The sequence below is a fragment of the Helicoverpa zea genome, chromosome 24 (assembly GCF_022581195.2).
Source record: "Helicoverpa zea isolate HzStark_Cry1AcR chromosome 24, ilHelZeax1.1, whole genome shotgun sequence".
Lineage (NCBI taxonomy): Eukaryota > Metazoa > Arthropoda > Insecta > Lepidoptera > Noctuidae > Helicoverpa > Helicoverpa zea.
This window is the reverse complement of record NC_061475.1, coordinates 4,540,288-4,662,183: the sequence shown is the minus strand read 5'-3', so window position 1 is coordinate 4,662,183 and position 121,896 is coordinate 4,540,288. Positions and strand designations below refer to the sequence as shown.

The following is a 121,896-nucleotide window of genomic DNA, read 5'->3' as shown; positions in this document are numbered from 1 at the left end:
GCGGGCGGCGGGGATAGCGGGCGAAGGGGTAAGAACGCAACTCGAGCGCCGCGTGCTCGCCTCGAGCGCGTCGCTTGCACTCTTCACACATGCCGCAGGGCAGCAAAACGCGATGTTCACGCAGCGCGCTCGCGACGCCCGCGCTACTCACACGCCCGAGGATCGCGCACGCCTAATGTGGGGTCAGCCTTACCATAGTGAGTAAGAGTTAGGGCGTAAGTGGAGTATCTTGCAGTGCCGTCTTTTCTTCTTTTTTCCAACTCTCTAGTTATAAATACAATGACACGGATGTGAGAAGTGGGTGTAACTTTATATGCAACATTTTATTTTCTCATTGTTTAATATTATTTGAGTTGCCGCCTTACTAAGCGGTTTCCGATGTAGAATGGCAATAAAACAAATGTTTATTATTCATAAAATAAAAGTTATTGTCAATGCGTAAGTCAAAAGTTGTAGGTTTATTGAAGGCACTCGGTATAACCATGGTCCCGCCTTAACGATCTAGAGCGCGCACACTACAAACTTTTAGTCGACCGATAGTTTGTTTGGGCTCACAAATCAGAAAAAAAGTAGAAAGTAAGTACACACGTAACAACAATCAGTTATTTGTACGGTATCAGATCAACTAAAAACTTTTACTGAATTCACGACAATTTCAAAAAGACGGTCATTTTAGTACCTGATTTTTGTAATGTGCGTACTACCATTCATCTTCATACTGATTTGTGAGCCCAAACAAACTATCGGCCGACTAAAAGTCTACAGTGTGTTTCTTAATGGTTATGGATTTTATTTGTGTTTTTGAATAACAAATGTGTGTTAAAAAGGTTTATGGAGTTACCTGTGTCAAACGTGTACAGTTTTAAGACGATATTTAACCATATTTTATACTAGTTGTTTTGCCGCTGTTTCACCCGCGTCTTGTGGGAACCACTGCCTACAATCGGATTAAATATAGCCTATGTTACGTGGGGTTAGACTAGCTTTCCAATATTGAAAGAATTTCTGAAATCGCTTCAGTAGTTTCGGAGCCTTAGTAGTACAAAGTAGTAGTATACAAACAAACAAAATAATGTTTTCTTTTTGTTATAATTAGTATAGAGATATAGACAATGACGTTCATAATATATCCTAACTATTGTTATTTAATGCGAAAACCAATCTGCGATATGGAGTTTCTGACGATTTCATAGAAAGGTTGAATGGGTTTTCAATTTTCAGTTGAGTGATTAGATTTCAAAAGTCGTGGTAGCCTAGTGGGTAAAGGACCAACCTCTCAAGTATGAGGGCGCGGGTTCGATCCCAGGTCAGGCAAGTACCAATGCAACTTTTCTAAGTTTGTATGTACTTTCTAAGTATATCTTAGACACCATTGACTGTGTTTCGGATGGCACGTTAAACTGTAGGTCCCGGCTGTCATTGAACATCCTTGGCAGTCGTTACGGGTAGTCAGAAGCCAGTAAGTCTGACACCAGTCTAACCAAGGGGTATCGGGTTGCCCGGGTAACTGGGTTGAGGAGGTCAGATAGGCAGTCGCTTCTTGTAAAGCACTGGTACTCAGCTGAATCCGGTTAGACTGGAAGCCGACCCCAACAGGATTGGGAAAAGGCTCGGAGGATGATGATGATGATTAGATTTCAGCCTAAATTAATTGTACATACCATTGTAATATATATAATAGGTTTATGCAGATTAGTATTGCATAATTTCAAATTTCATTAAATTATTATCAGGTCGATTAGGATTATTTTAATCTAAAATCTAAACAATACATATCTATGTATATTTCATAATAATCCTTTAACCATTCGTAACGATAAAATACTCGATTTTATACCCAGTTTATAAAAAAAGGATTGCGCAAAGATTATTTAGACAAATCACAAAAAAGCAGCATTCAACTACGAATTATTGATTTATAAATCAATGCATTTTATTGACATAAAGAAAATTTTAAAACAATCACCTATTTATATTTCATAAAAAAATATTCAAACTATTCACAAAATAAATATGACCGATTACTTCATTCAATCAAGCGTACACAAATTTCATTCGATTTCAATACAATCGAATTCGGAATAAAAATCGCTCGATTAAATTGTATGAATCGAGTGGCGTTTCGTAATGTCATGTTTTTCCTATGGGAAAGTAGTGAATTTGAATTTTAAAGAATGCTCGATACTTTTTTAATAATGTTGTGTCGCTTTGGTATCTTGTTTTACCGATGGCTTTCCATTAGAATCGGTATCGATTTAATGTTTACGATTATTAAAGTAGCTGATTTAATTAGAATAATGTTTATTCATGACAACTTGTGCACCTGCTAGAGGTTACTTTGTGAAATACTTAGCTTATTGAACGTGCTTTTTAATACAGTTATTAGTTGACAGGTGTTTGTATTGGTATTTTTCTACATTCAAAATTTCTAATACGTATGATAAAGATCTTCTAATGAAGAACAAGAAACATAGAGGACTCATAACTGAACCTTGTGGCACACCTATGTCAACTTTGTATGTTCTATAGGCTTTTGACCACGTGCTCAAGTTTTCAATTATTTTACTAGTCAGAAATTAAAAGACTGAAGCTTCTTTACCTATCTATCACAGTGGTTTACTGTGTCTATCGTAATAATATCATGGTGCATCAAAATGAAGGCATTCGACAGTTTGATAATTGTAACAAAAGATCTTGTGGTGAGACTCGAGAGTATAATATTTATGTGTGGTTTTACACATTTAAGGTTTGATGAAAAGACAATATTTTAACAAAATATTCAGATATTAAGGCTTACCAAAGTAAGTAGGAAAGATTATAAGCAGATTTATTACCGATTTACCTTAATTATTCAATTTAATATCGATAAACAATTAATTAGAAGCGGTATCGATTATCTCAAGGGGGAATCGCTTAATTAATGTCAATTAGATGGTACCTGAGATAATGGCTTTAATGGCGCCCAAATGCAAATCAGTTCGGATTCGGAAACCACTTTTAGGTTGAAATTAGGTCATTGTTACCTACAGAATTTATGCTAAACGGGTTTGAAATGCTGTTTCGGGTACTAGTGATGCTCATTCGAATAATTATCCTTTCGAATAGCTCTGACAGCGGTTCCACTCGCTTACCGTGGGAAATACATCTAATACCCCGAACAAAGTAACCTATAGGCTTCCTTGATAAATGGTTTATCCAACACTGAAATATTTTTCAAATTCGACCAATAATTCCTAAGATTCAACAGAACAAACTCTGGAGCTTTATAACATTAGCATAGATACAGATATGCCTCTATACAGGCCCGCCGTAAGCGGGCGTGCGAGGCGTGCACCGCACGCGGGCGGCACGTCCTAGGGGGCGGCAAATCGAGCGACTTTTCACGTAATATTAAAAAAATACAACATCTTTTTACCAATCATTTGATTTGATTTCCGACAGCAATAGCGCTAAGAATATTACTTACACAGCCGGTTTCAGTTGTGCATCAGTTGAAAGATCATTTTCAAAATTAAAAAAAAAAATTAAGCCACGGCAAAATTAAGCCACAATTACGTAATAAAAATATTTTTACTAAAAATAGATGAGTAGATTAGCAATAAAATTTCAGAAAAAGCTTTGGTCGTCTCCTATCAATTTTGACGGGTTCACCCTTTGCATCCCCAAAAAAATTCGCGCTCGCTGCGCTCGCGGCTCCATGTTAGATCACAATTTAACTTTGTTTAATTGTTGAGGCATTCATTTTCAGTTCCGAAAAGTCATTTTTCGCGCACGTTCGTTATAGCTTTTTGAACACTTTGGCTTTTCATGATATGTTTACTTCATGAAAAATCTAAGGGTGCGTCCACATCTGGCGAATGCGCCGCGAATGCGCAGCACGCGAGCCGATCGCGAGCTGTCCGCGAGCTGCGCGCGTGCAATTTTGTTCGTGCGCCGCTTCTGCGCCGCACGCGCGCAGCTCGCGCGCGACCTAAGCGCCGCACGCGAGCGGCGCGCAGGCGGCGCGCGACGTCTGCCATCTTCGATAGTACTGAGCCAATATACGGAACTGTAAGGGCGAGAACTGATTGCGCGCAGATCGCGCGCCGCTCGCGCGCTCTATACGAGCCTTGCGTGAGTTGCGCTAAAGAGGCGCACCGAACTATTGCAGTGACTGCACGCGCGCAGCTCGCGGACAGCTCGCGATCGGCTCGCGTGCTGCGCATTCGCGGCGCATTCGCCAGATGTGGACGCACCCTAAGGAAAAAATCGCGCTCGCGGCTTCATACCTATACATTTGCACTCCGTTTCTGTACGTATCTTACTTTTTGACTTTGCTTTGTTAACTTACAGTGGTTTTTATTTATTTTGTGCCCTTAGACTAAAAAATTTTCGCGCTCGCTTCGCTCGCGCTCCCTTACATATGTAATGTGTCTTCTGCGTTGACTTTTTCAACGGGGAACCGTAAATAAATAACATATTTTACTGAATTTCAACATTGTTATAGAAATTTAAGTTACCCACAATCTGTTCTAAGCACTTTGATATACATATGTTGGTACCTGCCTATTAATCACAATCTTTCAATACATAGGGGCTACTTGGGTAATGATTGCACTGCATTGATGCCCTAAGCAATTGCTTAGTTTGCTTATGGGCTGACCCAGGACTTCTTAGGTTACTCTAAGTCTTAGAGCATTTCAAGTAAATAAAAAGTTACGTGTAATGTATGTTATGTATTGCAATATATTTATATATCCAAAAGTAGGTGGGTTTTCTGCAATCAAAGCGGTGCATATACTTATATACATATTTTTTTCTGTTGGACAAGTAAAATGGATATGAATGGGCGGGGGGGTCCGGATCCGCTGGACCCTCCCCCCCCCTTATATATTTAAAAAAAAAAACCAGTATAATATGTAGTCGTAGGGCGGCATAATCAGTTTTGCACGCGGGCGAGGAAACAGCTAGCGGCGGGCCTGCCTCTATAAGGCCGAGTTATTCGGTAGCTCTGATGGGACTCGGGTCGATAAGTATGTCCCGCAGTCATCACTAACTGTCGGTCACATCGGATAAGGCTGCATCTGTCTTATTGTACTGTTCGATTCAGTTTATTGACTGAAACTCGTCTACTTGTTATGTACCGTTATGTTTACATAGACTTCTGTATGGAGTTTATTTTGCCTATACAATGTTTGAGTGCCTTTTATAGAATTCTTTACGTAAGTAATCCTTATACATTTTGGGGAGTATTTACCTAGGTAGAACCTTGAACTAGCACTAAAAGTAACCAGCTATTTGCTGGCCATTTACCAGAGGAATTTCAGAGGGCAGGTATTACCAGCGTTAAATACCTATAAAGACATATTTGGCGTGTCATTTCGCTGAGCTGAGAAACTCCAAAACTGGGGAGCCACCAGGAGAATAAAACAAGATTTCAAGTTGCTAGATTTCATATATCATATGTAAAATATACCTATCTCATCTCCATAACTAACACCTGAATTGGTTCAGCCATATCATCGTAAAAGTGCAATAAACGAAACAACTGACTTTTGCATTTAAATCATGACATATAGGTTAGCTCTATGATGTAGGTATGTACCTCGTTACGGTAAGGTTTCTACTCACATAACTTGACTCAGCTACATAGGAATATCTTGACCCTCATATCGATTTCCTTGCTGGCTGGCCGGAAATTTGAGTAGCGAGCTCCGTGCATCTATCTGACTTCCTCCTATCTTTTCAGTAGGAGTCTGAAAACAGACGTTGCAGATGAAGGTACCTGTTTTAATTTGTTATGTTTGATTATATTGGTTTTGAATGATTTTAATGGTAACAATGGGTTTTAATGAAAGCTGAAAAGAAATCTTCCTGCTATATTATTAGTTATAGCAGATATATTTTTTAAAGATAAGGCACAAGATACCAAAAAATCAATTAGCGTTATAGGAAATACCTACATATTTTTATTGACTTTTTTCTAAGAAAGAAGGTATAACGCCTGACCAATTGCAGGATGCAACATACATTCGTAATGCAGTTTATATGCATTTACAGGGCAGGCGCTTTTGATACACTAATCTTTGGGGCAACCAATTCACAACAATATGAATGCGAAAGACATACTGATTTAGCAATATTAATCTAAACCAATATTTTTTTATTAAAACCAATTAAAAATACCAATAACTTTAATATCACAAGTGATCCGTCACCGTGAGAATGCTGATCCGAAAAAATCTATAGAAAAAATCCAATATAACGAAATAATACAACACGAGTCAAACATTGACACGTGATGCGAAGAGCATTCAACGTTGAAACATTCTGTTGTCGATATATCGATATCACAAAACATAAAAAAACATAAAAAGTCCTACACCGCTTCTGTCTGTCTGTCTGTCTGCTATAAACTTAAAAACAACTGCACTAATTTGCAAGCGGTTTTCGTCACTCGACAGCGTAAATTCTTAGGAAGGTTTTGGTATATACATAATTAAGTTTTTGTAATTATTTCTGTGTACTTTGACGATATTTGTTAAAGATGTCGGGCATTGTCGGGGAAAAATAAGCCGTCTGGGACCTTTCAACGATTTTCTCATAGATACACTGTATGGGCAGTTTTCGTTCATATGACTTAAAACAGACTTTAATATAGGTAGGTATTTATAAAAGTCTGTGTTAGAATATGTCTATCTCTTAAAGTTAGCATACTAATATACTATATCAATTTTACTGCTTCTAAAATCCTCCGCATACGAAGTCACAGGCGACCACTATAGCTAGTATATGAAAATAAAAAAGTAAAAAATTCGTATCGTATCGACACGTACGCAATTAATATTGGATTTTGATGCCAGGCTCAGTTCGTATTTTTTAAGAGTCCCACGCTTGAATACTCAATATGTGTGTGATTTATTAGAATTAGGAACAATTTCACTGACTGTTGATTACGTAATTGGTCGGTTAAATGAAAACTTTTTTCATGAATAAAGCGGGAATTTTCAAGTCTAACTTTGTCTTGGTAGGTAATCAATCGTTCTAAGAAGTATAGGTAGCTCCAAATAATAAAAAAAATTGCATTTGATTAACATTTTATTTTATTTTTATATTATTTTTATTTTTAGTTTCCTTCGAAAGCACTATGTACCTATTACGATTTATGTAATTGACTTTTGAAATCGTGTTAATCAAATAAATAACCAGCTGATTTTTATATTCGGACAGTTATCTTGGCGAAATGAGTCAGCACATTTGAAGCTCTTTTTTCAGACTATCTACCTAGTAGTTTTAATCACAGTGTTATGCTGGTAGAAAATGAGTGACGTTTATCATGACCGGGGCAGTTCTGCTAGACGTGAACACTTGACGCTTATCCCTGAGGCTTCCATCACACGGTGTACTGACTGTGAAGCTAAGGATGCCTCTAAAAATATTAGAAATAAAATGCCAAAGAAAATCATTCTAAAAAGTTCCGTTGAAAGTTCCATAAATAGGAATATAACTTGGACAGAAAGAGAAGAGAGAGATAAACACAAACTCTGCTTTTTATTCTGAAGTGATATACCTCTAATTTGTAAGCCGTCTTGGAACGTCTATAAAAAAAAAAAAAAAAAACTATAGCTCCAATGAGTTAAAATTATAAGCTCTAATCACGAATCTCTGGAACATACTCGTACGATTGATTCCCAATAAAGTACTGATTCCTCATAATACTTACAAATCTTCATACCAATATAAAGGACACTTCAAAAAATCCGCATATACTCGTAACTAAAAGCACAATCCTCAACCGATCCGTGCTAGCCCTACCCATATGAAAATAAAACTGAAAATAGCCGCATGCAGTAATATCCGGAGCTTTTGAAATCTGTAACGACTGGCCCAGCGAGCTAGGATTTCAGACAAGCTTTTAATTTGATAACGTTATACAAACGCTTTAGTGATATGAGAAATTGATGGATTACGCTAGATATTGGAGCTGGGAACTTTCGGGTTTTTCGGCTTTAGGTAAAAGGTATTTACTAGTCGATATTGAGCTGGAGATAAAAATTGTTTCGGCTAGTGAATGGTGATACTGTAATCAACGCATCGTGCACGGGATTTTTACTGCACTCTATTGGCGTTTGGATATATTTTGTTGCTCTAACAGAAGATAATTATCGCTGTTTAATGATCATTATTCTAACTGCAATTAGAAGAGGTTGGATGTTTATAATGGCTAACAGAGAGGAATATAAGCGGAAACTTAGAAACATATCAGGAAGAAGAAGATTAGTCCAACTTCTAAATATATAGGTAGTAGGTAATTTTCTGTGCTTTAAAGGTTTATTTGCCAAGCTAATTTCATCAAGGTATAAAAATAGATTGATTGATTGTATGAATACTTCTGATCCAAGAACAACTGCATTAATTTTCATATGAAAAAGATTTGCATCCTGAAAGATTTATCAAACAACAATACTCTATAGGATTATAAATAGATACATGGTAGGCTAAAAGGTTAATGTTTAGTACCAATAAATACAGATATACTTAACCACACTGCTACATAACTCTTCTATGAATGTCAGATATAATTCCACAACTTTCAGACTTCCAAGAATTATGTACTAATTTCTAATTCCGTGCCGTGTAACATCAATGCTCTGAACATGAATATAAGACCTGAATATGTAAATGTTTCGAAAACTTTTAGCGTGTATCATAAATAAGCTACATAGCTAAAGTTTCGTACTGTGCTTACAATAATTACCTAAGTCATGTTCTTAACTAATAATTTCAGTATCTTCTATACTAATATTATAAAGACAATAACTATGTTTGTTTGTTTGTAATGGATAAACTCAAAAACTACTTGGACCGATTTTAAAAATTCTTTCACCATTATGAGCGTAATTATCTGCGAATAACATAGGCTATATTTTATTCCTTTAAGGGCAGTGGTGGGACGGCCACGGCCACGGGACGCTGTGAAACCGCGGGAAAACGGCTAGTACCTAATAATTTTAGTATCTTCGTATATAAAGTTATAGGTATCTACTAGGAGCGTATACCTAATAAGTTTTAGTAAAAAGTTTTTAGAGGAGGTAAATTCCACAATATTTTCCTTAACCAACGAGAGTGTTGTTTTTCTATGACAACGGATTTTCAGATTTTAAATAACATATAACTGAATATTATTGAAAGATACTGAATCGTGTCGAAAGTAAGAAGAAAATAATATATTTTGAGTATGCTTGAAAACCTTCATAATCTAGAAGTACTCCAGTGCTTAGTTTCTGTAAATATTCAATGCAAATAAAAATAATATTAGAAACAGTATCGAATCAGTCAATAGTTCAAAAATGAATTACACAAGTTAGTGCATTTGCTGAAATCTAAAAATATACATTTGAATATATTTTTCACAGTGAACAAAATACAATGAATCAAAATAGATGGTTTATCGAAACCAACAAAAAAAAATCACCGCATCAGATATCAATGGAATTAATAAAGAATGCAGAAAAAAATAAAATTGTACACTGTTAGGCAGTGTTCAATTTTACTTGACTTGCTATTCTAAATATTATTTAGAAAAAAATACGCTCTGCATAAAATCGCAATTCTAAATATTATTTGATTTAGTTATGAAATAAAAGAATTTATTTTAAACGCCTGCCGAATTTTGTATAGCAAATAACATACGAGAGTTATTTCAACATAATTTTAGTTAGGCGTTACTTGTGTTAAAAAAGTTTAGGAAAGGTATGAGAAGAAAATAATATACATTTTCGTACCCAGAGTAAAAGTTTTTACTTATAATGCCATGGTTTAAGTATTATGTAGGTGCGTTGGTGCGGTACAGTCGCGGTGAACCCTTTTGTGATATTTAATGGCTCCTGATTATACTCAGTTTATAATCACTCAAGCCTAGAGAATGCGGTTCATGTATTTTTTTTTCTTTCAAGAGAAAGCCTCTTTTTTAATTTTTGATGTACTTTATTCAAAACCCACATTATCATATTACAATAAAACTCAAGTTTTATGCGAAATTAGAATAACCTTTATTACAGCAAATGATACTTCAGTATAAATATAGAAAACTTCAGGCGTATCTTAGTCTAATTTACATAAATACATAATTCTATTAAAATGCAAAGTAATATTCAGTAATTTCGGGTTTACGAGTATTAGATTTAGTAATTGATGAAACTTATAAGGTTACCACAATGCTAATTAATGCAAATATTATGAACTCATCTCTCAAGTAAAATGGTTGACGACTTACTGTAAAAGTAAAATTATTCTATTTTTGTCTCATTAAAGCGAAGAGTAACATTTGAATGTGAAGGAAACTGTTTGCTTATATATATTATAAACCTTTGGTTAAGCGTCAAAATACAACCAATTTTAGATGAATGGGCCTACCATTAGTTACAATTCATAATTTCTGAGTATCTTTCAATTTCATGTTAGCATATTTTTTTAAACTAACAGTAGGTATGTGATTAAAATTATATTATCTCATCGCTTTAATAAAAAGTTCATATCACTAACATAAAAAATAAATCAACTACCGAGCACTTTTCCGGCCTATTCAATAATTCCTATTTCAAAGATCGCTTACCAACTTCTTAGTAAAATGCTACTGGTCGAAATAAAAAAAAAATGGAAAACTGCCATTAACTTACTAAAGTACACTACTCTAATGACGACTTATGAACTAAAGAACACGCGGGTAAAAGGACCAATTGGTCCTAATGTTAGGACCAGGTCCTTAACATCTAGACAGGTCAGGAAGGCTGTTCTCCTTGCAATAAGAGAAGGAGGTTGGCCAAGCCTTGAATCCGACGCGGTCATAGATACGCTTAGCGCATCGGACGTCATCTGCCAAATCCTCGTTCAGGAGATCTGGAAAATTATAGGTTTTATCTGTTCAATGAAGAATTAGAATTAGATTACCACTGAATACTATGCTTCTCGATCTTCAGGGTTTTGCTCGCAATAGTTATGCTACCTCCGAAAATCAATATATAAAGAGTTAGACACAAGACACCCATATCGGGTAAGACTAGTTGAATAGTGCATATTTGCAAAAAGTCAAAAAGTCACACTTGAGAATCTACTTAATCAAACCAGCAGATTGAAAGTATTGATGGCCAGTATGTATGTAATATCCATGATATTTTAAAACAAAATATCATGCATTTAAATAAATATGTACATCGAATTAATTTTGTTAAAATACTGGCACACTATCCATTACCCGTTTGAAATAAGTGCAGATTATAATTTAAATAATTGTATGCATGCGGGAATTTGAAACTGGCTTTTCCACAATGAATTTTCATCGTGAAAAACTTAATTGACGTTACATCAATAACATCGACAGCAGAACGTTTTTTTTTTAAATAAACTAAACTTAAATCATTTTTCATTTGGAAAAATATTATACTCAGAAATTGGTTCTCTAACGTAAAAACAAAATATTGGCTGTCTAGAAATGTTTTTGGTTGAAATGGAATAAACCTAATTTAAAAAACTCAGATTGAATCAAAAAGTTTTTATTTGAAATATAAAATGGACACAAAGTTGAGAAGTTTTTATAATATGATAAAGAATATTGAATTTGAAATAAGGCAACCTTCCATTCGGACAATGGGAGCGATAGACTTGCATCTGAAATTACATATTCTGGTCTTTGAAAAAAATGGCTGCCATAACCGAAAAGTCTGGAAACCATTAAAAAAATTAGACCTTCATACCTTCACATTTAATGTTGCAATGTCCCCCTTTCCTGCCTTTCTTGCACCAATCCTTGTTATTGATCTGCGAAAACAGTTACTATTAATGATATCATAGTATTATCTGTGAGGTGTGGTCTTTGGGTAAAAGTAAGCTACCTTCTCTGTGCCCGGGGCTGTTGCAAGAGGCCAGAAAGCAACGATTTCGGGAAGATTGGCAGCAACTGATACCTGAAAGTATCATTCATAGTATTATTCTGCGATTAATAACTGCCAAGTTTGAAGCTAATACTTTGGGGTACCGGAGAAGGTAACTTGATATGTTTTGTAAAGAACTTTGTAAAGACTTACGACCATTTCCAATATTCTATCTATCTGTTCTTAAGCTTACTAGGGATAGAATTTTGACATCTGCCCCTTATAACTAATTTCAAATTCTTATCGCTAGTAAGAAAATCCATAGATAGTTTAAATATTGGGAAGGCCGTTACGGAGAAAATGGTCCTTTTGTGTATGCGTCTGGTAATGTAGACGCCTCGTTAATGCAAATTATGTGATTAATATTACGCATTGGTATTGGATATTAGTAATTATTCCATAATAGGAGTAAGCTTATTGGGGATATAATTAGTAACTAACGTAATAACTAGTACATATACCAATCTGAGTAGCTCTAAAATTAAAGCTGATTTACACAAAATTTTATATAAATAGCTTTAGCTGCGAAAACTTTACAAATAAACACACAGATTTATAGGAAATATTTTCTCATTTTGTGTACATTTTGTACCGTAAGCTAGCATCGTAATAGTCTATAATTTTCTATGACAGGGGTTATAGGGAACCTCATAACCATGACACCATCGCCCACAGCCAATCAACAGCCCGCAAATAAGTAGCGAAATGGATAATATCGCCGGCGGCCACCGCTGTCAATATCGACACTAGTGCTTACCAGCCCGGGAATTATTCCGGCATTGGCATTTTCGGTGTGTCCCGGAATTCATAAGAAGAGGTTAATAAGTCTTTGGAAGTGTGTCATACCTGTGTTTGTAGATTACACGGCATATTGATTTTGGTTTTGAAAGCAAAAGTAAAATATTCAATGAAAATTGATACCTATGGAAAAGGCTAAACAAAATCCTAATTTTGGATTACACGTTTAACATTCGAGTGTATTAAATTAATTTCTATATTTTGTTTAAATATTTTTTGATTTGTTTTTTATTAAATTCGGAGTACTTCAAAAACATTTGCATTTTACTTATCAAAATAAAAATAGAACCTATTATATTATTTGGAAAAGTTACTCGTCAAACGTTTATTTTTGGCTTTATTTAATTAAACCTTACTTATGCTTAATTAAAACGCGAGCATTGTTAAAATAAACTTTGTTTTTTAATTAATTTATTCTCAAAGGTAGGTAAAAACGTTTAGTTAGTAGTTTTAATAAAGCGTTTGAATAAATATAATCAAATTAATGAAGTATTACAGCGACCAAAAATTGGCTTTGTTATGAAGTTTTATAAACCGTAATTGTTTAGTTGAGAAAAAGAGTTAGGCATATTTTATTGAAGGGCAAGTAAGTTACGAGTTAAGTATGTAAGACTGATTTTTGGCTTTCTTAAAATATGAAATACTTTTCTTCGGATTTTCCCGGTACAGTTAGATTGCCTTCTCATACTGTTATTGGAGTACGAGAGAAGAAGATTGAAAAGCCCGTAGCTACGTTTTTGTACTGTTTTTTGTATTGAATGCACACATTGACTCGTTTATTTTTAATTTTTAGCATTATTATAACAATGACGTCATGAATGATGGAATGGTTCATATCCCTATCAGTTCAAATAAATTCATTTATTAGTTTATTTTATAAAATATAATATTTAACATACATTTCACAATAATTTTATACAACTTAACAAATATTGTATTTCATTAAAATTATGCAATTAAACGAAAAAATAATACATAGAAAACCCACCACAAAATTAGTAGAAAAACATTTTCAGACCGTCCTGTCACCAATCCCCGACAGTCCGGGATCCCGCGAAAATAGTTCTGTTTCCCATCACTGTTGCCTCAAATAAATAAGCGAATTAATTAAAAACGTGTTTGCTGACAAAATACAGGACTCTGTGGGCATGCCGTGTCGTTGCGAAAATTTGCATTTACATGGCTCGCTTTATGGATAAACGCGTAAAGGATTTTTGGGCAGGACATGACGCGAATACGGATTTGTTAATTGCGAATCAAAATGGGGATTCTTTTTTGTTGCTTACGTTTTCATTTTGCACTAATGTACTTATCGTGCGTGGTTTAAGAGTTTGGTGTTGTTTTGGGATGTTTTAGAAGATTTTTTGGATAAATTGTGAAGAAAACTGATCCAATGTTAGTTGGATGAAGTTACTGATCAAAGTTCTTGTATGAGAAAAGCATTTTCCATGTACGAAGGCAGATTTATTAATCATTCTTCATAGCCTTTTAGTTTCAACATTATTATACGTATATAATTGCGTGTTTCATTCGGTATTAAAACACCTCGAAAAACACGCGAATTTGATGAATGTTTGTTCTATAAAGTTATTGTGAAAGTTAGTTGTTTCAAATTCTCTCGACACGCATGTAAATTAATTAACATTGACAGCCGCACGTTCGATGCACCCACGCTTAGCATTTTTATTTTACATACATGTTCTTTTAACGGTACAAATGTACCAATACAATAACTTTGTATGTGTACAAATATTAACAGTGAAGCGATAAGTGGACATTGATGACGAATCATGAATTGATGTTTGTACAGAAAAATTGACGCTCTTGACAACCTTTAGACTTTATTTGCATTGACAGTTTTGACAGTAAATATTACTTTGTGTGTATAACACCTAAAAATGAATGCGCATTAGAGCATACCTTTAAAAGTTACTATATAGTATATATGCATTGGACTAAAATAAACAAAAACTTTCTGAGATCCAAAAATTTGAATATACCTACTTAACTTACGCCATATTTTTGACAATCTAGATATAGTAAAGGTAAAGGAGGTATTCAAGATCTGATAAGACCAAATATCCGTGCATCGGAAGACAACCGCACCTTTGCCGCATCGCAACCACGTCCAATTTAAAACAACTTTATTTATAACTATTATTTTAATAGTTATCATTAATATGATACTACAAAATGCGGTTTTAAAAGTAGCAATGTTACATTAATCATGCCGTCCATATACTTAATGAGTTATTCAATATACAAGGACCATCGAGGCGATAATTACTTTAATGGTAGTAAAATATTCTTTAAAGTCAAACTTATGTCACTGTGGATAATTTTATTACAATTTAATGATTTAAAACCCTATAATGAGGATCGTATTTTGTTGATGATGAAGTATGTTTCGATGTCATCAATGGAAAAGCTATTTATGTAGCATGAAATATCAGAAGTACCTAAAGTTTTTTTTGAGTTGACACCTATAAAGTGAATAGATAAAAAAAAATAAAACAGCTATTGTAATAACAAAATGAAAAGTATCTTTTCCCCATAATTACTAATAGTTTAACACAGAACTGACAGAACCGGCTCTCGCTGAAAATCAGCGCTGAGGCTTTTGTCCTGTACAGGGTCTCCGCATTATGCTGAGCAAGGGCCGTTTCACGTGGGGTGTGACACATATTTCCCATTACTGTTTTTTAATTGTAATTCGTCTTTTCTTTTCGTATTTTCTTTTTTTTTGTTTATTGTTTGTAAGGCTGTGTCACACGCGTGCGTGAATACCTAAACGTATTTTCTTTCTTCCTTTTTCTTTCTTTCTAACCAAGGATTGTTTCTATTGATGTCTCGTTGTCTGGTGGAGAAATTAAAAGAAGCTATTATTTTATCTATACTTTAAAATATATATCAATACATAAGTGTACTTAAATATTTGTCGAAAAATTAACTAAAGGTTCTGAAACATGAGATTATGTAGGTACCTACTTATCTATAATTTGCCATATTTTGTCTATGGATCCGACAGCTTTGTTAGCTAAAACTGCCCTAAAAATAAAATTATTATTTCTTTGGTTTACTGAATTACTTGCGTAACATCAGAATTTTAATTTAGCAGTATTAAATTTCCATTGACAGTGTATAATATTGTTTTGATCGCGACATAATTTGAGCATTTCGTTCAGTGATTTATTTATCACTGTACCATATTGAGCTGTGAAATTAAATTTCAATGGTTTTCACTTTATTTTATTATTTTTTTATATAGAATTTATGTAATTGTGCGTATTTATCTAGAAATTTTGGAAAAATAAAGTCAAACCTATACCATGGAATAGGTATGAAGTAATTGTGATTTTCTTCTCATTATTGATGGAAAACAGCTGAATTGTGTACCTAGTTGTCTGCTTATAAAAAACTTGATCCATATTTTTTAGCCTGGGTTCTACAATAACACAACACAGACGTAGTAGTAGCAACTATCAAGTTTGTAATAAAACCGGCAGTGTAGGCACAAGTTAGTGGCTAACATCATTAGTACATTTAACACCGCCTCACCTGAGTGTAATCGGATTTGTAGTTCGGTCTTGTGTCAACTTAAGCAATTGGCGGTCCTTCAATCAATCACAACGGTGACGCAACGCCACGGTTACTAGAATTAGTCCTATTTCTCGGAATTTCGTATTCGGGGTACACCCTTGTTACAAATTAAAAGATTGCTTCGAACCATGGTTATGTAATTATTTTGTGGCATGAATTTGAAGAAATCGTATCTAATAACTATAACAGTTACTGAAAATATCTTTCTCTTAGGTAGGTACTCAGAAGGTCAATTTTGCCGAAAAATTTTTCTTTATCTCCTGGCCATTCACAGATTCGAATCCGTTCTGTCGTTTGTGTGTGAAGAGGTACCTAACAAGCAACACAATCCCAATTTTCGCCTTTAAATATTAATAATTATAGTAACCGTTTTTTTCTATCAGTTAGTTAAAATACCTTTGCTTCGTCTACAAGAGTTAAACCTACAAACAAGACGGTAACAATTTAAAACGAAACATCTTTGATATCCGACAGTACAGAAATTGCGATTGAATCGCAGCGATGCGTCGCATTACGTAGTCGCGACGATCTTGTTATACCCCGGGAACATTGTGACGTCGACTGGAATCAAGTGTCGAATAAACGTCATCTTCCCAGCACTATCTGCATAATCTGTCGGCATTAATTTGGCGAAAGGTGGTTTTGTGTGAATATTGTTGGTTAGGTGAGTTTTCTTTGTTTCGGAGAACGTAGTTATTGATAGGGTCCGCTTTTTTATGAGTGCCCTTTCGTACATACTCTGGTAGCATTGAAAAATGTGTTTTTTTAATATCTATATGTATACCTATGTTGGTAGGTGTGGTTAATAGGGCATTTCTAAAAGTTTAAGGAAATCAATGTTCAAGTATCTAGTATAAGTTTTCCTTACTTTATCAATCACTATATCACCTATTTAATCTTTCTCCTATTTAATCTTTCACCTATTTTATCTTCGAAAATTACATAGTAAATTACAAACGATCTGTTGACAACAGTTTGGTATAGTTCGTTTGGTATAGTAGGAGATTTGTAAGCCAACGCCTGTAGTTGTTTTAGAAGTTAATATACCTACCTCTGTGTGGAATATTACACTGTAGAGTCTACAGTATAATATTCCACACATACATACAAATCTCAACATTATCAATAGGTATTATAATACTCAGTTATGTATCAAGAACTCGTAGATTTTACAGCCGCCCCAGTTCGGCATCAAACCGCGCCCTCGACATTTTAATACGCGTTTTATAACCGATCACGAATATATCCGTATCGACGTATAACTTTTGAAGTTATTACAATTTAGAGACGTGAATGTTAAAATATCGACGAACGGATTCAGCGAATATTTTTGAAGTTTCATTTTGGTTGTGGAATTGTTTGAAAAATGCTTTTATGTTATTTTCTACTTTACTTTAATTTATTTATTTCTCTTTTATAATCAAATGCTAAGTTTAAAAATGTCTTTGTTTGTTTATTTGCTTGTACCCTTAGATATGCAATAAACGAATATGAAGGTTTCGAAACTATAATTAATTAGTAAATTAGTTTTAGTTTTTGGGTGAAAAAAAGCTATATTATAAGGACGCGGGGAAAAGTTCCTCCGAAACGCGGATGAAATCGCAGAGAACGGATATATACAACTTCATCTGAGACTATCAAACCACTTAATAAGCAAAATAAATTACTTACTGACTTACCCTATAAGTATCGTTTTAAACCACAGAAACGAAATTTTCTATTACAGAAGGTGCGTCAAGCCTTTATACGCGGTTCGAGCATCTTGCAGGAGATTCGCTCGTTTAATGCTCCGCAAATCCTTTGGCCTACCAATGCATCTTACACGTCAATCCTAGAGATTGCATTTTCTATGAAGACATATCGATGGCTAGGTGCTACACTCACGGTTGCACCTACATACAGCGTGAATTTGGGTGTTGGTAATTTGTGTATTGGGTGGTGTTCTTTCTAAATTACTGAATCGAAAGTGGTTCAGCTAATTTTGCCGTGAAAGGGTTGGAGAAAGACAGTTGCTTTTTTACACTTGTTATAGGTACTATCTGTTTCCTTCGATTTCACGTATATCCTGAGAGTGTTTCTCAGGGTACAGCTTCATTTAAAGCGTCACAAAAAATACCTTAAAACTTTACTGTAGTCTCAAATGTACCTATGTCTCAGAAATATGTTCAGCTATTTGGACAAATAGACACAGACTGATCTACCCAATTATTATATTAGTAAAGATACTTTAGCAACATAATTATAAGTGCAGATGCACGTAACGCGGCGCTGGAAGGTGCAATTTGCATTGTCGCCTCAGTGCTCGTTACCGCGGGCCGCGACGGGATCAATTCAGATCTATTCCTCTATCGAGGTGTAGGGGATTAGGGATGACCTTTGATTTAATTATGAGGATTATCGATAGTTTTTGGATTAGAAAATAAAAATGTATGCAATGTAAACAAACTGCATCAATGCAGTATAACAAGTAGCATATCAGCAACTACACAAATATTGTGATTGTATAAAAATGTCGTGTTGCCCAGTGTTAATACAAATATTATTTAGTTTGAAGCAACGCCACATTTTTCAGATAAATCATGTTTGTATCTGATTTCTCCTTTAAATTATTTTCTATAACCCAAAACAAATAATCTAATACAAAGTGAACAATTCATGATAAACAGTATCTGCCTTACTACAAAAAGTTAAACATCTGTTGAACAATCGCCTAAAAAAAGTTAGGCTGTAAAATGGACCTTATTTCAACGTCATAATCTGTCACTTTTTAGACAAGGGTTCAACAGACGTTTAAAAGTTTTCGTGGCACGAAGGTATTCGTTTAAATTCTAGTCAGCTCTAACAAACTCCATCGATACATCTTCATACCGCTACTCACCCACATCCCTATCAAGGAGCTTTCCACTCTGCAAATCGAAGCTCCGATTGAAATCAGGCGCTCAGTAAATAACGTCTAGCAAACTAATACTTTCTCCTGAGATTGCTAATCTGAAGCCTCTGTCAATTGAGAAGCATCTTGCATAGGTGCTCTATATTTATTCTGAGTAAACGATCCCCTATGTACCATCGAATGATTTTATCAGAACCCTATTTGTTTTTCCCAAAGACTGATTGAAGATTGAACGTTCGCAATTCGAGTGTTTGTCTTTAATTCGAAAGGAGATTGAATATTTTTGATGTTTTTTTTTCTAGATTAATGTGTTGCTTTTAATGTTGGTATTTAGAATGTAAATTGATTTAATTTTGTGATTTGTTAACGAAACGAAAATGCAAAGTGTTGGGACTAAACGACGAATTTCAATAAAAAATAAATATATCTGTCGTTTTGTGTTCAGAGATTGAGCTATAATTTATATGAAGCTCATGCTAAATTCAATCTCTTCCCAAAACAACGGATCGATTGGGTATAAGATTTAAGTTGAATTTTGAACCAGCAAGCACTGGACAAAAGTATAAAAAAGTTGACTAGGTCAGGAAGTATCTTCTTTCTCCTGCCCTGTTCCCAAATATTACTTGGGGTCGGCGCAATATGTCATTTTCTTCCATTTTCCCCTGTCACTCGTCATACTGACACTCACTCCCTTCCTATTCATATCATCTTTCAGGCAATCCATCCATCTTTTCTTAGGTCTTCCTCTTCCTCTCCATCCATCTACATTCATACTTAGCACACACTTTGTTGCATGCGTATCATCCCTCCTCATTACATGTCCATACCACGACAATCTTCTACTTCTCATCTTTTCTGTAACTGGCGCTACTTTCAGACTTCCTCTAATGTAATCATTCCTCACTTTATCCATTCTTGTAACACCACACATCCATCTCAGCATTCTCATTTCTGTTACATGCACTCTCTTCTCGTCCGTCTTTTTCAATGCCCAACACTCCGATCCATACAGGACGACAGGTCTAATGACGGATTTGTAAATTTTGCCCTTCAGTTTGAGGGGCATCCGCGGGTCACAAATAGCGCTAGTTACCTGTCGCCACTTCATCCATCCAGTATTGATCCGATGCGTAACGTCCCTGTTCACCTCACCGTCACTTTGGACGAGTGAACCAAGGTACCGGAAGTCGGAGCAAACTGGTAGGGGCATGCCGGCTAGGGTTATGGTCATGGGTCCCGAAATACCGCCAAAATCACAATGAAGGTATTCGGTTTTACTCCTGCTCACCTTTAAACCCACTGTCTCCAGTCTCAGCCGCCATGCCTCCAGTCTACTCTGGACCTCTGGCCCACTCTCCCCCACCAGAACAATGTCATCGGCGAAAAGCATACACCAGGGTGCCTCCTCCCGTATATCTGCCGTAAGCGCGTCCATTACAAGCAGGAAGAGATACGGGCTGAGGGCCGACCCCTGATGTAAGCCAACACCTACACTGAAGCTGGTGGTAGTGCCCGCTGCGGACCGGACTTCTGTACGGCATCTGCCGTACATCGCTCGGATCAACTGCACATACTTCCCTGGTATACCTTTCTCCTCAAGGGCCCACCACAAAACCTCACGAGGCACCCGGTCATATGCCTTCTCGAGGTCAACGAACACCATATGCAAGTTTTTGTGTGCACCCCTGTACTTTTCGCACAATTGGCGAATACAGAATATAGCGTCCGTTGTACTCCGACCAGGCATAAAACCGAATTGATTTCGTGCGATATCACTCTCTTCTCTCAGCCTCCTTTCAATAACTTTCTCCCACACTTTCATACTATGTGACATTAGCTTTATTCCTCTATAGTTGTTGCAATTCAACACATCACCCTTGTTCTTAAAAATGGGCACCAGGAAACTATTGCACCACTCGTCTGGTATAGTTTCCTCTTGCAACAACTTATTGAAGAATAAAGCCAGCCATTTCCATCCATCCATCTTTAATAATTTCCACACTTCCACTGGTATTCCATCTGGCCCTATCGCTTTTCCATTTTTCATTCCACTCACTGCTAATCTGACCTCATCCTCACATACATTTCTTACAAGGCCCTCGTTCACCGCTTTATGATGGAGCACACCGCTCCACTCATTTTCTTCATTCATCAGTCTTTCAAAATATTCCTTCCACCTACCTTTAATCTCCACATCATTCGAAAGGACCGTTCCGTCTCCATTCTTTACACACCTTATCTGGCATACATCTCTTGTCATTTTCTCCCTAGATTTAACCAATCGGTAAAAGTCATTTTGACCAGCTGGGCTATCTAGGGAGTCATACATCCTCTCGTGCGCTTTTGCCCTTGAAACAGCCACAATCTTCTTTGCTTTCTTCTTACATTCATCATATTCAGCCTTTTTTCGTGCTTTTTCACTATCATCATTGTCTTCCGTCCGCTGCCATTCCTTGAATTTCATCTTCTTTTCCTTTAATACACTCTGCACTTCTTCCACCCACCACCAAGTTTCCTTCTCTATCACTCCATTCCCTTTTGATTCTCCTAGAATGCTTCTTGCCGCTTTCCTTATACACGTCGCCATTCCACTCCAGCATTCATTCACATTCTTTTCATTCATTTCTCCCATTTCAATCATCTTATCAACCACTACTTTTCTAAATTCCCGGGCCAACTCAGCCTTCCCCAACAGATGCCATTTGATTTTGGGGGGCCGTCTCTCTTTGGCTTTTGGCCGGGAAGTTAAAATCACATCCATAATTAGGGGTCGGTGCTGCGAGACTACAGCTTCGCCTGGTATCACCTTGCAGTCTTTGATGTTCTTTAAACTACTGCGTCTGACCAAAAAGTAATCTATTTGTGTCACGTGGTGACCGCTTTTATAGGTGATTAGATGTTCGGTGTTCTTTTGAAACCACGTATTTACCACTGCTAGGTCAAACGCAGTAGCAGCCTGTAGCAGGGCTTCACCCTCGTCGTTCTGGCAACCGAACCCCCACCCTCCATGCACTCTTTCATAATTCCCTCTCATTCTGCCAACATGGCCATTAAAGTCTCCTCCCACAAATACCTGTTCATTCGTCGGCACATTCATCATTACTGCATCGAAATCCGTCCAAAATTGTTCCTTCACCCTGTCATCACAACCGACTTGAGGAGCATACACACTTATAACATTTATTATCAAACTTTCATACATTATTTTAACAACTATTATTCTATCATTCACTCTCTTTACATCTATCACACTTTCTTTCAAGTTCTTATCTAACACAATGCCTACCCCATTCCTTTTCCCATCACTTCCACAATAATAAAACTTGTATCCTTCCCCAATTTCTCTAGCTTTCGTGCCCTTCCATTTAGTCTCTTGCAAACATGCCACATTTATTCGTCTTCTCTTTAATACATCCGCTAACTCTCTGGCTCTTCCAGTCATCGTTCCTACATTCCAACTTGCATACCTCAATCTCACTTCCCGGACTCGCTTCTTACATTGCACCCGCCCAGGTTGGTGCAAAAACCCTTGTCCACTTCCCACAGGGGCCGGGTGCTGCCCCTGCGCGTCGCCTGAGGGGTACGCCCTAGCCCTATCGCTCATCTCTTCAACATTCGACATATTGCTATATGATTTGGCATTGTGTTTTTACGACCGGCCGCCTGCCTGACGTCAACCCTCTTTGGGAATGCAATTGTTGGTGGTCACTCTCCTACCACCTAAGGATTGGTGTATTTTAGGATACATACATTAAAATATTAAACATTAAATTAACAGACATTAACAAAAATATCACACTCCAGTCTTTTAAAATCCGGATCTAGTCTCCTCACTGCAACCTCCAGCTTAGAGAGGTCTAGTATGAGTTCCCTCATGTTCTTATTAGGCCCACAGGGGCCCTGGTGGGACGTCATCTGCTAGGCGATCTCTTCTTTTGACGCTTCATCAGCATAGGATTCATTTTCCTCTGTAGCCGCATGTTATAGTTCAAGATTATCTGTCGGCTGAAACGTGATGCTCTTGTTGACATATATATCCGTTCTTCTCTCTACAGTGCAGGTATTTGGTGGCTTAGACCACATCTTCGGTCCTTATCTTGTAGGCTACCACCCACACTACTGTACCGAAGGTAGGTCAGGAAGTATGTTAGTGACAAAACCTTAAACAATTTAATAAAGCTAAAACACTTGGTCCTTTCATCCGCATTCCTACAACAGTGACGTTATCACTCAACCTCTGTAGATAACACAGCTCAATCCCGTAGAATTGCGTTAAGTTTAACTCAAAGGACCATAATTTCGCACGTTTGCGGCAAGCTTTGTGCCTAGCGGCCGCGGGACGGTGTGTAGTGATGTGAGTAGTGCGGGATATTGGGGAACGGGATTTGAAAGCCCGGGATATGTTATGGATAGTAGTATGTTATCCTTTGAAGATGCGTTCGGTATGCTGTTGTTTGTGTTTACAGATGATGGTCCTAATTCCATGCGACGCGCTGTGTGGAAAATCTAATACTGTGTTGCAAGTGGGTTATGCTATTCTGTTTTGTTGGTAGATAGATGTATGTTTCAAGTAACTATGTAGGATGGATGCTCATAACGGTTGTCTTATATCTCCGTTAAAAGCATTATTAAAGCGTTAAGCGTTTTGGATGTGTCATCTGTTAGCTTGTAAGATGAAATGAAATAAAATAAATAAATAAATAAATTATATTTTAACAGTGAAAAGACAGGACGGAATTCTGAATTTCGTTGTTAGATTAGTTGCTAATTTCTTGCAGTAGGTATTTTGTCTGTAGTTAGTTTTTTTTTTTTAAGTAGGTATTATATAGAACTTTGAACATGTAGTCAATACTAAAGCTTAATTATTTGTTTCTTTATCTACTCATCTACTTAAATGTGCCGATCTCTAAAAGTACAAGTCCGATTTAAAAAAGTCTTTCAGCATTAGATTACCCATTTATCGAGGAACGTTAGTTTTACCACGGTGTGCCGAGTAGTTTCCACAAGTGAGCCAAGTGGTGTACAAAAAAAAATAAAAAAATTAAACAAATACACTCGATCCTATTACAAAACTTTCTTCCACATCACTAAGCAGGATATCCCGGGACAAGTAGCAGCCCTAGTGTCCTACTTCTATCTAAATTAACACGAGCACGAGTGTCTGTCTGTGATACAGCTTATCCGGCCCACTTGTGATTGCAACGTAATCGTTCCAGTGTAGGCCGGTAGCTACGACTCGCACACCATGTTAAAAGTATTTTTTTTTGAAAGATAAATAATTTTATTCCTTCTTTATTTATTAAAATATAACACATCCCATGCGTCAACCCGTGCGTTTGCTAAGTAGTAATGAGCTATTACAATAGATTGCATATAAATTATGCTGTCATGTGAAAGAATATACCTACGATAGGTGTATTATTTTGGCAGTTCTATATTGCCCACGCAGACTGTAAATATATATTTTCGTTATAAACTATAAGGCTCTTCAACAAATAGAAGTTAAATAATTTAGTTTTTTTATTGTTCTACTAGGATAGTTTTCTTTTTGTGTTGTAAATATCTATTGATCAAGTTCTTATCTTAATACCAATAAAATAAAATTAAACACATTAATAAGAATTATTGTGTTTCCATTATTTTTTTATGATTCGTTGCTTATTATATGAACACACACTACAAGGTGAATTTGAATTTTAAAATGAAAAACATGCCCATACTTTTTATCGTAAGAGATAAGTTGCAATGCTGAAATATGAATAAAGCCACGTACAATAGCTAGTTCAGAGCATTTCACAGCAAACCTCTTAAACTCCAGTTTGAAAGTTCCATCTATTAAAATTTCATGGGTCCTTATTTCACAGTTTCTGATCGTAATAATATATTTTATTACAAGAACGTGTTACTGCTGTGTTACTGCGACAGAATACTGCTGGCAAGAATTTATTTATTTGCTCATTATATTCTTCTATTCTTTGAGAAAAATGTGGATTATTGATAGGATTTTTCGGTTTTTGGGAAATAGTTTTTGAGAAAAACTTCGAGGATTGCTTTATAATGTTATCATTTACTATGCACAAAAATCAGACTCAGAATGCTTACTGTTCTGACCATTTTATGACTACAGTCCTGAATAGGTTTAAGTACCAATTACTTAATGCTTTAAATAAAAAGTTTTCTTTATTTATAAAGAAAATAATCCCGAGAATTTTGTAAAATTGCGAAAAACTCGGTGGTAATTTAAACTGATTATTTAAGAGTGAAATGATCAACCTTCTAAAATATTATCACTGATAAATGTTACAATGCTTCATTGGTCATACTATAAACAGCTTATATAACCCTGTTACCCAACTTACCCATACCAAAGGACGACAAAATTACGTACACTCCGCAACTAATGCCAGAACGCTCATTACTCTACAAAATCATGTAGACTGATCTACACATTTCAAATTCAAGTTTTGGACTATCCGTTAGATTCGCATAATGTACGAATAATGTCCAAAGCGACTGATTAGTGCGAGTGATCATGCAAATATGCGTTGGACTACTAATTGTAATGTAGATTTATGAATGGCCATGCGAGATTTCTGTGGTACAATGATTTGTACTCACTGGTTGTTGTCGGTGTTTGTGGTGGGAAGTGACCCTAAATGTGAACAAAATATTTATAGTATAGGTACTTAACATACGATTTTTATACGTAATACAATGTGACACCGGATTTGTTTGTACTTGAAAAAATATTGCGACACTTTAGAGTAAAGACCTCGTAAGTGTTAAAAACTTTTTCAGGAGAAAGTAATAGCATGTAGATGAGTAAATTAAGTTTGTATATGTAGTGTGTACATTGCATAATATAATATAGCATGTGGTATTTTTTTAGGAACTCAATAAAATTGAGTAAAATTCATATATTCCTACGAGATTTAAGACAAACATGTACCGACACGTACTTAGACTTGTTATTGTGATACCCAAGTTTGTGATAATTTCAAAGAAAAGAAACACAGAAAACTACTTTTCTAATCCTTACATTATGTACAATTCCTAAGGGACCGCGAATCAAAATCGCGTGAGAGACGTTCGTCTAACATAAGAGTCTTGTCACTGGTTATTGAAATCATATTTAGGGATCATTGACTTAAGATTTCAATATTTCTTGTCAAACACAGTCTAATAGGAAACGTCAACATGAAAAGAATGTTGATGTATCCAAGGACATGTTATTTTGTATACATTTTTCCGCAGGCGGTTAACCCTTCTAACCTACCTGACTTGTCTTAAATTAAAATTGACAGTTAATGTCAATTGCATAACTTCCGAGATTAGTAGTATAGGTAAACAGAATACTGTTTTTACTTTATATGTAGCAACATATACTAAGATATTGTTTTGTTTTGGTTTCAGGTACGTGAATGAACATCTCTTCAAGAACTTGATAAGAACGTAGCCGGTGATAATGTAATGTTCAAAATACTTACTGCTTACCTAACAACAAGTTGAATTTAGTGAAATGGACACCGTATTTCATAATTAACAATCCTTTGATTTAGTAGACCAATATTTTTAAAACGTTCTATTTTCTAGAACAAAATAGGCATTGCAAAGGCAAACATACATTTAAAAATAGAGTTTTTATTACTCAGTTTATGAATAGGCCAAAAATCCACATGAAATTGACCTTTAACACAACAGCATAAAGTCCCAAACACTTAGTTCACACCACTCATCATTACAAAATAAACAGCTGCCCAATTATACCTCGTTACAATATTATGCAAATACCAAAGTACTGATTTCGGTTCAAAGCGAATGCATAGCGTTAAGGTGAGTATAAACTACAACATTTACTTGTCACAGAACAACGAGCCGCTCTATGAGATGTTCTAATGTATCATCTAGCCAAGTGCGGGCTATGCGCGGTTGCGGGGTGACGCGTAAGGAGAGGGATGAAAGACGATGCAGCGTATTAGCTGTGAGCATTTACCCGTAACATAACGCCGAGCATTCGCACGAACGTTACATTACATGGAAATGCTTTGGAGACTGAGCTTTTGCCTGTATTGTACCATTCGCTAGAACGTTACATTACACAGAAATGCTCCAGAAAATGTTATAGTCTATACTGACCTTTTTATGAATGCTTTAAATAACAATATGGCGTGTCCCGGGACGCCAAATAATTAAGACTGATCGATGGGTTAATGATGTAATAGTGTGTAACTCGATTGTAAGCTATTGTTCTAAAACATGCTGATGAAAGTGAGTTATGGATGGGTAGGGTATGTTAGGTGGGAATTCAGTGAAGTGCCTTTTTGTATAAAGTACAAAAGTGGTAAGTACTTTCACTTTAATAGGTATCTAAATTTCTAAAATAAAACTATTATTAGGAGGTTTTTTTGGTACCATAAGACCTCCCTGCACACTGCAAACATTTAGTCGGCCGATAATTTGTTTGGGCTAACAAAACAGTATGATGATGAATGGAAGTAAGGATATTGCAAAGATCAGGTATTCAGCCGGTATCAGACCGTCTGAAAACTGTGATTGTAATCAAGATTTTCCTTAAAAAAATGACAACCATCGGGTCAACTATCGGCCGACTGTTAAAAAATTGTTTCACTATTGTGAAGCTATACTATACGTATAGATTTTAAAATAATATGTTTTTGGTTTAAAGGAACTTTTTGATCAGCCTGCGGGCCTAGCATGACCGCCATAGAAACAGCTTTTGTCTACCGGAGAATCGACAAAATGACAGATTGAAGAAAGATTTCTATCGATCCGAGCATGGCGATGTTTGACATCGAGAAGAGAAATGTTTCTTTTCTTCATCGACATGTGTCTATCGCGTCGAGCATGACGACTATATTTTATCTACTTTTGACATTTGGGAGTAGATATAACTTTCTATATGAAATGTCAAATACTCTACATCTCATCGGACCTAGACAAGAGTAGACAAGAATATTATTATAATTTTAAGTTCTCAAATAGCATTTACAAAGTATTTCGGGGTCCTACCGTCGTCATGTGGTCAGTATTTATGCTGAGAAGAATCAGTGTAAAGCTCAAAGAACGAGCTATACGAGTGTTAAGCCTCTCGACATCGAAAACGTAAATGTGCAGAGATGGTGCAGTATTTGTGCCAGGAATCTGTCTCCTATATCTCAGGGTCTGCCTGTTCTTGTCAATGTAAGTACCTACAGTCTATTTTATTTTGTTGTGCTTTCCAATTGTTATCAACCAAAAATATGACAAAGTTTTCGTCCTTATAGATAAGGTTTAAATATAGAAAAATCTATTCACTTCATTTATTATTGTTTCTAAGATTATTTTGTCTATTATGTAGGTATTGCCCTTCATTGCAAGAAAATGATTAAACAGAAGAAAAATATTTAACAAAGTCTAATTGTTGCAGGTTCTTTGCTCGGGTCCTGCTTAGGTCATTAACAACATTACTAACCACTGTTAGCAAATTTTTTAAACAATTTGTTTTTGCAGTGAATACAAGGTTAGTATACCTAATATTAGATATGACCTCTATTTCAGATTGTAGATACTGAGTGCAAAATACTGAACATAAATGCCAATTATCGTGACAGAGTTCATAAACAATCAATTTTCAATAGTTCTCTCATTAAGAACGAACTGCGCAGGCTATATGACTCTAGAATTGGACAGTTTTATCTGCTAAGAAAAAAATTACATTTTAAATAAACAACCATTATGATTTTAATATTCACATTCTTTATTAAATAATATAATTTCAATAATTTATAATTTGTAAACTGAAGGCCCAGCTGTCATTTAGCATCCTTTTTTTGTAATCTGAAACAAGAACACAAAATTAAATTATCATTCATTTTCAGGGGATTCTAGTTATGCATTAGGGTCTTGGCTCATGACACCAATAATAATGCTGATAATGTATCAGTATCAGTATGTTATTCTTTTATAATACTGTAAAAACTCTTTACCAAACACAGTTATTTCTTTTTGCAGGGTGCCTATGCTACAAGCTACAACTCTTCCCGAGGAAAGGCAGAGAGAGAGAGACACACTAATGACCTTAGTGGTAGCTTACTACAAGCTGCAACTCACAGAAGAGCAACTATTATGAATATCTTTGTATATCAACAGTTCTTCAAACCATACAGACAGAATTGAGTTGCTGGGGAGTTTGTTCCACCGCTTCTGCTGCTGATTTTCAGCCTATTTTGAATAAATGACTTTATCTGTAGCCTTAATTTTATGTAAATAAACCTTTACCTCTGTGTAAATGATTGTCTCATTTTATGTTTTATCTTAAGAGTTGTTGCTTATATTATATCACACAAGCAACAAATAGGTACTATAATTATTATTGCCATAATTATATTTTGAAAACAAAGCATGAGAGTTTTGCTAGAATGAAGCCAACAAGTCTGGGGAACTATTACTAGTAAATGAATATTATTTAAAGACACTTACTAATAGAATATTTCTCGTGTCAGCATTGTATGCCAAGAACTCGTTCTTTTTCCATATTTTTTCAGCAGCTTTTGAATACTGACCCATTCTTCTTTATCGTGGCCTTCTTTTCTCAATGGATCGCGATATTATCTTCTCTGTTTATTGGATGGGACTTCGTACGCTGTAAATAAACAGTTTTTGTAACGGCGAAAGTAAAAACACTTCGGGCAATAATATAGGGAAGCAAGATAACAGTGAGGAACACATTGAACTGTGCATGGCAAAGTGTTCATCAGACAATGCCACCGATCACCATTTATTGAGATTATTATGTTATTTTCCTTTGTTCTTTTCATCGTATGTATGGATAATTAATTATTGTTCGTTTAGATTAATTACACACAACTATTGGAATAATCAGTACTTTATTTATTTAATCACAAAATCTACTTACTTTTTCCTTGCCGCAGTAGTCACCAATATTAAAAATCAACAACTTAAATTAATATGTAAAATCAACAACAAGAATCGTTTTTTGTAAACAAATTAACAAACAAACATCAACCATTTTAGTTCCACAGATAAGAAATAAGTTCGATGAATACGTTTTGTTGTTGCTTTGAGTTACGTGAGTTTATGTATAGGTTCATGCGTGAAAAATAGTGCATTGACACATTTTTTTGGCTAACTAAACGTAAATTCATCGCAGAACGACCCATCACTAGCTACTTATCCGTTGCTATGGAAAGTCTTTCTCTAAATTTCTCTTGATAGAAACGCGAGTCTACAGCTCGCGCCATGCTCGGGTAGAAGACATGTCGAGTGGGAAAGAAAGAGCTTTGTCGTTTCTTGGTAGAATAGAGATAGAATCGCCATGCTAGGCCCGCTGGTATGTAATTGATCTGAGGATTATTGTAATACTTACTATTCCTTTTTCATTCAATCATGTGTGTAAACCGATACCTATTGGATTGTAAACTTCAAAGCGTTGGTTATAAAACAATGGACAATAGTTATTTAGTGTTTTTTAAACACATATATATGATAATAAATAATTTCCATAGTTAGAGAATACAGCGGTTAACGGTTTTGAACCAGTGAAGAAAAATTTGAGCAAACTGGAAGATTCTTGGAAAATGAACGTACAAAAACATGTGGTACCTTTTATATACTTTCTTTACTGCTAAGTACCACTGATAAAAAGTATCTAATACTGAAAGCAAAATTAATAATATTTTGATTAAAAAAAGCTTTATTTCGGACAGAAGCACCATGTTTTCGTAACCACTAAACAAATTCAAATATCTTAATAACAATATTTCATACTAAACACAGAATCAAATTAATGTAACATTCATTACTTTTATTGATACTTAGGTAGCTGTTTCCCGCGGTTTCAGTCGTTACAACCGCGTCTTGGGAAACCTTCTTCCCGCACCCGGATAAAGCCGGATAAAGTCCTTTCTTAGAATGTAGACTGTCTACGCACCTTTCAATTAAATCGGTTCTGTCGTTTTGGAGTGAAAGCGTGACAGACAGACTTTCGCTTTTATAATGTTATTAGTAGAGATTTGCAATCTTCATTGTACTATCAAAATTGAGTTATTTAGCAGAGTAACAACGTTAAAGGCATCATGTATATTAATTTAATAGAAGCGGCGTAATGATCTTAAATTATGTATTAAGCTGTGCAAAATGGATGTATTAATGTTATAAGGTAATTATGGAACATCGGTATACATTTTAAAATATCCGGGGAAAATGGCGTTGCGTCGTCTCATTTTGGTTATATTGTACGAGAATTACAAGAGGAACGATATTATTTACAGCGTTTTGTAAATGGTAATATAATAAGATATTAATATGTCTATAGAAATACAGACATATTAATATATATATCTCTCTCTTTTTTTTCTTTTGTACCTATTTTTTTATTATGTACCACAAGGAAGGTCATCAATTTTGGTAAGATGCGATGATAAGTAATAGTTTACCTAGGTACTTATCTCGATGAAAATAACAATCATTTTTGAATTAATCATTTCGCAATTAATTCGTGGCTGAGTCAATTTGTTACAGTACATTGATGGTAAATAAGGTACCTACGTTTAAAATAAGTAAATAAATGGTTGTATACTGTAAATATATGGTTGACATACAATCGTGTACATAAAAACCTAGTTGAATGGGTGCACATGGTGTGAACCTAGCTTATCAGCCCTTTGACACTGGCGGATTTCCCGATTGAGATCACCCGTACGAAACGAGTGGTGTCGCTCGGAAAATCCACGGGTGTGAAAACGCTCTGATTGTGAAATATAACAAAGTCAAGTCTTACCTGAAACAGTCCATAGCTTATGTACGAGTTGTTGTGGTTTGTGACTTTATCTGTGGTCCTTCCACTCGCGTGCTCGATCAGGCACACCCCTAGAAACAAAACAGTTGTTGTTAGAAAGTAGCTGTTTTTCGCGGTTTCACCTGTGTCTCGGAGGAACTTTTTCCCGTATCTGGATAAAATAGACTCTATTTCACCCGGAGATAATGTACCTTTCAAGCCATGAATGATGTTTTTTTTAATCGGTTTAGTAGTTTCGAAGCATTCATGGTACAAACAATCACTGTTTTAATATGTGGTTTACATGTTTGCAATTCTCTCCCGCAAAATCTGCAAAACGGATTTTGATGAAACTTCACAGTAACATAGCTTACACATTTGGCTTACTTATAGCTGGGCTTATAGGCTTATTTTACTCGAAAGCAGTTGTTTCGAGGTTGAATCTAGTAATAAATATTCTACCACAATAATTCTACTCTAAGACATCTAGGAACATCTGCTAACATACCAGGCTAGCTTCATCTACATAGTACACATGATTACCTCAAACGTAGCCGATACATTTCCACGCTGGTGCACCTCAAAGACGCTAGTAAGGGATATAGCAGACTGCAAATGCAAATTAATGTATGAAGGCTTGTGACTACAAGGTCATACCATTAACAAAAATATGTCTTAAGTCATAAATCTGTAGAGTTATTGTCAGGAGGTAATTGAACTTTTCCTTTGTTTTTAATTTTCAAATATGAAGTTTTTAAGAAAGTGAAGAGAGGCAGAGTATTTTGATGAAAGTTGATTTAAATTTAGGTATGTATGTATGTGTGTATACGAGTATGTATAGTAGTTGCTTCGGGACGCGGGAGAATGAAATGAAATATGAAAATTATTTTTTTAAGAAACGTAAAAGGGAAGGATGCTTTATTTAGTTTTATTTGTTTATAGCTTTTTAGCAGTAAATGCTCAATGCGGGCTGAAATCACCAACCCGCATTGAGCAAGCGTGGTGATAAACGCTCAATCCTTCTCCGTGTGAGAGGAGGCCTGTGCCACTGCTAGGCACGATAGGATGATAAAGGCTGTAACAGTAACAGCAGTAAATTCCTGGATTTGCATGTGTCCTTAAATAAAATAATTAATTTACTGGTTACATTTAGCCCTAATAAATCATGTACCACAACTAGGCGCAAGTAGCGGGGGGTACAAGTAGTGGCAGCGTGTAATGCATCGAGCAGTGCTCCAATCCCGCGGAGACGCGACACGTGTCCCATAACCGTGCAGTAGCTGCAGCTAATAACACGACACCCTGAGGACTCAGTGTGGAAACTATCGGTTGGAAATTTTATTATGTGGGAGTTATATGGGTAATTGATTTGGTGGCATATTCTTGAACTAAGCAAAACACTTTTATTGCTTACCAGCAGTTTCACTTACGAACAAGGAGAACCATTTCCTGAAGCCGGGTAAAAAGTATGCCTCTATTCATTCCAAGGCTCTAGATTGTCCGTGTACCAGAATTAATTTAAATCGGTTCAACAGTTTTGGCGTGAAAATGTGATAGTAAAACGAGAAAGGCAGAGCTACTTTCGCATTTATTATATTATTCAGGAATTTTAGAGTGTACCTATTTAATTTATTAATATTTTGTGAATTATTCATAAGATGTTCATATAATAATGTAAATTATTTTCTAAAACTGTTTTACTAAAATATATTTTTACTAGCTTTTGCCCGCAACTTCGTTCGCGTGGAATAGTGACTACCAGCAGATTTTTGATTTGACCAATAGATGGCGCTATATGTCCGGAATAATTTTATTTTTTTTTTGTAATAAAAACTATCCTATGTCCTTTCTCAAGTTTCAAACTATGTCTGTACCAAATTTCACACAAATCGGTTTAGTAGTTTAGGCGTGAAGAAAAGACAGACAGACAGACAGACAGACAGAAAGACAGACAGACAGACAGACAGACAGAGTTACTTTCGCATTTATAATATTAGTTTGGATTAGTTTGGATGATTCAACCAATTTAAAGGTCTCATAAAATTATTCAATATCTAAATTCTTATGGTTCACATTATTGTATTAAAGAATTTTATAGTCTATATTGTGATTTCTATTTATTTTATTTTTTATGAACTTATGTGAATTTACTACACATATTATTATGTCTCGAACTTAGCAAAGGGTTAGCCTAGATTTTGAAAACCTGATGTAAATATACCTTAGTAATGAGTGGTCACTAGTATTAATTGCAAGTTAAGTAGGTACATTATTTACTACTTTAGTTGTCACTTTAAGAAGAAACTATAAGTACTTACAAAAAAGACGTACCTAGGTATCATAGATAAACAAGATTACTCAACAGAATATACTCAAAAATATCTTCAAAGAGCACATACACATTCATAGTTGGGTAATAAAAATACTATTAAAATCGTTCAAGCAAATAAAGACTTTACTCGCCAAGTAATAGGGCATCATTTTGGTAGCATCGTTAAGGGTAAAGATAAAATTTTATGGCTTGCAGTCGCGTAAGACCTCCGTCTCACCTCAATGCGCATTTACGTTCGTCTCTCATATCTATATGTGAACGTAAATCTACTGAAACGTTATAATAATGTAATCCTAAACGCTGATTATTATCATAACTTCAAATTGAAATGCTTTTGTACTAGAAGAAGGTTTTAGTATTCTCTCAGCTAGCCAGAGTGTAGTTGATATAAAATGTCTCAAACTTATTTGAAGTAAAATTATATTGTCCAGCGTTTTATAGTTCGATTTCATAGATGGGTAATTTTAGTTGAACCGAATCGTGTCTTTTTGTAAAACTATTGAAATTTATGGAATGGGCTTTTTAGGGTTCCGTACACAAAGGGTAAAACGGACTCTATTGTTTTCGCTCCTCTGTCCGCCCATCCGTCCGTCTGTCAACAGGCTGTATCTCATGAACCGTGATAGTAAGAGAGTTGAAATTTTCAAAGATGATGCAGCAATACTTCTGTTGCCGCTATAACAACGAATACTGAAAACTAAACTAAAATAAATATTTTGGGGGGCTCCCATACAACAAACGTAATTTTTTTGCTTATTTTCTAAATAATGGTACGGAACCTTTTTTCTTTTGGAATTCCGACTCGCACTTGGCCGGTTTTTTGAATTATGTAAAGCACCCTATAAGACAGTGAAAAGCCAGATAAAGTTGTTCACTAGAACTACCTACTAAAGAAACGTACGATGACCATGCAGTGGTGATTTAGACCCATATCTGAGCTTTCCTTTACAAATAGAAAATGTAGCATAGTAGACAATCTTCTGCCATACACATTCTAAGAAAGGGGTAATATCATTTACAAGTCACAATACTATTAACCAAAGCAAGCGAAACCCAACAAAAACACACAAGAAAATGCTTCCCAAACTCCATTTATTACATCAATCGCTGCTAAGCAAAAGTAATACAATTCCTTCGAAGATTGGAGCCGCACAAACGATGTTATCATAGCTTTGACTTATTTCCGATCACGACAGTCCGATGTAATGAAGTTGCTACCAATCCTACAGAATCTTGTATTTACTATGGCACAAAAGAGTAGAATTTGTCTCTTGTCAATTTAGGAATAGCTGTGATCGTCAGAATCGCTGTCACTCCTCAATAATCCCCTCGAAGACTTATAGAGAGTTGATACCTAATTGCTTCCAGCTACCATTAATTGCTACCAATTGCTTTGTGGTTTTGTAGATAATCATCATCTCAAGGTGACAGCCATTCTGATATCAGGATGGCGCAAGAGTATTTTTTTCACCCAGAGTTGCTACCTGGTTGCTACCTTAAAATATAAAATTTTGGACCACATTGATTTCGCTGATAAAAAGATATAAAAAAATGAGTTTTTGCGCCTTGCGCAATTTTGCAAGTCATACTACTAATAAAAAGCCTATGTGATAGATAGCCTAGCAAGGTTAAAAGTTCTGTTTTATATCTCACTGACAACGTGCTAATTTATTTCTCATTAGTATAGTTATCTTCAAAACCACGAGGGTAGCAATTGGTAGCAACCAATAGTAGCTGGTAGCAATTAGGTAGCAACTCTCTCTATGTATTTCTATGGGATAGGTGAGGAGTGGCAGCGATTCTGACGCTAAAGAATAGCTGAGATATAAGATATAAGGAATGCAATAACAGCTTCTCTGCTGTAGCTAATAAGAGACGTGAAGAAATGTATGAGATTTGTTCGTGAATGGTCTGCAATTCTACATGCTGAATGATAGTCGTATTTGTATGAATGTTTTCGCTGCAGCTTTTGGTCTGTGAATCGATTTTATTTGTTTCATCGATTCCACTCTCAAAATATTTTTTTGTTAAATGGAACTAAATATTCTTGTGGCTCAGGTTTTGTACCGTGATGTGGTGCAGACATGCAATTTTAAAGACATCTGATTCAATCCCATACCATAACAAAGGAATTGCTTCCCGAACCCCGATAAAAGGTCAAATCCGTCAATCCAGGGTATAATATCGGAAACAAAATAAAAGTTTCAATGTTTCAAACTTTTTCACTCCTTTGAGTGAAAAAAAAAATTGCATTCATAAATACCATCATCATAGTTCACTGATGTGCCATCGCAATGCACTGAATGCAATGACAGGTAATATCATATGATTCCTATCAGTTCACCGTATACATATCTGATCTAATAGTTTAAGGTCCAATAAATTTTGTTTGTTCTTTATCTTTAAAACCGAAATTTAAAATCGGGTCTTAAAAATCTGCAGTAAAACTTTTACGTTTAAAATTTTATGATTGATTCCTTGCAGCCGATCAAACGTATCTAGTTCTGAGGAGCTCATGGGTAAGTAAGAAGTACACAGGTCAACGATCAGTACGGGAATGGGTGGATACCTATCTGTCTTAGCGAGTTCCTTCACATTTTGGGAGCCATGTTAACTTATGTGACGATTGCAGTTATCTTTGGAACTGTTAAGAATTGCGTATATTTAACATTTTGAAAGTTTTAAAAGGTTACTCTCTAAAAATGTCCCTACGGAAGAAAATGCGAAACTATTTTGAATTTTGGCTGAAGATCCATTATTGCCATCAACGGGTGTCTGATGTTATTACGCGAGATAGCTAATATAATTTGCTAGAGCTCCTTACAAACATCCTTTCTCCTTGAAAAACCTACACATTGTAAAAGTCTAAGACTCAACCCCATTATCCTCAGCTGCCGAATTTACAATCGCTAGATCAATAAACCATTTTGTAAATCTCTCTCCGAATCAGACTCGTGAGGTACGTGTACAAATTAATGCGGATTAAACGATACCAGCCCCCCGGCATCAATTAAAATGTCTCAAACAATTTTGAACTTAAATGAAACGGGGGCTTTGTGGATGTTTTGTCATTCGAATGGCTTCTTTTTATGCAAATAGAAGATCTCTCCGGCGAAAGTTTCGCGTGAACGCTTAATAAGGTCAGACTCGATTCATTTAGTGTGGCCCGACTTAATGTTATTATCTGAATTAAGAATTTCGAAGTCAACGAATTTAATTTGAATAAACAACTGGACGGTTTTGTTTTATGCTGGAGTTCTTTTTTTAAATAAGACTGCCGAAACTTAACGTTTCACTGTACACACCCATATTTTGAGTAGATCAAAGTCAGAGAGTATTTTTTTTATTCAAAAAGGCCTATAACAATGTCAAGCTAGTTGAGCGGTCCCAAAGAATGGGTCTTATGGAAAAATATCGTCCAGGATCTCCTCTATATATGTATAAATAAGTTTATTTTTACGTCATGTAAATATGTACATATCATTCTCGGTTTATTAATGGATTTGACTGAAATATGTCTGAAAGTCACTCTCTTCTCTTTAAATTAAAACAATTCTTTATAAGGCATTTTAAAATACGACCGAATGAATATATTTTTATTTCAGTGATACTAAAAGGCGAATATTTACAAACAGACTTTGTACATAGATATTACAGCCAGCATTATGTTGTGTAACAATGTTAACAGGGAATATCGGGTAATATTATGTAGTTGAATCTGCTGGAACATGGATACTCAACGACAGTACTAGATATCGGAATATCCTTTACTATCGTGATATCCTTGTTATGTATTGTAATACATGCTTGTAATACTTGTAGAGGAGATAAGGGAAGATTTTAGTAAAGCGATTTATGCTTGATTAACATTCAGTTGTCGATATTGTATTTGTGTTGTTATATTCAAGCCTTGGGGAACAATGAAAGTCTCTTACAAATCTCCCACGATGTGAAACTAGATGTAAGTAATACATTTATCTTTAGGCACCAATATTCCGTTTTATGAGAAGTCTTATGCCGCCAACGAGTTTTTAAGTTAAGAATAAATATGTTACTTTCAGGCGAGCGGGCAAAATCGGGGGTGGAAGCTAGTAACTCAAAAAATATTCAGCAATTGACGTCCTATGACGATATATAGATGTGACGATTATGCCAATATATTATAATATTCTTTTACAGATTATTTTTCCGAAAAAAAATTCTCGTCAAAATTCCAAGTATTCAATCACAATTCACAATTTGTCGTTTAAAAGTTCGCGACAAAACTCCCCCTTACAATGGTACCCTGGATTTGCAAAGCGTGTGTGATCCACGGACTAATTTGTATTTTTGGATGAGACCAACAGCTTGACTTTCCGGATTTGTTCCAGGATAATTTCTTCTTGTATACTGAAAGATATTCATGACGTACTTTCATCAAGTTCTTCTTTAAAGACTTCAATTTTGGAGGTAAACCGGCTTACCGTATAGTACCACCTTTCCATTTATCATATTGCTGCCTCTAAGAGAACCTAATCTGTTGTTCATCTGTTCCCGAAAGTAATTTAAATAAAAGTATATTTTAACAGCAAATGTAAAATTAAAAATACCTTATAATTAGGTATTTATAGGTCTCTAAAAGGAGGTACATAATTCAAAATTATAGTTTATTAAGCTATATTACAACAACACTCTTAACGCTTTCGTTGTTCCTTCTTCACACTTCAAGCCATAAAAATAGACCACATAAAAAAAAATCTTAAAGCCTAGTACTCACAATTGGGTATCATGCTCCTAGGAAAGTTGTACCGCAACAGTTCTCTGGACAGCTGGCACCTGGTGAAGGAGCGCGCGTGACCCTGGGAAGTGTGCACCACGCCTAACATGACGAACAGGAGTATCAAGTGCGTTGGACGGGCCATCCTGGAATGGGAATACAGTTGAGAGCAAAAAAATTGGGGTAGCTTGATAATAATAGAAATTAATAAGGCTCAAGTACACCAACAACATACACATGTTGCAGTGTTTTTAAGTGTTTACTTTGAAAATTGAACGTAAAAAATCATAGTAAACAGTTGTTGTAAGAAACTGAAGTTTTTGCTGTCTGGAAATTGGGTCTAAATTAAAGTTCTTATAATTATCGCGTTTTATAGTGTTTTGCTCTCGTTTCTTTAGTATTTTGTTAAAAAAAAATCTTTATAAGTCTTTGGAACATTCACACACGTGGTCAAAAACAAATGATATACTACCCTAGTTACGAACTATTAACCGAACTTTCCACCAAAATGCTTAATATCCCTCTAAAAACATTAACATTAACAAATTTCGTGTCCAACTGCAGTCAAAGTTCAAATTTCTACAAACTAAAACAGTGAGCTCAAACTAGTGGAAAACAAAGCATTTTAATTAATGGCTAAAATTACATTTTGTCGTTTGTTCTCATAATAATGATTCGCTTGGAGTTTGTAACGATACACTGTTGGAGTTAGTTCGAAGCATCTGTTGATGTTGCTGAAATATTTAATAACTGTTTATGAAGACAATTAGCTTTAGTTTTGAAGGGTTGGCGCTTACTTGCATGTTTTTTTTTTACCTATTATAGGTATTTAGAAAAGTTGTTTATGTAGATAGAAAAAGCAAACGCTGAGTCTTCAGTGACATGTAGATTCCATGCCATGCCTAAACTGCTGAACCGATTTGTGTGAAATTTGGTACAGACAGTATAGGATAGTTTTTATTACAAAACAATATAAAAATAAAATTTATTCCGGACATATAGCGCCATCTATTCCACTCGAACGAAGTCGCGGGCAAAAGCTAGTAAAATAATATGTTGTCCAAGTAATTTCATCCATTACACTATCTTCAAAAAAACGCCAATTTAAGGTAGTTAATAGTTTCTACTTAAATATTTTTTTAACCAATGAATTTATCTATAACATATTGTTTCATAATAATGATTCTCTTGGAGTTTGTAACGATACACTGTTGGAGTTAGTTCGAAGCATCTGTTGATGTCGCTGAAATATTTAATAACTGTTTATGAAGACAATTAGCTTTAGTTTTGAAGGGTTGGCGCTTTTAAGGGCGTCGCGTCGGTTTTTATTTATTTTCATATAGATAAAGTAGCTAAGAATAGAAGGATGGATTGCCTGAAAGAAGACATGAATAGGAAGTCAGTATGACGAGTGACAGGGGAAAATGGCAGAAGATAACATATTGCGCCGACCCTAATTAATATTAGGAACAGGGCAGGAGGAAGAAGAAGATGTAGAGAAAGTAGCTGTTTTTTTTGGAATTTGGAAAAGTTGATCATGCAGTAAAAACATACAACACACTGAAGTCGTGGTGGCCTAGTGGGCAAAGAACCAACCTCTCGAGTATGAGGGCGCGGGTTCGATTCCAGGTCAGGCAAGTACCAATCCAACTTTTCTAAGTTTGTATGTACTTTCTAAGTATATCTTAGACACCAATGACTGTGTTTCGGATGGCACGTTAAACTGTAGGGCCCGGCTGTCATAGAACATCCTTGGCAGTCGTTACGGGTAGTCAGAAGCCAGTAAGTCTGACACCAGTCTAACCAAGGGGTATTGGGTTGCCCGGGTAACTGGGTTGAGGAGGTCAGGCAGGGCAGTCGCTCCTTGTAAAGCACTAGTATTCAGCTACATCCGGTTAGACTGGAAGCCGACCCCAAAATAGTTTGGGAAAAAAGGCACGGAGGATGATGACACTGAAGACTGTCATATTGTGACCAATATATTAAATGTCATCGAAGTAATTTCAACCATTACCCAATCTTTTTAAAAACACCAAATTAAGGTACTTAGTTAATAGTTTCTTCTCAAATATTTTTTAACCAATGATTTTTTAACCTTTGTTCTCATAATAATGATTCGTTTGGAGTTTGTAACGATACACTGTTGCTGAAATATTTAATAACTGTTTATGAAGACAATTAGCTTTAGTTTTGAAGGGGTGGCGCTTTCTTAGGGCCCTGGTTTTATTATTATTTTTTATTCAGAGGGGCTTACTGTTTGCTTTCTTATTAAAAAGTGTTTATGCAGCAAAAAAAATACAACAGTCTTCAGTGTCGTGTGTTCCTAATATTAAATGTCATCGAAGTAATTTCAGTTTTGTAAAAAAATGGCTAATTTTACTAGTTTTATTATTTACCTACTTATCTCACAAAGACTTAAACTTGTTTTTAACGAATGATCTTTACCTACGAGTTCTATGTTCCATACCTACCCAAAACTCCATTATTTTTCTTCAGTTCCTAAATTAAATTATTTAATAAATAGTTTTATAAAAAAATAATATAACAAAACCACTTCATTTCATATCAAAACACAACATATTTCCACCACGTAAAGGAAGCCATTTCTAAATACACCCGAGGACAATAAAATTGACTCAGCTCAGATCCCGAGCGTAATGAAATTTTCTTAAGCTGTTGCAGTCAGCACATATGAGATAGCGAATGTAGACGCCATTGTTTCTACTGTCAACAGTTTGATGCAATGTAATGCATATTTTATGAAGGAGCAAGTATATGCGTTTAGTTTGGGTCTGTTTTTGTGCAAGCATGTGTAATGTTTGTAATTCTGTTTGATAAGGTAATTGAATTGTTGAGCAGTTGACTATAGTCTCTTAATTGGATTAAAGCAACTATAAGATACTAACATGTTAAGAATTGAATGATTAATAAAGTACAATCATCGTCTGCCTTGTTTTTAGATATTTTGGCGTCTACTCGTAAAATATATTAAAATGACAACCGGAATCTACCAATTTATGGTGCTTCCCAAATACGATCTAAACTTCACCTATTAAACTGCAAAGCGAAGTAGTAATTGTTTTCAATTGTACTAATTAACAAGAAAGGACTAACCCACACTCTACACGCTAACTAATTCTCTTCTAGCCACCAACAATACTTGAAAACCCGCACACTAATTTAAAACAAACAGCAACTCGTTCCGATTCATTCCGTACGTGTAAAACAGCACAATAGCTCAGAAAATCACAGTGTAAAACAAGCGGGTAGTCGGAACATCAAAAACTTGAAACTCAATTAAAGCGATGAGCTAGTGAGGTGGGAAACTCTTTGTGCCTTGCAGGAATGTCATGACGCGTGTGCATTTTAGATTTTAGATACGGTATTATTGCAAATAATCCTCCTGATATACTCGATTTTTTTCTGAGAAGCAGCATCTTCTGTCTACTGTTTTCGTTAATTAAAAACATTTTTAGAAAATAGTAAAACCTTCTTCAATAATAATAGTAGGTAAACCTTCTATTAACCTCCTCCGGTTTGAGAAATGAATTATGCTGAGAACACTGAGAACCTCGTCGAAATTGTGTAAGAGTGAGATAATTGCGCCCAAATACATACATTTCACGTTGTACATACGTACGTACATGTCAAACTGAGGACCTTCTTTTTTGAAGTAGGTTAAAATGACATTTGGCCATAAATATCATCATAGATAGGGGATGGTCTTATTTGATTAAAGGGCTATCTTAAACAGTTAGCTGTGAAATAATCATCATAAAAAGTAAGACCTCATAACTGCTAAGAACTGATCATTTTCTAATGTCTCAAACAGATCTAAAAGGAATCTCTTAGGTAATATTAAAATTTAACGTGCACTCAGATCATGTTCCCGACATAGCTTTAAATTGAAAGTGCATAGCATAGCTGTGCTTTAGCTAATTAGAAGCGACTTAAGTACTCAGAATTTAACTCCAGTTAATCCTTCATTATAGCAGTAAGTTGATATCTCATGTTAACTAGAGCTTAAGCTTCCTTTACTGATGTTATTTTATTGTGTTCATGTGTAACCGGTTTTTCCTCAGATTTCAATTGTAAATTACTAATATTATAATTTTCTAAAAATATATTAAAATTCAAATACTTTATTTCGATGGTTTCCGTCTTATTTTCAGTTATTCTATACGATGGAAATGAAAAACTAGGCATTTTCAGAAATTTATTTTTTTTATGAAAAATTTCTAAGTCCCAAAAGCCTTGCACACCCTTTGCTACACACTAACCCGAATTTCTCCATATATTTCCCAGTTATACTACAAGTTTTCAATCCTCTGTTTAAATTTTATAACACACTGGCTTCCACTCGCGGTTTCACCTGCGTTCCATGTCATTTTCCTGGGTCTAAGCTACCTCCTGCCTTCTAATTTTCAGCTTAAATAGTTCAGCTATTCTTCAGTTATAAGTAGTGTAACTAACACGAGTTTATTTTACATATAGATATAGATAGTAAGTACTAAAAGACAATAACACTAAGTCCATTTACACACCCTCCTGTCCTATCCGTGTCTTTGCACCTCTCTTTGACAGCACACAACTTTGGTATACATTTTAGTTGCAAAACAGTCGTTAGTACGCGATGCACCTAACTGCAGTCCGGATGAGAACAAGTTATAGAACGGAACACCGCAGGCATTTGTTTTTGGATATTTTGGCCGAAGCAGCGAACTGAAAAGTTTACGTAGTTATTCCTTATGAAAGAGAGTAGTTGTGGACACTTTTAAATGGGATTTTTTTGGTGAAAAACTTTGGTTTGGACTGTATTTCGAAGTGAGATTGAAAATCTTAGGGAGGTCCTTTTGCATACATGACTGAAAAGGCAGGATTAATTTTAATAGGTAATATAAGGTACAGTGTAGTATAGTTGTGACCCTTATATGATCAAAGGACTATAAAACTACTTGATTATGGACCATCTAGGTGGTCTTAGGTGGTGGTCTTAGCACCACCTAGGATATTTCCGAAGAGTCGGTTTGTACAATATATTTTATTTAAATTAATGATGGGTAGGTACATACCTACTTATGTTACCAAATGACTTATTTTTGAACAAACTATTTATTATATTATCTATTTATAAAGTTTGAAAATGAAAGTCATGTTTAGCAGAAAACTCAAAAAACATAAGAAATGCACTAGGAGATAACACGTTCACATTTGACGTTCGAAATTCAAAATCCCGACACTAACAACAGAAACAAAAGAATAAAGAAAGAAGTCAAGTCACCAGCTTCCTTGAACTGTAATCGATACTCAACATAAACACCGAGAATCGAGAACTCGGAATCACGGCTCTCATCCGACGTTAAACAGCGTGGCACGTTTGAATTAACCGTGCTCTCAGGTATCAGTCTAGCTAATTAATATGTGCTAAGCGTAGTGCGCGGGCCCATTGATTAAACGTCACGGCGTAGTTTAAATATCTTCTCTTGAAATCAGTTCTGAAGCTACGTACTTTTTTTTTAACGACGTCAAAAATCATCAAATGATTTCTCCCGCTGTGGGTTAGCGGTGAGGGAGTGTCAGACTCTTACTGACTAAAAACTGTCGTGTTCCGTCGTAGGCCTTTTTTATTTTTTATTTATTTGTTTACACCAGGCAACTTTTTGTACCAGGGCCGCGGTAACTCTTTCGAACAATCCTGCAGCCCTGAAGCTACGTACTTACGATTGTAACAATGTCACTCACACACACATGTGCTCGATGCATGTGCACGACACTCAGTACTGACAGCACTGATAGCGCCGATAAAATCTCATATGCGTGTGTGAGTGAAAAAACGTTAGTAGGTATTTTCACAACTGTAGATCTTTATTCTGTGGTCACGGCTTGTTTTGGGGAGTATGGCGGTTACGACCTTCGGTGATGGGATAGTTTCGTGTTAATGATTGATTGTGTGAGTTTGGGACTGTTGGGGTAGTTGTCTTTTGTTTTGGTGTGAGATGAAAGTGATAGAATGACAGTTTTTAGACTCGTTGTACAAAACTATGTGGTGAAGTAGGTATAGAAACATTAGGTTTCCGAATTAGGTAAAATTCTCCTTTATTTTTTTATGCTACAGTTCTGAGCTGTTCTTGACAGAATAATAATTTGATATAAATATCCTACTAATGTCATTTTCTTTCAATTGAATTTGACTGGTTTCGAAATAGAAGGTTAAAAAAGTACGCCTGTTAGAATTTTAAAATTGACTAAATTTCATTGGAAGCCGACCCCAACATAGTTGGGAAAAAGGCTCGCAGGATGATTATGACTACTTTTCATTCTTCCATTTAAGTATTAATTTCACCATTATGTAAAAAGGTATAACTTTCACCCATCTCCGATTTGACTATGGTAACGGACACTTCTTTCAATCCATTGTCAATTTTTTTCAACAAAAAACCCTCAAAGATATCCCTCAAAAGCAAAACTTCGCCCCTATTTATATTCTATCACTAGGTTCGAACGTAATTGGCTAATTCGTCGCCCATGCTAATTGAGTTGCAAGCCTAGAAATTGCAGGTTGGAGAGTGAACCTCTATTTACATATTTAGGCCCTCTAGTGGGGTCCACGTAGATCCCGAATTCGAATTTCATTGACAGCTGTCTAACAAAAACCATTATCTGGGTAGGTTGGTAGTTTCTGGAAATTGTTGCTCAGAATTGACTAGTGTCTTTATTGCAATTTTTAGGCTTCAGCTTGAAGAAATATATTTAGATTAAACCAACTGTGCGAGTACAATTGATTTTTAAAGAAACATGAGGCCTAAACTGGATAGATTGCAATAAGCTGGCCTTTATGCTAATTTAATAAAGAGGGCACATTTTTTTTGTTAATTTGTACCCTAAAGGGCTCCAAAACTACTGAATTAATTTGAAATATGTTTTCACTGTTGAGAGAGTTGTGAGAAGCTCTCTTTCCGAGTAACATAGACTATAGTTTATTCCGGTATGGCCATTAGTTTCCACGAGACTCGAGTGAAACCGCAGGAAAAAGGCTAGTGCTCGATAAACTACTACTTCAATTTTTCTTGGATTATGCTTACATAAACGATCAAAAATTATGATCTACATCATCAGCACTTTTCAATTAGGCTATCAAAAATTTAAGTACAGTCGTGTGCAATGGAAACGGACTGCAGTAATGCACTAGGGGTACAGAGCAATGATCAAATAAAACAGCAAATGTCCCAAGTTTAGTACGCGACTATACTTTACAGGAAATATTAACATTGTTTGTGTGACATCAAAGCGTTTTTGTACTTTTGTTTTTATACGCTACAATTTTGTAAATGTTTTTGTATGAATACAGATGTGGAATAATGTGAGAGTTGTAGTTGTATCGTCGGTTTGAGCTTTTGTGTTGAATTTACGTTCAAAATGCTTGTGGAATTATAGTTTTGAGTCGTTATTTGACCTGAAAATGTTAGGACTGAGAGAAATGGTTTCTTTTTGTCACATGATTTTTGTATTTCTTATTGCTGAATTACACGTGTAACTATGTTCTCTTTTCGTATATCGAGAATTGTAAAACTAAATGATAATTAGGTACCTATGGCCGATAAGTAGGTAACGGTATGCCATGAACTTTCAGCTTCCATATTATATTTTTTACTTTATCTCATACTTGTAATGGTTTAAAACGATTGGTAGATGAGAATGAGTTTATTCGTCATATACATTTAATTATAGTGTACAAATAATGCAAAATAGGTTACTTTTCAATAAATACGACAATGTAATATACAGCTTTTGTTTATTGACCAATCCGTGGTACATCAGAGTCCATACATTGACACAGCATAATGCTAATTTATTACAAATCCAGTACATATTTCACGTTAATTTCAACAAATACATCATTCCCATTGGTACTGAAAAATTAATTGAATATTACGAGTTTATACCCTATATTACGAGTTAATTTTATTTGGTAAGTGAGTTTCATAATGAAAAATTAATTGAGAATCCGATTCGGTAATCAATGGCAGTTTTACATTGTTATCAAAATTGATTTGTGAATTTAATAAAGCTTCGGAAATTGTTTTGACGTATGTTTTTTTGGGAATGTTCACGGATTTTGTGTTAAAAGTTAGATCTGTCAAAATTTTGTTTCGTTTTGTTATTGATACGAGTTAGGTTTATTTCAATTTTTTTTATATATTTTTTCTGTTTAAATAAATATTGCCTTGGTCGCGGAATCAAACGAGACCATTAACCCAGCCTTGGGGAACTTAGGGACAACTTCCATAAGATCCACCAAGGTAAATCCTCTCCGGCGCGTCCACGTCGCGGGGGTGGGCACCGCTTGTTCTAGTAGGCCAGGACAAGAAGGTGGCTAAGTTCGGATAGGGACCTAGCTCTGCGAGGTATAACGCGGATCCCTTGCCCAGGGTTACGGGTGAAGACCTCAATGGCTTTAACGGCGGAGATGGAGACCATCGGTACGGCATTAAAGGCGGAAGAGGCGAGGTCACAAGGACTTACAACTTGGATCTTAGCAAAGGGCAGCAGCTTTGTTAATACTGGGTGAAGGCGGAGAAATTGATCTTCGGAACGGCTACACTCCAGATATTCACGTGCGTCGCTAGAATGGCATAAGCGGACGTGAAACTGCGGTGCGGAAAGCAAGGAGGAAACTACCGCACTATCTTCCTCATAAAAAATGCAGCAATGAATAGAGGTTATAATGGAAATAGTTGTCTTGACAACGGGCTTCCGCGATGTAACATGCCGCGGCGGTTCGAGTCCGGCAGGGGCAGGAGCAGGGCTGCCTCGGTCGTCATCATGCGAAATCCTTGCAGGGTGGGCACATGGAACGTACGCACAATGCTAATTGAAGGGAAGTTAGAAGAATTAAAATTTGAAATGGAGAGGTTAAATGTAGATATATTGGGAATCAGTGAGGTACGTTGGGAAGGAAGCGGTGATTATTGGAGTGGTAACTACAGAGTAATTTATACGGGTGACAAGAAGGGTCGAAATGGCACGGCTATCATTTTGAATAGGGAATGGGGCAGTCTTGTAGAAAACACAATACATCTAAGTGATAGACTTACTGCAATAAAATTAAACACAAAATCCTTTAATGTAGTTATAATACAAGTGTATATGCCTACGGGAAGCTATACTGATTCAGAAATAGATGATGTTTATGAGCAAATAGACTCGGTAATAGATACAGTGAAAAGCAACGATAACTTAATTTTAATGGGGGATTTTAATGCTGTTGTCGGAGAAGGGGCTGAAGAAGGAGTGGTGGGAAGATATGGTTTGGGAAATCGAAATCAAAGAGGCGAAAAGCTGGTACAGTTTTGTAAAGAACACGACCTCACTATACTAAACACAAAATTTAAGCAGCCAAAACGTAGGCTTTACACATGGAAGATGCCAGGTGACATTGGACGTTACCAGTTAGATTATATCATTATGAAGAACAAATTCATCCAAAACGCTACCACTTGCAAGACCTTTCCGGGAGCTGATCTCAATACCGACCACAATTTACTAGTCAGTAGCATTAAATTAGAACCTAAGACAAAGTCAAGGAAACATAAACCAAAAAGAATTGATCTCAATAAAGTAAAAATAAAACCTAATAAATATCACGTGCAATTTAGTAATAGTCTAGGAGATAAATTAGTTGATTTAAGGAATAGTGAAGACTTCGAGTCTTATAAAAATAATGTAGAGATAAGATGGAACAATTTAAAAAGTGCAATAAAAACTAGCGCAGAAGAATATTTAGGGAAAGAGAAAATTGTTCCTAGAAAACCATGGCTTAGCCAAGATATAGTAGATTTAATGGTAGAAAGAAGAATTTATAGAAATAAAAACGATAGCCACAGTTTTAATATGTATAAAAAATTAACAAACAAAATAACTTTAAAATGTAGAGAGCGCAGACAGTTAGAAATGGAGAAACGTTGTAAGGATATCGAGTACCACATTAAAAAAGGACAATCGGACAAGGCTTATAGAATCATTAAGGAACTTAGTAGAAACAGAAAGAAGCATAGCACAGTAATCCAAAACGAAAGTGGTCACCTAATTTTTGACAATAAAGATATTTCACAGCGGTGGAAGAGATATATTGAACAACTGTACGAAGGCGAAGGATTGTGTCCGGATGATATAGAACCTGAAAATGAAATAGATCCTGACAGTCTCGGCCCTGAAATCATGAGGAGCGAGTTTGATGCAGCATTAAACTCACTTCAAAATAATAAAGCCCCCGGTGTAGACGAAATTCCTATAGAACTGATTAAGAATTCTAATGAGCTTGCATTAAGTGAACTATTTGAAATATCTGTGCATATATACCGAACTGGAAAACTACCTACCGATTACTGCCAAAGTAGATTGATTACTCTTCCCAAAAAACCAAATACGCAAAAATGTGAAGAACACAGAACCCTTAGTCTTATAACACATGCATCTAAAATACTTTTGAAAATAATCCATAATAGAATTTACAACAAAATAGACCATTTGATAGGACCAGATCAGTATGGTTTCAGGAAAAACAGAGGCACTAGAGAAGCAATATTAGCATTGAGAATGTTAATAGACCGCAGACTAGATTTGGGACTTAATACATATTTAGCATTTATAGATTTAGAAAAAGCCTTTGATAAAGTTAATTGGAAAAAAATTATGATGACCCTAAAAAATATAGGAATTGATTTTAGAGACAGACGAGTAATATATGAAATATATAACAATCAGGAAACACTTATTGAAATAGGGGAAGAGAAGGCTAAAGCCAAAATAAAACAGGGAGTTCGACAAGGTTGTACCCTATCCCCGATACTATTTAATATTTTCATAGAGCAGGCAATAAAAAAAATTACAGAACAACCTTTTGGAGGGGTTAAATTCAATGGGCAGAGGGTTCTATTCATACGATTTGCGGACGATATAGCAGCGGTAGCCGAAGATCACATACAGCTAGAGACTTTACTTAACCATATGGACAGAGTTTTCACCGAATTTCAATTAAAAATTAACGTCAACAAAACAAAAACTTTAATAACAGCAAAAGTGACACCAATTTATAAGACCATCAAAATTAATAACACACAAATAGACCAAGTTCAAAGCTTTAAATACTTAGGAAGCAACATAACATCTGACTCTCGGTGTTCCGCTGATATCAGATGCCGAATAGCAATGGCCAAACAAGCCTTTTACAACAAAAAATATTTATTTAAATCTAATATACATAGAAACATTCGCAAGAATTTCATAAGGACATACATCTGGAGCATTGCGTTGTACGGTTGTGAAACTTGGACACTGACTAAGCAGGATATAAGCAGACTGGAGGCTTTTGAGATGTGGTGCTGGAGGAGGATGGAGAGAATTAGTTGGACGGAAAGAATTAGCAATGAAGAAGTATTAAGTAGATTAGGGAGTAGAAGACAACTATTGCATAGCATAGAGAACAGGAGAGGAAAAATGATAGGACACCTTATACGTCACGACGATTTTATAAAAAACATCGTGGAAGGGAAAGTCGAAGGGAAGAGGGGAAGGGGTCGTCCAAGGTACAGCTACATGAAACAAATTAAAGAGAAGGTGAATGTTGTGACGTATAAGGAAGTTCAGGAGTTGGCGCTAGATAGGCGTAAATGGAAGGAGCTGCACCGACAAGAGCTGGGCTCTTAAATTGAAGAAGAAATAAATATTACCTAAACTAAACATTTTGACCGCACCTAAAAATTATAAAAAAATATTTGAAATAAAAAAGGAACGAATTTCACAGCGACGAAAAAATTACACACGGTGTCAAAAAAAATTGGTCCTTCGATTTAAAAAGGACCATTGCTAATATAAGGCTAGTTACTCACGTAATATTCCGCTGGTATCCCACGTTACTGGTTGCACTAGCGGCTAGGCGGCCCTCCCTGCGTTCAGTGGCTGTGAGAGCCCAATTATCCACTTAGTAAACTGCACGCAATTGTAACGCATAGGGCTTAAGGGGAAGTTGGACTGGGAATAGTTCTTAACTGCTTAAGGCGAAGTTGCTAGATGTTTGTGGAATGTTTTGGACATGGTTGTATAGAATTACAGCAAGGACTATTAAAGTGGTCAAATTGAAGTAACTTTGTTCTCTTTAAGATTAAGAGACAGACAACGACTTAGCTTCAACTTTTCAGAAATGTCCATATTTCTCATTGAAAGGTTACATTAAGTGGTTGACCATATGACCTTTAAGTTTTCCGTTAAATAGCCCAAAATAAAAACTTCCGCATCATAAACTGTCTTATTAAAATAAACCACAAAAAAACCGTGCCAAAATCCACTAATCCAATTACAGCAAAAAGCCCGAACACCACGTTTTAAGGAGCTAAATCTTTTGATCTCTCAATCCAAACTCGAAAGCTTTCATCCAGAGATTTGACAATGGCTGGCCCAATGGTTATTGGCCCCAATTTGGACGGCGGTAATCCTTCACCTAGCCATCATACGCGGTGTACCACTGTGCACTAACAACGTGGGAGCTTAGGATTTTGACGGTAGATGCAGGCCCTAGTTAGGGATTAGCTAGAACCAATGAGGAGTTAGCTTAATCTGAGGAATTACTGCGTGGCAAAGAGGATTTGGTGTTACTTTCATCGGATTTAGGTTTTTCTGTGAAGGTTTATTTGTGTTTTTTGACTATATACTTTTGTGTGTTAGTGTGTTTCCTAGCACAGTGGTACTTATAATTCTCTTGTATTTTTTTACCCTGTTTGCATTTATAATTTTAATTGCTTCTATTGTGAGTCATTTGAATAAGAAAAATAATCAAAAAACATACCATAAGCAGCTGTATTCAGTTTGTACTTAAAAACTTAACTTTTGTAAAGTTATGACATTTTTCTACAACATAGCAGCCACACATAAAATAAATATGTTACAACATTGTCGTACAACAATTTCATAGTTTGAAACACATCCAAAATATCAAACCAAACCAGCATCCAAATAACAGTATCTGTAGACAGAACAATCTAGAATATTCTACATTTTAGATATGGAATTTAATCAACACGCTGACCGCAGGATTTGGCATCCCAAAACTCGTATGGGTGTTATGAAATGTGGACGCGAATATGTAGTTCCAATCTCGGAATACCGTTTGGGCTTCCTTGGAGAATGAAACTGCAAGCTTCGGAACAAGAGATATAAAAGATCGCGATAAAATACAATTCATCCTATTATTCAGCTAAATGCTGGCTATTTTTTATTGGGTATCTCAGTTTTATTAGATTTCCTGAGGGCATTTTGATCAGCTTTAATTAGGATCTCACAAAAGTTTATACTAACTGTTGCTCGCGGTTTGACCCGCGTCCCAGGAGGACTTCTTTCCTCAATTGTGTAAAAAGAAACCTATGTCCTTTCTTAGGCTCTAGACTATTGACGAGCTAATTTAAATTGGTGTCCAAGTTTAAAATATTAGTAAAAATTGTCGTTCTAATGAAGAAGCTTTTTTCAGATCATTGCTATTCATTTCAAACGTTCAATATTTGAAATTAATAGCAACAGGTATGTTTTTCATAAATAAAGCAACAACTAACTGTCCATAGCTAACCAAATATTTTCAACACAGAACAGAAACCAAAACTCTGCGAACCTCTAATTCCCGTGAACCGCATAAACTTTGGCGTAACAAACACTAAATTCAATGTAGCCAGTGGACAAGCTAGGACCTGGCTCCTGAGTTTACGAAGCACACCATTTCCCTGTAGACTGGAGGTAAACAGATCAGGGTATATTATCCTGCTGAGTTAGCTGGGGAACGGTGGACTTGCTCCGTTCTTGGAGATTAGCTCGGTAATGGTGTAATCTTGGCTTAACTTTTTAGTTTTAAAGGGGGTTAGTGATTTGGGATTTTGTGATTGATTTCTCACTTATATCCGTCTAGCGATTACAATTTTTATTAATATAATGTTGGCTATTTTATACGAGTTTAGCGTAGCTTGATGACCAAATCACGGCCATGCCAATGATAAAACCTGTTCATGGTTCTTATTAGAAAAGTATCTTATTAGTAAATAGTGGTTATGCTTTTGTCACATTTTTACAATTTGCAAATATTTTCTCGAAGCAATAGTTGCTACCAAAATTCTGTCTCCATTTTTTTTATTTAAAAAAAAGAAACTAAATTCAATAAAGTCTAATCTATTTGTATCTTCAAAGTTTATCCTAAATTGATTTGCTACTCGTCTAGGATTACTTTTAGATAAAAAATGATTGTACGTGTCGTCTGTAAAATGTCGCGGCTTATCCATCCAATTGTTTTTCTAGCTCTTTCGATCCATTGACAAATACTGGGATTTGTACTTCAGAATAAATATGTTTGAGATGCCCTACAGGTAAGACTGAGACTTTCTGTTCATTGGTTCAGAAATAAGTGATTGACAGAAATTTCGAGAAAAATAAAGGCTTCAGAAAATTGGTTATAGTTAGCCATATATTAGCAAGTTATTTTGACTTTGCTTGGTTATTGTTTTATATTTTTTGATGTAGGACAGCATCAGTTGACCTCTCCCAATTGATTGTGGTGTGCTAAGGAATCAGCTGAAGGTATTTCACATTTCTATTGAGTAAAAACCACCTTAGGTTCTCCCAAAGGTATCCCCTTCATTTTCATTTATGGCTTTAATTAATGTAAAGTATTGAGTACCAGGGCCACCCTCTAACTCTTTCGAACAATCCCGCAGCCCCGAGAGGCTTCGGCCCTAAAGGATCACGCAGAACTATAACTAAACTGGGAATCGACTGCCTTATCTTCAAAGAAAGCTGTTAGGTGGATAATGGTCGGCTAATCCCAGATTTACTAACTATACTGAAATGTTATTGAACTACCCAAGATCGTTTTCTAAGAAGTTAGAGACAATCACAACACATACAACTCTATTATCTTGCAAACAGTCACGAGAAAAAAACAAAATAACATCAAGACAGTGTGACTTCGATAAAGCGATCAGATCGGAACTCCGGAACTTGGGTCATTCCGTAAATAGCTCCGTAAGGCCTCGGCCTCGAATTTTGCGGGCGGCGGCGCGGGAGCGGCAGGATCTTAGGCCTCTGCCTCGAATTTTGCGGGCAGCGGGGCGGCAGCGGCGGCGGCGTGGGAGCGGCAGGATCTTACGCGTATATTCATATGGACCGGCCCTCGAATACAGCGGCGCGGGAGCGGCGCGGCGGCGGGCAACGAGCGGTGCGCTCCAGTCAAGCGGTGACCGCCCGCGTTGGGCATCTGCATTGTAGGCATAGTGTTATACATTTTTTTTGTGACGTATCAAAATGTGTTCGGACGTGCAAGAGCTAATTATTTCGGCCATCTTTGAGAGGACACCCATATGGAACAGCAAACACAACAGAACACAACACTACACTGCTATAGTGCCGCGCGATCTGCCCGCTAGTTTCGAGAACACGTATCCGTTGCCCGCCCCGCTCCCGCGCCGCCGCCGCTGCCGCCCCGCTGCCCGCAAAATTCGAGGCAGAGGCCTTACGCGTATAATCAAATGGACCGGCCCTCGAATACAGCGGCGCGGGAGCGGGCAACGAGCGGTGCACTCGGTGGCCGCCCGCGCCGCCGCCGCTGCCGCCCCGCTGCCCGCAAAATTCGAGGCCGAGGCCTAACGGATTTGGATCTGTTGACTGCTGATTGGCCATCAATGGTATTGTCTGTACGCTATTGGCTATTGCAAAGTGATATCGTATGTATTGGTGATTTCTTTTTACGTGTTAAAGTAGTTCTGAGTGGAATATGCGTGTTCTTACGTTTCTTTTTGTTCTCTTTGGTCTAAAGATAAGATGGCATAAGATGGGATAGCATCTAAAGATGGATGGATTAAACTATTTTACTTGCAAAGTTTGAGCTAAGTTGTAGGAATGTTATAGGTAATAATTAATTATTCCTATGTTCAGATCAAAAAACAAGATCTGATAAGTACTTAATTGATTAGAGTAGCAAAAAACTGAATATTAACAAGTAAGGCTTAACATCGTTTATAAACTTAAGATAATACAAACTTTATACAAACATCTATATTAGTTTTCAAAACAAAATGAAAACACAAACTGCCTAATTAGAATTCCCTTAATGAAGCAAAAAGAATTTCAATTTTACCTTGCCAAACACCGACTAATTACAAAGACTAATAATAATTTTTTGTGAAGGAAAATTGGCTTCGTCTATAAAATCAAATCTGTGTTATAATTTAATAAGTATTTTTTCGATAATTGAGAGTTTACGTAGCTTATTTTGGATCAGGGCTTTGAGGAGAAAGAAACTTCATTAAAAAGGATTCAATAAACGAGGATTATCTGTATTTTTTCGGATTACAAAAATTCTTTCTGTATCCTAATTTTTTTTTGTATTAATTACGGGCATAATGAAACCATAGATAGGTACATATAGTTACGGGTGATTTTGGTCACGAGCTCAACACACTACCTATATATTTTATAAAAGAAAATAATTCAGTCAAGTTTACACCATTTTAAATGGCTACAATAAGAAAGACCGCAATACTTCGATATACATTGACCGTACTGACCAAAGCCTTTGAAAAAGTCCACCTAAATCAAATGCAAATGATAACTGGTCCGCAGTAAAACATTGTTTGCACCTAAAAGTCACGCGGTCCCGTGTCAAAACCACTAGTATTCGGTGATATATCGTGAGACAGGATAACCAGTACACATAGACCTCTCTTAACTTCACAGATGTAGTGAATTTAGGGTAGTTCAGGGGTCAACCTTGATTGAACGTGTTGAGTCCTGCCCTTTCTGATTTTAACGTTTTTTTTGAACGGTGACAAAGAATTTTAAATACCTACTTTTGTATTGGCGTTTGTTAGAAATTGTTAATAATATTTAACAGCTATTCTGCTTTTTGTACCATCTACCTATTTACACACAACTCAAGGTATATCTATACCTAATAGTAAATTAAGTAAACATAATATTGTGGAGGTATGAGAGCAGAGAGTAAAGCTCATCATACCTCGCACTAAAGGGAGGATCCTCCGACCGGACAGGTGATATTGTCCGGTGGGCTACTGCCCGACAGTTGTTGTCGGGGTAATCTATGTGTACTCCTGTGCGCGCGAACACTGCATGTGCAATGCAGGATAGTTGCATTTTGGAATGTGTAGATGGCGGTGTTAACAGTTGTAGTACCGCTACATCACTCCCCTCCGGAGACCGGAGGTCGATGGTACAAGTTCTTGAAGTGCTAGCCAGGCTTGTTGCCAATGTGTTGCCGCGAGGTTCTCGGTGAGTCGGAACTGGCTGCTACGGCGGTGCTGCGAATCCCAGTGAGTCGGGACCGGCGCTGCGAGAGTTGCACAGCGCCGCGCTAGTGGCTAGCGACTGCTTCGGCGAGGGAGATACTCGACCGGCCGAAGTGCAGTGAGCTGGAGCCTAGGTCGCTGGATGTGGCTGAGGGTGCTGACCAGGTATGTGCGTCCGCTACATGCTGGTGGCCAGGGATACCCATTTGAAGCCGGCTGGCTGAAGAACTCGTCGCTCGAAAGCTTGAGGAAGGTCTTGCTGATGACGTCACGTAGCTCGAGGGTTGCGTGTTCACATCACGTCGGGGTCACAACTGTGAGGTATGAGAGCAGAGAGTAAAGCTCATCATACCTCGCACTAAAGGGAGGATCCTCCGACCGGACAGGTGATATTGTCCGGTGGGCTACTGCCCGACAGTTGTTGTCGGGGTAATCTATGTGTACTCCTGTGCGCGCGAACACTGCATGTGCAATGCAGGATAGTTGCATTTTGGAATGTGTAGATGGCGGTGTTAACAGTGTTGCTACAATATCATACACTATCAAAACCACGAGGGTATCATACCTACATAACAACAAAATAACTGCAGCTGGTAGCAATTAGGTAACGACTCTCTATATGTATTTCGATTGAAAACAGGAGGAGTGACAGCCATCCTGATGCACACTAGTTTACCGTAGGACTTTCTACATATCTCGTCACAGTTACATGTTTAAAACCATAATCAAATCAATCGAAACTATTACAAGGAATATCACTAAACAACAGGATACAAGGGTTATAAAAAAAGTGCACTATACCAACGAGAAAATCCCATAAAATTATATAAAACGTGATAGAAAATTGTCACGTCTCAAGAAACACGTGTTATCGCCTGGAGGTATTTAAAAGGGTGTTTTGAAGGCATACCCTTCTATTGAATAGAACCTTTGTGGTTCGCCCTTTTTGCTAACCGCGTTATCAACAAAAGCCGTTGAAAGTTCAGCCCCGTGCACATATTGTTTGATTTGCGCGTTTGATCCCCGTGAAGGACCCTTATGTGTGGGGGAATTATTTTTATGGTTTCTGAAGGTGAAAGATAGTGTTTTGTTTCATGGTGTGTTGTTCTTTTGTTTTTGTATAATGAATGGTGTCCAGTGTACAGTTATTGCAAGAGAAGGGCACTTAAGCGTTAATAACTTTGACTATTAGATTCATTTAATTCATAAATATATGGACCGTGCTCGCTTTGCAAATTGCAAAGCTTGTCTTTTAACATAAGTTTCCTATTTCCTATTAAAAGGGGTTGGGAGATGCTTATGTACTTCAGATAATTCAATTTCAATTTCAAATTATTTCAAATATGATTTCAAAGAATGCAAGCATACTAATAAGTATATCTATCACAATAAAAACTTTCTATATAATGTAGGTCCACCAGCAAAAATACATGGTCATTGGTCATAAATGCCAAAGCAAAGCGTTAGTTCCCACTATAAACACAGAAGCCAAACTTCAGCAAAAACAAGCGACGATATATTCTCATGCTGAAGAGGTGCGAAGGTTAGGCAAGCACAGCAAATTGATGGCAGCGCCTGGCAGGTCAATGGCCGTCCGTCACCCACTGTTATCAATAGGCTTGTAACTCGCTCTTGTTCCCAACGTAGCCATTTTGAGGTACAAAGGATGGGCTTATAGCGGTTTTTGGGCGTAATGGTCGAGGTGAAGATGCTTAAGTATACCGATATTATTGTTTTGGAGTACACTACCAATTTCGTATTTGAGATGGGTTTTGACATATTTAAGTTCGTAATCGTAGTATTGACAATGTAAAATTCACTACACACAACACTTTACAAAACATATTTTACCTAACCCTGATTATGGATAGGATGGCTTTTCGACAGTCATCAAAGTTCACCCGAATTTTAGCAAGCAAGCAAATCTAAGCCAATTATTGCAAAAATAACGCCAGTTTTCATATACCACATTGCTATTCGATCCAGGTACGAGTCCAATCGCTCATATCTCGTCCCTTAACCCCGTCGTCCGGTCGTCACTCAGTGGAAACGTCCCATTACGTCGTAAGCACGCATTGCACCAGCTATTCTTCTATAAGTACCGCGGATTATGACCGGAATTGCCTCTTGAGAAGTCACTTGTCCCCCACTCCTAGTACTTTCACAACTTTATAGCGAGTTCAGAATTTTGTATGACGCTACTTTTTGTTTTGTATGGCTCTATATTGTTAATGTGGTACTCCCATGTCCGAAGTTTTTGATTCATGTAGTGGCCCACTTGAGTTCAATATTTCTGCGCTAGAACTGAAACTATAAATTTATGTTGACGACTCAATTGGCATTATGTTGCGGTTCTCATTCCTGCTGTTTCGATTTCTGGCCAAGTTTTCTTTGCGATTACATTTTATGTTCAGCGCGTGGTTAAAGTTTCTTTAAGCAGATTTTGAATTTTATGTAATACCAAAAAAGTATGTTTATCTGTTTCGCTACCAAGGTCCAGGTAGGTAGCCCCCGGGGGAACGGATAATCATTCAATCCATGAATGCGTAGAAAAGCTATTTCTATGTCAATGCCATTTGCTATCAATATCCTTCCAGGTAGTCCAAATATTATTCAAATTACGCATGAAATATTTCTCAGTAATAGTTCTGAATTTACCGATATAGAAAAGTCAGTCGATAGAAATAGACGACCCAATTAACACGCATGACAACACACGTTTCGTTCGTTGTTATTTAAAACTTTGTTTAATCCTTCAGCACCTTGTTGAAATTCATTATTAATTTTATTCTAATTTTGAAGCTCTATTTTGATTTCCTTCGCAACCACTCGAAGGTTTGCTGTAACAGAACCCATATCTGGTATAAGCTCGCTTTTGTATGTACATCGACTTTCCAAAATATTTTTGACGAATATAAGTGATATATAGTAAAAAATAAAGACATTTTCTTTTCTTTCCAGAATGTGGCTAATGGGCGCGTTTTGCGTGCTGTGCGCGTTTCACAGCGCCGTGGATGCGCAATGGAGATGTCCCGGCTTATCTGCTCGACCCGCTGCTGAATGCTCCTGTGATCTGCCTCATACGCTCCGCTGTGCTGGCGATCATACTGCGCTACAGGTATGTGAAGATATATGTGTCGAGCAATTCAGTGGAGATGCTCTGGCTTATCTGCTCGTCCCGCTGCCGAATGCTCCTGTGATCTGCCTCATACACTCCGCTGTGCTGGCGATCATACTGCGCTATAGGTAGGTGAAGCTACATGTATCGAGCAGGTCAGTGGAGATGCCCTGGCTTATCTGCTCGTCCCGCTGCCGAATGCTCCTGTGATCTGCCTCATACGCTCTGCTGTGCGGGCGATCATACTGCACTACAGGTACGTGAAGATACACAACAACAGCTCATTGGAGATGCCTTGGCTTATCTGCTCGACCCGCTGCTGAATGCTCCTGTGATCTGCCTCATACGCTCCGCTGTGCGGGCGATCATACTGCACTACAGGTATGTGAAGTTACACGAGTGGAACGGCTCAGTGGAGATGCCCTGGCTTGTCTGCTCGTCCCGCTGCTGAATGCTCCTGTGATCTGCCTCATACGCTCCGCTATGCTGGCTATCATACTGCACTACAGGTATGTAAAATGCAACACAGCGCAATGATACAAAGAAGGCATGAAATATGGACCCTTTGTAGTTCTGCGAGCTTTCACGACCGAAAATAAAACTGACGCATGATTGTAGCTAGTGTAGCTACCTTCCATTTCCTACGAGTTTATCTAAATTGAAATAAATATTTGTAGTATAAATAGTAATAAAATTGGAATAAGACGCGATATTCATCATTCATATTCAGACATCATTTAATGTAATTTTTTTTGCATCTTGAGCACTCCAAACCCCAAAATATAGTCTTCTAACCTTGTAACACAATTTGTAAGTCAAAACCCAAATAGTTTTCACTGTATACCGGAAAATTGAAATACCAAAAACATTCGCAGCAAAGAAAACAATATACCAGTAAACCGAAGTTGAAATCAATGAAGCTACAATGCGTATAAAGGAACGGATAAAAGAAACAGGGCGTAAAGGAACGTTGTCACTGACCTACCTGATGTTGTTCTGTTATTTTGTTTTGAATCTTGTGAATCTGGAGAAATGCTTGTAATATTTGTATTTATGTATCGTGTTTTTTTTGTTTATGAAGACTTTTCTAGTTTCGATTTCTGAAAATATAGTTTGGATTTCAATTGCTAAGAAAGACAATGTAGGGCATACGTCTATACAAGGGCATTTTTAAGTGAGAAAACTTAACAGCCGATTATGCCCAAGTATTGCTTTTTGACTTTAATTTAAATAAAATAAATTATGGAGACCAAAGTACAGACATCTGATTAGAGTAAGTTTATTCCTTAAGCAACATAACACCACGCAGATGTTCCCTCCGTGCCTGATACAGACTTAAAACTTTATTAACTTTAACTTAAAATTAGGTAAATATAACTTTGTCCCACCAAAAGGCCGTTAACAACGAAACCCTTATAGGCTAATGCCATATGTTAAAATTTAAAATACTCGCGTGGCAACTCTTTCAGACCAAACCAAAAATACCTAAATTAATTATATACTCAGAGACAATGAGAACTGTCCTACACAATGACCCCTTATATTTACAAAGACCCTAAAGGTATTTGTTTGAATTTTCCAAATTCGTTTGAAGCCTTATTCTCGAGTGTTTAAATACTGGTTTATAATTTTGGAATATTTGTTTTTTGCTCTCTTCTTATTCGGGTTCAGTAAGCAGGTGGACATTCACCACAGTGTAAATATTGATAGGGATTGTTAAATTTTAAAGTGGTATTTAAAATGTAGAATTATTATACTCCATTTATTTTTCTCGATGACCGTGATTTGGTTTGAAGAATGTGAAATTACTCCATGAGACATATACTCGCGCATAATATGCGCCTAGGGGTAAAACTAAAAGCATATCGATTAATTTATAAATTCAATAGCACGAATAGTTCAGTCATTTAAGGCATCTTAAACCTCAATCTGGGAAAAAATCGTGAGCACTCTATGAAGATATGAAAAATCGGCATCAATATAAAAAGATTACGAACGTTCAAGACACTCCGTTTCAGTGACAGATTGACAGATATGTATCTCAATTTACACTTTTGTCAACTTACGACCACTATCATATCACACTGCAAACAAACACCACCCGAAAAGAATCAAACGCCCCACCTAACCCCTCACACATACCCCCATTTCTTCATAATCGGTCAAAGGCACTTAGCAGGTATACTAAGACGTTTATTGACGTGAAGAGCTCGGAGGGTGATCGCGGACCCTTGTCAAAGTCTCGCCGATTCACGCACCTGCCAATCGATAGCTTTTGTTTACTGAATGCCTCGAACAAGTGAATTGTGGATGGTGTTAATGTTACTATTGTTACTCGAAAGCAAAAAGAAATAATAGGTAGGTATGTACTCAAAGTAATAACGAATAATTTGGAATTATTTGACACTTACCTGTAGGTATAAATAAAAAAAATGTTACGTATATTGTGAGGCGCAAGTCTTACAAATGATTGAACCAAGGTGGATTACATATTGAACAATTTTCTTACAGAAGTCTCATAGTCGACAAGTGAATTCATGGAAAGCTGACTGTAATTTATTGATGTACTCTGATGGGTACCTACATATCGATATAGAAGAAAAACTAAATTTATGTACTATATAAAAAAATAATTCTGTGTTTATAACCGCCAATAGAAATTAAAATGCTTTTAGTCCATCTACCTCGAACTATAAAACTATAATCTTCTTCAGTGATATCAATATTAGTCTCAACAGTTCCATAGTAAGGGAAATAGAAAGGTATTGTTTCAGAATCAACGTCCATCGTCTCTGTACAAATACGATAGCCATAATACGACTGCCTCAGCTTTTGGCCCATTGGATATTATTTAGAGACACATTGTGGCCTCACCAACAATATTGTGCGGTTCTATTGTGACCAACACTGTTGGTTTAGTACTCCTGTTGGCTATTGGTACTTGTTTATTATTCATTTTCTTTGTGTCAACATGTAGCATATATTATATCTGAAATTGTACCGAGAAATTCATAGTTAACTTTTTTGGATAAGGCAGAGCACATCTAAAGAAAACTATTTTTCAGCAGTCATGTTTGTCAGACTCTGAATAAGTGCAATTTCGACCAGTGTAGACACAAGTAGCTTCTGGACTTTTACAGATATAAGAAATGGCTAAATTACAAGATCTCCTGTATTTTAGATACCTATAATTTAATATCCTTATGTGTTGAAGATGGCTCCACTATTTCGAAAACTTGATATTACAAAAGCTATTGCTTGTCTTCTCAGCTAAGAACTAACAGCCCTATACACAAGTGCACTGCTATTCCACCCTCACACTGCCATATTTTCCATCTATCACAGACTGCACGACGCTTCACAAGACAGATTTGCTCTATAACATGTTCGACAATAGCTCAACGTAGTCTCGTCGCGAAAGCGGCTTCCGCTAATCCTTTGGAAGCACCACACAACTTGATTCAACACGTTCACTATTTGACATTGATAATTTCTGCAGGATTTTTGCTGGAATTTATTATTTTCTTTTGTTTTTAGGGATTAACTTACAATGCAATGATATTAGAATTTGAATATTCATATTGTATAGATTAACGCTCAATCTTTCTCCATGTGAGAGGAAGCTTGTGCCAACCAAGCAGTGGGACGATAAAAAGGCTGATGATGATGATTTTGAACAGAGGAAATATGGCAAAAGATGGATGAATTGTTTATGACGATTTAACCACATTGTCTTGAATTGTCTGATAGTTACGAACATATTATGATACAGGAAAAATAATAAAAAAAAGAACAAGGAAATTATGATACGAAGGGTTAAGGTGTCAAAGATGTAAAGTGCTAAATGCAATATCTTTTCCTCAACACCTATTTATATCCAAGTAATTTCTTACATTCTAAAAATACCTTTAGACATCATCAATTAACACAGGCCTAAAATTAGCAAAATATTCTTCCCTTAATTAATTCGATCATTAAATTAATAGATTCCGTTCAAATAGTGTTTAATTAAAGCGTTCGGTGTCTTAGGATATCATTACTTAGGAAGGGGAACCATTTTAAATAATTCCTTAGTGGATAATTTTCTTGACAGAAATCAGTAAGATTTGGGAAGGTTTGATTGCTTCGGTTTTATGGTTATATTGTTTCTATCCGTTTAATTTGAAGGATTCTTCGGCTTTTTTACCATCGGCTCTTTTTATGTATTCAAATTACTGCTTACTCAACGAATTATAACAGCTACTTTCTTTATTATGACGCTTTTATTATCCTCGATCCAGTTATTTTTGGGGTTTATTTTTTAATTTGCTTCAAACCTTTCTTTTTCCGAAAAGATTTTCTGTTATACAATTATGTTTCGATAACGTCGTAGTCGACGTTTATATTGTGCGACGATATATCCGCGGCAAATAAATATGGTGTTATAGTGAAGTTGGCTTCTACAATACGAGGTTCTTCCTTCTGATATGCTAGCCTCCTCGTTTTTGGGAAGTCGGTTAAAAAGCGCAAAAAATCAAATAGCAATAACTACGCCAAAGTCAATTGGCGTCATCTCCAATATTAGCTATGTGGACTTCATTATTATTTTCTTCATTCTGCCTTATCTTCTCACTACCAACTATCTTCTGCCACAAAAAATATCTAAACTTCTCCATCTTTGCAGATCATAGGCCGCCATCTTCGAGAACAGAAGGCCCGAAACAAGAACACAGCTGTATCACTCCTGGACTGTGCCTTACGAGGAGTGTCAGTCTTATCATCAGCCTCGGTGTCGGAGCTAGCTGGTGTTGGACTCCATGGGCTTGTGATATCCTCGGGAGATATAAGACGAGTACAGCAAGGCGCTTTCAGTACTGTTTCTGCTACTTTATTTGCTTTAGGTAAGTGTTAGAAATGTATGTGATGCACCATTGTATAAAATGCCTAGGCTATGTGTATTAGATTTAGTTGTGTTCTTGAAAGTGTTAGAGATTTTTAGCACCTGCGTAAGGCAGCATGATAATAAGCTTGAGGTCAAGCAACGCTTGGTTTTGTTAGTCCGTGGATGGGCGACCATCTTGCCATGACGGCTTTCTCCGTGTTTAGATGGATCAGGCTGTCACTTGAACACTTTTGGCAGTCGTTACGCGTACTCAGAAGCCCTAATAACTCAGATAAGGAGATCAGATACGCAGTTACTCCATGTAATACACTGGCACTCAGCTGCATACGGTGACACTTGAAGCCAATCCCAACACAGTCAAGAAAACCCTAGGCAGATAATGTACTAAGTCATCAAGCCAGTGTGTTAACTACCCGCGTTTCGTGTACTATTTCGTAATTCCATTTGCAATCAAGATACGGTGCGAGCGGCGTTGTTCGTACCTTGAAACAGGTGGCTTTTGTTTGCGAAATCGTCATGTTTCTGCAAAATGTTCATGAATTCATCAGAACGTAATTTTAGGAGCGAAGGTAGGTGACTTGTTTGTAGGATTGTTTCTGTAATACTTATTAAAAGTTTGGTTGTTTCTGATCTCTTAAAAATATTATTATATGAATTTTACACCACTATTTATTATGAAAAAGTCATTGTGCTTTCGTATGTAAATAAGTAAGGAAAAATCCTAATTACCTTCCGAAAGCTGACCGAATCGCTTCTTGTTTTGAAAAATTTGGAAAAATGGGTTTTTACCAAAAACCAGGGGAAGAAATCTCTAACGTAAAATCTTCTTAAAATAAAGCTTTTTTTAAGTATCAACAAACAACTTCCGAAGCAAGTTTTCTTGAATTACATAATTTCGAAACATTAACGAATTTCCCTGGAGAGCTTGGTTCATAAATAGACGTTACGAAAGTTCCGTGTAGTTCCACCGATTTAACAATTTTCAATGTTTGGCTAATGTAGCGGGCTTCCTACCTAATTTCAAATGTATTAATGTTAATAGATGCTAGAAGTAGTAATAGGGTGCTTAAAAAAGTGACATTCGTTTGAATCTTGTGTTTTATAATTTCGTATTATTTAAGCTTTGTGTCTTTACAAATGAGTCGTTTTTATTATGAAAAGTAAGGTCAAGAAATTGGCCAAATCAGATTCAGATTGAATTGATAAGAGAAGATGTTAATTTATTTTCCCTAAGATTGTTTCTTTCACCGTTGCTGTCATCTAAAAATAATAATAAAAATCCCAAGAGAACATTCTCTCTTTGTCTTTCGGTTAAATACAATATTATCATTCATTTGTTTCAGGTCTGCCAAACAACCAGCTGCCCATAGTACCAACAGAGGCGTTAACAAGACTCTGGAATTTAGATCGCTTGGATTTGTCCAACAATAAAATTCATACCTTAGACAGTAATTCATTTAAGGTAAGCCCTTTCTGGAAATCCTTCAAATTGATTAAATTTTACGTAAATGTTCAACAGAATCAGGACTGACAAATACATAGTTAGGAGTTCAAGAGAATTCTATGAATTTGTCAATTGTTAAATGTTTGTCAATTTAGAGAAATAATGAGGTTTAATTATGTATTTATTTACCTGTTTCTAAAGTGTGAACAATAAACAAACACGGCATTATTTATAATTTCAGGAATATTTACATTGTTGTTATATTATAATAGTCCAGCAGTCACTGACATAGTTAACAATTTTGACAAAATTTTAGCGTTAAAGCTTCGTTTGTGCTGAAATATTTTATAAAAAATCGAGTACCTAAGAGTCAAATCCTTCATATGAAAGAAACGCATTTCGCACAACGTAGTTGCTTTCTAAACAAAACAAAAGTTTTTTCAAGGTCAAAATAGTATTTTATTTTGTAGTATTTTTTATTTCAAGATTTTTTATTTTTATTTGAAAATGTCAAGCTAGTTGTATGGTTCCAAAGATTGTGTCTCATGGAGAAGAACCAGCAAGAACCTCCCTAGACACTCTTTACACACTCAATAAACAATAGTTTAATCCAATATTTCGTTTGCAGGGTATCACAAATCTAACATACTTGGATATAAGTGACAATCAATTGACGGATATATCGGAGGGAGCATTCCTGCCTTTGATAAGGCTGAGTGTTCTAAGGCTAAGAGGGAATCTACTGAAAGTACCAGCGCTGGCTCCTTTGAAGGTACGATGCATACTATTATTTCACTATAATAATATAGTAATGTATTTGTTAGTGAACAGTAATCAGATAGAACAAAAAAATATTCTGAAATGGCATGGTAAGTATTGTATTAAAAATAGGGATTGTAGTTTATTTATTTTCACCCAAAATTTAATTAAAAAGTAATAATAGCTAAAACGAATCGCAAAAATGTATTAAGAAAGTGCTGATTACCTTTTCATTAATTTGTTCAAACGTGTATGGAGAGCCTTAATGGCGCCCAACGTGGGCCTCGCATGGAACGCTCCGTCATAATTGAATTATAGTTCGGCCATTCAGAGAATGCGTTCCTGACACGTCGCGATTGAACTGACGACGTAACTTTGCAATGGCGTTGCAGTTACGATAAAAATATTTTTGCTGGTTGTTTACCGTTTTAACAATTGAGGAGCATTAAAACAACATTATTATATCAATAATCAATGAATGTTATTACGTCGTCAGTTCTAATACCCTTCAATAAATCTCTTATTACCAATCAGCATTAATTTTCTTACCAGACCTTATTGAGAAGAATAATGGATGAAATTAGCCTTATTCAATCAATATCATTATTTGAGGTTGATGTGGGTAGTAAATGGAGTTTTCTTATGGACCCAGACTTAACGTTAATTCATAGATAATGGACTACATTTATTCTATAATCAAATATTTATTAATCCATTTTAATTCAATCTCTATCTTCAGAGAATATTACTCATTCTGTCTATTAGATATGCAGCTGATTAAACACAGTTGGATAAGAAAATATAAAATCCATTTTAGAACGAGCTCAGCAAGTATTTATAAAGACTGATATAAAAATAATTTTACCTATCACAAAAGACAGCTTGTAAAGAAATAGCCGCAAGGGTGGACCGATCAAAGGTTAAGCTATGCTTAGGAGGTCGGTCAGTGAATAACTATGGAAAGAAGCTAAACAGTCTGATCACACCAATCTTACTATTATTTGTATAAATGGGATGAGAAGGTTAGATATGGGATAGAAATAATTTCCAATAAAATTTTAAAATACATATATTAGTATATACCCGGGCGAATTGAAAGCATCCTTAATTTTCGGTAGGGTTAAAAACTGAGACATACCTCTTCTTCTCGCAATGTCCCAATTTTATTTTCCGCCTCCGTTTATATAATCCGCTTCCATTCCTCCTTATCCCTCGTCATAATACGATATAGGTAAATTCATAATTGCAAAATGCATTAAGTAAATAATATCTTACAAGCCCTTATTATTTTAGGAGGCTCACATGTTAAGAGATTTGGATTTATCCAGTAATGCACTAGAAGGTCCTTTAGGCCCTACCACAGTGCCCACATTGAGTTGTCTCACCACCCTTCAATTGTCTGACAACACATTTGCAAGTATTCGACGTGGAGCTCTGTCAGGTAAGAACTAAATACACTCCTGTATAAAACAGTTAATATAAGATTATTTTTCTAGAAGGCCTTCTTCTCTATGCTTCTTAATCCTTCTAATGATTATGGTTTTGTAATTGAATCAAAATCAGTAACATAATATTATTTTTGCTATATTTACAGAATCGAATTTAGAATGTTCTACGGAATTTAATTAGTACTTACGCTATCGTTATTTTGTATGTCCTGATCTTAATCAAAAAGTGATTTTAATTTAAACAAAAAAGTGTAGTACTGTCTTCATTATCTTACATTGTAACCATTTTATTGAAAAACATTCGTAAAATTGTAACTCCTATAAGATCTTCCATCGAATTTTCTGGTTCCAATTCTCAAAAGACTTGAGTTGGAATATTTTAACGTTCCCCACTTAACTCGACGCAAGACGTCAGTCAAAGCTTGAATACTGAATCGTCAATTGATGCAGGCACAGTCATGGATCGATTGAGCCTTGTCACACATCAAATAATTTACCAGAATGTGTTTCAATTCAAATTCAAGAAGGACAGGATCTAAACTGGGCTTAACGTACTAAAGTATTACGTACAACAGTATATAAAAAGCATACAGACTACATGAATATAGAAAATGTCTTGTAGAGCTAATGTATAAAAATCTCAAGAGACAAAAAAATGTACGGTCATCAAACTTTATTTGAAGATATCTTTTTAGAACAGTAAAAATGGCATGATACATATTTTTCTCTAACAACTCTATAGTTGGACAAAATTATAACCATACTTACTACACTACAGAGAATCTTATTACCCCTTAAAAAACAGCTTGTCACAGAATTAACACTCTAAACCACAATGAACTTATAAACTAAATCAATTTACTCTTACAATCCCTTAAATTACCGCCGGTCCATGTTCACAGGTCTCACAAACTTAACTCATTTGAACTTGCACAACAACCAGATAGATGTGCTGGAGGACTATGCGTTCAAACACATAGCCAACTTGACACATCTGGATCTGTCTCACAATGAGATCGTCGCTGTATCAGGTGAGGGTGATTTAATTTTATTTATTTACTTCATAATAGACCTGTAATCAGTTATACAACAAACGGGGTCAAGAAATAAAATTGGTTGTCATCGCTTTCATAAGTTGTCCGTGATGAAACCAAGCTGGCAACATTGCCACGTTGGGTGAAAAACATTGCCACGTTGGGTGGCAATGATTCATCAAAATACTACTCTAAAAATGCTAGCACTGTCGGGAAATTAGGTTCAAATAATATGGACAGTGGACACACAATATGTTTAAAAAGAAGCAAGTTTATTTCATTTCGATTCATAGAATAATTAGACTGTGATTAGGGTTGCTAATGGATTTATTTTGAATAGAAGTTAAAGCTTTATGAAAATTGAACGACAGTAGCTCGCAATCGACGTCGTGGTGGCCTAGTGGGCAAAGAACCAACCTTTCGAGTATGAGGGCGCGGGTTCGATTCCAGGTCAGGCAAGTAGCAATGCAACTTTTCTAAGTTTGTATGTACTTTCTAAGTATATCTTAGACACCAACGACCGTGTTTCGGATGGCACGTTAAACTGTAGGTCCCGGCTGTCATTAAACATCCTTGGCAGTCGTTACGGGTAGTCAGAAGCCAGTAAGTCTGACACCAAGGCGTATTGGCTTGCTCTTAAAGCACTGGTACTCGGCTACATCCGGTTAGACTGGTAGCCTACCCCAACATAGTTTGGGGAAAAAGGCTCGGAGGATGATGAGTAGCTCGCAATCAAATGAAAGTAAATAACAATAATTCAATAAAAATATTTGGTACTCCAAAATTGTTACTCCACAATTCCATAAGCGTTAACAACCTTTTTTGGTAAATGAACCCGCGCCGAAATCTTTAATATTATCCAGTTTCCTCTCGATTAGTTTAGTTTAACAGAGATAATGTCCATTTAAAGCTTTTAGTCAATTTTGTGACGTTTTAATTTCCGGCAAAAAAATCCCCAAAGTCGCCTGGGACCGACGGAAATAAGGAGGAAAAGTATTTTCTTAACATTTACATAAGATTTGAGCGAAACGATTGAGAAACAAAATCAAAATAACTTTTGTAAGCCTGTGTAAGAAAGGTTTTGTGTTCGATCGTCAATAAAATAGGAAAAAGAGGTAGAAAATACGGTATTTCAATTAGGATTTTTATTTTGACAAAGGGTAAGAAGTTTTTCTAATGTTTGTCTAACAACAGAACCTTTCTGATGTCTTAATGTAAAGGCAATTGAAAAACGACCCCTATTAGTTTCGCTACTTTGCTTCTCTGTTATAAATTATCGATTGGATAAAAAAAGGATGAGGAAATATATGTTGCCGACTACAATCTCAATCGGATTTAAAGATATTATATCCCACTCAATTACGTAAATATCTGCCACCATGCATAAACAGACATACAACAAGATATAGACCACGAAAATACAAGACAATATCACCATTATTCATACTCCCATAAATTCCAAATTCCCATTCACATTCACAGGTGCATCGCTAGCTCAGCTGACTAGCTTAGTCCACCTGGATCTTTCGCACAATTTCCTTCGGTCCCTATCTGCTGAGCCGCTGAAATCTCTCAGAGGTCTGACCGAACTATTGCTCCACGATAACGACATCTCAATGATAGATGACGGAGCTTTGGCACTGCATAAGGACCTCGGCCGATTCACCATTGAAGGTAATGGAGGCGCGATGATACGCACTTTGGAGGGACATACTGTTGAGGAAGATGGGCAGCGGAATTTGTACCTAGGCTTTTGTCAGGGTTATTGTCTGATAGGTAAAGAAACACGGTTAACTTATTACTTAATTGAGAATCTTAATATCAAATAGAGTGTCCGGCTAGTAGCACTCTCGGAATATTTTTTTTAACTGGTTTTATTCTGCATTCCAATATCTTCAAACGCAATTCAAATTCAATATATTTTGTTGTCTACATATTTTGGGTAAATAGGACAAAGGAAATATTTTATGTACACCAATACGGATTTAAATTATAATTAAAAATAGCTATAACTTTTTTGCTATTTACACGTTCACAGTTTTTCAGATATGTTATATATTTTGTATCCAAACCAATTTACTTCGATGGCTTGCTCGTCTATCTTCCTCACCAGTATGTCTCGGCAGATATTTGTCGATACTCAACGTTTCACCGAGGTGACGTCGAAACGTCTTTGTTCGCCCATCGATATTCCCCGGTTATATTGTTGCGTGACTCTTAACTATTTCTGCCTTTGTAGTTTCCTTTATGGGCTTTTTTGTAAGGAATAATTCTGGCCGCTGACACTTTTATTAGTGTAACTTCATTTTTCTCGCGCCTTTTTTGCCGTAGACCTCTGAAAGGAATTGAAAAGCCATCATGTTTGAGTTTGACGAGGCATAAAATATCCTTATATTACAAGAAAATATACCTACATATTCTGCTGCTTATAAAGGATATAACATATTTTTGTATTTAAAATTAAGGCTCTTTAAATAAAGTATACACCCCAAAATGAACAATAATTCACTTAAAACAGAGCACCCAAAAGTCCTGCAGTAAAATTCTCCATAAGAAATAACAAAAGTTAAATTGCATAGAATCAAATAAGCAATTACTCATACTTTAAACTTCCTCTGTAAACTTCACCAACATTTATTCGGGGTCGTAAAGATAAATTCTGCTCTCTTTTACAGATAATCCTCTTAATTGCGATTGCCTAATGGCCGGATTCGCAAGGTGGTTGAGGGAGGCAAAAAATCTTCCACAAACTGATAAATCGGTGGCCGTGTGTGCAACACCACCACATTTGGAAGGAGCTCTGTTATCTCGATTGTCAAAAAACAAGCTTTGCGATGACTCCGAACATACAGATTTGAAACAAAAAGATACGAATTACGATTTCAATAAGGTTCTAGCTAATTCGATTTTTAACGATTATAAAATTAATGTCGATGATAGTGGAGGAGAAGTTTATGTTGATAAGCAAGATGGTTTGGATGATGATTTGTATGACGAAGAATTGGAAGTTCCAGCTGAAGAAGATTTGCCGATATCTGAAGCCAAGGTAAGATATGAAGAAATTATAAATAGGTAGATGTAAAGGTTCTTTATATAGGATCGCTGTTAGCGATAGCACCGCCCATTCTGTCACTTAATTTAATTAGTTTTAAGTTCAGAAGAATGTAAAAATCGATGTAGTTAATAAAGTACATCTATATCAGTTTATCAATGAACGAAATATTGCAAAATTTTCAAGTCCATTGTAAATTATATTGCTGTTCAATGTCAATGAAATATAAAACTTTGGTAATGATAATAAATCACTTGAAGAATAAATATGGACATCCATAAAGATCAGCCGTTTTAAGCAAATTTTATAGGAATTTTAACACTTTGAACTCTGTGAATCACTGAGCCAAAATTATTCTACTATTAGCGAATGATTCAGTAAAATTCAATAAGTGTATGTATATTCGCTGAATTTGCGTAGGATCAGAACTTAATGGTTTGGTTAGTCATCTTAGTTTTTTTTTATTTCATCATATAGCAACTGTAGTAGGTAGTCATTCTAAATTCTATTGTTTGCATAAATTATGGGCAGTTTGAAATTAGCATTGGTTTGGATACTTATGTGATGTGTATGAGTCATACTATTGTAAACGAAGTCATTAGCGAAGGTTTTTTGTCTGCTGTTGTATAATAATACTCCGAATTCAACGTTCTATAAAAATGATACTGAGAAATCTGCAATAGATGTAACATTTATCATGAAATAATTATTGTTTGTTGAACTGATAGGTACTGTTCAAAATAATAGTCGTATATTTTCTAATAACAACTAAAAACTCTTTGCTCATTAACCGATGGGTTTGGTCTTTCCGAGCAGGGTCTTGTATTTTAGTGTCAATTTAGGGACCCAAATCTACTATCCAGTATTTTATGAATTCCTGGTATAACAGTATTAACAACATAAGTTAATAACTAATCGTGAGACTAACCGACCGTTTCTAAAAAGCGTCCCTGTAATTACTACAAGTAAGGTTCCTACCGATAAATGAATATTAAACAATTTTTGATCTTAATTCCTCATTATTATCATCAGGTACGCCTAATAGACGCTTGGCATGACGACGAAGAAGTCCACTTATCTTGGGCAGTGGAACCTCTATCGAATCGCCGGTATAGATGTACGGGAGTCACGGCGTCCAGAGCTGGTGGTCTACCGAAGCACGTAGCTTGTCATAGAGCCTCACCGTCCAATGTCGTGTTACGAGGATTGAAGATTGATGCTGTTGATCAGTATACGTAAGTGTTGAATGGTTTTTAATTTTCAGTGTACATTGGGACTATTGGGATTGGGTGATCTAGTTATTTGATATGGGGATTTTGCAGTATATAAACGTTTAATTTGTATATTTTTCTCGACACTAACAACAATGTAAGCATTGTTCCTCATTTATATTTCAATCCGCAATATAACTTCTAATAAGCCAACTTAAGTATCAAATGGAACTTCATCCAAACAACAATTTAAGATCAAGGAAGAAGAACTCCACAAATATCAGTTAACCGCAACTCGAAAAACTCATAATTGAACTAATTAGATCAACAGTTAAAGTTATAACCGCAAAGATAAATTAAAGAGCTAAAGTAAATATTTAACTGTACCGAAGTTTAATGGGAGTCCCTCACAGAGTAATATACAAATTGAATTAAAGGAAACTTGGTTATTTGATCATCTGTTTTTGGTTGACGTTAAATCCATCTGCCAAATCTTTTCCCGATGGTTTAGATGGTCACCCATCCACAGAACGACCACGACAAAAGTTGCTTAACCTTGAATCTTGCGAACTTTCTTTGCTCCCAAAAATACTATACATATTTTCATGCAGATTTCACTGGTAGATGATAGGTTTAGAATGAAGATTTAAGAAAATATTTCTAGTCCGTGATGGCGGATTTATCGATAAAATTTAAAACTCGAAAAAAGTATTAAAACTCTTATTTGCATTCAAGTAATTAATAGACTGAAAATGGTGAATACAAATATTTGGTGTTCTGCCATTATTTTTAGATACCATTTATTTTAATTAAAACTCTTATGTAATCAGTGAGGATCCTAAATAAATGTTATGACCTCTTTGCTAGTTAGAAATGAAATATTATATAGAGTTGGGAATTTTAGAAACTCCTTGTTTGCTTTGTTTTAAACAGTTACTATTTTTGCACAATAGAAAATAATACCTCTGTAGAGCAATTAATGAGATCTTGAAAATATTCGTAATAAATAAAATCACAAGAATATATTTTTTTCCAAATAATATGAAGTAAATGAAAAAACAAGATGAGCTGAAATTGGTTTCATTAAATAGGTAATTTTGGCTAATGTTATGAAATTACGTTGTCCAAAGATAGAATTGAGAAGAAGAGATTTTATAATTATTTATCTTTGTAATTGAGTGATATAAATAATCTTTTTCAAAAATAGTTTTTCTTCCCATTTGACACGACATAACTTTATTTACTTACATAATTGGAGGATTCAAGTGATTTCCACATAGTATCCATGGAAGATCATATCCATAGCTGTTGTGCTTTAGTGCAGCCGAGTAAAAAATAAGAACGCGATGCAGAAAGAAATATCATTGCTGTTGCGATTCTACTAGGCACTGTACTACGTAAGCATTGTTTTTAAGACCTTCATAGACGAACCAGTTAAGTTATGCAGTATAAGCCGCTTTAAGATAATGGAAGGTAGTCTGTATTGGTTATACTTAATATATCGAGACATCCTCTAAGCAGAAGTGTTAAGTCTTTCCAATCGAATTATGAGAATTAATGAACATAGGTACACGACTGTTTGCTTAATTTTTAACATACATATACCAATATTACTTGACCAATATTCATTCCTTAATCGATGTTAATTGTCCCATAATATTAAATTAGTGGTTACTCAGTGGTTAAGCTACAATACCTACTAATTATCGTTGTTAAAAGTAGGACGCATTCATAATTTACCCTGGCGGATTACCGTGGCCTCATAATTAGGAGGATTTGTACTTGATTTATAATTTATGTTTTAGTAGTTGCTTCTTGCCTCTTTGAAAAATACTGTTTTTTAAAGTGATTTAAATTTTCTACAAATGCACATTAACGAAGAATCTGCCATAATTATTGGACTATGAGAGGGTCCCGGTACCTGCGCATAAGCTTGTGCACTATGCTGACTAATTTTCTGTAGCAACACTCCATAAATCAGTCTGATCGATTATTATTATTCCATTTATTTATTTTATTACCTACACATTGTTTACAGGAAAAAATATTGAAAAAATTATACAAAATAGGTGGCTACCTATATGACCTATTAATTAATATTCGTTTTGAAAGCAAAAGTCATTATTCTTTCTTCTTTCAAATTCGTTTTTCTAATTTCGTTTTTTATTCACAGATTCTGCATAGCTCTGGAAGAAATGGACAGCGCGGATGTTCCTCTATCCTTAGTACTGGGTTGTGGAGCACCCATGCAAGTTAGACAACGAGCAACCTTCGCTACTGTCGTACCAATTGTGGTTACACGGGCTCCAGAACCAAGCAACCCTTTGAGGTAAGTCAAACATTAGAAAAAATATTATTATTTTTCTCTGAAAGTTTCTAGACCTAGGCTTACTGATAGAGAAAGGCTTGCAAAACATTTCGTGGAAATTGATTAAGTAAATTATAACAGTTCACAAAAATAATTTGATTCCAAAAAGTTGTTTGACTCTAAATTATTTTCGACCGATTCTGTGAAAATTTATATTCAGGTTTAAAAATAAATGATTATAATAGTATTTTGATAAGCTTATGTTAGTAGGTAAATCAATAATTTAGCATTCTTGTTTTTCCAGAGTATCAGAAGTCCGTTCGAACGTCACAAGCGATGGGGTCTTAACGGTTCTGATATCAGTGTTGGGTCTTCCACAAAGACCGCAGTACGTGCTACCTCGTTCCCAAAGACTGTCCAATGATGTCAGACCAATCGGCAACTGTTATATTGTCGTCGCTGTCTTATCACGAGGGAGCCTCGTAGCCCAAAAAGACACCCCATGCCAATCAACCCTGGAAATTTCCATGGAAGGCTTCATGAGAGGTCCTTACGAAGTCTGCGCAGCAATTTCGAAGTATAAAGTCGATGAAAGGAGAACAATTTGTGTGGTCCCACAGCTAATAGAGTCTCTTGGGACTTTGGAAATGAAGGCAGGCTTCAAGGGGTTGAATACAGCTCTCATTGGCGTGGCTCTTGGTTTAATGGTCGTGGTAATCGGTTTGGTATGGTTCGTGAGAAAGATGTTGAAAAAACCAGCGGACTTTGAACCTCATAGGTGTTTTAGACAAGAACCAGTTCAGGAGGAAAATCCTAGAGCGAGTTATGTCATGCTGACGGCCACTTCGAAGGTATAGATGAACTTCATAGGAGTTTGTGTTACTAGTCGTGAAAATTTTCTTTTTAAATAATATATTTGTTTGGTTATTAAATGAAGTATTAAATTCGATGTATTTTTAGATGTTGTGTAAAATTAATATTATTGTTTGTTAAATAAAATTCGGAAAATCCCAAATGGCATACTAATTTGGATTGTTTAAATTATTTAACAGATGCGCTTAGATTGTATTTGTAATTTTACTTGTTTTTTGTTTGTCGTGTGTAAGTTAACGTTCTTCTCCAGTAAAAATATTATAACTTTGAACTTCAGAAACAAAGCAATTTTTTTTTATATGATGAGTGTTATGACACCGTATTTTTTGGGAGTCAATTACTGCATTTAAAAAAGTATATAATTTATTTATTCACAATATATTTACATTATACAATATACAACTTAAAACTAATACAGTGCATCAAAAAATTGCTCCTCATCACTGTCACTGGGTAATGTACCCAAAAGACTGACTGCATTTGTATTTGCATTAATACGTATTTGAACATACATAAAATCAAATTAATATACCAAGTCTACCCCACATCAGAACTAAGAAATAAGATCATTAAATACAGTCGTGTAAATAAATATTATCTCTGAGATCAAAGTACAATAAAATAGACGGGAATAAAGTTGTTTTAGCGCGCGAGCACACTGCAAACTTTTCAGTCGGCCGACCGAAAAAAATTTTTTTTTTGATAGAAGGGAATTTTGTCAAAGTTTTTAGTCGGTCTGAGACCGGCCAAATACGTACCCAGGGCACGATTCCGCTATTTTACTTAAGCGACATACGATTCACATCCGACTGAGATCCAATCCCGACTCAATTACGATTGAAGTGTATGTGGCATTTCGCTATTTTTTTCTTTGAAATAAACGTTTTTATCCTTTTCTGTCATTCAATAATGAATCATTTTGTCTGCAAATGATTTACGATTGCAACATGATTGTAGAGCAAACTACCGTATAATAGACCAAAATGACCAAAAAAGCAGACCAATCGTAAACCAATCGAATGTCGTTGGAATACGATTGGTCTCATATTAGTAGCAGAATGCCCGATATGGTTAAAACTGCTATTGCGATTCAATTTCTTAATCGGGCCCCTGAACGCTGTTTCGTCATTCATCTTCATACTGTTTTATGAGCCCAAAACAACTATCGGGCGACTAAAAGTTTGTAGTGTGTGCGCACTTCTAGCAGATAAGCGTACTGTGTAACAGTAATATCTTACTCTAAGTAATAATATTTGCAATCACCTCTAGCTTGTGATAAGAACGTAAATATCTGTAATTATAATTACACTTGCTGGCAATATAACTGAGTCAGAACCTTCATATCTTTGAAATTATAGATACATGTCAGTTTACGAACATTTTATGTAATAATTGGGACATAAAACTAATGTCATTGAAGACGTCAAGATTTTCAAACTAACTCAAATTTATTGCTCTCAAGTGTACTTTGTAGTTTAAGCTAATGTAAATGTAATATTAATATAAATGAAAAAAATCTCGTTAGTCTTGAAATTGACTGATTTTAAAGCCCTACTTCGAGGTATGGTGTTTTGGGAAATGTCAAAGTGGTCCAAAAATCTTTCGTTTATTAACAAACGACAAAAACAGTCCTAGTGTTCTAGAAGAAAATAATAGTTCTATAAATGCTATAACCATATTATTTGGAAAATACCTATAATGTCTCCCATTACACAAGAATATAAACCCACTCACAACACGCGTTATAAAATTTGATAGTATGTGCAACCCACAAAAAGAAATATTTATAGTGATCCTTCTGAAATATCTATTCATGTTTTTGTAACGTCCTAGAGTCCTAATGACGTTTCCTTATTATATACCCTTCCTCGAAGTAAAAGCTAACTTAATAGACGAGCTTCTAATAAATGACTAAAATATAAAATATTTCTTCTGTGAAGACGTATTTCTCAAACATTATTTAGTTTAGAACTAATATATTAACACGAGGCTGACAAATATGTTTAATCATACTAATATTATAAAGAGGAATTTTTTGTTTGTTTGTTTGTAATGGATAAAAAGTAAAAAGTCGTGGTGGCCTAGTGGGTAAAGGACCAACCTCTCAGAATGAGGGCGAGGGTTCGATCCCAGGTCAGGCAAGTACCAATGCAACTTTTCTAAGTTTGTATGTACTTTCTAAGTATATCTTAGACACCATTGGCTGTGTTTCGGATGGCACGTTAAACTGTAGGTCCCGGCTGCCATTGAACATCCTTGGCAGTCGTTACGGGTAGTCAGAAGCCAGTAAGTCTGACACCAGTCTAACCAAGGGGTATCGGGTTGCCCGGGTAACTGGGTTGAGGAGGTCAGATAGGCAGTCGCTTCTTGTAAAGCACTGGTACTCAGCTGAATCCGGTTAGACTGGAAGCCGACCCCAACATGATTGGGAAAAGGCTCGGAGGATTCGGTTTGTAATGGATAAACTACTGGTCCGATTTAAAAAATTCTTACACAGTTGGAAAGCTACACTCTTCCCAAGTAAAATAAGCTATATTTTATCCCAGTGCGGGCAGTAGTTTATAAAAGACGCGAGTGAAACCGCGGGAAAACGGCTAGTTATGATATATAGTCAATACGAAGTCTGTATGTAATTAAATTTTTAATTAAGAAGCACGATAATTTTGTCTAATTCATTCTAGTGATTTGTAACTAAGTAATTTTATGAATTAAATCTGTTATTAATATCATTCTAAGTTGAGAAATTAATAAAGCTAGCATCGGTTATAAATTATTTCCATTGTTCAATTAAGGAGTTGAAAATTACTTGAACTTTTGGAGAAAGTATCATAATTTGTTTTAATTGGACCAATTTTTTTGAAGCTTCAAGAAAAATGTACTGTGTCTTTACAAATTAATGGAGAAATTAAAAAAAAAACTGCTGTGTGCTATAAAATGCAATATAATATTGTATTGAAGCAGCATTCTTTTTATTGAGTGACCATAGACGTTACAATATTGTATAATGTTTATTTAAGCAATAGTTTATTTCTGAACCATATTTTGTTAAGGAGAAATCTTGCAAAGTCAGACTTTCACAATCATTTAAATATCATTTACTATCGTAGTAGCGTATATTGTTATTATTAGTCTCGGTAAATAGATGGAAGAAATATTATGTACTGTACTAAAGTTAAAATTTTAAATGACATTTGCTCTCTGAAGTCAGCCATTTGAATTTGATCCCAACTACACAGCGACAAAGTTATTCTAACAAGATCTGTATAATATATAGGTTTGCATAGTGTCATGTAGGTGTCAAATAAAGTTAACATGAAGGCTTGGTTTTGGATAAATACTCTCTACAGTAACCAGGTACCCATAAACCACACAAACAAATCTACCCAAAACATCAAGTCGAAACAAATATCTGTGGGCCATACAAATATGTGCCCCGAAGGCAATCGGCATGGCAATGCCATTTCTACCGTCAAAGCTTTGCCCTGCCATCCAATGAGGCGACAAGGAATGCACTCTCACAAAACATTCCTGATTTGCCAAAATCCAACGGCGTAAGAAACCTACACTATCACGCATACATTTGAAGTTTCACTCACATGGAAACACCGTTTTATGGTTCATTGACAATTTGTGATCAATATTATTATGGGTATTGTTTTATAAGACTCGGTAGCAATTAATGAAAAGATAAGAAGTGGAAAAGGAAAAAAATATATAAAAAAATACAATTTTATGTTGAAACTGCCTGCGAACTGCTGCAGCAATAGCTTTCAGACTAGCGGATTTTACGTTTTGGCCTCCTCGTAAAAATCCGTCACGCATACACACTCGTAATCGGTAGTCCTCCCTCAAACTGGTAGATGTCAATTGTTTTATCTGTCATGTACTTGTCTCTTGAATATGCGCAACAACCATACGGAAAAACCTATCGGAAATTCCACTAGTGCGCGTTTCATAGTCAAACTACACCTAGTTAATTGGTTAGTCTATGACACAAAAAAATAATTATCAGAAACATGTAGTAGTTTAAATAAAGAAATTAAGCAGTTTTTCCTTGTAAAACACTGGTTAGTACTTAGGTGTATCTGGTTAGACTGGTAGCCCAAGGCCCAACCCAACATATTTGGGAAAAGGCTCAGGAGATGATGATGATGTAAATGGAAGTTGCTTTTCTTCTCAAAGATATTATTAGGGTCATGGATGCTTCGGTATCTAAGTACAGGCAAAAATATTTCTTCTATATACAAGGTGTTGATTTGCATTTGTGCCATAGTTCAGGACGAGGACATACAATACGTAAATAATCGATTGGAATTACAGTAGATGGGAAATAACTAATATGCACTGCTTTTTTTGTCATTGTAATGTTGTGGTATTTCCGAAGTAATCTAATTTTATGAATGAAATTTATGAGTGATTGTTGCGTATGCCTTGTGTTTGCGTTTGTGTGAGGGTGCAGCACGGTTTTAACGCCAGTAACATACGCGCCAAGTTTAAATAAGGCTAGATGACATTTACGGAATTCCGAAAAAAAATTAAAGAAAAAAAACTACGTACCAATTTTTTTATTGATTTGGGTCGAAAATCATTAGCATAATTACCTCCTTGAATATGGCACGGATGCAAATCAACAGCTTGTATTTACAATAAGTTTTGAAATTCTATAACATGCGTTGTATGGTATTTGAGCTTTATTTGCATTGTAATTAAAATAACGCGTCCAAACCGCATTAATTTAATGTTTTTATAAGAATCGTATGTTCTGCTTTAATTAGTTTAGATATGTAAATAAATAATTTATGTGATGCCATTTCCGTTCTTAAATAAAATATTAACAATTGTTTGTGTTTTTTCATGACTTTCCTTGTTTCATCTTCATGTACTTAGATATAGATACCTACTTTGTGCTAATACATCCTTTATTGATAGATTGTTATGTTTTTTTTTATAGATTTTGCTGGTTGATGAGTGTCATAACTTTAGACTATGATATTTGTACCCTCTCTTATATCCTAGTTAAAAAATGACGCTAGCTAGATTTTGCCCTCCTTAGAACGCTTCGATTTTTATCAATAAAAAAATATTATGCTGCATATCCAGGAAAATACAAAAAAAAAACTATCAGAACACATTCAAGAATTATCGAATTCTCAGAATGAACAATAAATATAGAACTAGAGATAAATCTGTTATCTTTACGATGAGGTAAAGTTAATTGCGCGGGTTATTCCAAATGTTCGTAACTGCAGCGATAGAAGAGTTCAGGGTTTTTGTTAAAAATAAGTATTTTTAGTGTACTTTAAGATTTAATGGGTATGTTATTGTAATATATTATGTATGAATATTTAGGTATCCAAAACGAATTCACAAAAGATACCGCAACTCAGTAAACCAAATACATACCGCTTTTTCCTTTGATAGTTGTTGTGCCACTTCTTTTTCGCACCAAAATATTGAGCGCGCATCTATGTATGTATGTCGTTTTTGCCGTTCAAAAGGTGTTCATGGTTTTGTAGCCAAGTATGTATAGGTAATACGAGTTTCAAGTAATTGTATTGTAGTTATTCTCTCTATTCGCCTTTACTAAACCCTCAGTTTTCTTCGGACACATGTTGCAATTTTCAAATAACAATCTTGAGAATCTCTCAATTCTGGACCGATATGAAGGCAAATGGCCCAAGAGACGAATACCAGGGAGATATATAATGCAACCAGGGAGGTCGTTGGGGGCAATCGCCACCATGAACTCCATGTGGCACTACGCAATCTATATGGAGGAAATTCATTTGTGGTCGTATCAGTGAGGAAAAGACGACGAAGAAGATTGTACATAGGTATACTTTAGAGACCACGGTCGATTATTTCTGTGTTTTTATATAGTCTATGACTATCTTTGAACATTATTTTATTGATCCTCTTTTATTTTATTTACTGTTTTCCTAAAGATACAGTATCAGTTGGAAATACCCCTGCACAGTTTGTAGATTTTTTATAGGTAACCTAGGATTTTATTTTCATCCATATCATGCGACTGCACGTTTTAGCACCTCTGAATGCCCTTTTTTTTATTTTCTTTTTTTTAACGACGTCAAAAATCATCAAATGACCCCTTCCGCTGTGGGTTAGCAGCGGAGAGGGAGTGTCAGACTCTTACTGACTAAAAACCGTCGTGTTCCGTCATAGGCCTTTTGTGTACCAGAGCCGCGGTATCTCTTTCGAACAACCCGCAGCTGACCCAATGCCCTTAGATTCACTGCAGTATGTAGGTGACAATAATCTTCTTAAATGATATGACTTCTATAGGTGATTTTATTTGAAGACTTTCCTCATTTTATTTTTCCTAGAGATTTGCAAAGTACTGAAGGTATAATTAATAGTTTTGGGGAAAACCATGCTGTATTAGAGGGCTGTCATTTGCTAGGTAACCACTACTTAAAGCGGTTTCTTCGAAATAATCATCATGGTTCGGGAGGAAAGGGCAAAGGGGCATTTAAGTGTGGCAGACACTAGAAAATGTTTCAGTCTTAAAAGGCGAATATTATCTCACATGCACTGTCAAATTAGAAATTGATATAATTTGTCCTTTAGTTTGTCGATTAGTTCGCTTACCTATATTATTAGTACTGGCACGTGTTTCTATAACACAATATTGAAGTGATACTTATACGCGTTTCTTTACATTGAAAATTGAACGTTGAAGTTATAAGAACACTGTCGAACTTGGGCCTTAAAGATCCCCGATAATGAATTATAGTTGGATTTAAGATTGCATGAGGTAAATCGTAGATCCCTATTCAAAAATAGATATTGCATTGACTTATTTTAACATTAAATTCTAAGTAAAAACTAAAAAAAATGTTAAGCTATCACGTCCACTGCATCAATTCGCGACAATTTCCTTAAACAAAAGCGAAATGTCAAAGGTGCGCAGACGCATGCATAATATATATTTGTAAACAGACGCCACTATCAGTTACAAGCCGGTCGTCATGGCGAGAGCACGTGTGTTACAAGTTATTTTACTCCTAACATTATGTTTGGGATTACAAGCCAAAGTGTATACTAGATGTCAGTTGACCCGTGAATTGCTGAAAAATAATTTCTCAAGGACATTCCTGAGTAATTGTGAGTTGTTGTTTTTTTTATTGTGCTATTTAGTGTATTGTTTTAGTGGTTAATGTTATAATTGTCTAGATCTTTCCCGCGTTTTCATGTTCGAATGACTACGCAGTCGTATCAGAATAAAAGTCTACAGTTTTTCGCAAAAAACAGGCTATCTAACACTGTATAGCTTTCGAATTGAAACAGTAGTTCCAGAGATTAGCGTGTTAAATGTAATACTAGCCTTACTTACATATTATAAGTACGATTTCTGAACGGAACGCGACGGTTTTTAGTCAGTAAGAGTCCGACACTCCCTCACCGCTGCTAACCCACAGCGGGAGGGGTCATTTGATGATTTTTAAAGTCGATAAAAAAAGGGATATATTGATTCCAATTTCTCGTATTAAGTAACTTATGTTATCTCACTTGGAATAGTTTAGTAGCCCTATCAGCGATCTGTAAGAATGCTACCTCATGGTACCGGACCCTCTTCGAGAATATGTCAAACCGTCTCCGAAGGTCAGCCTTGTTATTTGAATACCTGGGAAAATTGCTAGTCTGAAAGTGTAATGACCTTTACACCTTTATTACTTTACCTACGGCATATCAGAACTTAATCGTGAAGTCGTAAATAGAAGAAGAGTAATCATCATCATTTCAATCAAAATCAAAAGTCAATTTATTCAAAGTAGGCTGAAAATCAGCACTTTTCGAACGTCAAATTTATAAAAGACAGCAATAATTTCCAAAGTTAACAGCAAAACCATGTAATCACAATAATATTCTAAAAGGGAATAATGTGTATATTTGTTACTTCTTCTCGTGCGAACTGCTGGGCGAATTTTGATGAAACTTGGCATAGGTACATCAGAATAACATAGGTACAGGCTGCTTTCATCTGGGTGGGGGAAGTAAATCCCTTAGGAAGCCGCTTGATCCGCAGCCAGAATGTCTTTATTATTTCTGAAGAACATAATGCACTGACCAATCTCACTAACACACAAAGAAAAGTTATCGTAGGATCACCTGGTCAAAATATATCAGCCGTATAACCAGTACAATTGGAAATCAGCCATACATTGTAAATACGACCTTGAGTATGTCTAATTATGGTTGACAATCAGTACGCAGTGTCATTGTGTTATAATAGTTGCAACTGTTTGTTTGTATCTATTATTATTTATAGCTTGAACAATCAATCACTACAGTCGATTCATTAATTCTCATAGGATTTCAAAGTCATTTTATGTGAATGAAAATCTTATAATTTTTTAACACCAGTATTTAAGTGGCCATTATGTTATTTCATTCATTCTATGTATGGACCAGTTTTTAATCAGCATATTTTGGCAGTACCTATAATATTATATTGCTTGCTGAGAATATATCACTACATCTTGAGTACCTATCTATGATTAATATATTTGAATATGGAACAATCTCAAATCCCGTCATACTAACAAAAAAACATCAATAGGCCCAATTTTACCCACAACATTAACGATTACCTACTATAAAACACGTACAATTTTAAGAAAAACTGACGCTTACGTAGTCAGTACACTCCGGCCTAAGCATGTAACACAATTCAATTTTCCCGGATCTAAGAGAAACAAATGAAGTAACAATTATCTACGCTTGTTTACATGTGTGCGTGCAATATCAATGTATTGTATATTGTATTGTTAGTTTAAACCCATTGTACGTTGTTACTGACTGCCAGTCATGATTTTGTCAATGGGTTTTCCTTATATGAGCATGGTTTTTGGTATCTCATGATTGGTATTCAAGCGTGGGAGTTTTTATACGTTGGTTACGTCTTTCGTATTAGTAGCTATAAGTGCTTTATAGGCGAGATTTTACCAATGCGTGGCACTGTTATGTTGGGTCTACACGATACAGACTTTATGTTTGTACAAATATCTGTACGAACTTAATGTCTGTGTAAAAATCTGTAGTCTGACTGAAGATATGATGACAAGATGTTTGTGCAAACCTATCATTGGGTCACTTATACAGACTTTTTTATGTACTCATTTGTTTCGCATATAAAATTCTATGAAAGACTGTGTGAAGTTGGTATCGTGTACCACCTTTAGGCATTTTTACACAATCAATTGTTTTTCTAGTCTATTCTACTACAGAAAATAGTAGCAAATTGCATGTGTAACATGTCTAGAATGTCCGCGAAATAGCGCTTCATGCGCGAACATAACATGCTAGCTGTGGACTCACGCAATCGCGTAGACTTGTTCGCGAGCAAAATGTGTGCGAACAATTTTGGCGGAAACTCACCTTAATGTATGTAGTATAGTTTATCCGAACTAGTTTTTTGGTCTACCTATTTTGTATGGTAATGATGTTTCGCGGGAAATCGACAGTTGTCATGTCAAATGTTTTATAACCTAAAATGTTTTCGTAATTGGAGGTTCAGGCAATTGAAGTAATGTGCTAAGATTTTTTGTATCTCAAAAGTTTTTGCATGTTCTTCTTTATCGTTGCTTAACTGTATTCGATTTTTTTCTCGTATCACCTCGTATCTGATTTTTGGAATCATACTTGTATTTTTTCTGATCTTCTTAATCATCCTTCATTGATTGAGCCCGTTTATTGATTGTGATGCCCAAATGAAAATTATTTTTGCAATAAGCATAAGTTTGTCAAAGGAACTACTTCCTGCACTCGGATAATAAGTAACCTATGTCCTTTCTTTGACATTTACACAATAGGTTCTTAAAGTTGTTCCCTTAAGGCGACGAATTGGTCAACAATAATTCCATAACCGGCACGCGCATCTAAGGCGCCAAAAGGGGTCGGAGCGTCTGAGCGGGGCGAGGATAACAATACGCGCGCTAGCTTATAACTAAAAGTCGTAAGCGACAAAATGGTTTTGTAATTTTATTATTTAGAAATGATAATTTGATAAAAATTCCTTCTACAATTTTAAAGAGTATGTATATACTCAACTACTAAAAAAGTTAAGAGGCTTAAATCGGTCCCGTTTGCCATTAATATGTGAATCTCTTTTTAAAAAGAGGTATGTTTGATATATTTTTCTCTGTTATAAAAGTTACCTAATCATGTTTCTACGTCTAACAAAATAAGGTTTATATCATGAACTTTCAGGTAACCAAGTTGTATTTTGATCCGTTTTGTATTTACTGAGAAAAATTGAGATCCTTGGCGCCAAAAATTCCAATTCGTCCTCTTAATTATGTAAACAAGATGTTGTTGAGTGTTGGTAAAACCACGAGTTGAGTAATAAGGATGAATATTTCAAATAACTCGGTTATCTTGAGAAGTCAATGTGTGGGTTTCTCAAGCAATTTTCCTATCCCTAGTCCCTGTTTTTGCTTTTTGCTGATTCTTAATGTAAGTGGGTTTAACCTGTTGTTATCGACGGTGTTATTTGTAGCCCTAGGGAACTATTTTCAACACCTGGATATCAACTAATCTTCATGTTACTCTTTTGTTTACTGTTAATCTGATTTTATCAGAATTCATAGTGTAGTAGTCTTTAACTGGAGGAGTAACAAACATCCATCATGTTTATAATACCTATTAGTCGTACCTCATAGAAGCTAGAAAATCAATTTAAAGGGCATGTGAAAACCGTGCTTTTTTTTTTCCGACGTCAAAAATCATCAAATGACCCCTCCCGCTATGGGTTAGCAGCGGTGAGGGAGTGTCAGACTCTTACTGACTAAAAACCGTCGTGTTCCGTCATAGGCCTTTTGTGTACCAGGGCCGTGGTATCTCTTTCGAACAACCCGCAGCCCCGGAAAACCGTGCTTTAAGTGTGAATTCTGGAATTTAAAATTTAATCGTCTTACAAAAATTGCGTCATAATATTATTCCGTAAAGCTATACCTTGTTGCAATATTCAATCCTTTCCTGTTTTCCTTTATGTAATTAATCTCATGTAATACGTACGTAACTGAACTCGTAAATCAAATGACTGCGTATCTGCGTACGGTTGTGACCTTGACAAGAGGTCAATTTGACGTCTGGACTTTAACAGTAGAGGTTAGTCATCAATTTTAGCAATAGATTACACCATTTATAGCTCACCTGTAAATTACTGGTTAGAATAGATACTCAGTATTATAATAGAGAATAGAATAACAAAATTGTTACAAAACTGTTAGTATGTACTATCAAGTTGTATCAAGTTGTTAGTATTTACTATCTATTATCAAGTTGTTGTTGCTTGATGTAGTGACAAATGTGAATTTAGAATGACCATAGAATCAGAATTTATTTGCTCTGAATTTCAGTAAAAGTGTCAATCAAGTAAAGTTATAAGCATAATTTTATTAACGGACCTCCTTAATAAATCCAGTGTGAGCAGGCTTATTCGAAAGACTTACCGCGGCCCTGAAACCAAAATCAAAAGTTAAAGAAAAAAGTTTAAACTTTAAACAGAAAGCGTGACATTCCCTCAATCTCCACCAAAGACTACAATGTATATACTTAGAGAATCTCCACCATTTGCAAAATGCGTCCTGCATTTGACATCTGACATAATGATGACCAGATTCACTATAGTAGTAGATACCTGTTTCTTATAAATTCGAGGTATCTGCAGTTTTACGTAATAAATTTGTAAATGGTATCTCTTGGCAGGATGTATGGTTTGCTAGAATTTACAATCAATATTTACCTGTCAAGTATTCTGATGGAAAGTCATGAAGATATTTTATCAGGTTTGACACCTGTTTACTTATAGCGCTAAAATACTACGTATTTTGTAAATAAGTATTTTCTGGTGTTTGTTACTTATTTTGTACTGTTTTCTCTTTTCAGGGGTATGTTTAATAGAACAGGAGAGTGATAGGAATACCTCAGCTATGGTAGTGAAGTCTCCCAGAAGAAAGTTCTATGGATTATTTCAGGTAAGTTTCATAAATTGTTTCATTGGTCTATCCATCACCAAGGCTAGTTCACGTGTACCTACAGTTTCAAACTTATTATTATTTAAGTAAAGAAAATAAGTGAGTTTTTTTGGTTCTTTCTTTCTCATAGAGCTTGTTCTTATGGCTCAAATACTTTTTTATGCTACCTTGAGGTCACACTTTACTAAAAAAGATATCTATATATCGTGATTTCTAAGTTCTAACAACATTATCATAGGTAGGAGTTATAATGTGGGCGAAACTTGTTGACATTTAGGCCTTATTTTAGAGACCTGTTATTATAATTTCAGATAGGAAGTGAATGGTGCAAGGAAGGCAAGAAAGGTGGGAAGTGCGATATTACTTGCGAAGGTAAGACAATTCACTAATGACTTAGACTAATTTTAATATTCATTGTTATATTTTCAACTGATATCAAGTTAGGAGAGTTTTCACAAAAAAATTAGTTATCTATCAATGAAATTCTTGAACTTATATGGCCTTACTATAAAAACTTTAACCCCTGTTTTACACTTGTCTAAAAAAAATTTGGCTGCAAAATGAACCATATGTCAACGTCATAATTTGACATTTTTTTAGACAAGTCTAAAACTGACGTTTAAAAGTTTTTGTGGTAAGACGGTAAATGTTAAAGGCTTTTTATGGTTTCAATCTCTCATCATTTGCCTAGCCTATTCCCAACAACGACTGTATCACGGAATCTCGAAGTTCAAAATGCCGAAGTACTGAAGCCATAAAGTACACAAGATCGATGCACGTGACTTAGAATGTACGCTACATCGAAGTACTGAATTGCGAATGTTCATGATACCGATGTACGGAATATCGAAAGTTTGTTATAGCGAAGTACGTGATTGCGATTGTTCTGAATCCCGATGTACGGAATATCGAAAGTTTGTGACACCGAAGTACCTAATATCGAAGGGTTTAAAATCACGGTATCTGCGGTAATTGGTAATATCAACCGGAAATGCTTTAAATATCGTATTTTGATCAATTTCCAGTAAAAAATGCATTGCTTTAATGTACTTGTGTTAAATCTACGAGATCTTATGTTGTTATTCCACGACTTTGTTTTCGATTTCTGTCGTGGTTCACATTTATTCATCATTATTTGCCGAGCCTTTCCCAACAACCACCCACCCACCTAACATTGTATTGAGGTCTGCATTATTATATTATATACACTTTTTGTTTTCAGCATTGTATTGGGGCCAGGGGCGCATCAATGTTTTACAAGGAGCGACAACATAAGATCTCGTAGACCGACCCCAACATTGTTGTTGGGGAAAGGCTAGGCGCAATATAATGCAGACCTCAATACAATGTTAGGTGGGTGGGTGGTTGTTGGGAAAGGCTCGGCAAATAATGATGAATAAATGTGAACCACGACAGAAATCGAAAACAAAGTCGTGGAATAACAACATAAGATCTCGTAGATTTAACACAAGTACATTAAAGCAATGCATTTTTTACTGGAAATTGATCAAAATACGATATTTAAAGCATTTCTGGTTGATATTACCAATTACCGCAGATACCGTGATTTTAAACCCTTCGATATTAGGTACTTCGGTGTCACAAACTTTCGATATTCCGTACATCGGGATTCAGAACAATCGCAATCACGTACTTCGCTATAACAAACTTTCGATATTCCGTACATCGGTATCATGAACATTCGCAATTCAGTACTTCGATGTAGCGTACATTCTAAGTCACGTGCATCGATCTTGTGTACTTTATGGCTTCAGTACTTCGGCATTTTGAACTTCGAGATTCCGTGATACAGTCCCCAACAACATATGCAGCTGAGTACCGGTCTTTGAAGAAATGTTAACCTCCAGATTACATCCAGGTCTCTTTCTTTGTGTAATGTAGAAATGGAATGAAAGAACACCTAAGTCATTAACATAGTCTAATTAACGACGATATCAAAAAGTTACTAAGTAATTTAGCCTGATAATATTATTTCCTTCATTCACAGCATTACTAGATGAAGACATAAAGGACGATGGCATTTGCGCCGTGAAGGTGTTTGAACAAGAAGGGTTTAAGTACTGGGCCAAATGGGAGGCAAGGTGCAAGGGACAACTGCTGCCTGATATTGAGAAGTAAGCATTTGTTTTTACTATCTATTTATGTAATAAAAACTTATTTAATTCGGTGTAGTGGTCGCGAGCTTGACAGCCGTGCAAAGGGTCTCGGGTTCGGGCAGAAATTGCTTAGTAGATTTTAAGAAACTCTCTACGGTCGTGTCGGATTATGATAGTCAGGAATAGAGGGTGCACCTGTTTCTGCGAAAAAGCTTATGCACTATAATCCGATGCAGGCTTAATGCGTGAAAATTTTATATAAATACAAGAATATTTTCCGGAATTTTTTCAATCATAATAATCAATGACATCTTAAATGATTTTATACAAAAACCACACAGATAAATAACAATTTGGTTTAGGTTTATATTTTGTAACTTTCCTGTAATTGTTTTTGTAGATTTTTTTCGCTGCTTTTAAGCTTGTATTTGGAGCGAATTTGTTTTCCATCTCTCACTCATTCCTATCGACCTCACTCTTTCAGCTTGACACATTCGTCCACATTTTTGGTCCTTCGGAACGGCCTTATTAACATTCTTTGATTCAACTGGCCACCCAATTTTAAGACAACGAATATAAACATTTTTGTTTGCTAATTATAACTTGATGTCATGTAGTTTGATGCCTATCTGCAAATTTTCATTGAAATATATCGTTGTACTGAAATGATAATTTTGGACAATTTCATTAATTTTGTATAGATTTGAGTTAATGTTCACGTTTTAATATAATTGTATCGTTGTCGAATTTATCGCGAATCATGATTGGTTAATTATCAGGTGCTAATAATGGATTAATGTTAGTGATACATAATTATCATGTAATTTTAAAATACTCATGAATTCATAAACGAACGTTTGTAAAAGCGTCATGTTCAATTTATAAGCTTGTCATTGTAAAACATACCTACAGGGTTCACAGTTTACCTACAATGACTGTACCAACACTACAGTTTTTTTGTAGATATAATTTAAAAGTGACTCATCCTCCGAGCCTTTTTCCCAATCATGTTGGGGTCGGCTTCCAGTCTAACCGGATTCAGCTGAGTACCAGTGCTTTACAAGAAGCGACTGCCTATCTGACCTCCTCAACCCAGTTACCCGGGCAACCCGATACCCCTTGGTTAGACTGGTGTCAGACTTACTGGCTTCTGACTACCCGTAACGACTGCCAAGGATGTTCAATGACAGCCGGGACCTACAGTTTAACGTGCTAATAATTTAAAAGTGACTAAAATATGTATATTCCGCGAAATTACTTCGCGCATCGTATAAAAGTGACTAAATTCTTGGACTCACTTTAAATAAATATGTTTAACGCGGCTCGAAAGACAAATGTTTGCTTTTTAAATTATGCCAATATTTATATTACGGAGCAGGTGACAATTATTGTTGATTTTACTGCAAAAACAAATTATTTTTGCAATTACTTTGTAATATCAACGTGGGTATGTTTTGTCTACCCATATTGCATAACTGATATCATTTTGCTGTACATTATGATTAAATTTTTAAATATATTGTTAAGCTGAAGAGTTTGTCTGTTAGGATGTTTTAACTACTGGGCCAATTCTTAAATTGACCACAGCATTAGATAGCTTATTTATCGAGGAAGTCACAGTTTCTAGATATAATTATGTTCCAAAATGAGGTAACAAGTCTTAGGTTTATCAGTATTATCAGAATTACGAGAGATTTATTTACAAATATATCAAATTAATGGCTTATAACTCACAATATTATTTGAGTAGTAGTGTAATAATGGGCCGGTTTAAAACGCAGCAAAAAAAGAAGAGTACGTAGTATTTTTACTGAGGTGGGAAAATATTTATAAATAAAACCACGCTTCGGTAAATATAGGCACAGCGTAAAAACCAACAACGATTTTGATGGTATCTCGTTGAGGAAAATTATTCTCATTCATGGACGTAACATTGTTGTTGTTGTTGGACGTTGTTTACATTGAATTTTGAACTAAATCAGCTGTGTACCTTAAAAAGTACGTTAAAGTACCGTCGAGCCAAAAACGTTTAAACGTCTGTTAAACACTTGTCTAATTATTTTTTAGATTATGACGTTGAAATAAGGTTTGCGACATACTTTTTAGACAAGTGTTCAACAGATGTTTTTTATGTGTTTGTAGTAAGGCCATTAGTGTTTTACTTTTTGGGAACTAAAAACTTTGGGAAAAAGGCACAGTGCATTACAAAAATTGACTGAAATTAAACAAAATTAACAGCCTCCTTACAATACATTTACAGCCTTACTTATAAAAATCAACTAATCATCGTCTAAGCATTGTTTTAACTAATACTACTTAAAGCCTTAAGTAGTGATTTTTATACCTATAAACGTTGCTAAAGCATGTATTAACTAATGAACGAATAATGACATAGAAACATACTAATTTCTCAGCACTACCTGAATGTTGGTAGCTTAAAAAAATATTTGTCATCAAAACGTTGTGTAATGGCAACAATGGCATCCGTAAAATATAAAATTAAAAAGTTGAGATGTCTAAAGACCGGAAATGAAAAATCAGCTGGTAAAGATCCAGCCATTTTGCTAATAAGCGGGTTAAACAAGGGTGTGAGGCTACTTAATTTGACAGCTCATTTAAGACATTATTAAGCAAGTGATTTAGTTAAGCCACGTTTATAAGTAAGATCTTTTTTAAACACCCCTTAAGTATAACTTATTATTTAATTCACGTTTATAAGTAAGACTGTTAGTATTTAAATCAAAGGAACTTGGTCTTGCAATTGCACAAATACAAAATAATCAATCTACCAGGCTTTTTGTATCTTAGACTTATCCCATTTTTATATGGGCTTGATGCCCTTGCATACTACTGACACATCTGTCTGCATTTAACAAGCTATACAGTCAACTTCAGGTCTGTGGTAACAGTTTTGTAGGAAAATCGTACTTATTACTATTGAGTTAAGGTGCATGACAGTTACCACTGATGTGCAGTCTACCGTACAAGTACATAGTAGTAAGACAAGTATTTTTTTTTAACCCTATATTAATCTTTCCAGGTGTCCAGATTGGGTACATCCACCGAACAGAGCATCCCCACCTCGTGATAAAAGAACAGCAAGAGGCAAACGTAGCCTAAGAAAAAGCAGAAGGGCAATATTTACCAACCCATTATTTTAGACTGTGATGTGATCTAAAACATTCAGGTTTAGAATCTTTTTTTTTTATTTTCGTGGTGTGACTGTGGCAATAATAATGATGGTGTCCCAATGAGTTGCGGGACCAATGAGTTTTGAAATGCAGGACATGTAATAATTTAAATATGGAACTAGATGTTCAAATGTTTTTTGGAAAGTTGAAAATACATCCAGGCGGCGATCCGTTTGCGACCAATGTTTGACAGAATGGTTGTGACTTCAAAAGGAACCCGAACGCCTCGTTAGTACCTATTAACTGATAGTTTTATCACGCCTACTGTACGGTACCGTGAACTACGAGAAGGTGCTTGACCTACCTTTCTTATGGCTTTTCTTCCACATTTATCGTTGTGAGTGATAATCGCCTAAGTAATTTAATAAGACTTGGTGATACATTACTAATGATACCTGATCATATAATAATGTTTCAAGCTGGAAAACGTAAAATTGTATCTTGAATTTTTGTAAATCAAATCTTATTTAAGAAAGCATACAGGTATCCAATTGAAATACAATATCTACTGGTAGCTGGTCTACCAAAAATATAGAACAAAATATTGTATGACTTATGATGTACAAATTGAAAAAACAATGCATTTAATCGTTGCTGTGTCTGAATAAATGAACATAACTTTGTTATTATGTGTCTTTGAATTGATAAAATCCTAGTCGTAGTTTTTCTTTCTACTATCTATAAAAAGTATCTATTATGTTTGGACTGTAAAGCAAGGAATTCAGGTGTATACTTACTTGATAAAATATTACTTTGGTCTCCAAATTTAAATTCTTATTTATTACATTGCTACTTACAAGTCCAGGAGTCAATCCAAAGCACCAAGTTGAGAGGCTTTAAACACCAGGCCACTACGATCTAGTTTTATCTACAAGGATTTACGCAAAAAGAAAACTAAACTAAATTCAATTACTTAAGAACAGTAAAACCTATCTTCTACCTACACATAGCAAACGGTCATAGTTTCCATAGATAACTAGAAATTCTCTGAATAATTAAGGCCAGGTAAACTAAGTGATTTACTTACGACGGCAGAATGTCTTTATTAAGCTCGTAAACTTGGACCGTCTTATGCGTCGCCAATTGAAAACGTTATATTTAAAGATGGCGCTAAAGAAAATTGAATGTTTTTACCAGACTGACAAGAAGGGATTGCTACATTTGGCAGCCAAAAAGTGTATTTGCTCCTAACTAAAGAGAATGTAAGTCTGTTTTTGCTAAGTACTATCATGCGAAAACGGCTGTATTAATATTGATAATATTTTGCATGGAAGAAGCGGTTGAAGTGACAGCCGATTTCTAGTCTTTCAAATTAGCTGAAATATTTTTGGCTTTATGGCAAGGTTAAAAGTAAGTAGGAATATGTATCAGTACCTACGATTTTGTGAAGATATAAATTTCTGTTTAGTCACAATAAATATGAAATGATTGGAACGACTTAAGGAATGGCTAGGTAGATGACATGTCTTTCAACATTAGGATTCCACCTGATAAAAGATTATACAAGAGTGTTAAATCCTCACATTGATACAGTCACAATTCCCAAAAATACATGATAAAAAGAATAAAATAAAAACACAAAAACGCTATTAGATCGAGGGGAACAAATCGTCTTAGGGGATTCCATAAAGGTTTACGTCATCTCCGTTCCATGGGATTTTAACATTTTCATGGTTGTCGATTCTCTATTCAAGTAATGTTAGAAATGTATACAGTTTGTAGAACATTTTAGTTAAATACGGCCTTTTATTTAAATTAGATTTTAAGCTTGGATAATATGAAATCAACTGCATATGTTTGTATCTCTGACACGGAAAAACTACTGAATGGATTAAAGTGAAACTTTACAGTAAGATCTGAATTTTATATACCTAGGCTACTTTTCATCCATGTGTAGATCGTTAAATATTGGCTAATAATACCATACCATAGTATTATTGTCGTACCGATGAAGACACTAGACACAGAATAGATTACGGCACATTATTACGAGTATGGAACCCATGAATCGCATTCTCCGATTTAAATTCGTCTTTACCGTTCAAAATACTAATTACAACATGTTTAAATGTACCTTCCAAAGTCACATCAGATGGTTCCGCGGTCAAAATGTCTACCCCCACATGTTTGCGACCCCTAATATATCGAGTGGGTTCAGAATTACGTAACATTACCGAAATCGAATCGATTCGAACTCTAAATTCGTTAATTAAAACAGTTTCGAGTTCCTGTGATCGCTAATTACTAAACGATAATATTGGAACGATTAATTTTGTTTAATTGGTTGGTTATGTGGAAATGTTTATAAAGTAACCAGTAACTAGGGGTAACTGGGTGAACCAAAAAATATTGACTTTATATTAGGAAAGAGGCATTAGTTACCTTTTTTTCAGTTGATATACCGATAAGTTATTTCATTTGGACTCATAAAATGAGACAACACTTTTTTTTGAGATTTGAAGTCTAGGTACATCGGATGGGACTGTGAGATCGTCTCTTTTTCTTGAGTCTTTTGTGCACCTATTAGGGTCGCGGGACAGACAGGCACGAGTATAGAACAGCGAGTTTATTTAAAATGAATAAAGACATTTTTAAAAGTCACTTGTGGATAACCTGATAAGACTGCTCTTACTTGCACCATAAGTGTGGGTCCACACTGCGAGCCTAGCGCGGTTGCGACGACGGGCGCGAAATATCAAACATATGAAACTCGCCTTTGCGTCCATATTGAAGTGACTATGGCGTCGTCCTAATTGGGAGCGATCGCACGATGGCGCGATGCGTTTTTCATCTCACGATCTCACTATCTCACTTGCGAGGTTCAAATAGGACACTCTGATGAAATCTGTATGTTTGAACTCATCGAACGACGAGAACGCATCGTGTCATCGTACAATCGCTGTCAATTAGGACGACGTCTTAGATGAAAAACGCATCGCGCCATCGCACGATCGCTCCCAATTAGGACGACGCCATAGTCACTTCAATATGGACGCAAAGGCGAGTTTCATTAGGAAGCCTAGTGCGATGGGACTGAGCGACACAGCGAGCGTAAGTTTCAAACGCTTCTATCTTCGCGTTCTGGCCACACTACGGGCCTAGTCATTGAGCGACCCAATGCGCGGACGGCGGGGGTAACAAACCAGTTCGATCTTGTCGTTCGGCGTATGTGCATTTATATTCGTTTGTCTAAAAAATGGCGGTGAATACTGAATCGTTTATAAGTGCAATTCAATCTAAACCACCGATCTGGCAAAGCAAACATCCACACCACAATAATCGCACAATAACAAGAAAGTTATGGAGTGAAATAAAAGAACAATTTCCTATAAGTCAAGGTGTTGCACTCCTGATGTACGTCACACCGCTACAAGAGCTCGCGCCTTCACTGTGGCCACCCGACGCCACCGCTCGCCGCGCCCGCCTAGGCTCCAGTCACCGCGCTTGCAGTGTGGACCCACACTCAAGCTGGAAACCTGAAAGACTTAGCACCCAAAATACCCATATATTAACCCTATAACTTTTCAACCCTATATCTAGTCAGGTTGTACAATTGTTAAATACATATAATATTGAAGCGTAACGGCCTTTTTCTGGCGTTACAAAAATGTGAGGGCTTAAACTATACTTATCACAAAATTCTCGAGACTCGACAGCACGTAATATAATAGAGTATTGTGACATAAAACAAACGTGCATGGTGGAGCCACGTCAAGCCAATGCTGCTGCAGCGATATTGTTGCGAACGGTTATGTCACCACGACTTTGTATGAAGATTTCACTTCTGAATTTTGGTACAGAGTAGCCTTGGGAAATTTGATATTCTTGGCAGTTTTGGAAATGGAATAAATATCTAAGGCTTGCGTAATGTAATAGACAGCTGATCATCTTTTTCTCCGAACATACATATTATCTTCTTCTCTTCTTACCAGCTGATCTTCTAATCGAGTAAGAAGCAACTTTTAAATCTCTGCCTCTGATGTAGAATTTTGACACCGACTGCTGTTGAGTAGTATTTTTGGGTACTGGCTTTATACGCTCTCTCAGGCTGCTTTGTAAACACACACACAGCTTTTAGAATCTGGCTGCTTTGTAAAAGTGTCACTGAAAAGCGATTTTAGCCTAACGCATAGAATCCGGGACCCCGTTGACTACAGTCCATAGTTCAAACTTGAGTCAAACATATTTTGTTTTTATGTAATTCATACATACAATATGACCAGACAAAATATATAATTACCAGTAATACATAATTATACCGCAACAGTAGAAAAACAACTAGCATTTACAACAGTTACAACGATACGAGCATATCCATAAAACAAATGACAGTTCTCCTGTTTCTCTCTCTGTTCTCCCCTACTCTGTGGTGATCTTGTTACGGGCCAGGCAGCTACATACAATATCAGGCAGCTACATACAATATCCCAGTGAACTCCTGTAGGACCCAGCTATTGTAATATTTTGTTTTGTACACCACATGTTGCATATTAAATGCAGTTTCGTAATTGAAAAGGATTTGTGTGGCGCCTTGAAATTTTGATCGTCTAAGTTGCGATGAATTTTAGTGAGGTACTTTGCGATAGTTTCTGCAGTGTATTTTCAAAGAAAAAAAAATACTTTATCATAATTACAAGGAAGCAAGAATCAATGTTAACTGGTTTTGACAATATTACAATAGGCATTAGTTTCTATAACTTGTAGGAAAATAAATATTCTTGGTAATTAAAGACGTCTATGGCCTACTATCTGAACAGATTCATGTAGAAGACAAGACAAAGTGATGACCCAGAACCCTTATTATCTCTAGAACAATAAAGGCGACATAGTAAGACCACTTAACTATATCTTTTGTTTAACACATACCTCCAACATGAAAACAATCATCATCGACTACCCTAAACAATAACATTAGGCAACCAAAAAAAAAACCGAAAATAAAATGAAACAAAATCTCTGTAACCACTTTCATAATTTTCTATTTCTCCCACAATTGCCAGTTTACCGTCTCGACATCATAAACAACATCCTTTCGGACCCCGAACCAAAAGCTAAGGCACTGAACGCCATATTTTTTCACACCCTATACAATAGTCGACAACACTAATTGAATTGAATGCCACGTTTGTTGATACCACTGAAAATAATTTATAGTTCGGCCATTCAGAGAATGCGTTCCTGACACGTCGCGATTGAACTGACGACGTAACTTTGCAATGGCGTTGCAGTTACGATAAAAATATTTTTGCTGGTTGTTTACCGTTTTAACAATTGAGGAGCATTAAAACAACATTATTATATCAATAATCAATGAATGTTATAATTTTGTGCCAAACTGAGTGTCAAATAACTTGGTAAACAATATTTTTCTAAATCTATACTGCGCTATTACAAGGTTATGTCAGCGGTTTATATTTTGTAGTGCTGTGCTAAAAATAACAGGCAAGTATCGTAATCTGTTCTTATACAGTTACAATATAAAATAATACGTTTTGATTTTCTTTTTAAGAATTGGAAAATAATGGACTATAAGACTTAATTATAACGTTTATGAAATATAAAAATAAAACTATGACCAAACCGCATTTTTATACTTAGATTAAAAATGGTAACCCCAAATGGCGTTATGGGCCGCCATTTTGTGACGCTAAAACAGTCGTCCGTTGTCGTTTCGTGCGCATAGACCACGTTTTTCAAGTGTTTTCGATCTGTTTTTATTTGATTACCCGGCTTTTGTTAGACCGAGATATCAGGATTGATTCTGTTATTGATAATAATATAATTATACATGTAGGCGAAGATGATGATGAAGACACCACCTCCTCAAGCAAATCGGAGTCTGATTAATATTCTGTTCGCACATTCAATTCAATGTACTTGTAACAAAGAATAAATAAAACAATTTTATTATATGAATATTACCTTTTTTTGGTTTCCACTTAAATAACTAAAATATAAAACAAATGATTCCGCCAATTTAAAACGAAAATAATCTTAAAATAATGCGGCGGTTCATTTTGAAGGAACGGTAACGAACTCAGTGTTATGTTGTGCCCATCACTAGTCGTGACTAACTGATAGGTGTCAGGAACGCATTCTCTGAACGGCCGAAGTATAATAGCTTAGGACTTACTACACTAAAACTTTATCAAAATGTAATGTAAGTTTGATGAGGTCTCGTATACAAGGTGTTGATTTGCATTTGTGCCATACGTCAGGAGGAGGATATAAAATACTTAAATAATCGATTGGAATTACAGTAGACGAGAAATACCTAATATACACTGCTTTTTTTTGTCATTGTAATGTCGTAGTATTTCAGAAGTAATCCAATTTTATAAATGAAATTTATGAATAATCGCAAACACAAAGCATCCGCAAATGCTTTGTGTTTGCGTTTGTGTGAGGGCGCAGCACGGTTTTAAGGCCAGTAACACACGCGCCAAGTTTAAGATGACATTGACGGAATTCCGAAAAAAAAAAATACGTTCCAATTTTTTGTTGATTTGGGTCGAGAATCATTAGCATAATTATTTCCTTGAATATGGCACGGATGCAAATCAACAGCTTGTATATTTAACTTGATAATCTTATTGCGCTAGTAGAATGAGACCTGTTTCTCAGATAATGATTGAGTTAACGAGATACTTTATTAATGTCATAGTAATTAGTAATTACTATCAATTTGATGGTTGTTAATACGAGTTACTACAATATTTTGCAACATTTGTACCTATATGAAAATTCAAGGTAATTCCTTAGCTGAGTATTGGCTAGAATCACTTTTCAAGTGTAAGTTGCTAAAAAAGAACGTTGATTTTTCAGTCAAATGCTTATCACCCAAATTAAAAGTATTTGAAAACTATTCAACTGAAAATTATTAATCTATGATTTGACAACCATTCGACAAATGAAAAGTTAACCGACAAACAAACAAAAATGGAATCCTTTACAAAAGACCAAATAAGAACAAATAATCAAATTCCGAATGCACAACCATTTACCGGATCGACGGAAACTACCACCTTTGGCAAGCTCACCATAGGTTTTTCACCCCTAGGTTAAACAATCTCTAAACTTCTTGGACACTAGCGTTTGTCTCCAAAGAACTGTTATTAGAAAACTTACCGACCCAGTTTTTGGTCGCGTTGGCTTCTGAACTATCTTAGCACTGAACTAATAATTGAGAGTCCACATAGATACTGTGACTTAGAAAAAATAGGGTTTGTACGTTCAGTTATGGATTGAACGAAGTTTTTGAACTGCAGTTTCGTTTTGAAGAGTATTTTTAACGTAATGTTTATCTCCATAAAATATAACTTAAGTTATAACCAATTTTAAAGCTTATAGTAAGACCACTTTGATGTAACTTAAAACCTAAAATTGAGATGCTAAGGAATAAAGGTTCGATAACAGATCAACTTAATCAGAAATAGAAAAATATATATATAAAGACAAAAAGAAGATTTTTGATCATTTTTCTTTAATCTCTAAAACAAAAAGATTCTGAGGATAGATTTATATTATTGATGTCGTAGACGCCAAACCAGAGTAACAAGATTCAATTTTCATATTTTAGAGGTTGCACCGTGGCGAATGTAAGTGCTATGCCACTGCCAAACTTGTGATAAAACTACCGAGCGATATGTACAGAGAAAACTTTAGAGTCGCATTTAGTATAATAATTGAAGGATGATTAAGAACGAGATAAATTGGATAATTCGTAGAAAAGCTGATTATAAAACTATGTTAACAACATAATGACTTAAAGATTGGTCTTATCATATAACACGAAAATATAGCGAAAAAGCACATGTTGTTAATATAAATTATTTAAATAAGAACAGGAAAGGAAAGCCTAAAGTTATCTAAATTGATATAAAATCAAACGGTGACAAAACTTTCTTTGCTCAAAATGAGCTCAGACAAGTTGTAAAAGAAATACAGCTGGGAAATCAAAACTTCTTTATTTAAGAAACTGAAATGAACCGTTAACAAACTGACATAGGATTAATTTTTTTCTTCGCCCATTCCACGCTTTTCGCGAACCTTTTCGTCACCCAATATTCTTATAAGGTCATGTTCTATGTTAAGCCATTACCGACCTTATTTCTTGGTTCACAAGGTTCTTACGAGTGTCAATCGGTGTTCCGGCTTTTGTTCTAAGACTGGGAAACGCGTCGCCTTGAGGGTAGAAAATCTAAATTAAGCTGACCTCCCCTGTCGACGTCATTTCTTCGGCCAGAGAATTTTTGGAAGGACACTGGCGTTAAGTCGGGGTTCTATTTATACTGGTTGACATACTTCTGTACGTTTCCCGACGGTACTTAAGCAAATACTAGCAGTTAACTTTTATGGAACTATTACATACATTCAGTCTAATAAAGTTATGTTTGCAGTTCTTAGGTCCCGAACTTTAGGATCTGTTTTGACTTCCAAAATAGTTGGTACGTTATTGAAGTTTTCTGTTATTACAGTATTAAGAAGATTGTGTTTTTCTTTGTTTTCTTTGGTGGGGGAGTGATTTGATGAGATTTTGTTTCTAGCTTAGAGGACGTTGATGAGAACGTACGTAATGGCTATAATATTATTGCCTTGTTTGCCGACTTATAAATATTTTTTGATTATGATCTTTGTGTGGCTATACTTGTAATTGTTATACCCTTGTTATTATTACTTTCTTGTTCTTTTAATAACCAATTTAATCGGGATTAATCAGATACGTACATTTGTAGATATGAAAATAATGGTTTTCAGGTACATAATTATTAAAACAGAACTTTTGTATGTATCCTTGAAGATTTAAATCTAGCATTTATTATAATGAACTCGTTGTGGTAGACTTATGTTTTAGACCCGTACTTAATTGATTGTTATCTTATAAAGAGAATGGAAAATATTATTTCTTTCAACGTTTGTAACGAAAAGTCTAAAGAAAAACAAATAAGAAATTGAAACATGCCCTTAAAAATAATCAGCTCCTAATATAGGACTGCAAAAAATTGTAAATATTAAAAGCGAAGCTACCGGAATCACGGCATAAAATCTTCTAAAGTATTCGCACCAATCAAAACTTGTCAAACTCGTTTTAGAAAGTTCATTGAAAATTTATTCAAAAGACAGAGGTCTCAAAAAGTTTTGAATAACTTATCTCTTAGAAGTCTGTCAAACTGAATTAGCGTCGTTATGATCATCAGTCGATGGATCCTCGCCCTTTTATTAGCATTAGGCTAGCATTAAACCAGTTTGGGAAGCCAATGAAAATAATTGCCCAGATTTATAAGTCCTATTTGAATTTTAATTCGAATTTATTCGAGAAGTAATTTGGAGAAAGACGTTTGAGGGAATTTTTGTTGTAAAAATTTAGCTCATGAAGCCAGCTGTCTTCTTAAAGTATTATAATAAAATTTTATTTATCCACTGTCATATACAATTAGTTTGTTTTAAAATTAAGTTAATCATCATCATCATCTCAGCCATAGGACGTCCACTGCTGAACATAGGCCTCCCCTTTAGATCTCCACAGATACCTGATTAAGTTCATATTAAGTGTACCTATATTTTTTGAGTAGGTAACTACCTCTATAGTGACAGACATTGTTTTATTATCTTACACATCTCTGTATTGATTGAAGAATGAGCCTAAAAACTGTATTTTATGTCCCTTTAAATACAAATCCTAACTTTAAACTACATAGTACAATTTCAATGTCTTAAAATAAAACAGTGATTGTAGTCGAGAAATCACAATTACTGTATCATTTATCTTAATTTATTGCGTACGTTCCTCACAGTGTCTCTGATTGTAGCCTATAGATCGTTTAATCGTAGTGCAGGAGTTAGCCAATAGTTTCAATTAAAATAATACCCTTTTAACCAACTTCCCAAAAAGGAGAATATTATTTACATGTCAACACTAATACAATAAAAAGAAAATATTTTATTTGTTTGTTTGTACTCTAAAGGCTCCAAAACTGCTGGACCGATTTGAAAAATTCTTTCACTGTTGGAAAGCTTACACTTTTCCCGAGTAACGTAGGCTATTCTTTTCATTCTAGTACAGACAGTATTTCTCATGTGAAGCGGGCGACACAAACGACTGCTGGGAAAGCGACCTGTATAATGAACGGCTTCTATGTTTAAAATTGCAGATCTTTTCAACTAAATCCAAGCCATTATAATTCAATAGTTTCCAAACTTCGAAAGTCCAAAACGAATATAAACTTGTACAATGTAAAATCTTTAAACAATACTTCTATTACCACTGCACAGTGGTCTAAGTCACTCAAGTACTATTGTTCCACGAAGGATAGTCGGGACCAATAGTCAGTGCCAATATTTGCGCAAGCCAGCAAATAGTGAGGAGCAAATTAAAACGATTTTCTTTTGTAGACGGTAGGTCGACTGAATCGTAATGTATTGTTTTTGCTGACTGTAGACATTCTAGTTGATTATTCGATGAATATTTTTTTTGTTGTTTATTGGAAACGATAGTCAGTTGTTTTACATTTGTGTTGGCGGAAAGTGGAAGATGGTATAGATATTTTGTGTTACGAACACAAATTAACCATACTAGTATGTGTAACAAATGAACACGCACTTTGTGTTTGCTCAGTAATGTCCGAGAAGACTAGACTGAAGACTGAGCCCTCCCAAGTTTACGCATACAAAGACAATGTGCATGTACAATTTACAGCACGCAAGTATGGCCGACCCGTTTTATGACATAAATATCTATGTAATTAAAGCTGTATTATTATTAACTATATAAGCATGTCATTTTTCCAGCCATACAATGTGCAAAAGCAAGAACACAGCTTTAGTAGAACATACTCAAATCTTTAAGGCGACGAATTGGTCAACAATAATTCCATAACCGGCACGCGCATCTAAGGCGCCAAAAGGGGTCGGAGCGTCTGAGCGGGGCGAGGATAACAATACGCGCGCTAGCTTATAACTAAAAGTCGTAAGCGACAAAATGGTTTTGTAATTTTATTATTTAGAAATGATAATTTGATAAAAATTCCTTCTACAATTTTAAAGAGTATGTATATACTCAACTACTAAAAAAGTTAAGAGGCTTAAATCGGTCCCGTTTGCCCATAATATGTGAATCTCTTTTTAAAAAGAGGTATGTTTGATATATTTTTCTCTGTTATAAAAGTTACCTAATCATGTTTCTACGTCTAACACAATAAGGTTTATATCATGAACTTTCAGGTAACCAAGTTGTATTTTGATCCGTTTTGTATTTACTGAGAAAAATTGAGATCCTTGGCGCCAAAAATTCCAATTCGTCCTCTTAATCGTAAATATCGTGCACGTAATGCATACGGGTAAATTGAAATAAGCCATTTAACTAAACCTAAGAACACCAAAAATAAAATGCCATGCCATACTTCAAAAATATGGGTGAAGAAAATTTTTAATAGGGCTTCTAGTTCTATTAGCTCACACGTATAAGGATCAATCGACGTAAGGGCTCGCTAACGAGGCTGCAAACGATAGCCGAGCAATTAGAGCATACGAGCGTTAGTGAGATTTACCAGCTGCCTATAAGTAGATTAGTAGAAGTAATATTTACTGTGGGTAGCTTCTTCTGATTAGAAGATCAAAATATGTTCATTGCTTTAATTTATTTTTTATGGGAATGTAACAATTAAAATTATAATCAAACGAGCTATTCTACGTACGTATTCACCTGTGACCTAAGGAAACTACTTTTGGGCATATATAATGAGCAGCATATATGGTATTCTGGTATGTGGGCTTACTACCAAGTTTTTATGAAAATCCATACAGTAGGTTTTGTGAGAAAAAGAAACAAACACCGTAGATAACGAAATCGCGTTTTTAATATTATGTTTTGAATGCAAAGCAAGACAAGCACGTTAGAAGTTGGTAGAAGCAAATCAGTGTATATAAATAACATTAGAAATTATTTAAGTAGGTATAACTGGGCTTACCTAACGCAGTATTCTTTGAAATGAAATGCAATGAAATTTATTTATTTGCCAGAATATAGGTACAATATGATGGTCGATACAATAAAAAAATATGGTTTCACTATATTCGACTTATAATTTAGTCATGCAAATATTTTTCGAGATTTCATTATCAAAATTAAGAGAAAAAACTTAAAAAAACCGGCCAAGTGCGAGTCGGACTCGCGGACGAAGGGTTCCGTACCATTACTTATAAAATGGACAAAAAAATCACGTTTGTTTTACGGGGGCCCCCCAAAATATTTATTTAATTCTAGTTTTCAGTATTTGTTGTTATAGCGGCAACAAAAATGCAAGCTCTCTAACTATCACGGTTCATGAGATATAGCCTGGTGACAGACGGACGGACGGACAGAGGATCGAAAACAATAGGGTCCCGTTTTACCCTACCCTACAATATACTTTTCACGAAAACTAGGTGATCAAAACGCGTCGAAATTCGATTGGATGAAATCACAGATATATCCAGCCTTTACAATTGGATGACACAATTAGTGAAGAATATAAGATCACCACCTAAATGTGTTAAGGACGGTCCAATAAAAAGATTTGGAGTCAGCAAACTCTAGCTGGAACCCTTAACTAACTGGTGAAAAAAAAAACGGTGTAAGCCATGGCCAGTCGTGGATAAAGGTTCCGTACGGTATTTAATCCTGGTATTATTATTATAAATGCAAATATAACTCCATGTTTCTGTCTGATACTCTTTTACTCTGAAAGGGACAATTAGTTTTTGAAATAGACACTAGTGTGAAAATATAGTGTTTTGACATTAGCACTAGACATTAGACTTGCATAGTTAATGAAAGTCGTCGAGACGTGGACCTCGTGAAAAGTCGGGATAGGTATATAAAATAGTTTTAATGTTTTGAATATCATGCTGCAGACAACGCAAGAACCGTTTTGTTTTAAAGCCAAAGCTCAATAACTCTAGATACGAAACACCATTGATTCATAACAAAACTACTTACTAAAGTGCCATTGGACCAGAATGTTTCACGTTCAGAAAGCGGTACCCTAAAAAATCCTTCCCAGCGTTGAGCAAATAGCTGTTCTAATTTTGCCAAAGCGTTTTAATTTCTGGACGTATCGAATGGATTTGTTGAAGGTTGGCCAACGATAATATTGGGAGTCTTTCGAACTAGACTTTATAAGGACTTAAGTAAATTGAATTGATTGTTTGCTCTTCTTTTGTTGGAAGTCTGGGAATTCTAAGTAGTTGAGGATATTTATTTCAATTTAGGGTTATTTAGATATTGTGTTAGGAAAGTTACATTGGCAGTTGCCAAAAAAATATAAACAACAAGTTGAGTAGTAATATTTGAGTACGTCAATTATTGTCGGCTTCCAGTCTAACCGGATTCAGCTGAGTACCAGTGCTTTACAAGAAGCAACTGCCTATCTGACCTCCTCAACCCAGTTACCCGGGCAACCCGATACCCCTTGGTTAGACTAGTGTCAGACTTACTGGCTTCTGACTACCCGTAACGACTGCCAAGGATGTTCAATGACAGCCGGGACCTACAGTTTAACGTGCCATCCGAAACACAGTCAATGGTGTCTAAGATATACTTAGAAAGTAGATACAAACTTAGAAAAGCTGCATTGGTACTTGCCTGACCTGGGATCGAACCTGCGCCCTCTCATACTTGAGAGGTTGCTCCTTTACCCATTAGGCCACCACGAATTTTCACCATATTGGTCTTCAATTAGACATAATTCTTCCCTAACATAAATAATATACCACTTGTTTTATCCAAACCACAAACGAAACACTCATATGAAACGGAAAATCTAGTGAAACGAAAAATAAAAAATATCGCCAACAATTACAATAGTATACACTAAGTAATATTTTAAAACGGAACACGTTCGACGTAACCGGGAGTTACTCGCAGTAACTGTAGCATTGGAAACTAAGAGCATTTGAACAACTGGAACCGCTATGAGCACATTCTATACGTAAAGTGCGCCACAAAGCGCGCGAAATGTAGCAAAACGCTAAAAAATTAAAGAGCATTTATTCAAAGAAGAGCTGAAAACAACACTTTTTGACATGAAATGAACCCAAAAAGCCCACCTTTTTCCACTCCCTATGTGTTTAATGAGAAGAAGAGCAGCCCCACATCATATGTCTGCCATCATACAATTATATTTCGTTAAGAATGAATTAATAGTGATAACTCGATCATGCATATTCGATCACATTATAACCCACGCAGAAGACAAAATTCACGAATACAAGGATAGACCTGGCGCACACTCAGAGTTCCATAGGTACTAGAACGACCGTTGGTCTTCGGTCGGTCGGTCGGATCTTTGGCAATAAAGGTGAAGACAATAGCTCATCCAGTTCTTTGTATGCTCTACAATTGGAAACTGCAACGTAGTGCGCATTAAATCATTTTCTCGCATGCTGAATATTAATAATGCGGCTCAGCTATGTTGGGTTATGGAGTCCCATTATATGATCTGAGCTATAGATAAATGTTTTATTTTGGTTTCGGTTTATTCCGTATCTTTGTGTAGATTTGATATAACTATGGGGAATTTTGGTGTTCGTTAAAGTTTTTCTACATTCATTTGCTTACTTTTTCCCTCAGTATGTTGGGGTCATCATCATCATCATCATTGAAAACCTATTCATTGTTGGGAAGAGAAATAAAAGTTAACCTATAGTTTTCCGCATAAATGGGTCTACAACTGTTGTATTTTTAAGCTATTGCATAGCTTCTATCACAGGCCTTGAGCGCGGGGACCAAATCCAGAAATTCCGTAACGAAAAAACCTCACGCTCCCCACTCCGACGGGCACGGAGGTGTGGCTTGAAGGCCGTGCATCGTGTAACGTCGTGTCGGATCGGCAGTCTTCGACACGGCGCTGTGTGTCGTGCGATTAGACGTATTGTACGACTTTACGGAACTCGCCCGAATCGAGACGAGCTGCTCCGAAATCGGACGAATACATAATCAGCTGTTTGTGAGAAAGTATATAGGTGTATAAGTATTTATCTACAACAGTGAACGGCTGTACTTGTAAAATTTGTGTATAAAGTGTTTTGATATCATTGTTAGTTGATACAGAATGCTATGCAATAGCTTTACCGCGGCAGTCCCCGAGTGCCACACGTATTTTTTTTTGCAAAACGGTCCATATCTTTCTGAGATTAGCGCGGTCAACCAAATAAATTCATCAGCTTCAAAACATCAGTATAGAAAATTATATTATTACATACATAAGCAGGTTTATCTGTTTTTACTTAATTACGTGAGGGGGTTATACGCCTCATAATAAAGATAAGGGCATGGTGTTTTGAATTGGATTTGTTTTAATGTTCTCAAACAGTTTAACTTGACGCCTTTGATTAAAGGTGATGGAAACATCGCGATAATATCAAGGACTTTCCGCTTGCTTATTGTAATTTGTATTATTTTGTAAGGTTTTTTAGCCCAACATAAACTAAATGAGCGTTTCAGTACAGCCAATATGTGCTTAAAAAACTACGGGATTCCAAAAATATACTATTTATATGAAAAAGGTTTTAATTTCCATCATCAATCCGATTTAGTCCTAAATCTGGAAGCTTATAAATGTTCGCGTCATGATTTTTATAGAAGAATTGATTCAAGCGATAGCACTAGAGAAGCAAAACTCTGTATAGTTTAATTATTGACGACCTCGATGGCGCAATGGTCATCATGCCAGACCGCCGAACCTGAGGTCCCGGGTTCGATTCCCGGATCGGTCGACATTTGTGTGATGAGCATGCTTGTTGGCCGTGATCTGGGTGTTATGATATGTATTAATAAATATGTATATATGTAGCTATATGTAGTTTATCAGTTGTGTTAGCACCCATAACACATGTTAATAAATAACTTACTATGGGGCTAACCGACCGTGTGTGAAAAAGGTGTCCCGACATTTATTTATTATTTATTAATTATTGTAACACAATTTTCTTAGTTCATGACAAAGAAAGTCACTCAAGACAAAAACAAAAGAGGGTGAAAATTCGAAAATGAGAAGTTACCTATTTGGTATTCGAACCCCGATCTCAAAGAAAATACATGTATCAAATTGCTGAAATGAATGAGGAGGTATTTTTTACAAAGATAATAAGACTGAGGGAGTTACGTGACTTTTCGTTCTAGCTTGAGGTTATTAATATGAATCAAAAGTATTGCAAATGGGGTAAACTATCAAAATATATTCCACATTTCATTCTGAAAATTCTACATTAATGTGTTCTCAATTTCCATATTTGCTTATTAAGCAAAACACATTGTATTGTTAAAAGCTTGGCCTTAATTACTATATTTAAACCCTCAAAATAACTGAGTAGTACCTATTGTTCATCACATGTTCAAAAATAGCCCAAATAAGACTATTGTTCTCAAACCTCAAAGATTCTAACTTAAGGAAATAACAAAACAAGAACAGAAACAAAGGAATAGACGAAAATTTTAATCTATATTTAGAATAATCACTGAAACACGTGTAACACCACAATAGTAAAATCTCCACTATAAATATCAGGTCATCCATATAAATCTGTTTGTTTAAGAATGTTTGTTTTATATTTTATCACCATGACATCACTTCTTATAGTGTACATGAGGGTATATGCTTCCAGTAGGATATCCAGTATTAGAGTATGTTCCAGCATACCCGCTTAGTCCACCTCGAACATAACCTGGATTGGCAGGATAGCTTTGTCCAAATCCTGGTTGCACACTTTGAGCATACACTTCGATAGCAAACTTGTATCCTCTCAAAATAGATGGACTCTTCAAAGCTATAGTAACAGTCTTGCTTCCTAATCCACCGGCTTCTATGTACGCTTCTCCTTCTTTATCAGGTCTCAGGTCTGTGATGTAAACAGCACTGATCAGTTCATGGTTCGGAGAGCTAACCATCACGTCATCTTCTCTCCTCCATATCGCAGGATTGGCAATTTTAACAGCACTGTAAATCTTCTTGGCGTACGGCGATGCAAATCCAAGCATTATGTCATTGGATTTCACTGACGTTAAAAATAAAAGCGAAAATAACAATATTAGGAATTTGAAATCCATTATGAATCTACTTTTTGGCGATGAGAATGATAGTACTAAACATAACAACTATAAGAATATTGAAATACAAATGAAGATGTCAAGAAAAGGAGGGTCTTATAAACAGGAGACAAATTAGCACATTGTGACGTATTTTCTAGTTAATTTACGAGTTTCGATATGGAGTATGACTACTATGGGTTTTACTAGGAAATGGCGTCATACTGTTTAGATGGATGCTAAATCATTTGTATTGTACAATCATATTACATAACAATAATATTTACGTTATTTCCATTGATAGGAAGGTTGTGTTTGGTTCTTGATCAGAGAGTGACGTACTTACAAGAAGGCTGGTTGCAATCTCATTACTACCGGATCATTAGTAGTACGAGCTTCCTTAAGATCAAACGCATTAAAAATGATTCAAATTATTATTTTCCTGAATGTTATTACTCTTATCACTGTGAGTAGTCACGATGTGTTTCTTGGATACGCAGATTTGAAATCAAGATTGATATATAGCAAGGGACACGAACAAAGTCCTGCAGTTTGGATGAGATCTGATGTTTTTACTGTCAATTGTTCAAGGAACGAAGTTATAAGTGCCATACAAATTATAGATCTAAGGATTGACAAGTTGGGGGAAGTAAACATCAGAGACGGCGGGATTGGCGCGAAATTTGTGACAATAGAACTTTACAGTCCGGGAACTTACCTTGGCCTCAACTTTTGGGTGGAAGTGTTTGCACTAAAAACGAGTTATTTCTTGTACAACCACGGGAAGTGATGGAAAATTTACTCTTTTTAGTACTGAGTTGTAGTTACCTATAATTTGAATAAAAGTTTGTGAGTTTTAGTTCTAATGATATCCCAGTCAAATGAATAAATCGTAATGAAAGGCAATAGTGAACTGTTTTGTGGAGTAATGGTAAATTGTGTGAAATGTCATGAATTAGTAATTATTAAGACGAAGGTATGTTGTACAAGTATATAACCTTATATTACTTTGTTCTCGATTGATCTATTTGGACTGGGGTATGTCTGATCGGTAGGTGAACGCTGAACTTCGAACCAAATGGTTCGTTGGAATAATTATAATTACTTGTATAAGTTTATTAGTAGTCATAGACGTCGTAATTTTATCATCCTTTTGCGTTACCATTTTTGTTACGTTATTATAAGTTGTATTTTATTTAAGTCGTTTTTGTTATTTTTTTAAATAATTGTTAATAAATTCTAATTTCAAAGAGTGTTTTATGTTTTATTACACTCACGTATATCGAATGACTTCAAAAATACTCCACACAAAACTACAGGATATGATTTATTATGTTTGCGCTTGTGTCTCGTTGATATCGAGATTTCTTCGGCAAAATAGAGATGTGTTATTCAGATATTGTGACTCCGTATAACTCTGGAGCTTTTGTGTTTAGGCTCATAACAATAAAATAAATGTATGCGGGGGCATAAGAATTCCTTGTTTAGGTTGCAATAGTTTTTTTTTTATAGAGAAAGGATTCCTTTATGATTTTGAACTGTATTAGTGTCTTAAGTGTTGTGTTATTCTTACTCTGTAAAGGGGATATTTTTGAGTGTTCTCTGTCCATCATTTTGATAAAGGATTATTGTGTTTGGACTGTATTCAAGGTTACTGAAGCAAATCTATTTTTTGTAAATATAAAAGAAAATGTAACTGACTTGTTGTATTGGAAGTAATGTATGAAAGATAATTTATGCTGTAGTCTAACTCAAACCAGTCAAAACAAGACAACGTGGCCTTGGAAAAGCCATATTACTAACATTGCATTTAGGTATTCATTATATTATTACAATGAATACAGTTTCAATATCATAGGAAAAAAAAATCTCTCCTGAATTGTTCTCATCTCTCCGCAAATGTTAAAGGTTCCTTACAATTCTGGGTTTCACTATATAGGTGGCTGTAGTTATCGAACTACCATACGTTATGGTTCAAAAAACCACGTCTTAATATTAGGTCACATTACCTTCTTATCTACTTTTTGTTACATCTGATATCAAGCGAATGAGTCACGTATGGCCAGCGTTGATAATAGAATGACGTCAGAAAGTCAGACTAATCTATTTACAGTTATTGTTAGAATAAATAATGGGCAAAGAGATGCGCTGAAGTCAATATATTTGTGATATTAAATCGGTAAATCAAGGATACTCTAAGCACCACATTAACTTAGATAGAAACACAAATAGTATATCTTTAGAGTTGGTAATACCTTTTGTTTAGAAATAAAACTTTTTTTGGGCTTGTAGGTGGCAGAGGATGACTTTTTTGTTAGTGATTAAGTTTGCTCCTTTTATGGACCTATACTTCGGCCGTTCAGAGAATGCGTTCCTGACACCTATCAGTTAGTCACGACTAGTGATGGGCACAACATAACACTGAGTTCGTTACCGTTCCTTCAAAATGAACCGCCGCATTATTTTAAGATTATTTTCGTTTTAAATTGGCGGAATCATTTGTTTTATATTTTAGTTATTTAAGTGGAAACCAAAAAAAGGTAATATTCATATAATAAAATTGTTTTATTTATTCTTTGTTACAAGTACATTGAATTGAATGTGCGAACAGAATATTAATCAGACTCCGATTTGCTTGAGGAGGTGGTGTCTTCATCATCATCTTCGCCTACATGTATAATTATATTATTATCAATAACAGAATCAATCCTGATATCTCGGTCTAACAAAAGCCGGGTAATCAAATAAAAACAGATCGAAAACACTTGAAAAACGTGGTCTATGCGCACGAAACGACAACGGACGACTGTTTTAGCGTCACAAAATGGCGGCCCATAACGCCATTTGGGGTTACCATTTTTAATCTAAGTATAAAAATGCGGTTTGGTCATAGTTTTATTTTTATATTTCATAAACGTTATAATTAAGTCTTATAGTCCATTATTTTCCAATTCTTAAAAAGAAAATCAAAACGTATTATTTTATATTATAACTGTATAAGAACAGATTACGATACTTGCCTGTTATTTTTAGCACAGCACTACAAAATATAAACCGCTGACATAACCTTGTAATAGCGCAGTATAGATTTAGAAAAATATTGTTTACCAAGTTATTTGACACTCAGTTTGGCACAAAATTATAACATTCATTGATTATTGATATAATAATGTTGTTTTAATGCTCCTCAATTGTTAAAACGGTAAACAACCAGCAAAAATATTTTTATCGTAACTGCAACGCCATTGCAAAGTTACGTCGTCAGTTCAATCGCGACGTGTCAGGAACGCATTCTCTGAATGGCCGAACTATAGTAACTATGCACAATAGTAATAATACAGGTGATATATGAGGTGTGTAATTGAAGCAGAAACATTACGAATATTCAGCACACTGTCTACTTCACTAAACTTAAAAACTGGCCAAGTGCGAGTCGGACTCGCGCACGAAGGGTTCTGTACCATTATTTACAAAATGGACATTAAATCACGTTTTTTGCATGGGAGCCACCCATAAATATTTTTTTAATTCTAGTTTTCAGTATTTGTTGTTATAGCGACAACAAAAATATTTTATCTGTGAAAATATCAGCCATGAGATACAGTCTAGTGACAGACGGACGGACGGATGGACAGAGAGGCGAAAACAATAGGGTCCCGTTTTACCCTTTGGGTACGGAACCCTAGAAATGCCATATTTATAGGTTTCTATATTACTATTTAACGTAACAACCACTTAATTTTCACATAAAGCAGTAGAAAATCAAATTTATTCCAACCCAACCCATAACAAAGCTATCAAAGCAACTGCATAAAGTTTCCAAACTTACACACGACACAATTAAACGAGTTTCGAACAACGACATAAATATAATTAGTTGTACTAACTTCTCGAACGTGTAAACTATAGACAAAGGAACAGGTAAAATGTTCACACCTCGTCCTTAGGTCTCAAAGAGAAAGCCCTAGGGTATCTCTCATAGTACATAGAAGTTAGTAAGTTTGAGAAAATTGAATGTGCTATGAACGCAACAGGCAAATGACGTATTTGATTATCTGAAGCTAATGTCAACATTCAATCTCTAAACAAAGGATAGATAGGTAATAGAAAATCGCGGTAGATGAACTTAAAACTAATCATGTAATGAAAGTCGTATGCCTGTTACCCTCATATTATATTCAATGGTACATAATGAATGTTTTAATTAAAGTCTCACTGTTTATTCTTCTAAACTTCACTAAAAGGCCATATTCATATATTTATTTTTCTTTTTTAAAGTCAACAGTAGAGTAATAGAAAAATCAAAATTATTCCAACCCACAGTTGCCTTAACTTTTCGAACGTGTAAACGCTAGACAAAGGAACAGGTAAAATGTTCACACCTCGTCCTTAGGTACGCAGGACTTACAAAGAGCAAGCCCTAGGCTATCTCTCGTACTGTAAAGAAGTTTGAGGAAATTGAATGTGCTATGAGGGTAAGAACACACCACAAACTTTAGTCGATCTCGGGCCGTGGGGTCCAGATATGGCGAACCGACTTGCTGATACTTTCGCAACCCAAGGGCTGGTTTTTATTTTTTATAAATCGTGGCAATGCTGCCAGCATCTTGGGTACCTTCCCAGTGGGCGGCGATGAGGAGTTTTTTAATGTCATTTTGTAATTATTATTTAAATTAATTTAATTTTTGACAGTAGGTGTAAATAAATTGTGTAATAAAAAGTCGACCGATAGCTTGTTGCCGCTCAATTAATCAGTATGAAAATGAATGGCAAAAATACAAAGATCCGGAATTTAGCTGGTATCAGACTGATTGGGAGGAAACAATATTTAGGTACTTTTTTTTAATTGCCAACTTTCGGGTCAACTGTCGGCCGACTATTTAGGCTGCAGTGTGCGGGTACTCTAACAGGAAAACGATGTTTATTATATTACTAGCTGGTGCCCGCGACTTCGTCTGCGCAGGTTTAGTATTTCGAACAATATGTTTACAAATTGTTGCCTATGTGTTATTCTGATGTATAAGCTATATTATTGTAAAGTTTCATTAAAATCCATTCAGTAGTTTTTGCGTGAAAGAGTAACAAACATCCATACATCCATACATACAGACTTTCGCGTTTATAATATTAGTAGGATTTGTTTTAAGTTTACTTAAGGCGAGGGAAAATGGCGTGAGACAAATTCGTTTAGAAAAATGTCTACACGAGTTTTGGGAAAAAAAGGTATCGATTTTTTATACTGTTTGTCTACCCTAACAATTGATAGGTTATTCTTGTTTTGTTTAGGAAGACGTTTTTAGTGGTATCAGTATGAATTGAATTTTAACTAGTAATGACGTTACTAATGTGTTTGGTCTTTGTCGTTTACTTTTATATCTTAATTGTTAAAAACTTATGCGAGTATAAACTGTGGCTTATATTTTTTGAGTATCATTTATTTATTTCACAACTTGAAATGTATAATTATTATTTTATTTATTAAACGCGAAATTTTGTATTTGTGAATGTTTATTATGATTTCTTTTGTCCACCAAAAGCTATTTATACAGGTATCAGAATAACATAGGGTACTATTAATCCGGTTACTGGAAATTCCCCTCGGCAGAAGCTAGCAAAAATCGCACACACAGCTCTATATCCATGCTTAACCAATCCAAACCGGAGTATAATATTTTTATTTTCACAGTATTCAAGGGATTGCCAAGCGGCGTGTTATTGCAGCCCAGCGGGGGATAGAGAGGGGGACAGATCACATTGTACAAAATATAAAAATATTCCTACTACCCCACTGTTTTCGAAGTTAATTCGTTTTTGGAATCTATCTTCTTCTTCTTATTTGTAGTTGGGTTATTGCCAAATGTATGTGAGATTCTTGCGTCGTGTTGTGTATGAATAAATCTTGTTTAGTTGTTCTTTCGCGCCCTTTTTGTTGTTGGAGATGAAGTGGTTCGGCCTGTGAGTTATATAGTGTTCCTTTATAGAGTCGTACGCAACTTTGTTAGGATAAAAGGTCGCGTTTTTATTTTAATACTATTTGTGTATTTTTTTCGGTGATGATCGTTTTGTTCCTTTACATCGGGTGTGTCGTACCTAATCACATTAAATTTAAAACGTTAATATACTGATTAACATATGTCGATTAACACAAACAAAAAAATAAAATACGTAAAAAAAAATATATATTATTCAAACAAATTAAATAGCGAAAATTAGAACCTATGTATATAAGAGTCAGTCATTACAAACAACTGAAATTCTCCCTTGAAAACTGACAGCTGTCAACTGATCAAAACATTCGATACTCCTAACTTTATCTCTGCTTTACACATGATGTTGTAAGTTATAAAAACGAAAAATTACTCCTGAGGCTAAACTACTGAATAGATTAGGTATTTTTTTTACAATTCGCCATATAATATCATATAGTTTATGTGATAGGATTTAATGTGATGAGGTACAACACACCCTGTATATTTGTCCGCTTTCTAAGAAAATTAAAAAAACATGGCTGCTTGTATAATGTGCCTGTTAGTATAATTTTGTTTATTGCATTGTGTTTCTAACTTTTCACAATTTATTTAGGTACGTTCTCATGGCACATCCATAGCAAAATATCAATTGATTTTAATATTATTATAATTTTGTGCATATTACACATTCAACATTATATCTTCAATTTTGAAATAGAAATGAAAATGAAATAAATAAAAATAGTGTGAAGTCGTCAACGCAGCAATGGAACCATTTGTCAAAACGAATGAACTCGCCAGTTCATTTGTGTAGCAGTTGCTACCAACTAGAATTATTTCATTAAAACTATATTTTATGCAAAACGCGTTGATAATGCTATGAAATGTAGAGTAAATATTCCGTTTTATATTATATGGATAACTTGAACTACGAAAAAGTTAATAAAAAAACTAGAACATAATTTGCATAATGCTATGTAAAACATTTTAAACTTAGCTTGAGCCTCATGTGGATTACTTTAATTTCTTTCGTATAGTTTTACTCCTACTAAATACCACACAAGGAAAGAAGGTAATATAGTAATTTACGATTATCCAGAACCTCAAAAATATTATTTTTTAAATTCCATTTGATCAAATTCTCTTAAAACGACCTTCACGAAGTTACACTTAGAACCAAAACAACATGATAATATTTCTACTAAGTAACTTATATTCAACAAAAACACCATACAGCCTTACATAAAAACGCCTCAATCAAGCTAATAAACCAAGTCATAGCATTGAGTGCGGACCCATAAATCACTCTAACACAACTGGATAAAGCAACAATGAAAAATAACCGTAACACAAAGATATTCGATTTATGATATTTGTGTATGCCTGACGAATGTATGTAGAGTGACTGGGGGATAGAGGAGGCCGAATATTCCTCATCTTTGCTTTCGAAGTGTAATATTCAAATAAAAAATAAATGAAAGTCGATTTTGTTTTTTTATTTGAATTTTTTAGGTTTTGTTTTTGTCTAAGTTTTAGCTGGTCTGTGGCTTCATTGACGACGAACAAAAAAAAATGAATATAGATTATTTTTTTAAATTTTGAATTAAGAACGATACGTTTTTGTTTCTAACTGGCGCGGCGATATGAAAACAGTTGAAAGTGAACTTCGCTTCAAATGCCCAGCAGCTAATATGTTCCTTGAAACAACCTAATTGTAGAGGTATATTGTGATAGAAAAGTAAGCAGTAATAGTATTTAGTATCGTAGCACAATGTTTAATAAGCATGTAAAGTATTTTAGCATTCAAATTCGCACGAAATTAATAAGTACATAATACCTATAGCAAAAAAGATTTTCCAAGATATGATAATGAAAATGTATTCCTTAATTTCATGATAATCAGAACAATACGATCATACAGAAGCTTGCCAATTAAAACTTAATAAGATTTTTTTATTAAAAGAACAAAAGCGAAATGTATCCAAATTGTTTAATTTTCCTTCAGGCTATAATTATTTTTCATGAAGCCATTGTTTAATGTTTAAAAATGAAATACTTTTATTCTCCGGAATATTTCGGTAAGTAGATTTTGTACCTACTTCTATAAGACAAAAGCTAGAAAATTACCAGTCCACGCCTTATATAACATTATTTTGAAAATGAGTCTATTCTTTCCCCATTAACGATAACTTCATCTACAGCCTAGCCTTTTCCCAACTATGTTGGGGTCGGCTTCCAGTCTAACTGTATGGAACTGAGTACCAGTGATTTACATGGAGTGACTACCTATTTAACCTCCGCAACAAAGTAACCCGGGCAACCCTTGATGAGACTGGTTTGAGACTTTCTGGCTATTAACCACCAGTGACGACTGCCAAAGATGTTGAAATGACAGTTGGGACCCACCAATTAATCGTGCCTTCCGTTTATTTATCGGAAGAACTCATTATGACAAGATGGTCACCCATCCACGGACCGACCGCACCAAGCGTTGCTTAACCTTACGATAGTTGTAACTAATTTCAAAAAACTACTTAAAATCAGTATTAGTTTGTCACTTTAAAACTTTCCATTTTAAAAGAGGAACAAAAGTACAAAATTCAAGTGAAAAATTATACAAAAATATATCCTTGATACTTAAATACCTAATACTTGGCAACCGTCACTCATATTCGTATCAAAGGGAATTTCTTCTTAGCTTTAGAAATCAAAATATCAAAGGGGTGTCACTCAAGCATTTACGAGTATATCGTACACGTTCCTCATATATCATTTTGTCATTTTTTTAAGTACAGCCCCTAAAGATGATTGGTGTGACAGGTACAGATGTCGACAGCGGTGGTACAAATATTCTTGTGAGGATTTTTAGTGTTCGTTTTGTGGTATTATGTACTGTAAGATGATTTAGTGATAAGTACCTACAATTATGTAACATGCTTACAAAAATACTTTTTATACAAAATATATAACCGACTTCTAAAAACACTGAAAACAAAAAAAAATATTGTGTGCATCGGCCTAGAGGTCAGTGTCTAGACGATGCAGCTATGTTTATTTCGCCTCAGACTTCTAGGCCAATGCACCTTTTGCTTAGGTTTTGCTTTAAAAATAGATATGGTTTGACATACCTACAAGAATAAAAACGTCCATTACAAAATTTCAACTGCACGTAAATAATATGACCGTAAATCGGATCGAAATTATTTACGTGAGCCACTTATGAGCTCGACTGTACCAATTTAAGCTCCAATAAAAACCCCTTACCATATTTTTCGATACCATTTACCAATACAAAATGGAGGAGACATTTCTTGCGTTCCACCGCGTCTTATCCTTCGCTGGTATCCCAATCTTTGCCAAAAACAATTGGAATTCTAAACGGTGGTTACTTCTTCAGATCATGAACTTCATTGTAGGCAATTTATGTTTCGTTTTTACCACTGGTTTTGTAGCTACTAGCTACACTGATTTCCTCCTCTGCATACAAGGAGCTTGTATCTGGACAACGGGAGTCATTATGACCATTTCTATATGGGTCTGTTTAATCTTCAGAAATAAGTTTCGAAGATTTTTGGAGGAGATGGCCTTTCAAGATGGGATGTTGGGAATGCCTTTGATAAAGCATATCTTTCTAGTATCCTCAAAAGGAGAAAGGATAAATGAGTTAAGAGAACTGGTTAATGATTCGCAAAATAAGTTGTTTAAGTATACCAGGGTTTTGTTAAAGACGTATGTTTTGAGCGTTTTCGTGTGCGCTACTTTGTATCTTTGCACTCCAATTTACTTGATGATCGTGAGGGAGGACAAATCTTTGCGACTTTTGGGTAAGATCAAGCATTTATTTGAGACGATTTTTTAACTTTGAGAAAATAAAATGTATTGGCTTTTGACTAAACTGGAAGTAGTGATGAAGTGAATTTCAGAATTTATATATTTTTTTCTTTCATCTCCGTTCATGTATTAAATTTTTCTTATTATATTTCAGCTTTCGACATGTGGTTTCCATGGAGTTTGGAAAATTATACCGTCTACATTGTTTCCTTCATATTTCATGCATATGCTGGATATTTGTGTTGTATTGGTAAGTAAAGGATAAATTCTATTTAGGTCAAAAAGCTTGAGAAATGAGGCCTACTTTACGACTGGTCTTGCATGAATCACATTTGATAATTTCTACTTAATATTTTCTATTCTCTTAGCTTATCCAGGTCTACAATCAACAATAATCCTTCTCATTGGTCAAGTAATTCGTCAGATAAGGATATTGACATTCATTCTTCTCCATTTAAACGAGTTGGTGCTGGAAGTGACTGGGGTCCAAGATGAAGAATGGCAAACCTATTGTACTTTGGTCCATTCACAGTGTGTGGATCATTATGTGAAGATCAAAAGGTAAACAGAACACAATTTTGATAATATGATCCCCGATTTAAGAGAACTTAGCTATTAATTTGGTTTTTGCCAAATGCATGGATAGACTACCTTATAAAGGTCGCCAGAAGACGCTGGATGCAGGTCGCCTCAAACAGGTATCTGTGGAGATCTAAAGAGGAGGCCTATGTTCAGCAGTTGCTGAGATGATGATGATGATGAAATGCATCGTGGCAACCTAAAAGCTCTTTGGTATATTTTAATAACCCTCAATAGCAGTCAAATTATGAGTTACGTAAAGATGTTACAAGTACTGTAATGTCTTTCACATTCCAATGAATAAAAACTATCATATCAACAACAATTTCAACTTTAACTTCCATATCCAATTCAATATCAAAAACAAAACTAACCCATAAACATATTTTAACATTTGCTATCGCTTTACAAACATCCTGAATCCAAATATCTGTTTTTATAGGTTCAGCAATCGACTCAACGTTATCTGTCGTCCATTTTACTTAACATTGATACTAGTTGCTATTATGCTAGTTTGCATGTGTTCTGTGAAAATAGCAATATCGGTAAGTAATGTTAACTTTAGTAATTTGAACGATTAAATTTTATTGCCTCAGTCCCTTTTC

General features: G+C 35.5%; 4 protein-coding genes and 2 long non-coding RNA genes across 6 annotated transcripts in view; 3 read left to right on the top strand and 3 right to left on the bottom strand.

Moving 5' to 3' along the window:
- Positions 1 to 10,007: 10,007 nt before the first annotated feature.
- Positions 10,008 to 51,047, bottom strand: LOC124642356 (lysozyme). The gene is made up of 5 exons (XM_047180753.1): positions 50,970 to 51,047; positions 39,082 to 39,227; positions 31,997 to 32,085; positions 11,733 to 11,796; positions 10,008 to 10,878 (listed from the first exon to the last, which is right to left on the bottom strand). The coding sequence occupies exons 2-5, from the start codon at positions 39,224 to 39,226 to the stop codon at positions 10,745 to 10,747; spliced, it is 432 nt and encodes a 143-aa protein (XP_047036709.1). The 5' UTR covers position 39,227; positions 50,970 to 51,047; the 3' UTR covers positions 10,008 to 10,744.
- Positions 28,090 to 29,268, top strand: LOC124642358. The gene is made up of 3 exons (XR_006985757.1): positions 28,090 to 28,398; positions 28,625 to 28,717; positions 29,209 to 29,268. It is a non-coding gene; the product is annotated as an uncharacterized LOC124642358 (long non-coding RNA).
- LOC124642357 lies at positions 28,496 to 30,189 on the bottom strand. Its single transcript, XR_006985756.1, has 3 exons — positions 30,113 to 30,189; positions 29,677 to 29,839; positions 28,496 to 29,034 (listed from the first exon to the last, which is right to left on the bottom strand). It is a non-coding gene; the product is annotated as an uncharacterized LOC124642357 (long non-coding RNA).
- Positions 51,048 to 59,376: 8,329 nt separating the features above from the next.
- On the top strand, positions 59,377 to 94,477 carry LOC124642384 (leucine-rich repeat-containing G-protein coupled receptor 5). The gene is made up of 17 exons (XM_047180789.1): positions 59,377 to 59,532; positions 64,196 to 64,412; positions 65,758 to 65,876; positions 66,487 to 66,630; positions 67,911 to 68,058; positions 68,968 to 69,096; positions 70,582 to 70,773; positions 71,775 to 72,145; positions 73,184 to 73,386; positions 75,536 to 75,691; positions 75,975 to 76,227; position 78,664; positions 83,600 to 83,668; positions 88,454 to 88,542; positions 88,854 to 88,914; positions 90,551 to 90,677; positions 93,700 to 94,477. The coding sequence occupies exons 1-17, from the start codon at positions 59,377 to 59,379 to the stop codon at positions 93,818 to 93,820; spliced, it is 2,556 nt and encodes an 851-aa protein (XP_047036745.1). The 3' UTR covers positions 93,821 to 94,477.
- A 15,666-nt stretch (positions 94,478 to 110,143) lies between these two features.
- LOC124642303 lies at positions 110,144 to 111,052 on the bottom strand. Its single transcript, XM_047180668.1, has one exon. It carries the CDS (start codon positions 110,931 to 110,933, stop codon positions 110,454 to 110,456), a length of 480 nt encoding a protein of 159 aa, XP_047036624.1. The 5' UTR covers positions 110,934 to 111,052; the 3' UTR covers positions 110,144 to 110,453.
- A 9,115-nt stretch (positions 111,053 to 120,167) lies between these two features.
- LOC124642322 overlaps positions 120,168 to 121,896 on the top strand; it is a 3,956-nt gene continuing 2,227 nt past the window's right edge. The window contains exons 1-4 of the mRNA XM_047180704.1: positions 120,168 to 120,705; positions 120,867 to 120,962; positions 121,081 to 121,273; positions 121,734 to 121,836. Of these exons, the coding sequence (XP_047036660.1) occupies positions 120,177 to 120,705; positions 120,867 to 120,962; positions 121,081 to 121,273; positions 121,734 to 121,836 (921 nt within the window). The 5' untranslated portion in view covers positions 120,168 to 120,176. The remainder of the gene's footprint in view (positions 120,706 to 120,866; positions 120,963 to 121,080; positions 121,274 to 121,733; positions 121,837 to 121,896) is intronic.

Bases quoted from the DNA above. Each gene is read 5' to 3' on its own strand.
- LOC124642356 (XM_047180753.1), bottom strand. From the start codon at position 39,226: ATGGCCCGTCCAACGCACTTGATACTCCTGTTCGTCATGTTAGGCGTG. The intron at 11,797-31,996 runs GTAAGACTTGAC...CTGTTTTCGCAG, and splicing joins TAAGCTATGGACTGTTTCAG to ATCAATAACAAGGATTGGTG. The intron at 10,879-11,732 runs GTATGAAGGTCT...ATAATTTTCCAG, and splicing joins TTGCAACATTAAATGTGAAG to ATCTCCTGAACGAGGATTTG.
- LOC124642384 (XM_047180789.1), top strand. From the start codon at position 59,377: ATGTGGCTAATGGGCGCGTTTTGCGTGCTGTGCGCGTTTCACAGCGCC. The intron at 72,146-73,183 runs GTAAGATATGAA...TATTATCATCAG, and splicing joins TGCCGATATCTGAAGCCAAG to GTACGCCTAATAGACGCTTG. The intron at 75,692-75,974 runs GTAAGTCAAACA...TTGTTTTTCCAG, and splicing joins GAACCAAGCAACCCTTTGAG to AGTATCAGAAGTCCGTTCGA.
- LOC124642303 (XM_047180668.1), bottom strand. From the start codon at position 110,933: ATGGATTTCAAATTCCTAATATTGTTATTTTCGCTTTTATTTTTAACG.